Source organism: Siphateles boraxobius, unplaced genomic scaffold, assembly GCF_051911475.1.
Source record: "Siphateles boraxobius isolate OS27281-9 unplaced genomic scaffold, OSU_SipBor_1 72, whole genome shotgun sequence".
NCBI lineage: Eukaryota > Metazoa > Chordata > Actinopteri > Cypriniformes > Leuciscidae > Siphateles > Siphateles boraxobius.
The window spans coordinates 2,331,513-2,460,000 of NW_027509200.1; the positions used below are offsets into that span (position 1 = coordinate 2,331,513).

The 128,488-nt window shown below is 42.5% G+C and overlaps 1 protein-coding gene across 2 annotated transcripts; it reads right to left on the reverse strand.

Moving 5' to 3' along the window:
• Window positions 1–32,054: 32,054 nt before the first annotated feature.
• Window positions 32,055–114,724, reverse strand: adcy1b (adenylate cyclase 1b). Of its 2 annotated transcripts, none has more exons than XM_077217270.1 (20): window positions 114,036–114,724; window positions 108,984–109,133; window positions 108,780–108,898; window positions 104,618–104,729; window positions 59,843–59,970; window positions 57,923–58,081; window positions 57,668–57,809; window positions 56,781–56,936; window positions 51,210–51,404; window positions 50,094–50,191; window positions 48,409–48,493; window positions 48,001–48,090; window positions 47,427–47,686; window positions 41,451–41,577; window positions 38,824–38,940; window positions 38,597–38,743; window positions 38,404–38,502; window positions 38,209–38,323; window positions 37,278–37,402; window positions 32,055–34,879 (listed from the first exon to the last, which is right to left on the reverse strand). In XM_077217270.1, exons 1-20 carry the CDS (start codon window positions 114,606–114,608, stop codon window positions 34,544–34,546), a joined length of 3,333 nt encoding a protein of 1,110 aa, XP_077073385.1. In that variant the 5' UTR covers window positions 114,609–114,724; the 3' UTR covers window positions 32,055–34,543. The 2 variants fall into 2 exon arrangements, with proteins under 2 accessions (XP_077073385.1, XP_077073384.1); XM_077217269.1 differs by having other exon boundaries at window positions 51,210–51,464; window positions 114,036–114,712.
• Between the last annotated feature and the right edge of the window lie 13,764 nt (window positions 114,725–128,488).

Here is a 128,488-nt window from a genome sequence, read left to right on the forward strand (position 1 = left end):
AAGATGATGCTAGTCTCTCTAGTTAGCTATCCCCTTGTCATGACATTACCTCTCCTCCAGTGCAAAATGAGATTTTGCAATTGTTAGGAAATTGGATTGTCAGAAGTAATGCAGTTTCTATCCAGTCTCTACCAGTTTTGCATTACTCACTCACTATAGATGGCACTCAAGATGTATCAGAAGTAGAGCAAGAATCTATCTGTTTCAGATTTTTGGGTGACCAGATACCACGAGAGGTTTTTGTTGGTTTATATAAAGTGCCAGGGACTACTGGAGTGGAAATTGCTAGGGTGGCTGCGGATGTCCTCTTGAGGCTAAATATCCCTATGAGTTGTCTAAGGGGTCAGACATATGATGGTGCTGCCAATATGTCAGAAAGACACTCAGGAGCACAAGCAGAACTTAAAAGACAGCAGCCATTGTCTTTGCATGTACATTGTCTTAACTTGATCACACAGTCTGCTTGCCTAGCCAGTCCAGTGATACGTGATGCCTTGCATTGGGTCCATGAGCTAGGGGCATTAAGCCACCAGTCTGAGAAATTTAAGGCCTAATTTTTCAGCGGTAGCAGCAGGTTCAGAAAGACAGTCGATATCACTCAGACCACTGTGCCTAAACAGGTGGACAGTGCAAGGAAAAGCTATCAGAGCAGTGCTGTCTCAGTATGAGAGTGTTTTATCTAGCTTGGAGGAGATGGCATCAAATGGAACACGGGTGTGAGGGCAAATGGACTACGAGAGAGATTTGAAAAGGGGAAAACTGTGCTTGGACTTTTTTTGGCATTAGAAGGAATTGATGAGTTAGAGTAAGTAAGTAAAGTTTATTTGTATAGCACCTTTCACAGACAAGGAGGGGTCAAAAAGTGCTGCACAGTAATACAAGTAGAAAGTAAAATAAAATAAAATAACAACTGTTCAAGTACAAAGCTAGTACAACTCCACAACTGTACTACCATCAATATCCATAAAAAATTCAATAACTAACAATTCATTTTGTTAGTTAAAAGCTTGTCCAAAAAGATGAGTCTTTAAGTGTTTTTAAAAGATTCCACAGAACTCATAGTTCTCAGAGCTTAAGGGAGCGAGTTCCAGAGCTTTGAAGCCACAACACAAAAAGCATGGTCACCTCTTGTCTTAAGGCGTGTTCTGGGAAGAGTTAAAAGATTTTGGCCTGAGGACCTCAGAGACCGACATGGGGTATGCATATGTAATAGATCTTGGACGTAAGAGGGTTCTTGACCATGCAAGGCTCTGAAAGTAATAACCAAAATTTTAAAATGTGTGATGTGTGACCTACTGCTGGTCCTAGTCAAAAACCTAGCAGCTGCATTTTGTACAACTTGCAGTCGATCAATGGAAGATTTATTCAAACAAGTGAACAGCACATTGCAATAGTCCAATCGTGAAGAAATAAAGGTGTGAACAAGCATCTCCATCTCTTTTTTTGAAACCATAGATCTAATCTTAGCAATGTTCCTGAGATGGAAAAACAGGTGCGAACCACAGACTTAAAATGACTGTTAAAACACATCAACCTGTCAAAAATGACACCCAGATTTCTTATGTCACTGCGGTCAGAGGATGATAGACCCCCAAGGGCCTGCCTAATCTTAGGGGTAATGTTATCTGGGGCAAAAATCGTCGCCTCTGTTTTATCCGTATTAAGTTGCATGTAGTTCTCAGCCACCCATTTATTAATGGACACTAAACAGTTCTGCAGAAGGGACAATTTGTCTAATCTATCTTGACTAAATGAAATAAATAACTGGATGTCATCTGCATAAAAATGATAAGATACTGTTTCAAAACTACTTATAATCATTCCAAGGGGATGCATGTACAGACTGAACAGCAGGGGGCCAAGCACAGAACCCTGCGGCAAAGGACAGAGGAAATGAATCTGACATGAAAGATCCTGTAAATACTGAAAAACTCCTGTCAGGAAGATAGGAGTTAAACCAATCCAGAGCAGATCCAGAGATGCCCACTAGAGAGTTCAGTCTATCAATCAGAGTGCAGTGGTCAACAATATCAAACGATGCACTGAGATCTAACAAGACCAGCACAGAACATTCTCCAGCATCAGCAGCCATCAAGAGTGTCTGAACAAGTCCCTGCAAAAATGGACAGAAACAATTGCAGGAATGAGAAGGTCAATAGAGTGTGTCAGAGCTACTCTAAAAGGCAAAAGAAATGAGAACAGCTTTCAGGAGGTTTTTCAGAAAGCAGTGGCAATGGTTGACTCCCTTGGGATTGAGTCTATTCAGATTCCTCACCAAAGACAGCCACCAAAACATTACAATGGTGAGGCGAGCCAGGACACTCCCAAGTCAGCTGAGGAGCATTATAGAACAGAGTTGTATTGTATCTATCTATATTGTATTGATGCTCAGCTTCAGGACAGGTTCTACAACCAACCAGATCTAGGTGTCTTGCCGAAGCTAGAGGAAACACTACTGACTGTAAAGGTAAATGACATTGTTGATCAGTATCCAGAACTGAATAGGGATAATCTAAAAGTCCAATTAGCCATATTTCGGACTAATAATACTTTCAAATCAAGTACTGAAGTGGCTAATATCATGAGAGGAATGGCTATTGAAGTGAGAGGCTTGTTTGATCAAGTTGAAACCCTTCTCAGGCTGCTTTTAGTCATCCCTGTCTCATCAGCTGAGGCTGAAAGAAGTTTCAGTGCTCTTAGGAGACTGAAAACATGGCTCAGATCAACAATGCCACTAGTGAGGGTTAACAGTATCACTGTGTGCCATGTCCACCAGGACAAACTGGACAAAGTTGATGTCAAACAAATATGCCAACAGTTTATTTCTGTTAATGACAGATGTAGACATGTGTTTGGCTTCTTCAAATAGTAAGGAACAAGACAGTAGACACAAAGTTAAGTCTCTATCAAACTGCCTCCATGTCATTATTTGTTATACCTGTAACATTGCAGAATTCATTAATTAACATATTAAGGTCAATGTAAACTAAAAACCTTAATACATTATCCTATTCATTTCATTTCCTGAATCCTCAGCCTCCGGGGATGTCCCCACCAATCTCAAAATCAAACCTACGCATCTGGTGTTCTGTGTATCAGAATAATTCCTCGTGTCATCGCGTTCATGATCAGACGTACAGCTGTATCAGTGTCCTTATTTCATTTGAAGAAGACTTGCGCATACACAGTGCAGGTTTCATGTTTAGAGCACTAGAGTAGCTATTTGAAATGTCCATAAAAACTTAAAATGTGCTCACTCGGTCTGTATCTGATCTACATGATCCACGTGGTAAGCGTCGTTAAACTCTTTAAGGCTTCCGCCAGAAACCACTCTCATGTGCGCGGCGCATTTTTTTTTAAATTCTCCGCTGTGATGCGATGATCATGAGTAATACAGCGCAGCAATTGGATTGAACAAGCTCTTTCTCATGAATAAATGCAGAGAGTAGCCTACCTTGGGGCCAGCTGATGTAGAATCGCGCCTGCAGCCTGTCACACACTCCTAACATTCCCTGAATTTGCCTCGACTTTGCTTTTCAACCCGAAAGAATGAAATTGCTTGGGAAAACAGCCTATGGTAACCCTCGGGATAAACAGAGAGACTAGTATTAGCAGAGATGCCATTCTTATTATTATGTAACGAGTACATCATGATTTATGGGAAGTGTTCCTGGTTCCAGCTGATCTAAACTATGCAGCCTAACATTGAATTATAGAAGTTGATATTGTAAAGAAAGAAAGAAAGTTGATTCTGTAAACTGTAAAGAACTGTAAAGAAAATGAAAAACTGTAAAGAAAATAGTAAGAAGGATAAATTATTACTTGGAGAAAAAATATATATAAATAGATCAGAGTGGTTTTAGGAAAAAGAGATCTACAATGGATGCTTTAATACCATTTGAAATGATGCAAAACAAAAGCACTTATAATGAGAGAATAACTTGTTGCAGTTTTCTTTGATATTGAAAAAGCATACGACACTTTATGGAGGGAAGGACTTTTAATCAAATTTAATAAATTTGGAATAGGGGGGAGAATGTATAACTGGATATTATTTTTTTATTTTATTTAATGATTAATGATATAATCGAAAGAGTTAAACCAAATCTTGGAAAGGTATATGCCGATGATGATGGAACAGTATGGAATAGGAAGGAATTTAAAAAAGTGTAGTTAAAGGAATACAAGAAACAATAAGTAAAGTTGAAGAATGGTCAATAGAATGGGTATTAAAAGTACCATGGGTGCACTGAGTACCAAAGACTCAATATATGATTTTTACTAAGAAAAAGAAAATGGAACAAATAATTCTGAAATTGTATGATCAGAGACTAGAAAGATTGACAGAATTCAAATATCTCTGACTAATCTTTGATGAAAAATTAACATGGAAGAGACATATTAAGAACATTTAAAATAAATGTAAAAGTGTAATAAACTGAATGTCTTCAATAGCCAAGTATGAATGGGGATCCAGCAAGAGTTCACTGTTACAGGTATATCAAGCCTTAATACGTTCTAGTATAGACTTTGGGTGTGCAGTGTACGGGTCTGGATCTAATGAAGAATTGAAGAAGTTGGATAAGTTACAGTGTAGAGCACTTCGAATCTGCTGTGGAGCAATACTATCAATCCCCATATATACTGTATGCTATCAGGGTTGAAATGGGGGAGATGCCATTAGACCTAAGAAAAGAAAAGCTAGCTACAATGTATTGGGTTAACTTGCAGGGAAGTGACAATAATCATTGTACACGAACAGTTTTAAACGACTGCTGGGATTACAAAAATAATGGAGGAATAGCTTTGGATGGAAATATGATAAGTTGCTCAAAGATTGTGGTGTGGAGAATAAAAACATATGCCCTAATATACCATTATATGATGTGTCAGTATGGAACCTTCCTGATCCTATTGTTAAAATAAGATTATTAGAGGCCAGAGAAAAGGCAGAAGAAGGGTATCATAGCAGTAATGAAATCAATGTTTTTTTGAGGGAAAGATTTTACTCTTTTATGCAGATGTTTTACAGATGGATGTAAAGATCCAGTTAATCAAACAGTTGGTATAGGAGTACATATTCCGAGATTTAAGACAAAAATAAGTCTAAGAATAATTGATAAATTGTCTGTATATTCCACAGAGTTAATTTCTGTAATAGAAGGGCTACAATGGATTGAACAGACTAAGCATTAGGACTGTGATCTGTTCAGATTAATCGTCAGCTCTTAAAAGTATAATGTCTACAAGAAGTGACAGAAGATTTAATGATGGAAATATATACATTATTGTACAGATTGAAAACAAAGGGTATAATAGTGTATTTCTGTTGGATACCGGTAGTATTGATAGTACGAAATTAAACTGCTGATAAATAAGCAAAAAAGGCATTAAAGAAAACCTTAGTGGATATAAAAGTACCACTGGGGAGAAGTGAGGTAAAATCAGTGATTAAAAAGAAACTAGTAAATAAATGGCAACAAATGTGGGAAAATAGCAGCACAGGGAGATGGTATTATAATATTGCAAAATTACTAGGAAAAGAACAGTGTTATGGAAGGTACAGAGAGGAAGAAGTAATGATCTCTAGATTAAATGAAGCATGAAAATGGTATGTGCGATGAATGTGATGTTTTAGAAACAGTAGAGCATGTATTTTTTAATTTTTTAATGACGATCAACAAAGTAGTTTTTTTAATAATATAAAGGATAGACCAGTAAATGTCACGTACCTCTTGGGAAAGGGATTGAGAGATTCTCAGATATATGGGGCTGTTTCAGCCTTTTTAAAGCATACAGGTTTAGAGCAAAGGATATAATGTATGTGGATTGTGATGCTTCTGCCCGGCTTGAAGGTTGAGGAGCCCAGGGCTAAAGTTGGAGGAGCTGAACACGCAGCGCCAGCAGAAGGTAGGTGATGCATTACATCCACAAATAAAAGGATAGAAAAGGGAAGGAATGTATATAAAATAAAAGGAATATAAAGATGCATCACCCATGTAGGCTGTACAGTGGGTGGCGGTAATACTCCTAAGAAGTTAACGGCCATTAACAAGAAGAAGAAGCAGGGATAGAGAGAAGCTGAGGACTGCGTGTGAACTGTGTTTGAGTTTGTGAGAGCGCGAATATTGTTTGGTAGGCTACTTTGAATTATCGAAATAAAACGCACGAGTTGTCAGCTTCTCTCTCTCCCTGCTTCCTGTTTCCAGATGTCCGCTCACTTCATGCCAATTACTGCAACTAGATACAGGTGTCGAGACACAGGTTCTCCTGTCAGAAATTGAAGTTTTATTGCATTCATTCATTCATTCATTCATTATTTATTTGTAGAGCACATTCAAAAACAACCCATGGTTGACTAAAGTGCTGAACAGGGCAGAATAATCAGTACAAAGATAATACTATATAATAACATTTCAAGAGCAATCGATACAATTACAAGCAATAGAATAACGTCTCGGTTACATATGGTAACCCTCGTTCCCTGAGGGAGGGAACGGAGACGTAGGTCATGACTGACCAATAGGAATCTCGCTAGAGAGGCCAGTCTACTTCGAGTGAAACTAAAACAAGCCAATACACATTGGCGTGCAATCATTTGCAACAGCTGTGCAGCCTCGCAGCGCGGGTATTTAACAAGCAGCTGGTACGATTGCACACTAGTTTTTTGCTGAGGAGCCAAGCCTGAAAAAGCTGGCCGCCCCGGCGGGCGGCAGCAGATGTGGCAACGGGACCTACGTCTCCGTTCCCTCCCTCAGGGAACGAGGGTTACCATATGTAACCGAGACGTTCCCTATCGGTCAGTCACTACAACGTAGGTCATGACTGACCAATAGGAATCCCTACCAAAGCGCCACAGCTGCTGCACCCCATCCAGCGCCCCCATGCAAGCCTCTACACCTTCTTGCCTGGAAGGACGATAGGCGGAGGCTTACACAGAGTGAGTCTGACACTGTTGTTCCGTGATAACCCATACAGTGAGATATTGGATAACACTGGGAAAGCGTGCCCTTTCTGTTTAGGAAGGAACGCTGCGGAAGCCACTTCTTCAAAGAGTTATGTGGAAATGCATATGGACTAGCCCGAAGGCTGTACTGCATATGAAATAATGGGTGACTTAGCCCAAGGGAAAGACACGGGCTTCCGATAGGAGCAGCCGTGGAATATACACATATGGGATCCCCGTAGGGTCACACATATGGAACCCAGCCCAGATCCGGTTCTCAAGGATTCAGCGGATAAGGGCCTGGCGCCGGACGCTCCGCCAAGTCCGGGCCGAGGGGTTATGGAGGACTCGACAGGTTTTACTCTGGAGCAATAAGGGTGCACAGTAGGGTGCAGCAAGCCGACAGAGCCAGACCTCTCAGTGCTTCTACCCGTCTAGGGTGAGAACACGGGAGGAGACCGGCTCTACACGTAGGCTATAGTATCTAGCGAACGTGTTAGGTGTCGCCCAGCCCGCAGCTCTACAGATATCTGTTAGCGAGGAGCCACGTGCCAGTGCCCAGGAGGATGCAACGCCTCTCGTGGAGTGTGCATACAACCTGAGCGGGCAGGGCACGCCTTGTGCTTGGTAAGCCAAGGCGATGGCATCCACTATCCAGTGGGCCATCCTCTGCTTGGAGACAGCCTTTCCCTTCTGCTGGCCTCCATAACAGACAAAGAGCTGGTCTGAGATCCTGACGCTTTGAGTTCTGTCCACGTACATACGCAGAGCGCGAACGGGACAGAGCAAAGCCAGGGCTGGGTCTGCCTCCTCCAAAGGCAGCGCTTGCAGGTTCACTACCTGGTCTTTGAAGGGAGTGGTAGGAACCTTGGGCACATAGCCAGGCCGGGGTCTTAGTACCACGTGGCTGTCACCCGGCCCGAACTCTAGGCACGATTCGTCGACCGAAAATGCGTGCAGGTCTCCTACCCTCTTGACAGAGGCCAGTGCAACCAACAGCAAAGTCTTCATGGAAAGAAGCTTTAAGTCTACTGACTGCAGAGGCTCAAAGGGAACATCCTGAAGTGCTCGAAGCACCAGGGAAAGATCCCAAGAGGGTATGGAGGGGGGTCGAGGAGGATTTAATCGTCTCGCCCCCCTAAGAAACCTGACGACCAGGTCGTGCTTTCCAACTGCTTTGCCATCTATGTGGTCGTGATAAGCTGAAATAGCGGCAGCATGTACTTTGAGGGTGGAGGGAGACAGTCTACGCTCCAACCCCTGCTGCAAGAAGGAAAGCACAGACCCTATCGGACATCTTCGGGGGTCTTCTCGGCGAGAAGAACACCACTCGACGAACAGGTTCCACTTCAGGGCGTAAACACGTCTCGTGGACGGCGCCCGTGCTGAAGTGATGGTGTTAAGTACCTCAGGGGTTAAGTCACCTAAAACCTCCGCGTCCCGTCCAGGGACCAGACATGGAGTTTCCAGAGGTCTGGACGCGGGTGCCATAGGGTGCCCCGTCTCTGAGTCAGAAGTTCCTTCCTCAGAGGAATGGGCCAGGGAGGGACTGTCAAAAGGAGCAGGAGTTCTGGGAACCAAGTCCGGGTGGGCCAATAGGGAGCCACCAGAAGGACCTGCTCCTCGTCCTCCCTGACTTTGCACAGTGTCTGCGCAAGTAGGCTCACTGGGGGAAACGCATATTTGCGAAGGCCCCGGGGCCAGCTGTGTGCCAGTGCGTCCGTGCTGAGTGTTCCCTCGGTCAGGGAGTAAAACAGTTGGCAGTGGGAGGTCTCTGAGGAGGCAAACAGGTCTACCTGAGCCTCCCCGAACTCTCTCCAGATCAGCTGAACCGTCTGGGGGTGGAGTCGCCATTCTCCCGGGAGCACAGCTCGTGATAGCTCGTCGGCCACACGGTTGAGCAAGCTGGGGACATACATGGCTCGAAGCGACCTCAGATGCTTCTGACTCCAGAGGAGGAGATGGCGGGCGAGTTGCGACATGCGACGGGAGAGTAGACCACCTTGACGGTTGATGTACGCAACGGTCGCAGTGTTGTCCGTACGGACCAGCACGTCCCTGCCCTGTAGCTGTCTTTTCAAGCGGGTCAGGGCGAGATTTACTGCTAGCAACTCGAGGCAGTTGATGTGCCAATGCAATTGAGGGTCCGTCCACAACCCTGAAACTGCATGCCCGTTGTACGTGGCACCCCAGCCGGTGGCAGAGGCATCTGTGAATACCACAGCATGCCTGGACACCTGTTCCAAGGGGACTCCTGCCCGCAGGAACGAGGGTTCTGACCACGGGCTGAAGGGTTGGCGGCACTCCGGTGTGATTGCCACCCGGTGAGTGCCATGATGCCACGCCCATCTCGGGACTCGGCCGTGAAGCCAGTGCTGAAGCGGTCTCATATGTAGCAGGCCGAGCGGGGTTACCGCTGATGCTGCTGCCATATGCCCCAGGAGCCTCTGAAAGAGTTTCAGTGGGACCGCTGTCCTGCCCTTGAACGTGTTCAAGCAGTTCAGCACCGACTGAGCACGCTGCTCTGTGAGGCGCGCTGTCTGGGCGACCGAATCCAACTCCATACCGAGAAAAGAGATCCTCTGCACAGGGGAGAGTTTTTTCTTTTCCCAGTTGACCTGAAGACCCAACTGGCTGAGGTGCCTGAGCACTAGGTCCCTGTGTTCGAATAGCTGATCTCGAGAGTGTGCTAGTATGAGCCAGTTGTCGAAATAGTTGAGGATGCGAACGCCCTGTTCTCTCATGGGAACAAGGGCCCCCTCCGTGACTTTCGTGAAGACACGGGGGGACAGGGACAGCCCGAAGGGTAGGACTTTGTACTGATATGCTCGACCCTCGAACGCAAAGCGCAGAAATGGCCTGTGTCGAGGAAGAATCGAGACATGAAAGTACGCGTCCTTCAGGTCGATCGCTGCAAACCTGCATACGATCGCTGCAAACGAATGCATTCGAAAATGCGTCTCTGCGTGAGCATTTTGAACGGTAGCTTGTGGAGGCTCCGATTAAAAACTCGCAGATCCAAGATCGTCGTAACCCACCACCTTTCTTGGGTACAATGAAGTAGGGACTGTAGTGCCCTGACCTCATATTGGCTATAGGGAGCCCTGCCTGCGACTAGCTCCACGGTGCCGCTTGGATGGAGGCTGCTGCTGCGGCGCGGGAGCAGGGGCAGACGCAGGCGGACGCCCACGGTGACGAGCAGACCGAGGAGCCGCGGGCGGTGGGGTGGAGGCAGCAGCTGACCGCCGCGGCAGGATGTGTTTAATGGCCTCAGTCTGCTTCTGTACAGCCGAGAACTGCTGGGCGAAGTTCTCGACCGCGTCGCCGAAGAGGCCGGTCTGGGACACGGGGGAGTTAAGGAACCTGATCTTGTCGGTCTCCCGCATGTCAGCCAGACACAGCCAGAGGTGGCGTTCCTGGACCACTAGTGTGGACATCGCACGACCCACTGACCGCGCAGTGACCTTCGTCGCACGAAGCGCGAGGTCAGTTGCGGTACGAAGTTCCTGGAGAACTTGTGGATCATGACCACCCTCGTGCAGGTCCTTCAGTGCCTTGGCCTGATGAACCTGCAACAACGCCATAGCGTGCATGGCAGAGGCAGCTTCCCCACAGGCCTTGTAAGCCTTGCCGGTCAGGTCCGACGAGTACTTACAGGCCCGGGAAGGAAGACACGGTTCTCCACGCCAAGTGGAGTTAGGGCACAGTTGCATAGCAACGGCCCGTTCCACTGGCGGGATACGCACGTATCCCTTAGCTGCCCCGCCATCAAGGGTGGTGAGGGAGGAGGAGCTATCGAGACGGTTTCTGGCAGTAAAAGGTGCCGTCCACGTCCCTGTGAGCTCCTCATGCACTTCCGGGAAGAAAGGCACTGGGGTGGGTTGCTGAGAACCAGCGCGCCACCCCGAGATACCAATCGTCCAACCTCGAGGGCTCGGGACACGGTGGAGGGTTCCACACGAGCCCGATCCTGTTGGCGGCCCGGGAAAGCATGGCCATCATCTCCGGGTCCGACTCGGGCACCGCTGACACACCTGAAGGAGACAGCGGCTCCGAGCCGTCATCCGCGGAGAGTACTTACAAGATTGATAATATCAGGGAAAAATTTATAACTATGCAACCATCTACTACAGCATCAGAGAGTGCAGTGTAGTCTTACTGATGAAAAATGGAATTCATGCATTGCTATAGGATAGGGGGAGAATTGGGGGGAAACTTGGGGGGACGCCGGGCGAACTGAATCGCATTAGCCGAGCCTGATGGTTCGAACGAGCCAGCGAGACGGCCTGGGGAGCGCTAACCAGGCTCACAGAGACCGTACAAGTAGGACCAAAGGAACCGTAGGCGTACCCGGAGTGGGGCAGCGAGGTGGAACACAGGGACGCGGCTCGGGAGGCTCTCTCTGGGAGGCGGCCCGTAGCGGGGTCTGAGTGTGCTGTGCAGCACTTACCTGGTTCCACGGGGCAGGAGGTGCGGGAGGCGGCTCGGTGGCGTTCTCGGACCGTACGCAGCTGCCGGCTGGCGCTAGAAGAGGCGGATGAGAGTGGTAAGGATTCCGACCCCACACTGCTCTCCGGGCCCTCTTCGGACCCAGAGATGATAGAAACTGCTCTTTTATTGAAAATTTGGGTACCGCTGGTTTTAAGGCCAGCGGCGGAACACAAACAAAACGAAACAAAGGATTTTCCACCCGGCCCTCTTCCGGGGGAGGGAGCGATGCAGTCATCGTCTCCTGGAGAGCAGTCCCTTCCACCTCTGGGTCGCCCGTCCTAGGGCCGCTTACATTTGGCTTTGCCGCCCCTCTTGGCGGGGGCCTGGACGGGCGGGGCGCCCTGCCTGCGACTAGCTCCACAGTGCCGCTTGGATGGAGGCTGCTGCTGCGGCGCGGGAGCAGGGGCAGACGCAGGCGGACGCCCACGGCGATGAGCAGACCGATGAGCCGCGGGCGGTGGGGTGGAGGCAGCAGCTGACCGCCGCGGCAGGATGTGTTTAATGGCCTCAGTCTGCTTCTGTACAGCCGAGAACTGCTGGGCGAAGTTCTCGACCGCGTCGCCGAAGACATCGCACGACCCACTGACCGCGCAGTGACCTTCGTCGCACGAAGCGCGAGGTCAGTTGCGGTACGAAGTTCTTGGAGAACTTGTGGATCATGACCACCCTCGTGCAGGTCCTTCAGTGCCTTGGCCTGATGAACCTGCAACAACGCCATAGCGTGCATGGCAGAGGCAGCTTCCCCACAGGCCTTGTAAGCCTTGCCGGTCAGGTCCGACGAGTACTTACAGGCCCGGGAAGGAAGACACGGTTCTCCACGCCAAGTGGAGTTAGGGCACAGTTGCATAGCAACGGCCCGTTCCACTGGCGGGATACGCACGTATCCCTTAGCTGTCCCGCCATCAAGGGTGGTGAGGGAGGAGGAGCCACCGAGACGGTTTCTGGCAGTAAAAGGTGCCGTCCACGTCCCTGTGAGCTCCTCATGCACTTCCGGGAAGAAAGGCACTGGGGTGGGTTGCTGAGAACCAGCGCGCGCCACCCCGAGATACCAATCGTCCAACCTCGAGGGCTCGGGACACGGTGGAGGGTTCCACACGAGCCCGATCCTGTTGGCGGCCCGGGAAAGCATGGCCATCATCTCCGGGTCCGACTCGGGCACTGCTGACACACCTGAAGGAGACAGCGGCTCCGAGCCGTCATCCGCGGAGAGGTCTGACCCACCCTCCGATGCAGCGATCGACATCTGGTCGTCGCAGGGAGCGCCGAACGAAACGACTGGTACACATCTCGAGGATGGTCCAGAACGTTCCGGTGGCAGCTCAACTGGTTGCGGAGCATGAGAGGAGTGAGGGTTCCTAGGGGGTTGGTTCCCCGAAGGAAGCGCGCTCAATGTAATCCTCAGGTCACCCGTGTCACTGCCCGTAGCAACCCGCGAAGGGGGGTTGGAACGAGGTGCAGGCACGGGGACTCCGCCCCTTTGCAGGAACGTGAGTCTCGACCTCAGCTCCGAGATGGTCATCTTCCCACAATGGGTACATGACTCATCCACGAACGCTGCCTGTGCGTGTTCGAGGCCCAGACACACAAGGCAGCGATCGTGACCATCCCGCGACCCCAGGTAACGACCGCATCCAGAAACACACAGATAGAATGTCATCTTGAAAAAGACGCAAACTATCTGTGTAAGCTCTTTTAGAGACTGCTCTCCTTGGTGCTGAAGCACGCAGGGGAACGGTCACGGCGAACACAGACAGGAATGTGCACCTGTCTGTGCGCGATTCTCTCTCGCTGGTCTTACCAGCCGTGAAAACGGCCGTTGAGCGCTTTAATCGCGCACCTTACCAGCCGTAAAAACGGCCGTTGAGCGTTTTAACCGCGCACCTTACCAGCCGTGAAAACAGCTTTTTTGTTTGCTCAGTTTTAAAACAACAAACAAAGAAGAGAGAGAGAGAGAGAGAGAGAGAAGAGAAAAAGACCGCTCGCGCTGCTGTGCCGTCACGCCCGCACCAAAGTGGAGAGATCCAGAAGAGGCTTGCTTTCAAATTCACTCTGTTCAGCATACGAAGTGCTTGGCTCCGAAGCAAAAAACTTGTCTGCAATCGCACCAGCTGCTTGTTAAATACCCGCGCTGCGAGGCTGCACAGCTGTTGCAAATGATTGCACGCCAATGTGTATTGGCTTGTTTTAGTTTCACTCGAAGTAGATTGGCCTCTCTAGCGAGATTCTTATTGGTCATGACCTACGTTGTAGTGACTGACCGATAGGGAACTAATACAGTATAATAGGTTAGGAACTAATAGGTTCTATAATGCAATTGAAAGTTAAGAGAGTGCATTAAGAATCCACATTAAGAAAATGTTTTTTTAAGCTTTGACTTAAAAGTGGCAAATGACGAAACTGTTCTGATTGATAGTGATAGACTATTCCATAATTCGGGGCCTGCTACTGCAAAAGCTTGGTCGCCTCGATGTTTCTGTCTCGATTTACGCACAGAGAGCAATCCAAGGTTACTGGACCTAAGTGACCTGGTTGGGTTATGTTAGTGTATTAAGTCAGGTAAGTAACCTGGTGCTATGCCGTGTAGTGATTTAAAAACAAAAACTAAGATTTAAAACTCGATTCTCTATTTCTTGTTAATTTAGCCACTGTATCAAATAAATACCTAGGGTTATGTTTGTTTTCTTCTAAGAGGTTCTAAAAATAAGCAGTCAAATAGTTTTTAGGCTTTTCATGACGCAATCGTGCTATTTTTCCCCAAAATGTGAAAAATGTCTAATTTTGTTTTCTTCCAGCTATGCTCCATTTTTCTGGCTGCTCTCTTTAGGGTCTGAGTGTGCTCGTTGTACCACGCGTTGGACTATTTTCTTTAATCTTCTTTAAGTGCAAAGGAGCAACTGTGTCTAAAGTGCTGGAAAAGAGAGTCAATGGTTACTGTTGCAATATCGAGTTCTTCTCAGCTATCTGGGATAACTTTATTAACTTTTTTACTTACAAGATTGATAATATCAGGGAAAAAATTATAACTATGCAACCATCTACTACAGTATCGCATCAGAGAGTGCAGTGTAGTCTTACTGATGAAAAATGTAATTCATGCATTGCTATAGGATAGGGGGAGAATTTTATAAACTCGTTAAATCATCTAAATCGACAACATGTATGTTAGACCCTATACCGACTAAACTATTGAAAGAGTTGCTTCCAGAGGTCATAGATCCTCTTCTTAAAGGGATAGTTCACCAAAAAATGAAAATTCTGTCAGTATTTACTCTCCATCATGTTGTTCCAACCCCATAAGACCTTCGTTCATCTTCGGAACACGAATTAAGATATTTTTGATTAAAGGTGGGGTATGTGATTTTCTTTTTTGACCATTTTTTCAAAATGACTTGAAATCCTATTCCTAACCCACTTACTGGCTGTAAATTAGAAGCACTGAAATTAAAATTAAGCAATTTAATCATCTGTGGAACGGGCAGGACTCGAAAAACTCCAGCCAATCCTTTTCAAGACCGTGAATCATTGGACAGAAAATGCGTCAATCAAACGGTCTTACCATGCCCCCCTCCCTCCACCCCCCTCGCGCGCGTGTCCCGTTCGTGCGCATACTCAAAGCTCGTGACCCAGTCACAGGAAGTGCAAGTTGGCCCGTTACAGAGAGAGAGAGAGAGAGAGAGAGAGAGAGAGAGAGAGAGAGAGAGAAGGTATAGTTGCTTCCGTTTGGAGAATGGCAGACAAGACACCATCACAGAAAAGAAAATCTATTTTCGAGAGAGCAATTGCGAACAAAACGGCCGAAAGAGAAAGGTCTCAAACAAGGGTCATTCTAGGCGATGCTTTTCAACGTTGGTGGCAACTGAAGGACCAGGAAGGACTACAAACAGATGCGGCTGTGGCATTTTTTCAGCTTGACAGGTGAGAAGCCGATTGACTAGTAGTATTTTACTAGGGAACTGTCTTTACTGACGATATGCGCATGAGAATTGTAGCTGTTCTAACGTCATAGCCCAGCCTTATGTTGAACTAGCTAGCTAAACAACCTGTTTGGGGAGGAAGCTAATGTGAGCGATTGTATTTTGTATGGAGAATATAGCTTTTATAGTGCTAGTGGGGTTGTTCCACATTGCTATGAATCCTGTTTTGAATCGAAGACCGCTGTACAGACGTCAGGGCTGGCTATGTATTTATTTTTTATTTTTTTACAGTTATGAGAAAATCAGCTCTACCCCTGTCAAGAGTGGTATGCGACCCCCTCCTCCTGCTGTGTCAACAATTTGCGCGTCCATGTTTTTCGAATGGGTGGAGTCAGGAGGAGAGAAGAAGGTAGGACCTTATGAGTTGTGTATTTTCAAAATCTGCCGGCCATTTTGCAAATCACATACCCCACCTTTAAATCTGAGAGCTGGATCACTCCTCCATAGGCTTCTAAGGGATTGAAACTTGCCGGCCCCGAAAAGTTATTAAAGATATCGTTAAAATAGTCCAAGTGACTACAGAGGCTCAATCTTAAAGGGACTATAAGTACCTTTTTAGGTAATTTATAATCTAAAATCAATATTTTTATTCATAAATATGTCCCCAATGGTGTACGAATACCTCTGCCAATTATCTGATTTATCCTCGTAAACGAAGACTTTATTATATTTATATACATGGGACGGGTAATAGCAGAGAGGGACAAAAAAAAGTACTAGGCCAACGCGTTTCGTTCAGAGCCAGCGTGACGTAACTGAAAGCAGCAGAAACGGAGGAGCAGAGCAGTGAGAGGAGCTTGTCACTTTCATTTTTAATGGCGGACCATACCTATGCCGAGCCACTGGATAAGAAATCCTCTTCGCAAAAACAGACCAAAAATGATCGTAAAAGGAAACGTGACCGGAGGAAACAAAAAACATGAGTGAATGTCGGGATTGCTTTTTCCCGGTGGAAAGAGCTAATGCAGGAGAAAGAATTCAAAAGAGACGCTGAAGTTGCCTGCTTTCTCCTCGACAGTTACAGTCTTCATTTCAAGTTTTTTTAATTGCTTGGTTGTTTACTTTATTATATAGACAGTAGAACATTTACATTTAAAAGTTAAACAGGCTCTTTGATGAATAGCAGCTATTGAGTAAAGTAGAGAAGGCGCTAAAAAAACATTTGTAAGTTTACTTTTGTAAGCTAGAAATTCGATACAAATATATTTTAATAGAGCATATGATTGTTCTTGCACATACTTAAAAAAAATATAACGAGTAAACAAGGCATAACTACTAATTACAATAGTTCATGTTTTTGTACACTCATTACTTCATACTGTAACATTCGTTTGGTGTCTGTCCCACCTTTCATTACCAACATGCTAATCTGTGAATTAACATTTATTTTATTAATTGTTAAAATAAAATGCCAATTATCAACTAAAGGGATAGTTCAACCAAAAATTTTAAATTCTGCCATCATTTCCTCACCTCCACTTGTTCCATGCCTGTATGAATTTCTTTCTTCTGTTGAACAGCAGATTTCCTTTAAAATGTTGTTAAAGGATTAGTTCACCTCAAAATTAAAATTTCCTAATCATTTACTCACCCCAATGCCATCCAAGATGTCCATGTCTTTCTTTCCTCAGTGGAAGAGAAATTACGTTTTTGTAGGAAAACATTTCTGGATGTTTCTCCACAGACAGGACTTCAATGGTTACCATCATTTTGCAGTCAGAATCGTTGCAGTTTCAAAGGTCTTTGAAGAGCTTCAACGGGCTGGTGAACGATCCCATCTGAGGATTAGGGGCTTATCTACCGAAACGATTGGTCATTTAAAAAAAAAAAAAAAGTATATACTTTATAAGCACAATTATTCGTCTTGAGTAAGGGTGTTACGATTTCGATTTTAAATCGAAATCGATCGAAATTAATTCACAAACTCAAAAATCGATATAAAAAATGGAATCGTCGATGCTGCCACGCCCCCATGTCGCGCCCGTGATGGAAAGTTCAGATCGTTTTACTGACTCTATTGTTCAATCTCGTTCATCAAAATTAACTAATCTTTTTTCTAGTCATTTCAGGGGCTTTAAATGTTATACTTTTAACAGGCAAATTCCCCGAACACATCCAACGCAATCTTGATCATATTCTGAATTAAGAAATCATTATAATGCAGTCAATAGTAATTTACAGGGAACATTAATGCTTGACCTTCCGAGTCTTTTGTTCATTTGTCGAGTGACAGAGGCCATGAACGGATCGTTCATGAACGACTCATCACGGCGCGGGAAAAAAACACGTGTTGAAAGGCTGTGAGTCCTCTAACTTGGATTCTATGCCCGAGCCCGAACTTGCCCGATATTTCCCGTCACTATCCTCGGGCCGGGCTCTTGATCTATAGACGTGCACTCCCAACGCAATAGAGTGCGGCGCGATGGCCGAGTGCGAGCGCGGGCGGTAATGCACTCACTCTGTGTGTGCGGGAGAATAAAAAGATTTGCGGTACTCCCGCAAACTAGAAATATCTATGAATAAAACATAAAAACTAATACATTTTTTTCAACTGTTGCAGAAAAGCAACAAGAACAACTAAAAGAAAATAGAAACGATTTACAGGCCAGAGTTTCTATTTATAACATGTTTGCAGCGTTGAGCGATTTAGCCAATCACAGACATATGTGTTGATTGCTTGAACGCAATGACCAATCAGAAGCATTTAAGATAGACTCTCCTCACCGCTCAAAACTGACTTTTTGTTCAGTGCTGAATTCTGTAAGCTGGCAAATCCTCTAATTATAACAAACAAAGTGTAGGCTATATATTATGAAAGATTCATTGTGCAGTCAGCTTCACTGATAATAACAGAGATGTGTGAGATTGCGATGAACTGATGTCAGCTTTTTAGGAGCAACAGCAACCTGTGCTTAAAAAAAAAAATCGAGAATCGAATCTAACCGTGACCTTAGAATCGAAAATGTAATCGAATCGAGGATTTGGAGAATCGTGACACCCCTAGTCTTGAGTCGCTATACCAAGCACCAGGAACTACATCATCACTGAAAGGTCACGCTCGAAGTCCCGGCGGAAGTGCCCATAGATGGAAGTACCGTTTGTAAACAGTGGGGCAGCAGCGCAGGCGCCGTCGAGCGTGACCTTTAAGTTATGACGTAGTTTCTGGTGCTTGGAAAAATGGCTCTAGATGAATAATTTCACTTATAAAGTATATAAATATATATATTTTTTGTTTTAAATGACCGATCATTTCGGTAGATAAGCCCCTAATCCTCAGCTGGGATCGTTCACCAGCCCATTAAAGCTCTTCAAAGACCTTTGAAACTGCATCGATTCTGACTGCAAAATGATGGTAACCATTGAATTCCAGTCTGTGGAGAAAAATCCAGAAATGTTCCCTTTCAATTGGAACTCGAGCTGCGTTTGAGACGCGGTGGGAACGCTCTGCGTGATTACGTCATGAAGCACGTGTAAAATCAGTCCAATGGAAGCCCACTACGACATAGGTGACGTCATAGACCAGGAAACTATAAAGCAGCCCTGAAATCAGACCGCGACAGCTTCTGTACCTTCAGCAAGCGCTCTCTGTATATCTGTCCTTGTCTATTTATTGTTGTCTGTCAAGCCCAATATATCTATCATTATTATGGCGAGCAAGCAAGATTATAGACGGTGTGTTGTTCCCTGCCCTCGTTATATTACGGGTGGGGACACACATCTGCATTGTGTTGCTTGTTTGGGAGTGGAGCATGCCCAGTCAGTCCTCGAGGGGGCTGATTGTGAGCATTGTATGAGTATCTGTGAAGACGCTCCGCTCTCGCCGATCGTTCTTTGAGGAGAATGGTTTGGTTCGCGCTCCCCGCGCGGGTCCCGCTGTTGCCTAGACACGGCGACGACTCGCATTTTGGGGTTCGCAAACGGATCTGACAGCGTGGGTTGGGACGGGCCCCGCCCTATCTCAGCTTTCACCTGCAGATCCAGTGTGCTGCGATTTCCAGTTCCGAGGAATTGGTATCGTTAGTGTTTTGTTAAGAAAAAGTGAACAAAACAAATAAAAATATTAAGAAAAAGGCAGATGTTTGATTTTTCAATAAATAGGCAGCTCATAACTCTGTTGAATAAAGAGGAGCTTTTAAAAGGAGGTTTTTCTAATGCTGTTGCTAGTTAAATATTTTTTGGACAGGTGAACATTATGAGAGTGACAATAAAAAGAGTTTATTAGATGAAATATATCTAAAAAAACAGGAAAACTCTGTATCTCAGCCTCCTCGTCGGGGACTACTGTTTTTTCCCTATCTCCACACTAAGGTGTCGAGATCGTGGAATAAACCGGTTTCTATTTTATGTGTTTAATACCCAAACGTCTAACTAGAGTAATGTTATGGGTATTAAGTATCATGGTATGACAGTGCCTTGGATTATAGAGACGATTGCGAGCTTTCTCTCTCCCGAGTCAGTGTCATCATTTTTTAACCCCGACGTTACCCACCAGCCATCTTTAATAATAAATACATTTTATGAGGCAGTACTGGTGGGTAAAGTATTTAAGGACATAGATGAATGTGAGGATGTCAGCATTGACTCTATACAAGAATATATTCGAGAATATATATATATATATATATATATATATATATATATATATATATATATATATGTGACCCGTCACAGAAACCAGGGACACAAGTCGGCAGCACAACTTTCGAGCAAAATGAGAAAGAAGAGTTTTTTTTTTCAAAATTGGTGATTTTCAATTTTTTGGAGAATCTGTTAATTGAAATCACGAAGAAGCCTCTCCATTTTTGAGATAGCAGTATTGGTATATTTAAAAGCTTACATTTTGAGGTTGAAATCGGCTTGTTTTCGGAGATTCTAGCATGCAGTAGGGGCGTGGCGTGTCATTGTCTGTGTGTATTTCCATACTGAATAACCCGGCGCTTTTGCCCCCGCCCTCCAAGTGAACCGCATGGCTACTTATTATGCTGTGCTCTGGCCGGCTCTATCTGATATCAAAATTCAATGAAGATGGATGCCGCAAAGATTGTCGCAGACGAGCTGAACCGTCTGGCAGTTACACCGAAAATGTTTTCGCCGCACTTCGTGGGCTCGGGAAACTGAACCAGAGGTATGGGTGCGGCGTGCGCGCCCTCAGTGCTTGAATACGGCGGCTCGGCTCGCTGACAGCGGTGGCTGGCTGTTTCATATGTGACGTCCCGATTGCTTTGAATGGGGAACGTTTTGTGAACAGGGAACAGAGTTAATGGACTGGCAACAATCTCCATAAAACATGAACTGGAACAGAGAATCGAAATAGAGGATGCAGTTAAGACCTTTGCTGCGATGAAGGCCTGCCGTGCGTGTTTCTGAAATGTAAGTTAAGCTTCATTTGCTCTTTAGTCATTATTTAAGATGCTGAACCTGCTGATGATATAATGTGCTTGCTGACATTTCATTTGTGTGTGTATACGCACATAAGAAAGTGGTGTAAAGAGATTTGCAACAGTAATTTGAGGAGGTGAAATGTGATTATTTGGAAAATTCCAGAAATGACTGCTTAAAGAAAAATGCCAGCAGGCATTTGCCTCCTGCATAAACTTTAATACTGTTGACATTTTGGGCACACGAGCGTTGCGCACTATTTGCGTTATATGTAGGCCTATGGCTTATTGGTCTTTGTGTGTTGTTGCTGGTTTTGCGTTATTTGTATATGGCATATTGGTCTTTGTGTGTTGTTGCTGGTTTTGCGTTATATGTATATGGCATATTGGTCTTTGTGTGTTGTTGCTGGTTTTGCGTTATATGCAGGCTATATGGCATATTGGTCTTTGTGTGTTGTTGCTGGTACGTTGCAAATAGAGGGGCAGCACAATTGTTTTTCGCCTAGTGCGGCAGAAGTGCACTCATTCGAAGTGCAAAAAAAGCTGTAAAGCACATGGAGGAGCTTTACAGGGGGTATGGCTTATCTAAATGAGATGTAAATGAGCCCTATTGTCACCCCCAGCAGCAGAGAGAGGTGAGAACTACACAATCTTTAGAGGTCGTTTTCTCCTCTTTGAGCTTTTTTAAGTGCCTACTTTAAAATGGCCACAACTTCTCCAAATATTATCAGATTTCCACATGTTACACATCGTTGCAAAGCTTGGAGATTACACTTTCAGAATCTATGAATAACTCAAAATGCCCCAGAACTGACTTGCGTCCCTAGTTTCCGTGACCGGTCACATATATATGTTTATATGTATACATTTTTCTGATATAAAAATAAAGAAAAAGAAAGATAAAAATGTCTGTTCTTCTGGACGCTCCGCTTTCAAGAAAACTAAACCTTTCAGCGGCATTCCAGAGGTTCCTTCCTCACCAATCTATGTTCCTGAAACTGGCATAGAGTGCAAAAAAAAAAAAAAAAGAAGACCTGATGCCGAGGCTATCAGGCTTCTAAGGGTGGTTCCCTCCGGGGTAGGGACGGTTTTGAGAAATCGGCGCCCTCTGGGGTGCGACTCTCTGAGGAGGGTCGCAGCGCTGCCAGTTCGGTTGTTCCCTGCCGGCTCGCCGTTCAGGGCACCGAGGTGTCAGCGTCCCTATATGATCCTCCGAGGAGGGTCGTAGAGCAGTCAGTTCGGTCTCCCTGCCGGTTCGCCGGTTCGCCGTTTCAGGGTGCCGAGGTGCCTGCTTTTTCCTACGATCCTCCGAGGAGGGTCGTAGGAACTAAGCTAGTTAGAGGTAGGCAAGATCTAAATAAAAAGAGGACTGTCGTCATCTCTAATAAAGCTTAGACAAGAAGTCCTGCCGAAAGAAAAAGGAGGGACGGTTTTGAGAAATCGTTTCTCCTCGGCGCCCACTGGGGTGCGACTCTCTGAGGAGGGTCGCAGCGCCGCCAGTTCGGTTGTTCCCTGCCGGTTCGCCGCTTAAGGGCGCCGAAATGATTGTTCAATCAAATCCAGAGGCCAGTCTCGAGAGACTGGTTCCCTTATCTGAATTTCTGGCAGCGTGGAAACTTCTGCCAAATATTTTCTCTATGGGTCCTGCAAATAATAGAAAAGTGTTACAGAATTCAGCTCGGTTCTCATCCGCCCAGATTTCAGGGGGTCCTCCCTACGGTAGTGGACTCACAGCAGGCTCTGGTTATGGAGCAGGAAGTACTGACACTTCTTCAAAAAGGAGCTATAGAAAGGGTTTCTCCTCCCAGCAGAGAGTCAGGGTTTTACAGACGTTACTTCATTGTTCCAAAGAAGGATGGAGGGTTGCGTTCTATTCTAGATCTGCGCCATTTAAACAGCAGAGTTCAGAAACTCAAGTTCAGAATGCTTACACTCAAACAGATTGTATCACAGATTCAGTCCGAGGACTGGTTTGTCTCAATAGACTTGAAGGACGCGTACTTCCAAGTATCTATCCATCCTAATCACAGGAAGTTCCTGAGGTTCGCTTTAAAAACGGGGGCGAAGCATACCAGTATCGGGTTCTTCCATTTGGCCTAGGTTTATAACCCCGCACCTTTACAAAATGTGTGGATGCAGGTCTGGCTCCTTTGAGACTTCAGGGCACTCGCTTATTATATTATATCGACGATTGGTTGATCCTAGCTCAATTTGAGCATATGGCAGTTCGGCATCGAGATGTCGTTCTGTCTCACTTAAAGATGTTGGGGTTGCCACTCAACGCCAGAAGAGTGTGATTCTCCCAGCTCAGAGGACCATTTTTCTAGGTGTAATATGGGTTTATCTAGGCCAGTCACTCACTGTGAAACAGTTTCAGACTGTGGGTCTCATGTCAGCTGCGTTCAACGTAATTACTTTGGCCTTCTGTACATGAGACCCCTGCAGTGGTGGCTCAGGACCAAGGGGTTTTCTCCGAGGGGAAATCCGTTTTCGCATGATCAAGGTCACTCGGCTATGCCTACGTGCCTCGCTCATGTGGAAGAACCTTGGTTCCTCGCCCAGGCCCAGAGTTGGGGGTTTCTTGTCAACGCATAATGCTATCGACGTATGATTCCCTCACAAGTCGGGAGTGAACATGAGTGGTCGCTCGGCAGAGGGTCCGGACAACACACTGACGATCTCGTATATCAGAGCAGATATCCTGTTGAGGCAGGGGCTGAGGCCCGGGGAATGGAGACTTCACCCCGAGGTGGCGGAGCTTCTGTGGGAGATCTTTGGTCAAGCCCCCGATATCAATGCTCCCGGGAGTTCTACCTGGGGTGCGACTCTCTGAGGAGGGTTGCAGCGCTGCCAGTTCGGTTGTTCCCTGCCGGTTCGCCGCTTCAGGGCGCCAAGGTGTCAGCGTCCCCGTGCAACCCTCTGAGGAGGGTTGTAGAACGGTCAGTTTGGTTGTTCCCTGCCGGTTCGCCGCTTCAGGGCGCCAAAATGATTGTTCAATCAAATCCAGAGGCCAATCTCAAGAGACTGGTTCCCTTATCGGAATTTCTGGCAGCGTGGAAACTTCTGCCAAATATTTCTCTATGGGTCCTGCGCATAATAGAAAAGGGTTAAACGGAGTTGTGGAAACGGTGGGCTTGGCCTCTGAGGGGGCCCAGCTCATAGAATCCGGTCTCTCGACTGAGGTCGTTGAGACCGTCCTTCAATCCAGAGCTCCTTCCACGAGAAAACTATGTACATTGAAATGGAAACTGTTCTCTACATAGCGTGGAGAACGTTTTTTAAATCTTGTTAACTGCCCGGTTGGTACAGTTCTCGATTTCCTCAAGACCGTTTCTCTGCTGGATTATCTCCCTCCACCTTAAAGGTGTTTGTAGCTGCTATATCTGCTTATCACCCCTCTCGGGGCTTCTTTTGGGAGAGATCCTCTTATTATTTGTTTTCTCCGTGGTACATTGAGGCTCAGGCCTGCACTGCAATCTAGAGCACCGGCTTGGGATTTGGCCATTGTACTTGAGGGTCTGGCCTTGGCTCCCTTCGAGCCCATTGAGGAGGTTTCAGAAAAATTCCTCACTCTAAAGACTATATTTCTCCTTGCTATTTCGTCTATCAAGAGAATGGGTGATTTACATGCTCTGTCGGTTGCTCCTTCATGTCTGGAATTTGCACCTGGTATGGTGAAAGCATTCCTCTACCCTAGACCGGGTTATATTCCTAAGGTCCCACTAAATGTTGGGGGCCCAATAGTGCGGCAGGCCTTTTATCCTCCTCCCTTTAATACCCCAGATCAGGAACAGCTTAACCTGTTATGTCCAGTCCGGGCTTTAGATGCCTACGTTCACAGAGCTGCTCTGTGGCGTAAATCTGAGCAATTGTTTGTTTGTTTTGGGTCACTCAAGAGAGGATGCCCTGCATCTAAACAGGTGATGAGTAAATGGATAGTCGAGGCTATTTCATTGGCTTATGAAGCGGCCGGACAGCCTTCACCTCCTGGGGCGAGGTTGCTTGCTTCTTAGTGTGCGCAGGACTTCACACAGAATGGGCATTCGTCACTATGGCGTAGTGGGTATGGGGTTCCCACCACGTCTCAAACGCAGCTCGAGTTTCCTTGAAAGGGAACGTCTCAGGTTACGTATGTAACCCTGGTTCCCTGATAGGGAACGAGACGCTGCGTTTGCCTGCTATACTTCCTGCATGCCCTGATCGACTTGCTTCAGGTTTTTCAGAAGCTGTCGCGGTCTGATTTCAGGGCTGCTTTATAGTTTCCTGGTCTATGACGTCACCTATGTCGTAGTGGGCTTCCATTGGACTGATTTTACACGTGCTTCATGACGTAATCACGCAGAGCGTTCCCACCGTGTCTCAAACGCAGCGTCTCGTTCCCTATCAGGGAACCAGGGTTACATACGTAACCTGAGACGTTTTCCTACAAAAACGTAATTTCTCTTCCACTGAGGAAAGAAAGACATGGATATCTTGGATGGCACTGGGGTGAGTAAATGATTAGGAAATTTTCATTTTGAGGTGAACTAATCGTTTAACCAGACAGTAGATGGTAACCACTGGCTTCCATATATATTTTTTTTAACCAATTTTACCAATTTTTTTTTTGTTGGTCTGGTTACCAACATTCCTCAAAATGTCTTATTTGTGTTCATCAAAAGAAACCAACTCATCCAAGCTTAAGTTTTAAATTTTCATTTTTGTTTGAACTTACTTTAAAAAACAACAACAGACAAAAAAATATATATATATAAATATATATATATATATATATATAATATATATATATATATATATATATATATATATATATATATATATATATATATATATAGTATGCCTTTAGTAAGCCTAAACAAAACATATATATATCTTGAATATAACTGACTTACCAATTGCTTTTGAAGGTCAGGAAATTTTCTCAATCGCTCCTACAAGTTTTGCAGAGACTGAAGATCAGCTACTGGCAGTAGGTTTGCTTCAAGGCCTATGTCTTCTTCACTGACAGATTTTAGACCCTAAACTGTCCTATAGATTATCTTCATTTGGTCCATCATGATCTCTTGATTTGTGAGAATGTTACGCAGGAGGGCTGAAACAAAAGCAAGAAACTGAAATAAACCCCCTAAGTCCATATGGTACACAATATGTAAAAGTGGTACACGATAGTACACATTTCCCAATAAACAAATACTTACAAGTATCAAGAACAGCTTGATGTCTTAATAGTCCTTGTGGCTGGTGGTAAACATTCCCTCTCTGACGCCGATCAGGGGAAGTGCAGCTTCTTTGCAGTGGGTCAGGGGGAGAGTGACTTCTCTGAAAAGGGTCAGGGAGAGTATAATCTATCTCAAACAAGTCAGGAGAAATACAGCTTCTCTGAAGCAGGTCAGGGGAAGTGTTGCTTTTTTGAAACGGGTCAGTATTTGCATGGTTTCTTTGAAGCGGATTAGGGGAAGTGTGGACTTTCTGAAGTGGATCAGGGGAATTGTGGCCTCTCTGAAATGAGTCTGAAGTTTTGTGGCCTCTTCGAAGTGGATCAGAGGAAGTCTGGAATTCTGAAACGGCTCAGCAGTTGCACTATTTCTCTGTCGTGAATCAGGGGAAGCGTGGCATCTCTGAAGCAGGTCAGGTGGAGTGCAATCATTGTCAGACAAGTTGGGAGATGTACAGCTTGTGTGGAATCTCTGAAGCTGGTTAGGAGAAGTGCGGCTTCTATGAAGCGGGTCAGCAGTTGCATGGTTTCTTCGAGACTGGTCAGAATGTGTGTGGGTCCTCTTAGGTACATTAGAAGTATGATGACTTTGGGAATTAGGAGGGATATTTTGTAAACTATGTGGGGGTTTGAAGAAAGTTAGAACAGAGCATTTTAGGAATTTTCACAAGTTAAATTAATCAATTACCTTCCTCAAAATAACAACTTATACTGCTTACAATTTTGTTGGCTTAGATTTGGCCAACACAGACTTCTGAGTAGATCCAGTCTTCTGCATCCTTTGGGAGTCAGAAGAAAATGAGTGAAAGATCTTTGGAGCTCTAGGCAGTTCTTATTTTCTGTTCAGAGAAAGAGAAATCAGATATGTTGTGTAAGAAATAAGTAAACAAACAAAAAAAATGTATGGAAACTTACCTTTTCTTTGCATTATCTTTTGACTGATCAACACTGATTTCTTCTTCTCCAACATCCTCATCTTCTCCAGGAAAAAGTAGCTTCTTTGGCCTAAAGAATCACTTTGTTACTTACATATCTGCCACATTTTACAATACACTGAATAAATATAATCATAGATTACAAATAAAGACAACTTACATTCTTCTTCGTTTGGGTTTAATTGGGGAATCCTCCCCATCTGTTGCAAGGTCTGTGTGTTCGACAGCTTCAGGTAGTCTTAATCTTGCCTCACTGTAACTGTCTACAAAAGATTACAATAATTATATATATATATATATATATATATATATATATATATATATATATATATATGGCCAACGTATCCGAAACATCTCAACACACAATTTATAAAGTAATACTTACTCGATGTAAATATAATTCTGACCCTGTGTGGAGTCCATCCTTCCCCAGGTTGCTCCTTATTGTTTGTGGCTTTTACAACATCCACTTTATTTGGTGGCCACATACATTCATTTTCTTTGACCCAATTGGAAGGCACCACTTCTACTTCATTCGTTTTTTCAAAAATCACAATGTGATACATTGTCTAAACAAAATAAAATTGTAATTTAGTCATTTGTATGCCTTTTCAAAATAATCTGTAGGAACACTTTTGAGTGGATAATGTGAGAAGAGAGACTATTTTTGCAAACTGTAATTGCACACAACATTTACCGCAGATACAAAGAAAGCAACAAAATATAAACTGCAGATTTACTGGACCCATAAACAACTGCATGCTGCCAAAAATTTTTTAAGTATAATGTAAATCAATAGCTGCCATGTGGTTTGTTTAAATGCAGCAAAGGTATAACAACAGACTTGTCATTAAATGGCAGTCTAACATATTTTTGCACACTCTCCACTCCCTGAAAATGTTTCACTGTCAAAGACAAGTTAGAAACCATGAAGATGTCCAACTCTGTAGAGTTAAAAGGGTATTCAAAGAATGATTCCTTGCATCTGTAGTCCCTACCGACAAAATATTCCACTCCCCTATCAACAATAATATTTTAAACCAACACAAACTTGTTCATTATTTTGATGCAGGAATCTCTATTTGTAGTTTTGATAACTGCACCATCCATGGACAACATTTTATACTGTTTTGCTTCTCCCGTGAAAAATTGTGGTACTGGCCCTTCAGTATGTTCCGATTTATAATCTTTGGATGTCTGTGCATTAAGATTACAGTTGGAGCTGGCTTCATCAATTTCAGACAACCTGCGGATCACTTGTGTCAAAGGATTTCGTGGGCCTCTAACCAATTTTTTAAGATGACCCAAGAAATTCTCATATGGAAAAGATGAAAATAAATCCAAATTACCATGGATTTTTACATCTTCACAAAGATGGACCAAACCATGAAAATTGTAAACTAAAAATTCTTGTCCATAAAGCTGACCAAAATGTTCAACAAATGATACCAAAAGAGAATTGGCCAGATTGTTCATCGTACAAGCAATATTACTGAACTCAGCAATATGTGTACGCCAATTGACAAAAGCATGAAATTGTCATATATTTGAGACTTTAACACATCCTTCAGTACAAAAGGTCCAGTGTACAGCAGGAACTGACGAAATTCTGAGGCCTTCCACCTACTTTTTTCAGCCAGTGTACGTGGTCTTCTAGTGAACTCAGAAGGAATGTAATCCCTCAAAGAAAGTAGTCTCTCTGAAATCAAGGAAGTTTGACTACTTGACATACGACAACGCAGGGGTCCAGGAGGACCCATCCACAAATCAAGCAGACGCCTCATGACCCCTAAGCATACTAAGTGCATGTAATCATAAGGGAAGCTGGCAACCATGTCAATATTAAGTTCAGCTAAAGGTGAGTGTTCATGGTGGTGTTCTACATCTGTATTTTGTCTAAAGCATTCGTCTGTTCAACGCCTTGCACTTAAATCAGGAAATGTCATTCGATGTCCTATACGGACACCAATTTGGTGACACTTGTCACATCCATGGTATGCACAGTGTGATTTCACTCCTTTGACAAAGGCTCGGGCTGGGGTGTCACATACAACAGAGCAGATGTTCAAAAAGAACCTCTTTCCCTGAAAAACAAACCCACTGCTCAGTGACTTTAATTCACTCACCAGATGTTGCAAATACTCTAACAAAGACTTTGGTTTAGTGTTGCCACAAAAAAGCTCAATCAGCACTGGTTTCTCGCTGTACCCCTGCAACACACCAAGAATGGGCCAAAACTGAGTACTACTGCTTTTGAACAGGGGTCGGCCGTCAAAATTCAGCTGTAATTTAAATAAGTGTCTATCTGGGACAACAGACCACATCTTATTCTACAGTCCAATGAATAGAGCTTAGTATTCCAAAGTAGTGAAACATTCCACCTGATAGAGTTTCTATATTGTATGCTGTTTTTGTTTTAAGTAATGTTCGCCCATCTTTTGGCAGAGAGGGATGGTTAACTTGTAAAATGCAGAGCAGGGCTGATAACGCAATCAGGGGAATGCTAAACTCAGTGGCCCAGTCAGCAAGAGAATCCTTCAAGTCATCAATAGTGTCACTGAATGCATCACTATGATCCATTTCCTCCTCATCAGACAGAAACCTATCCTTTGGAATCTGTTCATTCCCACTATCTCTGCTGCCCTGAAACTCCTCCTCAAACCATACAGAAGTTTCATCATTGAAGCTCTCTGCATAATTTATTTCAAACTCTTGCCTGCTACACTCACTATCTATTGTCTGTATAAGTTTTATATTGAATTATTTTAACCATTATTATTACATTCCCTTTAATTTCATAGGATAATACTAGCCACTTGTATGGTTGTTCTCCTGGTTCAGTTTTTTTTTTTTTTGTGATGTGATCAACTCTTTATTGTCTTTAGAAATAAAATAACATCCACTCAAACAAACAGACAGGGAAGGGGGAGCAACAGACATATCATCAATAATCAAACAATATGAAAGGAGAACAAAAAAAAGAAAACTTTATATAGTCCAATATGTTGGAAGAAAAACATTGCCATGCATCAATGGTACTAGGTTTAGCTCCTGGTTCAGTTTTGCCATAAGTGGCCAATTGTTTATTGCATTCCTAGATGTGACCTCTAAACATTACCCAGGTTGAGAACTATTGTTTTAGACAACAAAAAAATTATGTGATCAATTTCATTCTTTCAATGTAGATATTTTAATAGTACAGTATATTTATTTTTTATCTCAATCGCCTACAAATATGGCACACATTAGGAATGAGATGACTAGCAATACATGACTAGCAAAAAGAAATAAGCAGGCTTCTGTGATCACAAATAAAACAACATGGAGCATTTCCTTTTCATGTGAAACAATGATTAATCCAGATTTAATTCAACATGACAGATGCAAAATGCTAGAAAAATAAATAAAATAGCGTTCTTATTGTTTTAAGAATGTTTAGCTAAAACAAAAGTAATCTTTAAGTCAAAGATTAGATTTAGATATCAAACAATCTGATTATACAACCATTGAATCACTTTCAGCTTTATAAGTCAATTGCGGTTGCTGAATTTGCTGTGATTTTCCTATCATTTTAACAGCATTAATCTAATCGCCTCGGACATTCCGCAGGCCAGTCTATCGCACCCCATTCGCGCCTGTATTGGCATTCTCATGTTCTTTTCTTTCTCAAAAAAGAGAGTGAACTTCACTTACCTGAACAGCGGTTGTCTGAGATGTCTTCTTCAACATTCAGCGGGAGAAATTTCAACCGACGCATCACGTGATGTCGTGAACCTCATTCACCAACCAGAAAAGCTGCTGTTACCGTGGAGATCGCGCCAAAAAAACAAAAAAAAAAACAATAGTTGACTGCAGTTATTTTAAATAAACTGTTATTTAGAAAAAATATAGATAATAAGTTTTTAACATGATTTTGTGGTGCTTAAAATAAAAAGTATGGAAAACGTAGACTTGGTGGATTAGATGTGGATTAGTTTTTTTAAATTTTTTATTTCAAATTTATAACAACAAATTAAAATAAATAATAATACTTAAAAAAACTAAATTATCATGTTAGTAAATGTATATTTTTTAATGATTACTGAATTTTGTGAACATTGCTGAAAACTAAATACTATATTTATATACATTATTAATCATTTTTTTAAAACAATTGGACATATATTTTTTCACTGACTCATTTATAAGTCAATTATTATTATTATTATTATTATTAATTATTAAAATATTTACATATTTTTCAGAAGGGGGGGGGGGGGGGGTGGGTGATAATCTTGCCTTGAAAATATAGTAGCAGGCTTATAATTGTCCAGTACACAAAGTATGGCCCATAATCGCTACACTGATCTGGGCCACACACCTCCCATGCACAATCGGCCCAAATGTTGTGTGCCGTCATGCAGTGCCATCATTGCCACACTTGGCCCACAGTTGCCTGACATGATGCATGCCAGTGCCGGCGACACGCCAGCAGTGCCATGATGAGGCCACATTTGGGCCAAGTCTGTTTGCTATGCGGGCAACAGTGAAAACTGTACGGTTTGTGCCAAATCTAATAATGCATATAGAATCTAATTAAATTTCTGCAACATCCCAGTGAATCCATTTACTGGGATCATATACTCATTGTGAATGAGGACGGATCAGTCACAGTGACTTGAGTCAGAACAAGGCCCATTATGAATCACTGCATCTAATTAAAAATCATGCAAATAAAGGCCAGGTAAATGCAAGGCATGTACGAAATTGAGTATGAATTTATATGACAGCTGGAGTGTGTAAAAGGGGTTTGAGCTTGTAATGCTAATGTGAAGAAAGACAACAAGGAAGAGAGGATACAAATGCAGATATACATTTTTATAATAATGACCAAAAGCTATCAAACATGGAAAACAGAACTAAACAAGCCATCACAGAAGGAGAAACACAAGGGCTTATACACGAGTAATAGGACTTACAAGACACACCAGCAAACAATCAAGGAGAAACAGGAAACAAAGCAGAACTACAAACTAAAAGACTACAACACAAAAGCACAAAGAACACAAACAGGAGATACATAACAGATCTATGACACGTCACGTCTCACGGCCGTCAAACAGGAAAACACAGTCGTTGTACTTCAATCTCTCTTTATTACAAAATCTTATATTGCTGAGGTTTACACTGTACAAAGGACAGTATATCATACATCGCTGTATTTACAAAATACACTTCTGTATATCAGAGCTAAAAGGCAAATGACTTCAACCACCGCAAGCATCAAATAAGGCAAGAATACTGTATCGACAGTACAGAGATGCATTTGAAAGAGCGATTCATAACCTGAAGAAAAGCGTCATGACTCAGAAACATCAGCATGAAAATAGACATTTGCCATAGAAATATTGACAGAATCATTGTTTCTCCTTCTTCAGTGACTCACAAACAGTCTCATAAATGTACAGAATCTGAGAATTGGGTTTTGTGCTTGTAAACACGCACCAGTCGACAGGGATCTATAGTGTGTGTGTGTGTGTGTGTGTGTGTGTGTGTGTGTGTGTGTGTGTGTGTGTGTGTGTGTGTGTGTGTGTGTGTGTGTGTGTGTGTGTGTGTGTGTGTGTGTGTGTGTGTGTGTGTGTGTGTGTGTGTGTGTGTGTGTGTGTGTGTGTGCTCGTCATGGACAGGTTGTTGACCTCCATGTCAACAGATGTTCACTGCACCCTTGTGTCCCCATAGACCTCTCTATCTGACCTCATTACCATCAAAGCATCTGCCGCGCTCAGGTAAACACCACAGTAACAATCTGAATACTGTAGAAAACATATAGTATCTAATAGCTTCAGTCTTTTAACAGAGCTGCTGACATTATCATGTTGACATTATTAAAGTGAATGCTGATGACAGAATCGTGTCCAATCATTACACTTCAGATTAGGATTTTATAAAATTGGCACATATTCAGCATGTTGAGGTTTGTCCCTGTTAATCACACACGATATCACTATCTACTGTATACAGTGGGGTCCAAAGGTCTGACAATCTGGGATTCAAAATACAATTTCAAACGTGGAAAGAAAAGGAAAGTTTTAAGATTCTTTATTAATTAAAAAAAAAAAAGTTATGACTTTAAATGAATAAGTATCTCAGATTGTGCTCTATTTCTGTGAGACGAATACAGTCAGATGCTCTTTGGATCTATCCGGAGCGGCTGAGGCACATTCATCTTCATTTCTACATTGATAAAAGAATTTGTAATGAAAACTAAAATTAAATTAGAAAAATTAAGTCTTTGCAATATAGCATCAGACTTTTTGGACCCAACTGTATGAATATAAATGTCATATTGTAGTTTATAGTGTTAGAACAGTCAGCCGATGATGATGATGTTGATGATAATGAACTTTCTTTAGACTGCTATTAAACTCCCTGATTTCTCTTGTTCTATAAACACACACTGCTTCGAAGCAATGCGTACTTTACATATAAACTCTCTGTATCCTGATGTAAGGCTTTGGAAGCATCAGATATATTTTTATTGTATTATTATTAAATCAGAGTGCAGCTATAAATGTGTAATTAACATTGGAGAGCTGTGATTTTTATTTCTCCAGTGTTGTAAGCAGTATCGACCTTTAGAAACGTGTGTCGCATGTGATGAAGATGAAGACTGTGAGAAAATGAATTTAAAAAATCCTGTATGTTTCGATGTGCTTGATCTTGTGCCGTCTATCTGTTATAAATGTGTCTCATGCACACACTATCACATTCATTCAAATGCACTGGAGAGTTTCATACAAAATAATGCACAAACTCTAATTGTAAGAACATCTAGTATGTACAGTTCATATAAGATGTTGGCTTAGGATACATAAAAAAAATGATGCCTTGCAAAAGATCACTTGTGGCTTTGAACGTTTCCACAGCGCCACCGAATCCTTCATGTTTCAAAGACCATTCACATGTGGACATTCACAGCCCATTTACTTCGATGACTTGAGTGGGAAAGAAATGCAGGACGGCACCTGAATTTATCCAGGAGGAATTGATGTGATGGTGAAAGTCTTTAAAAGAGCGTGAAGTGATAAATCATTCACAGCAAGAGCAGGAATGTGTAATGAAAAGGTAAATCAGTTTGTCAGATGAGAATCGTAATGCTTACTCAGCGAACAGGGAACGTTCTGGCAAGGTTCTCTCGGAGTTACGAACAAACGTTCTTTCAGTAACGTTTGTAGAACGTTCCTTCAAAGTTACTGTGCTAACGTTTTAGGAACGTTATTAAAGACCAAATACATTATTTATACATCGTTCATGGAACGTTTTTACCTGAAACGTTTAGCTGGACGTTCGTCTAACGTTTTTTAAAATGTTACCACTTTTTTCAGAACGTTCTTAGAACATTTAAAAGTAACGTTCCCATAATGTTTGCAAAATGATCAAATGGAACGACCAATTAACACTCGCATAACCAAGAGAAAAAAAAAGTTTGTAAAACATAAAAAAAAAAGGACATTTGAACTATAAGGGAAATAACTTAAAGGGAACGTTAGCAAAACGTTCTTAGGATGTATTATTGGGTAGAAAGGGAAGACACCGTTGATTCTGTCCGGCTGCAGACGTGGCTCCTACACCTCCTCCTCTTTGGTCTCCTCTTCTCCGACTGAAGGCACATTGGAGCTGTGAGCGTGAGTCCCTGCAGTGCTGCTCATGCCGAGCCTGGCAGCGAAGCCCGAGCCCACGGACGAGTTGCTGCCAGCCTTGGTCTGCGTGCTGCTGGTGCGGGCGATGGCGTGAACCCTGCGCTCCAGGCCGCCGGTGTGATGGGGCGCTCTGATGCCCGGGTCCTGCGCTTTGCCCTCCAGGAAGTACGTGAGCATCTGACCTTTGCCCTTCACGCTGACATTGCCACGACACACCAGATCATAGTCGTTCTGAAGCTGACGGTAGACGTCATCCGTCACCTGGAGGAGCATTTATGTTCAAATCAATATACTTACATGCATATTTATTTCTGTGTGCGTGTGTAAATATCTACAGTATGTATGTGCCTTGTCCACAGTTATTTTGCAGACAGAAAAGTCAATTCAGGATCTTGGAGATGTTTGCAGTGACATTATTTATTATTATGACACAATAAGCAGCACTAAAGGTGCGTCCCATTTCGCGTACACATGCACTATTCTATGATGTTTTAAAGTAGAAATAGTGTGAGAGGTGTGTTCACACTGAAAAATCCAAAAAGAAAAAGTGCACTTAAATTAACGGAAAAACGAAGTGTGGAATGTTGGTCACTTCATGCACCGTCGCAGCTTTAATTACGTAGCGGAGGGGGAGGGGCATCAGACTCCGATGTTGAGTGACAAAATAGAACACTACACAGATGAGTACATAGTGCATAGTGTACAGTGCGTCATTTGGGACACAGCTTAATTCTCACTACTGTAATGAGTGTTTATTTGACTTATGCTTGTTTGTAATTCCTATTATTCTCAATGGATATTTTTTGTCAAAATCATCACAAATGAAAGAAATTTGAACAAATGCTACATGATATTTGTTACATCCCATGATCTCCACCAGAGGGCACTCCTCCCGTCTATTCATTTCTCATATCACATTGCCTGGACTCATTATACTTGATTACTTCCAGCTGTCTCATTATCCTGTTAAATTTTGCCTATATAAGTGTTTTTCACTCACACTTTGCGAAGTCTTGTATGTTGTAAAGGTCCTTGCACACGGAGTCCGATATTTTCGTACGCATTTTTCCGTATTCGTCATTCGGTGGTTCTGAATTGTCAAAACACCTCTCAAAATGCTTGCTAGGGATGAGAAAAACGCATAAAACCAAACCCAATACGAATTTTTTTATGATGCGTACGAAAATTTCGGACTCAGTGGGCAAGGACCTTTACAACATACAAGACTTCGTAAAGTGTGAGTGAAAAACACGTATATGATGAGACAGCTGGAAGTAATCAAGTATTATGAGTCCAGGCAATGTGTTATGGGAAATGATCCAAAGGCAGATTTACTGGGACAATCCAGAATCGTTATCCATACAAAATGCAAAGGTCAAAGAAATGGGCAAACAACCCAAATGAGCTGTAGGGCAGAAAACACAAGCAAAAGTTTAATCATGAAAATAGGCACTAGTGACCGTTTATTGCGTCTGTCACGTGACAGATGAACGAAAGACTCGGAAGATAATTATTTATATTCCCTGTAAATTATCTTTGGCTGCATTTTAATGATCTCTTAATTCAAAATATGATCAAGATTGATTATGTACATGTGTTCAGGGAAAAGTTTAACATTTAAAGCCACTTAAATGAACAAAATGACTCGAATAAAGATTCGAATGAGAGTCAGTCAAATGGTCACTAGTTTTTTGATTCTCTGCCTGTTTTCTGGATGAACCTTTTGCTTGTGTTTTCTGCCCTACAGCTCATTTGGGTTGTTTGCCCATTTCTTTGACCTTTTGCCTTTTGTATGGATAACGATTCTGGATTGTCCCAATAAATCCGCCTTTGGATCAACCCTAGACTTGAAGCAGTTATTCACAATATCAACATTAAAAATAAAGAAATGTAATATAAAAAATAAAATAAAAATATCATTTATTTGCATTACACTAATACTTTATTGCTATGAAAATAACATCACAATTGAACTGTATCTGCAGGTTTTTTTAATCAAATGAAAGGTTTTTAACGATATTTTTAATACCTGCACCAATCAAATGAATATTGTTTGGCTGGGTAGAGCAATGTCTATGGTAACATCCAAACCATAAAATGACTGTAAAAATGCAGATTTAAACAACTTTACAGTTCATATTGCCTAATACTTTGCAAAAAATGCTTTTCTTACTTAGTATTTTTGTCTTGTTTCCAGTCCAAATCACTAAAAAATAAGTGAGTTTTTGCCTAAAACAAGCAAAATTTTCTGCCAAAAAAATCTTGTTTTCCATTTGAATTAAGATTTTTTTGTTTGTTTTCCATTTGAAGTAAGATTATTTTTCTTACCCTATTGTCAGATAATTTAGCTTGTTTTAATAAAAATTGTCTGCCATTGTGGTAGTAAAATAATTCTTGTTTTAAGCAAAAACTCACTTAATTTTTTTTTTTTGTAAACATATCATTTCTTATGTCACTTATATAGTAAATGCTTCAAGATTTAATATATTTTTTTTATGTATTCGGACTGGAAACAAGACAAAAATGCTAAGTAAGAAAAGTAGGCTTTAATTTCTTTATGCAAAATGTATTTTTTTCCTTTAATTGCATGCGATCTGATTATGTTTTTTTTGTGTGAAATTCATCCATAAAGACACATATCACATGCATAAAGGAGTACCTGGATCTTCCCCGGGACCCCAGTGCTGTCCATCCGGCTGGCCACGTTCACCGTGTTCCCCCAGATGTCATACTGTGGCCGTCGAGCCCCGATCACCCCTGCTACCACTGGACCCACATTAATACCTGCGCATTCAGAGATACACACATCAGAACACATCCTCAACAGCGTCGACATTTCACTAAGAATGGGGACATGATGAAAGTACAAGAAAAAGTGTGAACACTTGAACAAATGATTTATAAATAAATAATGATTAATTAATGTCCCAAAATATGATTCCAGAAATTAGGTTTTGATTTTGAGGTTGTTGTATTTGGTCATTGCCATGTCTTTAATAGTATTGTAGAAGAAGTATAGTAAAACTTGGATAAAATAATTTTAATATTTTTATATAATTGAAATTTTTAAAGAGTTAGTTTCACCCACAAATTAACATTCTGTCCTTACTTTCTCATTTATGCAATCGCCAGATACTTTTATCCAAAGCAACTTATATTGTTTTGAAGTTGTACTGGTCATTTGACATGTTTTACATGTACTGTATATCAATTCATGATAGGAATGTCATTCCAAACCTCGTTTTATTAAATGTGTAATGTTTCAACAGTTTTTGCTCATACAATGAAAGTCAGCAGTGTCCAGAGCAACAAAACACAAACCACAGTGACTTTCACTGAACGGAAAATAAAGCACTGAAAACTTTTTTAAAATATTGTTTGTGTTTCACTGCTAGAAAATAACACAGGTTTGTACATGAGGGAGAGTAAATGATGAACTGAATAAATAATAAATTAGTAATTTTTTTCTCAAATATTTCAAAAAAGGTTCTAAAATATAATTGTTGCTTCTCTTGACAAATGGTATAAAAAGTGCAGATTAGGTGGAGGGATTGATGTGAACACAGCAGTGTAGGTTTATCAAAGCTTACCCACTCTCAAGACAAAATCATTATAGGACTGATAGTTGATTTCATCAAGAACGTCAAACATTTCAATGGCATAGTCTGCTATGGTGCTCAAATGGGCAGCAGTGGATTTCTTTGCCTGTAAAGGAGAAACAAATCATGTTCACAGATGTTCTGTAGGTATTTCTGCATTTTTAAATTTGTAGCTGATTTAGTGACCTTGGTCCCGATGGTGGGCACCAGCCCCACCGCTGCCATATACGTGCTGCCGATGGTCTTGATCTTCTCGATATCCTTGTAGCACTCTTTGTCCATGAGCTGCAAAACAAGTGAAACAGGACTTGAATAGATCAGGAGTGCCAGCACGATCACAGGAATGTTTCCCGATGTCCTGTAAAAGTAGGAAAATGACCTCGTCGAAGTCAGCGATGATCTCGTTGAGCAGTCGCAGACACTCGACACCCATGTTGTTTCCGTCCAGCTCGATGTAGAAGTCATTAAAGTTGGGAATGGAGGCAAACAGCACTCCCACCTGAGCATAGGACTGGTAATAAAGATCCTGCCACACGAGAACCAGACAGTCAGCTCAGCGATTCTCTTACATTAATGTGCTCATGACATGTTTTGAAGTCCTCTCACCATGTTTCTGGGGTTGGACAGTAGGAAGTGTTGTGCCACGTGAGCAGGCAGCAGGTTGAAGAGAATCCTCTTGTTGTCCAGTTTGACTTTCTCCATGCCGTCTCTCTCCTCCTCGGCCTGTGAGACACACACACACACACACACACACACACAGAGAGAGAGAGAAAGACACGTTCAGTGGGATAATCCCAGCGGACAGGGAACGTTCTAGCAAGGTTCTCTCAAAGATATAAATAAACGTTCTCCCTGTAACGTTAACAGAACGTTCAAAGGTATCTGGTCTTTAATAATGTCCACAAAAGTTTTTTGTCAGTGCAAAACATTATTTATACATTGTTCATGGATCCTTTTTTCCTGAAACGTTTTAGTTGGATGTTCGTCTGACATTTTTTGAATGTTACTTGTTTCAGATCGTTCAGAGAACATTACATTTACATGATGGGGGTTGAACTTCTGCGTTCCTGAGAAACTTTTCGTTCACTTGCATCACGCTCGTGATGGAAATAATATGAGGTGGGAGGAAACAATGCATTTTAGTGCTTTTGCAAGTAAACACAAAACGTTTCTCAGGGGAACATAATACAGTTGCGCTTTATTTCGATAGTCCACTTTAGACATTCTACTTAAGTGTGACGCGAAGGCTTGAGTTTTAGGAACCGTGTGCAGTTTATTGGTTGCAGATGATGGGATGTCATCAGGATGATGAAGAATGCAGGACACTCAGCGAGATACACAAAATACCAGCTCCAAACACACACTTACGAATCTTATGTTTCGAATCAGTGGTTTGTAAAACTGCCAAACTCATGTGATTTCAGTAAACAAGGCTTTTTTACATTATAACTGTTTCAAAACGTTTGGAAATGTCAGTGGTTCACTGTTGTGGGCGATGATCTTTGTGAAGCCATGAATCATGCAGATTCAGTGAGATCGCCCCGCAGCGGCGAATCACTGAACACATGTCTATGTCTATTACCGGAGTATGAAGTGTCTAAACCGGATTTACACTGCAGGTCTTGATGCCCAATTCAGATTTTTGGACTATATCTGCATTTACACTACACTTGGTGAAACGAACAAAAAAGCACATTATGAAATCAAGAAATCAATTTCTATAGTACGTGAGTTTCGCCTAAGTGTCTAATTCCGGATCTCTGGTGAGTTTTATACATTAGTAGATGTTTTAATGAGGTATTTGTATAATTAAAAGGAATAATAGTAGTTAATAGTGTCTGTTTAGCTGAATCCAAGGGAATCCGTCAGAGCAAACAGCCCGGAAAATACAAATAAGGGGAAAAGGCTTTAAAAACCCAGAGACGTTTGCAAGGCAAGAGAAAACTTTCCACTGAGTGCAGCGCTTAAATAGGTCACCAGTAATCATCCTGCAATACGGGTGCAATAGTGTCAAAACTCAGGGAAAGAGACCTCTAGTGGCGCTCCAGTAATTTTGCAACTACATGTTCACTAACTCTCATTAGAGTATTGGTAGACTGTTGTGGACTGTTAGGTTAGGGTTAGTAGAATATGTTGACATGTAGTTGCAAAGTTACTTATAGTTAGTAGAATGTTTTAAGTACAATATTGAAATAAGGTGCTACCCACAAAACTTTTGCAAAGTTTATAATTTAGAAAAATATTAATTTCCCCCCACATCTCATATGTTTTAATCACCATGTCCCTTCAGGAGCTCCGCACATTTCCTGCTGTGTTCCACAGATCTTACAGTCTCAGAGCGATTTTTATTGCTTTTTGGTTTCCAAAAAAAAAAAAAACTGACACAAAGCCCATTGGTGGAAAAATGCTGCTAATGTTTTCTCACAGCATCTTTTATAAATAAAAAAATTATAAAAAAATGTAAACTTAGGGCCACTCCACTAACATAACTTCACTGCTATTATTATGGCTACTTTATGTAAAAATGCTGCTTGTTCTGCTAAATTAATATATTCAAATAATGTAAAAATATTTATTCAAAAATATTGATCTGTGACAGACATCAGCTCAAACTTCCCTGCAACAATACAGAGAAAATGAAAAAAGGAAAAATACTGACGGACAGTCAGATTATGGCCAGTCAAGTCAAGTCATCCTCATTTATATAGCGCTTTTAACAATGTAGATTGTTTCAAAGCAGCTTTACAAAGATAAACATATAATTTAAGGTAACAGAGATTGGTTTGGTTTTATAGTGGTTCTTGAAAAATGTTTTTTCCAGCTAAAGTTAGTTTTGATTGATTCACTTTCGTCTAAATGATCATTTGTTATTAAATTAGGGGCCGCTAAGACGACACCGTTCTCTCTAAACAGACTTTAAACGTGAACCTGTGATAGACGCTGATGGTGTTCACATGCACATTAAGAATTGATTCTATAGGTATGTGCGTTTGAATATATGTGCGCAGGTTTGTAATTCCTTACAAACCATGCCTAAACAAACTACTTGTCTTGTCTATAAATTTTGATGCAGAATTTTATTTTATCTTATCACTTTGGGTAGGTACGCGAACCGAAAAATTCCACAACGCTTTATCTGTAGAGTGGTATAGGGATCCTCCATAGGGAGAGGCTAGTTGGCACTTCAGAAATGGCGTTGGTGTCGGCAGTGTTTCTTGTTGTTCTCCACGTACCTGAGTGGCCCAGAGGAAGTCGAGCCGGAGTTTGAGGTCCATCTGTCTGGAGTGAAGGGCCAGAGCGGTGGAGAAGAGCAGCAGAGAAACGATGGGCTCCAGACCACGAACACTCAGCAAGCCCCAACTGCACTCCAAAACACACATCAGCAGAGAGTCAACACACTGATTCAGCTTCTGCTTCTGGCAAAGCTTGAACACAGATAACAAAATATATATTAAAAAAAACGCTTTCCTAACTACCCCTTTACATTATGAAAAATCTATGTCAGAATGTTTGCTGAATATTCAAAACAATCCAGTTTCTTAAAAAAAGTTTTAAAACCCATTTTCTTGATTATGCAGCCATTAAGGGAACGTTCCATTTCATCATTCTTCAAACATTATTGGAATGTTACTTTTGAATGTTCTCTCAACGTTCTGAAACAAGGTGATACATTTATAAAAATGTTAGACGAATGTCCAACTATAACATTTCAGAAAAAAAAAACTTCATGAATGATGTATAACTAATGTTTTTGTGCTAACATTTTGAGAACATTATTAAAGACCAGATAACTTTGAATGATCATTCTAATAACGTTACTGGAAGAACATTTGTTCATGACATAAAAATGATGTACTTAAAACAGAAGGGTTTTTCGTGTACAGACGATAACATTGTCAAAAAGATTCCCATTTACACGGATCCACGAAAACAATTAAAATGCATATTACACAGTACATGTAACATGCATGACGTCACCATTTTCACAAATTCGCAGTTTTGTAGTTTACACGAAGACAAACATGATAAGGGTATCGGTTTCAAATACTTGCACTTTGAATCCCGTTTTCAAAAGTTTGCATTTTCAGGCCCCAAAAACACATTTGTGGTGTAAATGAATGGCCAAAACAATTAAAAGGTTTTCAGTTTTTAATTAAAAACAGTGTCATGTAACCTTTCCAGAATTTTAAAGTTCTTAGAACATGCTGGGTAATAAGTCATACATGCTACAGTCTTGTTTTTGAGCTCACTTTAGCTTAGTCCAGTTTAACTTTATTGTTCATTCTGTGTGTCACAGTACGGAAATTTGGCACTTGTATCATCCATATTGTCACGATTAGCCACGCACTCCCTGGGTGATCACGGACTACATTTCCCATAATGCATCTCCCTGGACGGATTACACCATACACCTGCACTGCGCTGATTACACACACACACACCTGCATTTCATTCACACACACACATATAAACCACTTCTACGCGCCACACCAGTGTGAAGTCTTGACTTTCCTGGCTGTCATTACTGAACGGTTCTTCCTGTGGATTTATTGTTACCTTGACCTCGGATTGTATATCCCGTTTCTGCTAGTTCTCTGCCCGCCCCGACTTGGATTGCTTACTGGACCTTGCTTCTCGCTGCCTACCCTGACCATTCCCTGTTATCTGGTTTGTCTCTGCCTTGTCTCCGTTGCCCTGTTTGCTGTTGTTGATTCCTGCCTGTTTGACTACTCTAATAAATGCTGCAAAATTATGGATCCCCTTGTGTCTGCTGCGTCATAACACATATTTCGAAAATACATCCACATGAATTCTTACACATTGACACAAACACAGAATTAAACAAAATTCCAAGCATCCCACGCAATAATAATAAAAAGCTTCATCAGAAAAATCTATTCTATATAAAAACTATTCTCTTTTTATATATATTATATTATATATTATAGATTATATATATTTGATGAGACAACAAAATATTCCAAGGCACTCACGTGGTTAAGTGTAAAAGGCCTTTAATAAATTGGGCTAAATCTTTAAAACATTGTTGGGAAGGCTGTGTCAAGCTGAAACACATTTTTTTTTAAATGGTTTAATTATTTAGCCAACTTTATTAAAGTTTTTTTGTACGCTTAACCAAAGTCCCTTTAAGACAAGTCATTTAATTTGGTTGCCATCTTTGAAATGCCTCTAGGCCATGCAAATGCAGCTCCTATCTCTTTAAATGGAGAAACATCAAATTCTTCAAAACGGTTTGCCACTCTTATGAATAAATTTCATTTTTGAAATAACCAATGAAATCTGAAAACAACCGTCTCATAAATTTAGATCCCTTTCAGTCAGTCACTATGAGCAGTCACGCCGCTCGGACTGCTTCATATGAGACCGCTTCAGCACTGGCTTCGCGATCGAGTCCCGAGATGGGCATGGCAGCAGGGCACGTTCTTGGTGCTAGTCACTCGGGCCTGCCGTCAAACCCTCACCTCGTGGTCGAACCTCTCTTTTCTATGGGCCGGAGTGCCCTTGTTGTTACAACAAGGTTTTTGTATCAACAGATGCCTCAGCCACGGGTTCGGGTGCCATGTGCAATGGACAAACTGCCAAGGGCTCCTGGGCAGGACCCCAGTGACTTTGGCATGTCAATTGCCTTAAGTTGCTGGCTGTATGTTTAGCTCTGCACCGTTTTTGGACGTTGCTGAAGAGCAAGCACGTACTGGTCCATTCAGACAACACGGCGACAGTAGCGTACATCAAACATCAGGGTGGTCTGCGCTCCAGTCGTATGTCGCAACTCGCACACCCTCTCCTCTTATGGAGTCAGAAGCACCCGAGGTCACTTCGCGCTATTCAGATCCCGGGAGAGCTGAATCGTGCAGCCGACGAGCTCTCACGACTTCGGCCATATCCTGGAGAAAGGGGACTCCATCCCCAGATGGTTCAGCTGATTTGGGAAGAGTTCGGTGACGCACAGGTAGACCTGTTTGCCTCCCCAGACACTTCCATTTGCCGCTGGTTTTACTGCCTGACCGAGGGGACCCTCGGCATGGATGCACTAGCACCGCAGGGCCTCCGCAAGTATGCGTTTCCCCCAGTGAGCCTTTTTGCACAGGTTCTGTGCAAAATCAGGAAGGACGAGTAGCAAGACCTTTTGGTTGGACCTCACTAGCCCACCCAGACGTGGTTCTCCAAACTGGTGCTCCCCGCGACAGCCCCTCCCTGGCCTGTTCCTCTGAGAAAGGACCTCCTTTCTCAAAGACGGGGCTCCCTCTGGCACCCGCGTCCCTATCTTTGGAACCTGCACCTGTGGGTCCTGGACGGCACACGGAAGGTTTGAGACCTCAGGTGGTGGCTACCATCACTTCAGCTAGAGCATCGTCCACTAGACACGCCTACACTCTGAAGTGGAACCTCTTCATCACCTGGTGTTCTTCTATCCGAGAAAACCCAAGAAAATGCCTAATCAGTAGAGGGGGTTAAATCCTTCTCACCCCCCACATATGCCATCCTGGGACCTCACAGTTGTTCTATCTGCGCTGCAGAGAGTTCCCTTAGAGCCATTGCACTCAGTCGAGCTAAAGTATCTTTCCATGAAGACGACGCTCCTAGTTGCTTCGGCCTCCATCAAGAGGGTAAAGGACCTGCAGGCATTTTCGGTTGATGAAGCGTGCCTGGAATTTGGGCCGGCTAACTCTCACATCATCTTGAGACCCCGGCCTGGATATGTGTCCAAGGTTCCCACCACTCCCTTCAGGGAGCTACACTCGGAAGAGGCAGACCCAGTCTTGGCACTGCTCTGTCCAGTACGCGCCCGTCATGCTTACGTTGACAGAATGCGGTGTTTCAGGACCTCAGACCAGCTCTTTGTCTGTTACGGTGGGAAGCTGAAGGGAAAGGCTCTCTCCAAGCAGAGGTTGTCACACTGGATAGTGGACGCCATTGACTTGGCTTATCAGGCGTGCCATGCCCCCAATGGATGAAGGCACACTCCACCAGGGGTGTGGCTTACTCCTGGGCTCTAGCGCATGGCGCCTCGCTCACAGATATCTGTAGAGCTGCTGGCTGGGCAACACCTAACAATTTCAAGAGATTCTACAATCTCCGTGTAAAGCCAGTGCCCTCTCGTGTACTAGCTTTCAGTAGCCAGAAAGTAGAACCTGCTCTTGTGTCATTGCTTGGTGCACCATTCCACTCCATGGACTGGATACGTGCGCTATTTTACTCAGATGAGTATTTTACTCAACATTTTACCATAGACCCTGAGTTCCTCCTGCACTGTTGATGCCATTATTAGAGTGCATGCCCTGTTGGTCAGCCCTCCAGATCGGTTAGGTGCCTCCATGTGCATGGTTCCCCGGTTAGGCAACCCCCAAATGTGTATTTCCACGGTAAGTCTCCTCCGAGCACGTGTCTTTCCCTCGGCAAGACCCTCTTGCCATCTCGAGGTTGAAACATTCCAACCTGCGGGCTGGATACCTCTGAGTTCTCCATATGCATCCCGTACTCGGGTCATATGCGTATTTAAGTCCTCCCTGCGGGTAGGCGCTGTTACATATTCCATTTGGGATATGCTATGCAGTATACCTTGGTATTCTTGAGTTAGCCTGGCCCTTCACTCGTGCTAGCCTCACGACAAGGAGCTGGGGCTTGAGCAGGACACTGGAAGACAGCTGCAGTGGCGAGATTATATTCGTAACTCGTAGTGACTGACTGAAAGGGAATGTCTCGGTTACATATGTAACCCTCGTTCCCTGACGGAAGGAATGGAGACGTTACGTCCCCATGCCACTTCCACTGTACCGCTGAAAAGACCGGGGCACACAGTCTTGGCTCCTCAGCAGGTAACATAATGCGAGATTGCACCCACGGCTCCATTTATACCCACGCCGTGAGGCAGAGGTTGCATTCGTTTACTAATACTCGAAGGTGATAGGGCTCTCTAGCAAAACCCCCATTTCGTCAATCACTGACGTAACGTCTCCATCCCCTCCGTTACGTATGTAACCCCAGGGAACGAGGGTTACATACGTAACCAAGATGTTTCTTCACGCTCGAATCATGACAGAAAACAGCATCTTTCAGCTGAATCAGTTGAAGCTGACTATTTCTATAGCAACCGTAGCATCTAACGGCAGCTGCAGTGAAGCGATGACTTTACCAATCCATGATTGGCTCTTATTTAGACGGCAGGTATTATTCCGCCATATTGAGCGTTGCATTTTTCCCCATTCAAAACAATACATAGACAGCAACATAGTGTCGGCACAGATCCGGGCCACAGCTGGTAGGGGAAAGCGGGGCACCACCTAACACAGGCCTAGTTAATTTTTCATCTATTTTTGGTGTTTATTTTAAATTAGACAAATCTGATATTATTTTAATCTCCAATATGTTATTTAACAGTTCATATAATTCTTAAATGCTTCGCTAACTAGTAGAAGACGCTAGCAGGGCTTAAATCCCAGTTGTGCTGGTGGGGCATGTTGTCACACTGGATTGCAAGGAGCCCCTATTAGAACTATGATATCATATTCTATACTTGAGAAAACATGAGAAAAATGTGAATAAAGACAGAGTCAATGTTCAGAAATTATCAATTATGATTATGTTTTGAAACATGATGTATAGCTGTGTTGTCCGGTGTGTTCGTTGTCAAACTATTTTATTTTATTCTATTTTATACAAATTATTTTATTTTTAATAATTAAAAAATGCCATTATTTTATATAAAAAGTTATAATTGTATTTTATTGAGAAAATATTTTAGTTTGTCTTGTTTATATTTTTTTATTAGATCAGATAACATTTTAAGCTGTCAAATGGTCATGTTACAATGTGCCCCACCTATGGGGCATGTTGTCATATTTCACTTCCATTCTTTCGGGGTAAATCAAGAAAAAAGTATACACTGTATTAATAAAACAAAACCACATAATTGTAGTAGACATGTGTGTAATTAATGTGGGAAAAAATAAATACTATGAACCCTACATGTGGACTCAACGCGTACCAGATGTGGGCCGGATCTGGGCCGACACTATGTTGCTGTCTGGGTATATTTAAATATCACAATTGCCTGTTTTTTAAAGACAATAAAGATTGTTATTTAGATCTTCCTTGTCTCCATTGCTCGCTGCAACCATCACATGACACAGGGATCTATATAAAACCTTTTCTTTGAGCGGCAGTTCCCTGCTTCAGCCGTCTCTCACCCTGAAGTGTGTCTCAATCCGCTGAGCTCCAGAACGGTGATGTACAGCACCACCAGCAGCAGTAACAGGATCATTTTGGGCAGCCAGGACACTCGCAGGAACAGCGCCATGGTCAGCGTCCCCACTATGCAGGATAGGAAGGCGTACTGGGCACCTTCACATGGGAGCTCGGCCATGGTGCGGTTCAGTCCTCCGGCCGGATCAATGATCACGATGGAGTGCGTGGAGTTAGCGGGCCAAAGCCATGGCAAACAACCCACCTGAGAGAGAGAGAGATAGAGATAGAGATAGAGATAGAGAGAGAGAGAGAGAGAGAAAGAGAGAGAGAGAGAGAGAGAGAGAGAGAGAGAGAGAGAGAGAGAGAGAGAGAGAGAGAGAGAGAGAGAGAGAGAGAGAGAGAGAGAGAGAGAGAGAGAGAGAGAGAGAGAGAGAGAGAGAGAGAGAGAGAGAGAGAGAGAGAGAGAGAGAGATTGATGATACTACACATGGCTTCTTTACAGTATTGAAATACTGGGACTACTGGTGAGATGCTCTAGTCAGTGATGACTGTAAGAATGATTTTAAGATGATTTACCACACAGGCCTGAGCCACAGCATATATTAAGAGCACTATGAAAACACACAGAACAGTCCGGATCTGTATGGTTAGGCATCCTGGAAAACACTGAGACAGACAGACAGAGATTAGAGAAGGCTTGCATGGTGGAAGATCAGTTTACAAAATATGAACAAGCAAATATCTTCATCTGTGTTTTGATCCTTATGGGTTTGAAACTACATGAGGGTGAGTAAATGAAGACAGAATTTAGATTTTTGGGTGAACTAACCCTTTAATGCAATTTTATATAGCAACTTTTAAAAATGTTTACTGCAATGCTGCTAAGAATATCTTAATATTTACTCACATTAAAACATTTTTCTGTCTTGAACCTGAACATGAAACTAGTTTGACATAGCTGGCCCGGGTGAGTGAGTTTCTTACCTGAACTCTCGTGATGTGCAGGTACATGATACACACGACTAGAAAACATATGCAGAAGACCAGCAACACCAGCACAACAGTCCCCCTGAGAGCCACAGACACAACAAAACATGAAAAATAATAATACTAGTCAATGCACAGAAGAACTGACACTGTTATTTATATCAAGTTCAGCACAAATACTTCTTCTAATGACACCAACCTCAGTTTACAATCATTAGTTAAGTATAGTGAAACAGAGAAAATTGTATTGTGATACTCTGACGCATATATCGTGATTGTGCGTACCCTACTGTCTGAGTCTGATCACTTTATTTCATTACAGAGATGCAAGAATACAATACAAACAACAGATCACGTTAAAATGCAGCTTAAAATATAATAATATGCTATAATGCAAAATAAACAGTTTTAAGTACTGATGTTTATTGTTAAGTTCAAATATATATCGTTTTCATCTTAAAACTGGAGTCCGTCCATTGAGAGTAAAGCAGGCAGAAATAGTTGTAGGCTATGTGGAGGAATGTGCTGAAGACCTATTGTCACAACACCATTACTCAATTTTTATTATTCATGTCTGGAAAATGTAGTATCTCACCCAAAACATTTCATTCATGCTTCAAAACCTAGTTCTTGGGAAGGATAATTTATGAAATTTAATTTATGAGAGGTAATTTATGATTTAATTACAGCTGTACTTACATGCAGGCTACATGTTTGTTTGTTTTAAAATATAAGTACAATGTAAAAACACATATGTACACAAAATAATCAAATGATTAATTTAAAGGTTAGTAGATAGTGGTTAAAGAAACCTAATAAAAAAGTGGGACCGAAAATTTTTATTTATAAAGCACATTTATTTTTGTAGTAATTTTTACACACTTTATACACAAAAATGTTGAAATAGGGCTAAAAAGACAAGGGCTGTTTCAACTCTGTGTAAATAGCTATTTTATCTTCCTATTCAAGCAACTGTTAATTTTCAGTTTGCATGTAACACATTTCTACAAAAATAAACTGCTGTTGGTGTTCAGGGTTGTGATGTTTCTCCATGTTCAAAAATGCTAGTGATTGTGCTGGGCAAACTCCATACTGTACATGTTCATAACTTGATTGGTTGATTGGCACGACTGTGATTAATATTTAATTACAATGGCAGGACATTTACCATTAGTTTCAGACATTAAAACATTGTATGTCAGATATTTATGGAATATAGTACATGCACGTCTGACATATTTTGATCACTGAATGGATAATTTTGCATGCGATGTCTGACAAGATGAAAGAATATTTAGAATTTGTCAATTTCACTGAGAATCATCAGTTTTGTTCAGCAAGCCATGTGCATTTAGTTAGTGTGCAAATTGTACTTACTCTTTTGCACACATGGGCCAAAACACATGCAATTTGCTTATATAAGAAATTCAAATTCTTGACGTCAACAAGAAATGAATTGTTCAGAGTTCTGACTTATTGTTTAGAGAAAAAATTGAGAATTGAGCCAAAGTGAACAACAGTAACGTCTAAACCGTAGCATAGATGTTACTAGATCTTCACTGTATGTGTAGCATTGAGATTGGTTCAGCCTGAAGGGGGCGCCCTCATACTATTGACCATGGATAGTATTTCTCTGTCACAACAATACCTGGTGTGGCTGAGTGAAACCCTGCTGTACGTACTGTGGTATGATGAGAAGGTAGAGGACGCCGAACAGGACAGCAAGGACGAGAGACAGAACGACAGCGCCGGTGAAGTACTCGTCATTCAGCTGATGATACTAAAGACAAACATCACACTGTCACTGCCATATTCACAGAGAGTTTGCTTAAACATGGTCAAAAACAGAAGAGAAATGCTGAGCAGTTACAGCAGCACAATTTCATGAGAATAAACCGAAATCCACGTTCATGAATGAGTTTATACCATGTCCTAACCAGACACAACACTGTGACGTGATAAAAGGCATCTTTTTTGAAAAGGCACAGTTTTTGTCTAAAAAAGCCACAACAGTGATATGTGATGATTCTATTTTAGAAATGGTTTCTATTTCTGCGCCTACAGGCTCTTCTGATTGGCTGTGATTTGTGATTGATTACAGTGGACAGAGTGGACACAGTGGTGCGGTCAGATTAGGGAAATTTCACGGGCAATAAAGGTCCATTATCTATTGTCAATAGTGTAGTGTATGAAGCACAGCTCACACAGAAGTCACTTTCAAACCAAGCAGCTTTCTGTTTGTCAGTGCTGTGAAACCTGCTTTCACAAGATCACACTTACATATAATTAAATAGAGTAAAGGTTATGCGTATTTGGCCTGCTGTCTGAGAGGAGGGCTCCAAGCTCGGAGTTTGGCCCGAACCTAGAGTAATCCCCCATCCCAGGTTGGGATAGGAATAGTTAGAAGTGAGGAGATGGGGTGGTGGAGGGATGCTGGAAAACTGGCATAGAACAGAGGTAAGTCTGCTGTATATATACCTCCTGATGCTAATTAAGTTGACTGGATGAGCTCCTCCCATGATAATTATGTTAATTATCTAAACGTGCTCCACCTGAACTTTGTTAATAAAAAATCATTTGGGAAATCTTTCACCCTCATACAAAATTCCAGATTGCATGTATTTCAACTGAAATAACTGGATTTCACCAGTTAAAATTTGCAGAAAAACAGTAAATGCGACCACATACAACCGTGCGTCTGCAGCAGACTTCATTTAGTCCACTAGAACTGTTTAACCTCAGTACACGACACAGTGATGACTGATGACACGTATTAATGGAGGATTTATGGCTCTCACCCGGTGCTCTCTTTCAAAGTCTCTGTACATGAGCGTGAGGTAGTTCAGGTCAGCCGTGTCGGACTCCGTCTGCCGGGCCTCGATCAGACGGCTGATGTAGCGGTTGACGCGTGTCCCCGGGCTGCTCTGAGCGGCGTTGGCCGCCGTCGATGTGCGGTTCCTTAGCTTCTCCGGTGCAGAGCGGAGAACCCTTCTCTGCCAACGGACGATCACATCATGAAGCTGTGAAGCCTTTATCAGACTGTCAGTCCAAATCTGATTTTTGTGCATATCCGATTGGAATCCAATCATATATATGTGGCAAAAAAAATCACATTTTGGGCCAGATTAACTAAACAGGGCAAATAAGTGTAATGATGGGATGGGAGAGGAAACTTCTGCGGGTGAATCTACTGACAAGGCGCAAATTAAAGAACACAGACGCACTAGCTCATTTCCATAATGATCAATGCAATCTAGAGCAACTAGTGATCTACTAACAACACAGTCACAGCGAATTAAAAGTAACATGGCTTGGCAAATTATGTTTAGATAGCGTCTCTGGCCAAAAAAAATGAATACGAGTGGAGAAGATTCTCTCCCTTCTTTCACACCCTGTCTGTTCCCTGTGGTTCCTTCTCCTACAGCAAGTATCACAGTATGTCAAGCACTAAATGGGTTAAGATGCTTTTTTTCTGGGCATTAAATAATGACGCAAATACCTGTAAGTTGACTAGCGCAAACCTTAGTAAATCACGTCGCATGATTCATACTCTCCTCCCATACATTTTGTGTCTGAAAGGGAATTTCCTACAAATGCAAGTGAAATACGTTCAGCCACAAAAATAACTGTCCATGCCTTTTCATCGCTCATTTTTCACTGCGTGTCTTTAGTAAATCCGGATAGTAGTTTTTTAATACCCAAAGAGGTGTTGCATTGACGCTTTTTGTTGGTAAATATGGCTCTAAATATTTTTTAAAAAATCCATTTCAACCATATGTGGTTTGAAATCCTTTTCACATTCATTCTACATTTATGGGGATCTAATTCAGTCCTGACTGCTCTAATCCGATTTATCATAGCTTATCTACCTATGTCACTTTCTCACACCAAGTAAAATTTGAACATGACAGATGTTGTAGGAAAAATGCTGAAAGACGTTGCAGAACGTCTCAGGTTATGACTGTAACCCTGGTTCCCTAAGAAGGGGAAACGGGACGCTATGGGGAATGCCCTCAGTGTGAGAGGTGTGTGAACCAAACTCACCAATCTATTGGCCGACAGCAGTCTATGACATCATACATCGTCAACTCTTTTTTCTGATGGAGACGCACAGGCAACTTTATGAATAGCAACGAGACACAACGCCTCGTTCCCTTTCTCTGGGAACCAGGGTTACAGTCGTAGCCTGGGACAGTCCCTTACGAAGCAGAACTTTGACGCGGCGTCTGGAGTTGACGCTATGGGGAACAAATACACACTCCACCATGCTTAGGGGGTGCCTGCCTTACTATGCTGAGTATATAAACCATAGTGGGCATAAAATAACCTGACTCTATAGGTCAATCAGCCTCAAGGTTCGACAAACCCCAGGCGCAAAATTGCAAGCCATAGACTTCTTAGTGGAGCCACTCCCTAAGCTTTAATTTGTCTAATAGCAAGAGAAATTTCAGTTTTTAAATGCTCTATTGCAAGGGAAGTCGCGGCCTTTTAACCTTCCTCCCTCCCTCGCAGGACAGGTGAGAACCTAAAGGGCACAAGAGCAAGGTTGTGACGCTAGCTATGTCAGTGTATTGACAAAGCCCTCAGGGAGTAGCTTGTCCAAAAGTCACCTTTATTTATATAGCGCTTTTTACAATACAGATTGTTTCAAAGCAGCTTTACAGAGATAACAGAAAAATAATGTTGTATTAATATTATTAAACATAAAATTAAATGTCCCCAACTAAGCAAGCCAAAAGCCAATGGCGACAAAGGCGAAGAAAGGCGAAAAAGGCGACAGTGGAAAGGAACCAAAACTCCATCAGTGACAGAATGGAGAAAAAAACCTTGGGAGAACCCAGGCTCAGTCAGGGGGCCAGTCCTCCTTTGGCCAACGAACGAACCGTGTATGATTATGATTTAGGAAGTATTATAGGTCAGAGGTCAGATTGGATGGTAAATGGTAAATGGACTGCATTTATATAGCGCTTTAACAGACCACAAATGGATCACAAAATTTGGATCACAAAAGGATTACTCAACTACAACTTTTGACTCACCACTACTTCTCAGGAGGTCATCACCCCTCCGTCATTAAAAAAGGAGATGAAAATACACAGGGAGCGTAGCAGAAGGTCTCTTACCACTTCAACTCAAACCCTAAGGAAACTGCAGGGGAACTAAAGCTCTACTTATCTAACCTAAATCCATAGGGGAGAGAGCTCAACCCTGTCCATTTCGTCTCTGGGACCTGCTCAGAGACCTACAAGCACTAATTGAGCCTGCTGGTATAACAAGTGGGGACGCCATAGTCCGACCGCCCTAACTTGCCAGGTCCCCTAAGTATAGGTCAACCAGAGTTATGAGCGATACCCGCTATAGGGGAGCATAAAGTCCTATTTTAGGACCCAACCATTGTTGGGGAGGAACAGATAGATTCAAATTTATTACAGTTTCACCTACTCTGCTCTACCCTAAAGGATATTGTCAGAGCAGCTCAACGACAGGGAGCATGTTTAACTTTTATAATGATGATCAGCCAAAGGGGAGCCAATCCCTACCTTAACTTAGGGAAGGTGGACCATGAGAACAATGCATAGCATTGCTTACTAATTATTCCCACTACCTGCGCTCTATACTCTAAGGAGACCGCAGAGAAGCCATGCCCTACTTAAAAAAACACAGGTAATTAGGGGATAGCAACTCATACCCTACCATAAGGCATTAAATAGGATCTCTACAACTCTATCACCCAGACTAAAAAAACCTGAGGAAAACACCCCTGCATCCTCAATCTAGCCAACTAATGTCAGGAAGAGAGCAAACCAGGGTGGAGAATATTAATAACTCCAATCCTGTTCACCCTGTATCAACTCTAGACTGCAGGAGCACTTGTCCCATTTAAGACATTATAGTACCTTATCACAGGACCTCACACTCCCCAAATAAATACTCATTTGTGGAGTCGTGGGCAAGAGGAGATTGGAAGAATCACTGATTAGCTGCTCTTTCAGAGCGCTTTCTAGTAATCATTTCCCTGAGCTCCTGCCTCCTCTTCTTATCAGCACAACGCTTCTGCCCCCTGCTTCTTGGAGGTGAGGGGATACAAGCAGCCATGCTAGCCTTCTGTTCCTGTCTCCAGGAATCTCCCTGAGACGGGCCAGAATCCTTAGAGCAGGTAGAGGGTCTGGACTCAGCTTTATGGAAGCACTAACAACAATCATGAACAACTTCCTGTTTCTCACGCGACCAGGGCATACATAACCGGTGAGTGGTGTGGGCCATTCTATCCAATAGTTGACCATATGCAGGGCTAGTGGGAGAACCAGATTCAGTCGAAACACCATCATGTGGTTCTCCGATCACATCCAGTTTGCTTTCTGCATGAACAGAAGAATTTGCTGAGCGTGCTTCTAAATCAAGCAGATCGCTTGAACTGGCCTGAGGAGATAATTGCTACTTCTCAGAATTCCTCAACCAGCTAAACTTGCAACGCCCACGAGTGTAGCCACCGCGCTGCCTCAGCAGACCCACGAGGCGCAGGCGATTAGCCTTCCCCACTCGAAAAGGTAACTTAACATAAACTTGTCACAGTGGGCACATCCAGCTCCCTCGAGACCTGCACATGTATGCTCCGGGTCGAAACAGATAACGCAGAGCTCTCCTCTGGCGAATAACTCTTAGATCCACTCATGATGTCATTGACTGGCATCAGCCAATAGATTGGCATGTTTCGTACATGTGTTCAGACACCTGGAAAGCTGAGGGCGTTCCACATAACGTGAACTCCAGACGCTGTGTCGATGTCCACTTCAAAAGGGAAACAAGCTTTTGGGTCCAATTTTATATTAGGTGTCTTTAACTACTATAATTATGTTGTACATGTACTTATTTTGTTGATGTTGCATTGAAAACACTTGTGCTGCTATTGAGGTTGGATACGGATAAGGTTAGGTCAGGTTTGGTGTTATGGGTAGGTGTAAAGGTGGATTAAGGCTACGTCTACATTCATCCGGATACATTTGAAAATGGTGTTTTCGTTTAAAAACACTCTCCGGCCACACTAGCTTTTTCAAGCGTTTTCCAAAAGTTTCTCCTCCACACTGAAACGTCGGAAAACGCAGGACAGCAAATGCGAGTAAATTTATGATATGAAGAGTGTGCAAAGTAACATATTTAAGCAACTGTGTGAAAGTGAATAGCATATAACAGGCACAATACCGGTTCAAACATAAATATCTATTGGTACAATATGCGTCACATGAAAAAGCATGTGTTATCATTTTCAAATACCTCCATTTTGACATTCCTCACTACAACGCCAAAACGGCTTTTTCCAAATGTATCCACTTTGGAGAACATTTTCAAAAAGCTTTGTTTTCAATAATCAAAACACCATCTCAGTGTGGACGAAAGGCCAAAACGGAGAGAAAAATATGCATTTTCAAATGAAAACATATTAGTGTGGACAAGGCCTAAGAGGACAAAAGTGTAATTATATTATAATTAAATAAATGTATTACAGCTGTAATTACTTACAAGTATTTTTTTTAAATATAAGTACAATGTAAAGCATGCATTCAAAAAATAAGTACATTGTATCAAATGATTCATTTAAATGTTTGTAGTTAAGGGATAGTTGAAATGAAAATTCGGTCATCATTTACTCACCCTCAAGTTTTTCCAACCCTTTAAGAATTTCTTTCTGCTGTTGAACACAAGAAAATATATTTTGAAGTATGTCAGTAACCAAACAGTTGATGGGACCCATTATTTTATTTTTTTTATCCATACTATGGAAGTCAATGGGCCCTGAGTCTGTTCGGTTACCCATATTCTTCAAAATATCTTCTTTTGTGTTCAGCAGAAGACAGAAATTCATACAGGATTGGAAAAACTTGAGGATGAGTAAATGATGACAGAATTTTCATTTTGTAGTTGAACTATCCCTTGAACTAGACACTTCACACCGTATAAAATGGGTCCAGTTATGGTGTTGCCACTGAAAAGGTTGTGCTGGTGTTTTTTTTGGCATAAGCATACAAACGCAATGTCACTATCATGAAAAAATGTAGATATACCGGAAAACAAAACAAAAAGTGCCACAGGACACACAAATCAAATCTGAACAGTTGTGATAAACAGCGTGGACAGTCAATAATTTAGATTCCAAATGTATGAACAAATAATGTGATTTGGACTGAAAGTGTGAACGAAGCTGGAGATTTACAACAGCTGGGATGATCTGAACAGCTGTGTGATGTCCAGATCAAGACACACCAGCTGCTTTACATCATTACTACCAGACACTGTTTGTCTTGGGAAAAAATACATTCATTTTACATTCATCACACACAAACAGCAGTGTGTCCTCATTTAAACAGACATACCTTGTCCCCGTCCTCACAGTTCATGACGTTGGAGAAGGGAATCTCAGCCTTGAACATCTTGCGGCAGTGCATGAGTTGCACTAGTAAGTAACACACGGTCTTGAACTTCATCTTTTTGGCAGGTTTGATGTCTGATAGGATCAGACCAGGAAAAATCTGAAAAAACACACACAAATAGTAGTGAGTAGATCCCATCCCATATTCAGACTGAATATGAAAACGTTAATACATGTGATATGGAAATCAACATATATAGGCCTCAGGGACGTCCATATGAAACGTGAGCTACATGTAATGCTACACCTGGTATAAAAAGTGTAAAAAAGTTACAGAAGTTTTTTTAAACTATAATTGCTATAAAAGCCTTATGTTTAGCCTAGTTCTGTTTCAAATTTGAAGTTAAATTTTTTTTTTAAACACAAATTTAGGTTCCTGTGAGATTTTGTTTAGGCGCTGTACCCCAAAAAAATGTTTTTGGATTTTTTTTTTGCATGTTCCTGTCATAAATATACATTTTACACATAATGTCACTGTAATATCACAAAACAGTGGCCAAATATGGAACCAGTCTCAGACCTTTCCAAAAATATGTTTTGAAAGATTAGAAATTAGACTTTGAAATTAAAATTGGTAAAGTATGAAATATGACTCCGCCTACTAGGGGGAGGAGCCTGCCAAAAGGTTTTAAAGTACCGTTTCCATGGTAACACAATTCCCAGTTTTTAAAACGGGTTTCGAAGGATGAATTTTGAATGTTTCAGCTTTCGAATGATACCTAATTTATGAAGATTACTAAAATATGAGACAGGCAAACAGGCAATAGAAAAGCAGGAGACTGATCGTTGATGAGTGAGATCATATTGTATGGAATGAATAAGCACACACACCTTCCTGCGGTGAGATGGCACTATGAAGAAGGTCTCGATGTCGTGTTTGAGCAGGAACTCGTGTCTCTCGCGCCCGTTTCCCGGCTCCACCTCATAATCTCCATTCAGACACTCCAGTGTAGAGCGTGTGATGTGCACCTTCCTGCGAACCAATCACATGAGAGGACAACAGTCCTGAAACTATCCAGAACAGCACATCAGGCCAGACTCTGGGGGACGGGAACGAGTGTAAGTTGAGCTGGTTGAGATGCTCACCCCGGCAGTCCGCCAGCCTCCATCATGTTGGCCAGCGTCACGTCATTAGACCACACGTCATACTGCCACTTCCTGAGGCCCAACACGCCACAGAGCACGCGTCCCGTGTGCAGACCCACACGCATGTTCAGATCCACCTCTGTGGCCTCAGCCACCGACCTGACGGACACAATCACAGCCTTAATGACTCTGAGCCATCATCTATATCACTAGTTTGAAGAATAATAATTCATAATTATAAGTAATTCAAATGAAACGTGGTTTAATCAGACATTACTAAAATTATTTTTACTACCAGTCTCTTATTCTCGCCACGGCCGGGTTTATTCGCTCAAAAATACAGTGAAAACAGTAATATTGTGACATATTATTACAATTTAAAAATAATAGTTTTCTATGTAAAAATATATTTTAAAGAGACCCTATTGTGCTTTTTCGGATATAAGTCATATATATATATATATATATATATATATATATATATATATATATATATATATATATATATATATATATATATATATATATAATGTATATAGTACTGCATGTGTGCTTAAGTGTTGGCCAGCAGGTGGTGCTGTCATCAAACTGATATGGTGCTGACAGCAGACGCTTACAGTAGCACACACTGTATAAAGGCTTGAGTGAAGTTGCAGAGATTCAGATCAGATCATTTTTTGCGACTTGCCATCAAATTAGTTGTGGGTTAGATGAGAATAGTTCAGAATAACAGTTATGAATATGAATGAATTATCAAAACAGTTATGAATAAGGTATGTAAAGAGCAAAGCTGGAGGATACAGAAAAAACTACTTTGGGCAAGGGATGTTTAATTTATACAAGGCACTTAACGTTTTCTACAAAGCCTTTATTAAATCATGGCTTTAGGAATATTAAAAAAATATTCTGATTCTTCAAATAATCTTTTTTTCTGTGTTTCACAGAAGAAAGAAAATCACACAGGTTTGAAATAACATGTGTGAGTTAGTTTACACCTGACGTTCATATTAAGTTATGGAAATGTTATTTTGTACATGTTCTCTGAATGTTCAAAATGTCCAGTTTTTAAAATGTTTTAAAAATGTTTTTTCTTGGTTAAATGAACATTAATGATAATGATTCCACTTCATCATTCTTCAAACATTCAGGGAACGCCACTTTTAAATGTTCCCTGAACGTTCTGAAAGTAGTAACATTTAAATACTAAAATGTTTAAAAAGAAAAAAAATATTCCATGAACAATGTATAAATGTGTGTGTGTGTGTGTGTGTGTGTGTGTGTGTGTGTGTGTGTGTGTGTGTGTGTGTGTGTGTGTGTGTGTGTGTGTGTGTGTGTGTGTGTGTGTGTGTGTGTGTGTGTGTGTGTGTGTGTGTGTGCTAATGTTTTAAGAACGTTATTAAAGACCAATTAACTTTCCATTACTGTTACTGGAAGAACGTTTGTACATAACTTTGAGAGAACCTTGCCAGAACGTTTCCTGTCAGCTGGTAATTGAGTTATAAGGCAAATCAAAGCAGGTGTCAGTGTTCCCATGATGCTCATGTCATGTTGGTGATGTTTTATTTCAAAGCTCAGCGGGTTTCAAAGTTCAGTCTGATGTGCTCGTTAAAATACACAAGGACAGTTTGATGTATCAAAAAGCTCTGTATCCACACTGCATGATCTGATGATGATGAGGATGATGATGATATGAGCCAAATTTGATGAAGATTCAATCATCAAAACTATGTTGCAGAAAATTCATAATCATGATAAAGTAACTGTAATGTAAACAGTCCTCTGGAGATTGGTTGTGCGAGCAGGAACACTGAACACAGTGTGTTCTGAGCGCAGGGTGTTTGAGGATTTATGGCCCTGCTGCCCTTGAACAGGAGGCTTCAGCACACACACACACACACACACACACACACACACACTCACGTGATGGTGTCGATCATGTCCAGACCCATCTCCACGCAGCAGTGAGCGTGGTCAGTCTTGGGCTGGGTCAGTCCAGACACACAGTAGTAGCAGTCTCCCAGAATCTTGATCCGCCTGCAGTGATTCTCCTGCAGATTAACACAGGGAAGCGAAACCTTAAAGCTCCAACTCAACATGTTTCACACACAGACAACATGACAAGAGGCATTTATGATTTTAACTGCGATAAATGTTTATTCACTCTGACAGGGAACATTCTCAGAACTTTAAGTTCTCTCAAAGTAATAAAACAATAATAAAACGTTAATTCAAATTTATCTGGTCTTTTATAATTTTCTCAGAATATCAGCTAATATATCACTCATTCAGCATTTTTTTTTAAATGTTTCAGTTCGATGTTCATCTAATGTTTGAATGAACTTCCAGAGAACATTCAAAAGTAACATTCCAATAATGTTTGAAGAACGATGAAATGTAACTACTGCCTCTGCTGGCAATCCAGTCCGGGGTTTCTTGTCCAGGGTTCATATAAATGTAGTAGTTTGACACAGTTTCAGGTGACGCAGTTTCCCTCATTCACACTGTATCTGGAGCTTGTTGATTATAACGGAAGTGTACTAAATCTCTTGTTTCTAATTGTTTCTAACTCTAATTGTGTTTATTATGTGTTACACATAGTCCAAAATAAGTCCAAAATAAGTTTTTTTTTACAAAAACAAAACAAAAAACCCAATAGTTATGTAGAACGTAGTTATTGTGTTGATGTTGTATTGTAAAACACTTGTGCTGCTACTGAGGTGGGTACGGGGGAAGGTTAGGACAGGTTAGGGTCGATTTAAAGGACTCCAGTGTAATGGAATTACAGAAATGAATCACAGCTGTAATTACATGAAGGTATTTTCATAAAAAGTACAATTGCTGTGGCCCAATTCACATAATATCCATCCTAAATAGTATTCGAAACTAGAATAAGACCTTCCCAATTCGTAGTATGTTGAAATGAGAATCCCAAAGATAGCCGGATGGTCTATTTATTATTTATTTGAACTACAAACCCGAATACGACTTTTTAAAAACTACAAACATGGCGGGTGTGTGAGACCAATGGTTATGTAGAGAGATTTAGACAAAGAGGTTTGAGTGATTAATAATCAGTATCTAACCTAATCAAAATATATTGATTCAATGTTATCCACATTATATTTCATCTGCAACAGCATTATGAACTTTTGTAATGATACGTGTGGTCATTAACTTTTAAATGCATCATTATGCAAATTGCAAACACATGAGTAGAGTCTGCGCATGAAAGACCCGCGACTGCAGATCAACGAGCTACAACATTTCTTTCCGAAACTGTAGGAAATAAAATTAGATTGAACGTGGAGGATCTTGACGGTGACAAGATGATTGACAGGTCAGTTTAAACAGTGACAGGAAGCACATAACTAAACAACAGAGCTGTCCGTTAAAGTAGTTTGTCCCACAGCTTGCCTACTCTTCTGCCTCACACATAAAAGTATGTACTTTTTCTACAAAAAACCAGTACATACTTTTAGGGCGTAGTTTAAGTAGGTGAATTGGGACGCAGCAAATGTAAAAGCATATTCAAAAATCAGTGCGAGTTAAACAATCACAACCTCTAAAATGTAAATCAAATGCACATGAAGACATTTATATTGGTGTGATCACTGATTGTAGTTTTACTCTGATTACTGATAGACAACATAAGTCAAAGGAGAGTGAGCTGCTGTTTTAATAAGTGATCAGATGCACCATATATTCAGAAAACAGCTGAAAAACACCACAGATGCACAGGAGGAACACAGGAGCGACTCTTTACACACCGGACAGGAGGAAAACACCACAGATGCACAGGAGGAACACAGGAGCGACTCTTTACACACCGGACAGGAGGAAAACACCACAGACGCACAGGAGGAACACAGGAGCGACTCTTTACACACCGGACAGAAGGAAAACACCACAGACGCACAGGAGGAACACAGGAGCGACTCTTTACACACCGGACAGGAGGAAAACACCACAGACGCACAGGAGGAACACAGGAGCGACTCTTTACACACCGGACAGGAGGAAAACACCACAGGCGCACAGGAGGAACACAGGAGCGACTCTTTACACACCAGACAGGAGGAAAACACCACAGACGCACAGGAGGAACACAGGAGGAACACAGGAGCGACTCTTTACACACCGGACAGGAGGAAAACACCACAGACACACAGGAGGAACACAGGAGCGACTCTTTACACACCGGACAGGAGGAAAACACCACAGACGCACAGGAGGAACACAGGAGCGACTCTTTACACACCGGACAGGAGGAAAACACCACAGACGCACAGGAGGAACACAGGAGCGACTCTTTACACACCAGACAGGAGGAAAACACCACAGATGCACAGGAGGAACACAGGAGCGACTCTTTACACACCGGACAGGAGGAAAACACCACAGACGCACAGGAGGAACACAGGAGCGACTCTTTACACACCGGACAGGAGGAAAACACCACAGGCGCACAGGAGGAACACAGGAGCGACTCTTTACACACCAGACAGGAGGAAAACACCACAGACGCATAGGAGGAACACAGGAGCGACTCTTTACACACCGGACAGGAGGAAAACACCACAGACGCACAGGAGGAACACAGGAGCGACTCTTTACACACCGGACAGGAGGAAAACACCACAGACGCACAGGAGGAACACAGGAGCGACTCTTTACACACCGGACAGGAGGAAAACACCACAGGCGCACAGGAGGAACACAGGAGCGACTCTTTACACACCAGACAGGAGGAAAACACCACAGACGCACAGGAGGAACACAGGAGGAACACAGGAGCGACTCTTTACACACCGGACAGGAGGAAAACACCACAGACACACAGGAGGAACACAGGAGCGACTCTTTACACACCGGACAGGAGGAAAACACCACAGACGCACAGGAGGAACACAGGAGCGACTCTTTACACACCGGACAGGAGGAAAACACCACAGACGCACAGGAGGAACACAAGAGCGACTCTTTACACACCAGACAGGAGGAAAACACCACAGTCACACAGGAGGAACACAGGAGCGACTCTTTACACACCGGACAGGAGGAAAACACCACAGACGCACAGGAGGAACACAGGAGCGACTCTTTACACACCGGACAGGAGGAAAACACCACAGATGCACAGGAGGAACACAGGAGCGACTCTTTACACACCGGACAGGAGGAAAACACCACAGACGCACAGGAGGAACACAGGAGCGACTCTTTGCACACCGGACAGGAGGAAAACACCACAGACGCACAGGAGGAACACAGGAGCGACTCTTTACACACCGGACAGGAGGAAAACACCACAGACGCACAGGAGGAACACAGGAGCGACTCTTTATACACCGGACAGGAGGAAAACACCACAGACGCACAGGAGGAACACAGGAGCGACTCTTTATACACCGGACAGGAGGAAAACAGCACAGACGCACAGGAGGAACACAGGAGCGACTCTTTACACACCGGACAGGAGGAAAACAGCACAGACGCACAGGAGGAACACAGGAGCGACTCTTTACACACCGGACAGGAGGAAAACACCACATACGCACAGGAGGAACACAGGAGCGACTCTTTACACACCGGACAGGAGGAAAACACCACAGACGCACAGGAGGAACACAGGAGCGACTCTTTATACACCGGACAGGAGGAAAACACCACATACGCACAGGAGGAACACAGGAGCGACTCTTTACACACCGGACAGGAGGAAAACACCACAGATGCACAGGAGGAACACAGGAGCGACTCTTTACACACCGGACAGGAGGAAAACACCACAGACGCACAGGAGGAACACAGGAGCGACTCTTTGCACACCGGACAGGAGGAAAACACCACAGACGCACAGGAGGAACACAGGAGCGACTCTTTACACACCGGACAGGAGGAAAACACCACAGACGCACAGGAGGAACACAGGAGCGACTCTTTATACACCGGACAGGAGGAAAACACCACAGACGCACAGGAGGAACACAGGAGCGACTCTTTATACACCGGACAGGAGGAAAACAGCACAGACGCACAGGAGGAACACAGGAGCGACTCTTTACACACCGGACAGGAGGAAAACAGCACAGACGCACAGGAGGAACACAGGAGCGACTCTTTACACACCGGACAGGAGGAAAACACCACATACGCACAGGAGGAACACAGGAGCGACTCTTTACACACCGGACAGGAGGAAAACACCACAGACGCACAGGAGGAACACAGGAGCGACTCTTTACACACCGGACAGGAGGAAAACACCACAGACGCACAGGAGGAACACAGTAGCGACTCTTTACACACCGGACAGGAGGAAAACACCACAGACGCACAGGAGGAACACAGTAGCGACTCTTTACACACAAGACAGGAGGAAAACACCACAGACACACAGGAGGAACACAGGAGCGACTCTTTACACACCGGACAGGAGGAAAACACCACAGACGCACAGGAGGAACACAGGAGCGACTCTTTACACACCGGACAGGAGGACAACACCACAGACGCACAGGAGGAACACAGGAGCGACTCTTTACACACCGGACAGAAGGAAAACACCACAGACGCACAGGAGGAACACAGGAGCGACTCTTTACACACCGGACAGGAGGAAAACACCACAGACGCACAGGAGGAACACAGGAGCGACTCTTTACACACCGGACAGGAGGAAAACACCACAGACGCATAGGAGGAACACAGGAGCGACTCTTTACACACCGGACAGGAGGAAAACACCACAGACGCACAGGAGGAACACAGTAGCGACTCTTTACACACCGAACAGGAGGAAAACACCACAGACGCACAGGAGGAACACAGGAGCGACTCTTTACACACCGGACAGGAGGAAAACACCACAGACGCACAGGAGGAACACAGGAAAGACTCTTTACACACCGGACAGGAGGAAAACACCACAGACGCACAGGAGGAACACAGGAGCGACTCTTTACACACCGGACAGGAGGAAAACACCACAGGCGCACAGGAGGAACACAGGAGCGACTCTTTATACACCGGACAGGAGGAAAACACCACATACGCACAGGAGGAACACAGGAGCAACTCTTTACACACCGGACAGGAGCAAAACACCACAGTAACACAGGAGGAACACAGGAAAGACTCTTTACACACCGGACAGGAGGAAAACACCACAGACGCACAGGAGGAACACAGGAGCGACTCTTTACACACCGGACAGGAGGAAAACACCACAGACGCACAGGAGGAACACAGGAGCGACTCTTTATACACCGGACAGGAGGAAAACACCACAGACGCACAGGAGGAACACAGGAGCGACTCTTTACACACCAGACAGGAGCAAAACACCACAGACGCACAGGAGAAACACAGGAGCGACTCTTTACACACCGGACAGGAGGAAAACACCACAGACGCACAGGAGGAACACAGGAGGAACACAGGAGCAACTCTTTATACACCGGACAGGAGGAAAACACCACAGACGCACAGGAGGAACACAGGAGCGACTCTTTACACACCGGACAGGAGGAAAACACCACAGACGCACAGGAGGAACACAGGAGCAACTCTTTATACACCGGACAGGAGGAAAACACCACAGACGCACAGGAGGAACACAGGAGCAACTCTTTATACACCGGACAGGAAGAAAACACCACATACGCACAGGAGGAACACAGGAGCGACTCTTTACACACCAGACAGGAGGAAAACACCACAGACGCACAGGAGGAACACAGGAGCGACTCTTTACACACCGGACAGGAGGAAAACACCACAGACGCACAGGAGGAACACAGGAGGAACACATGAGCAACTCTTTATACACCGGACAGGAGGAAAACACCACATACGCACAGGAGGAACACAGGAGCGACTCTTTACACACCGGACAGGAGGAAAACACCACAGACGCACAGGAGAAACACAGGAGCGACTCTTTACACACCAGACAGCAGGAAAACACCTAGAAACAGCTTAACAACTACAGTTATTCAAACCATGTACATGTGTCCTTCTATGACTGACACACATCTCTGAGGACACAGAGACCTACACCTGCCGCTCAGCTAGTACAGACACACACACGAGGATCAGTAACACACAACATGACGTGTGTGTTGTATTTATAGTGACTCTGTCAAGCAGGAATTGGATCCCTAGTTAGCTGGATTCACATGTTTCATTAGACACCCTCCACACAGTGGAAAAAATCTCAAATCTTTTTAACTTTCATCTTCCTCAGACGAGAACAATGTACCGAGACATTTCAAATCACACCAAACAGAAATGTGAAGGTCTGCATGGATGAATAAACTAAGTGTCTGTGCAAAAAGGTTTCAAATATAAATGTCGTTATATAAAACAAGAAGAATCGCTAATCCACAGTTTTAAAGACAGAAAAACATTTTAAAAAAAAACAGAAATTATGTTCAGTTCGAATGTTCTGAAGGAACAAGTTACTGTCACTTTACAGCGACATATATATATATATATATATATATATATATATATATATATATATATATAAATAACCTCTTTACAGTTACTACCTCTCATATATAACTGTAGGAGGAAAGGATCGAGGCAGCAAGTTTATCTGCTAAACAAAATATGATAATTCACATGGAAATGAAACTGCAAACACATACACAGCATAGAAAATAACTGACAGTGAACAGATCAAACTCAGGAGTATAATGCATGAGATAATGATCAACCCAACTAGACACAGGTGAGGAACATAATCAGTAACCAAGGAAACAAATGAGAACATGAGGCTTCGTCCGAAATAGCATACTTCCCTACAATATAGTACACAAAAAACAGTATATGGTAAAAGACGTGTCTGAATTCACAGTACTCATAAAAGAGTCAGCAAAGAGTACTCGGATGAGCTTCTTCTTCCGGTGAGATTCTGAAGTGTGCATCTGATGGACGCTTTACTTTCCCATGAGGCCACGGGCGAGGGTTTGTGAATGACAGTGAAGCGAAGCAACTGGTCACATGATAATGGTGGATGTTGTACGTCCAGATTACATTCATACTACATAGACCATACGTTTTTTACAGGTCGTGAAGTAATTACTTTCTCCAACTAAGTGCCAACTCGTAAGTGATTTCAGACACAACCTTAGAAACCATGACCACGAAGGAAACAGGAACTGAGAACACAGGAACCAAAAAAAAAAATCAAAAATCTAAATAAGAGTCCCTAAACAGAAATCAACAAAACTAGATGTGGCAATAACAAGATTTGTGTTGCATGTAAAAGGTAAATGTTACATTCAACAACTATCTAAACAAAATGAATCTTTAGTCATAAGTCTTACGCTCCATCTGTCTGATGTACATGTTGTGCATGTGTTCCTTGAGAACCGCTTGTTGTCAGGGCAAACCTTGCAAAATTTAAATAATTGTGTGACTTTCACTTTCTAACATTTACAGATAAGGATATGATCGTAAAATGTGAGTGGTGCACTTGGTAAAACAGTCAAAATGTGTTAAACAATCTGTACAGCACCTGACAAGGCAAGCCATGTTAAACTACACACTTGTGCATTTGTTTGAAAGCTTGTGCACTTGAAAGTGTCTGTGACTGTATCAAGAGTGTTATCAAGTTAATGAGGCGAGCACTGTTGCGTTTACGATGGGTTTACGATTACATTCTCACGCTGTCCCTCTTCTGGAGCGGAGTGTCATAAATCAGGGTTTAGAAAGACACAATAACCCACAGTGTGAAAATCCCTGTAATGGCAGGATTCAGGTTTGGAACGACGCGAGTAAATGACAGAATTTTCATCTTTCACGTTAATGCCTCTTTAATGACTATTTACAAATTTGTTTCTGGAGAAACAGAACATTTCAAAGCATTTGTACTTTAAGACGGGTGGTTTTCAAACCCCTGGGTATGTTCCCAACATACTATCCTGCCCTGGGTTTCAACAAGATCAAATATGGTGGACAAATTATAAATAAGATGATGAATTAAAACATGTAATGTGCTTTTGAATAGCGATAAGTGATAAATGATAATAATGAAAAATAATAATAATGTAAATGTCTCAGTAGAGCATTATTTGTTTGTTTAGTTAATTTAAATGTTGATTCTTAGGTAAACCAGCAATTTGAGAGGCTTAGCAAACAGGCTTTTACGAAAAAACATGGAACGGCAGAAATGCTGTAAAGTAAGCGTGTTCATAAAATGTGATCAGTGATTGTTTTGATTTGAAAGGACTCATGTACAGTCAGAAATTCATGTCGCAAAAATGGTTTATCGTTGTTTATGAGTCAGTAAATCAAGTCAGTGACTAAATGGTTAACTTCACACTGTATTTCTTAATAGCTAGGAAATCAACTGTTATTTATATTGGGATTAAATAAATAAAAAACAGTTAAAGAATTAACTCGCTGGAGCTGTCAACCACTTTAAGTTGTAATTTGAATTCTTCACTTTCACCAAAACTACTGTTATAATCAATGAAACTGTCTTCACTGCTCAGCAAATCTCTTAATTACATTGTGTAAGATGTAAGAGTGTATAAAACGAGTTGCTCACAGCTGCAATCAGAAGATGTTAGCCAATCACAGAAGTGGGTGTTTACATTAAAGTCTTAAAGGAGACACAACGCTTTAAATCATAGGTCCAATATAAGGGTAGAATATGGTAATTTATGTCTAAATGTTGTTTGTTAATGTTGAAAAATTCTATCAACATTATAAGTGCACCTCAGGGAACATTATATGTACTCACACATTCCCTCCTGAGCACATGACAGTACGACACTCTCTGAACCCTGAGGACTTCAGGATCCAGCACTTTGTCACACGCTCAATAGCAACATGTATTTCTTCTCTTCTCATCTAGATAATCCTCCACTGAGGTGCATGACACACTGAATATCTCTGCGTCCCGAGTGTACAGTAAGACAGTGGATAAAAAGCCACGGATCAATATGTGTCAGCTGTAACGGATGAGACCTGCTTACTAGATTGATTTCTTGATTTCTCCAGCTAACAGTGAACGTTCTCAGTACTTTAGCTAACGTTCTGGTAAGCGACTCTCAAAGTTGTGAACAATCATTCTTCCAGTTCATAGAACATTCATTCAACAGTATCGGGTCTTTAAAACTGTTCTCAAAATGTTAGGACAGAAACGTTATTTATAAATTATACATCATTCATTGAGCATTTTCTTCCTGAAATTGTTAGTTGGACGTTCGTCTAATGTTTTTTAAATGTATCTACTTGTTTCGGAACGTTCAAAGAACATTCAAAAGTAACGTTCCAATAATGTTTGAAGAATGAAGAAATGGAATGTTCACTTAATGACCTCGTAACCAAGGAAAAAACATGAAAAAACTAGACGTTTTGAAGGTTCAGAGAACAGTCAGAAATAATGTTTTCATACCGTTAGCTTGGATAAGGCTTGAGCACAGTATTCCTGACAGACTCCTGACCCACATGACTCTGTACAATGGCCTGATCATGTAATCATGTCTTCAAAAGAGAATTTCCTTCAGTCATTTAGACCAATAAAGTCTGATTATCTAATCTGGCTGCCTGAGCCAAAGAAAACAAATCTCAAGTGTGGCTCTTTCACAGTTAGGGTTCATTTATCTCAGATACGTCTCAAAGGGAATGTGGAGCGAGTGGAACACTGAAGCACGAGCAGGCAGAGTGTTTAGGTGAAACACAAGCGTGAGAGTGTGTGAATCTGCCATGGAAACAGGAGAGCATAAAAAGCACAGTAAGATTAAAGTATATCACCATCATCACACACTGCATACATTTGCATCATTCAGACAAGAGCCCTTCAGGAGCCAAAGCACTTCAACTGAGCGTCTGTGCTTTAGCCTTCAGGAGAGAGAGATTATTAGATTGCACACGGACAAATCTGTGTCAATTTAGCCTCTTAATTTAAATCTAAATGAGGAGAAATGAGAGTGAAATAAAGCAGTAAGCCGTCTGAGGCTGTGAACAGAGGAGCTCAGAATACACTGCATACAGAACACGAATCAGCTGTTGACACTGACACTGCTTTTTATTTATGAGTAGAATAAGCTCTTCAGTTAACATTACTTTCACGTTTTGTCTCTGACGTTTTTACTACGCAATGATTTTCCTGCTTGGCAGCTGCTGTTTTTAGAAGCATGATATGACTGCATATGCAACAACTGATTTGACTGCAGCAGCAATATGACGAAAGACACCGATGTTACTGAACTGAAACGGAAATCTATTAATGACATTATGCCCTTTTTCACAGTCTTGATTTTGTTTTAGGCTCTACTGGAAAAGGGTTTCATGCTAGAATGTTCAAAAAGCACATTATTTTCCCCATATTTTACATTATTGCAGGTCCTCTCCCAATAACAAATGTAGGTAATATAAACGTTGTGGGAACAGGGTTTTGAAATGTTCCTAAATGTCCAATTTTATTGTCATGATTAGAATGTAATTTATAGGTTACCAGACAAAATGTATATAAATTAACCTGAACATTTATTTCTAATATTTTAAGAACGTTAAAATGTCCAGTTTTTTTAATGTTTTAACAACGTTTTTTTCTTGGTTATGCAAAAATCCTGGTGGAAACCCTGTGTGTATGTGCGTGAAATGAAAGGTTTACAGGTTTTCATGTAAACGTCTGGCCGGAGAGTTCGCAATTGCAGTTGATGAGACACAAATTTAGTGAAAACAGTATCATAATCTCCAACACATGGATGCAACGGATCAACAAATGCTCATGGAATCCAGAAATATATGCAGCAGAATCACACACGCACACATCAGTTCACAAACGCAGGCAACAAATCCACATGCATTCAGTTCACAAATACAGTTTCTTTGCTTTCAATCCAAAAGTGCACAAAAGTACTTGTAATTTAATAAATGCACAAACAAATACTGAGGCGTTTGTGTTGGTCTTCTTCCTGGAGATGTCTGTCCAAGGGCGTAGGTTTAGGGGGGGACGCTGGGTACTAGTCCCAATCAATATTTTGAGATGACAAATTTGTCCCCACCAATATTTAGCAAGCTCCTTTGAACTGGTAGTTTGATATTTGCGCTGCTATTTGGATCGATTCCAACGGCCAGGACGACAACAGTACAAGATACGCCGTAATTTGATTGGCGGCGGGTTATCTGACGGGCAGGCTACACGCGCGGGCCGGGACTACTTTTTGTGCTTGCACTCACTGGCAGCGAGCGGGTGGTGTGTGCGTGTGTGCGCGCGTGACGACGCCGATGGTAAGTTACCAGGGTTGTCTCTGCCTGCCATATACAAAGGCCAGAGTAAAACATTTTAATATTCCGTTTTTTGCCCCTTTTTGTACTTTGTAGATCAGTTATGTCACCCAAGAAGAAGAAAGGGGACATACGAAGCTTTTTCATAAAGCAGAGTGTAAGTAGGCAAAAATAACTAGCCACACAAATAACTAGCAGTAGCAGTGACTGACCAGGCTTTCAAATGCAGATTCTACTGTGGAAAATAGTATTAACTGGTGATCCTGGTTACCCAGGATATTGTTACAGTTAAACCTAGCTTCTGCAATCTTTCAAGATTAGGAGCATTAATTAGGGATGTGCAGCACGGATAGACTCATAGAAGTTGCGCTATCATGATAGAATGCTACGAAGTCACTGAATGTTAATTAGCCTACCTCAACTTAGAATCTTGCAGTCATAAACAATGGATCATCTGAGACATTTTTCGTTTCTACATTCTGTTTATGTAATGTATTTGTGAGTGTAGCCTCCTTGCTAGACACATGTGCTGGAAAACATGTTGGCAATGTTAAAAAGGCGAAAGTTAACACTGTTGGTTATTCAAATATAATGAATCATTACTTGATTGATAATATCCAAATAACAATATCTGGTAGGAGGGTTAAACTTGCTAGCCATAGGATAGAATACAAAATTAATTAACCATTTTGTATGCAGGAAAGACCGCATCAAACCACAACAGATTTACATATATTCATTTAGCAGACACTTTTTATCCAAAGCGACTTACAATTGAGAACAATAGAAGCAGTAAACCTAGGATAACAAACAGCAAGTTTTATGACCCTTCCCAGTTTAATCTAATGGACTTTTTTTTTTAAGAATAGAATGGGGGGAAGGGGGGGGGGGGGGAATGGATGTCCCCACCAAAGCTGAGACCAAACCTACGCCCATGTGTCTGTCTGAAGTCCCAAGAAAGCATCATTTAGTTGACACCCATATATGATGAACCTCTTCTAAAAGGATTAGCTTCCTAAAATAAAGACCATTTATAAAGTGTGCGAAAAATAGTAAATGTGATTTCACGAAGACAACATGAATGAAAATAATTGCCATTTTTATTTTGGCATTGTACTAAAATATTATCTGGAAAATATTATCTGGAAAATATCAATACTAATTACAAATAAAATAATTTATATAGCACCATTCATAATGAATATTGGTCCATAGCAAGTTTTGTCTCCCCCTAAAAGTTTGTGTGGATCTCCTAGAACTCCCTTGTAAAACCTTCAAAACTGTAAATTTAAGTGTAATATCCTTATATATAATAGAGGTATTTATACCCGCACTAAATCATAGGGTCCCACCCCGGGGAATCTCTGCCATTTTCACCACTGAGTGTGCTGATATACAAGACCAAGAGCATCAATCATTCTTGTTCTGATGCCTAATCTTTCCAGTCTCTCTCCCCACAATATACTACTGCTTTTATATGAAGATCATCATAATTTTCCTCCTTTTCAAGCACCTTCACTCCAGCACTGAACTGTATTACAGAGCGGAACAACCTCAGCGGGAGGGAGTATAAGCCTTCACAGGTGATTGAGTCTTCTCTATGGGTCATACAGGAGTCGTAAAAGCCTGTGTGAATAAACTACAGTATTGTAAACCCATGTGGACTACAGTTACTGGCAGAGCATGACCGGTCAGCAAAACATTTACATCTTTATAAATAGTCTACTCACAGGCCTTGTGCATACTTACTAAACCAGTCTCATGAAACTTATCCTCACTGTATAATCCCAAATCATCATCATTAAACCATAACTGATCCCGGGTCAGCTACAGTCACATCTACTTTCCTGTACCGGCAAGCCAGTGAGCCTGCACGTCACAACATGTAAACACTTAATTGGATTAAACTGAACCTCCTGAAGTGGTTTTGCTCAAGGAAAACCATTCCACTCCACAATCCTCTTACATCTCTTGTTATTACTGGCATATTTTCCATCACTTCTATATAGACTCGGTTAACCTAACAGCTTGAAAATACAACACTTAACCCTACAGTAATAGAAACCAACAGATAACTCCCTCTCCTGTCAAAATTGTGTTCGATCAACTCTCTCTCTCTCTCTTCTTTCACAGAACATCCAGCTTTAAAAGTGGAGGATCAGGAATGAAACTCTGAAACTCTGAAATCATTCAGAGATTGAAATTGCCTAAATAGTGAAACTAGACCTTTCCACTGCCTTCGACAGAAGGAATAATCAGATCCTGCTGCCTGTCACGGGAACTGGACTTCACTGGCACGAGCGGGTCCTTCACGGTGTCCAGAGTAAACACCGGGGTGCCTCAGGGTTCGGTGCTTGGTCCGCTGCTATTGTCCATATAAACAACTCCTGGTTTATCATGGAAATACATTGTGGTTCTTTTAAGTGTCTTGACACCTTAATAAAAACAAATCATTTGTGTGTGTTTTTCTCACTTTAGATAACAGCATCTGTTTAAGATACACTCAGCTAATTATTCCTCATAAAAAAAAAATTGACACTTTTATACTTTATATTTAGACTAAATAGCACAGTAGGGGAAAGGAAAGAGGAAAGATGTTCAATACCGCGGATGTGATGTATATGTTTTATATTTGCCCTGACTATCAACACGTACATGTCATTCTCGACATTATTCCTGAGTCGGTGTGCCTACTTCCCTTTCACATTTTCAGAACTGTAGTGAGACGTGAGTGATGATGAAGGGTTTCATGACATATCAACATATATTTGTACACACTTTAAACAACATACACAAAACAAACAATCCAAACAATATAACCACGAACACAATCACACAGTTCAAACACAGCATGAGAACAGAGTCTAGGGCAATGGTGTGGACCAGCATGTGTGTGATCCAACAGACAGTCCAACAGAAGGAGCATGAGTGGATCAAATGAAACATGCGAACAAACTGACCACGTAACGAAAGAGTTCACACCACAGAACGAGCATCATGCTGCAACATCGAGCACAGACGTGCTGAAGATTTTTTAAGCTGGACAGAAAACATGTTGGTGTAATCCTTGGATTAAAGGATTTCACAGGCACATGTAAATGTAAGTAATTGTGCCTAGCTTACATTGAGATACATCTACATGTTTATTTGCGTAGAGACTTCACATTACCTTCACTAACTGAGACAGACAGGGAGAGATGTAACCGGTGTGAGTGCAGGAGACTCAAAACAACTTTGCTTTAAGCTTTCCGTGGGCAAATTGAAAATGCTCACACAGTGATTCACTGGCGGATGTGTCAAATATTCACCTAAAATGTAACTAAATAGCAATAAAAACATCAAGTTAGAAAATAACTGACATACCAATAATCCTTACTATATGTGACCCTGGATCACAAAACCAGTCTTAAGTAGCACGGGAATATTTGTGGGAATAGCCAACAATACATTGTATGGGTCAAAATTATCAATTTTTCTTTTATGCCAAAAATCATTAGGATATTAAGTAAAGATCATGTTCCATGAAGATATTTTGTAAATTTCCTACCGTAAATGTATAAAACATTTATTTTTGTGAGTGAATGCAGCACAATCGCGAACATAAATGGACAACTTTAAAGGCGATTTTCTCAATGTTTCGATTTTTCTGCATCCTCAGATTCCAGATTTTCAAATAGTTGTATCTCGGACAAATATTGTCCTATCCGAACAAACCATACATCAATGGAAAGCGTATTTATTCAGCTTTCATGTGATGTATAAATCTCAATTTCAAAAAAATGACCCATATGACTGGTTTTGTCATCCAGGGTCACATATTTTAATAAACAATCACATATTCAATGCGGTCTTGGTTCTGTGTGTTTGGATCCTTGCTTCCCTCTACACCACACCTGACAATTTGGTCAAAAAACATGCAATATACATTAATATAATATACATTCACTTAAAGTGAGCAAGTGACCTTCCTCAGAGATCGACTGCCAAAACCAGGGAGTCTTCATGACTCACACAAGTCACATGGTAACAGTCACATGCAGTGTTGTGCATGTTACTCCCAAACTGTAATACATTATATATTACTTGTTACTGTTATTTAAAAGTAATTCATTACCTTACAATATTACTGTCTCAGAATTGTAATGCGTTACATTACCTGTATTACTTTTGAGTTACTTTCACCAAAATAACTAGACAGGACTAGAACTTAACATTCTAAAATGACTAGGGCTGTAACGATATGTGATATGAAACCGAAATCGCGACACTCAGATCCACGAACCTGCAGAATGGCGACACACCCCTTCCAACTCCCAGCGTTATCAATACCGTCCAGATCCAATGCTACCACATCTTTAAATTACTATTAGTATTATCTGAAGTTAACTTAACATTATAAAATACGTAGACCTACACCACAAAACTAATTGAGGATAAATTATTTAAAATTTGGGAATTCCAGCGTTATGGACATGACATTTGCAGACAAAACTTGAAATATAAATTCTCAGAAAATGCATTAATACCAAAATATTGAAACGTCTGTTTATCCATAGGCTCCTCCTTGAAAGGAGTCCAGACATTAGAAAAATATCAGTCTACACATGTGTTTTATATTTAATAGTAGGGAAATAGACAATCATGCGTGACAAAAAAAAACTTTAACTTTTAGGAGGCAACGATTATTATTATTATTTTTTTTGTTGTAATTCTGTGAATTACACTGCGCAAATCGGATGAAGAAGGGTTGGCTCTCCACAGAACATAAAATATTCATTTTATTTTATTTTTCGTGTTCGCATTTATGAGGAAAAAACAATGTTACAGACGTGACAGTTCTCCGTTATGGACGCGACCGCTCTGAAGCGGCACTAAAAGACTGCTTTAAAACTTTCACAGAGACCTTACACACACAAAGCCTTTCTTTAAAGTGAATTTCGTTTTGTAATAATTGTATCTTAATTTTAATCAATGTTTCGTCAACCAATTGCCTGGATTTAAGCGCGTGAACTGGAGCGCGTCTCATAAATGAACCGAAACTCCGCATATAAGGTAGCCTATTCACGGATTTGAAAAATATATCAATATTGAAATGTCTACTTATAAACAGAACAATTCAAAACGAAAGAAAACAGACTGCTCTCTGCTTATGAAATGAAATGTGCATTTCTCTCTGGTGCATTCACTAGGCTACTGCGAAGATCGCGAGGCAGCATCGTCAACTTCATCTTGACTTTATTAATAAACAATTAAAATGTCTCCTTGCTATATTTGACATATTCATAATCATTGCTTTTGCCGATTCTTTGTGACAGCTTTTAGGTGCTTTATCGGCAGCGCCGCCGCCCTTACATGAACGCGTCACCACCGCATCAAAAACATGATTGCGTGATGAAAACATGAAAAATACCACATAAACATAGCCTAACTGTTTAGAAAGAAAACACAGAACGAATAGCCTAATGCGCATACGTCCATCTCGCGAATGTATTCTTCTTCATGCCATCTTCACCATTAGCAGCTTTTCCTCTGTCCAGCGCGAGCACAGAGGCCGAAATCATCCTCACGGCACTCCTGTAAAAAATAAATCGCTGTACAAATATATCAGACGCTGCCATTTAGTCTTTATTTACAGACTTGGACACCACACGCGGCTATTGACTGACCACGAACAGGTAATTAAGCCTACTTGCATTTTTCATTCGTTGATGTCTCGCGGTCTTGCGGGTTTTTGTTGTTGTTTGTTTTACAATTAAAACTAAAAGTCTGTTGTAACGCAAGCCTTACTGAACATGTACCGAGTAAAATATTACTGAAAATTGATAAGTAATGCCTTACACTACTGCGTTACAGCAAAAAGTAATATGTTACTGTAATGCATTACTTTTGTAACGCGTTACTCCCAACACTGGTCACATGACATCACTACAACACCAATGTCTACAATCAAAATACAAAATAATACATACAACTGCACTTACATAAGTACAATACAATAACATCGTATTAAGAATAAAATAATAATTGTTCTTTTTACTGTAATAATGTCCCCTCCTTCTCTCTGAGAGCAGAGAGAAGTGTGTGTGTGTTTGCTGTTATGATGTGTGTGTCAGTTTGTGGTGTGGAAAACAGGCCCCTGATGGTGGTTGTTTTATTTACACACACACGCACACAAACACGCACACGCGCACACACACACACACACACACACACACACACACACACACACACACACACACACACACACACGCACACACACACACAATGTTATAAAAATCAGTAACCTCTCTGGACACAAAGGGCAAACGACAGCAGGACAGTTAGAGCCAGTGTTATTTTAGTATCATTGATATACTATTATAAGTCGTGTTAATATTTCTAACTTGGTAATTAATTTTCATTTTTGTTAAAGTTATGGTAATTTTGTTGGGTTTTTTGTCATTTTATTGGTTGTTCCGAGAGTGGTTTTTAATCTAACCACTTCATATCTCTGTGTGGTTATCATTGTCACTGGTTGATTTGTATTTGAAACAAATTGTAAAACAAAACAAAACAAAACCATTGGCCCATCATATGCCCCCCCCCCCACACAATGTGTGTGTGTGTGTGTGTGTGTGTGTGTGTGTGTGTGTGTGTGTGTGTGTGTGTGTGTGTGTGTGTGTGTGTGTGTGTGTGTGTGTGTGTGTGTGTGTGTGTGTGTGTGTGTGTGTGTGTGTGTGTGTGTGTGTGTTCTGGATTGTGAAATGCTGCCTTGGCAACTAGCTAAAATAAAATCAGTTTTAGTTTTTTAATGGTTTTAGTTTTAGTTAATAATAATAATAATAACCCTGTTTAGAGTTCTGTCACTTGTACACAGTCCATACGATAAATCTAAGTTTACAGAATGGTTTAATAAATATCACATTATCATCAGTAAGACAGGTCAGTAATTACTGTAATGTGTGTGTTTATTATGTTCATAGCACTGCAGTGTGGGAAGAGCAAAGATATTAGTAACCGAGTTCATCCGTGTGTAGAGACTGAAGGATGAGAGTGACTGGAAAACTGGGAGAAAGATATCTACTTCCGTGATGCAACCAATCAAGCGTCAAATTATAAGCGCTGTCTTTAATCCTATTATTTCTGTGAATATTTGAATGTTTCTCACCAACAAATACAGATACTGTGTGCTTTAAAAAAGGGATTTGTGAAGCTCTTTCACACACACACACACACACACACACACACACACACACACACACACACACACACACACACACACACACAGACACAGACACACATGACATCAGCTCTTGACTTTCATATAAAAACTTTGCAATGCTACTTAAATTTACTTTTAGTTACTGACGTTCATCACAATGGACACTCGACGGACACACAGCTGACGTACGAGCACAGATGCCGACTCTCACATGCATACAATCTCAAATTCAGTTCTCTTTCACAGCTACACACACACAGTTGTGTCAAAGTGCTCATCATGTGGACTGCAGAGTAGTCTGTTATGTCTTACGCAAACGAAACATGGGATGTGTAACACACCCGAGCATTCATTCTTAAAGGGACAGCAGCCTCATAAACTGTTGCCATCCGTTTTAGTAATGTTAATTTCAAAATATATATTTGATTCATACGGAGAAGACTATACAGTGTTTTATTTTACAGGGTTTTTTTTCGATTGTGAAACGCCAGTGAGAACAACTGGAGCTACATGTGCAAAACTCGAACTACAGTCTGCACTAGTGATGTGTCGTTCATTTTGAACGAATCTTTAATATGAATCAGGACTACCGAGTTGTCTCAGAGAGTGATTCGTTCATTGTGTTGACCGCGCATGCGCATTGCGCAACATATGGGTTCTGAATCTGTACTGGAAACAGAAATGATTAGTTCATCTCTCTCGAGTCTTGGGGTTCGGGACGGGTCCGAGTCTTTCATTCTTCCTGTCAGTCCCATAGAGGCTATGCTGTCAGTACCGGAAAGAGAAATGATTAGTTCATTTTCTTCGAGTCTTCGGGTTTGAGTCCTTCGTTCTTTTGTCACGTGACTTGTAAACGTATTGAATAGCCTACTAATTCACAACCTTTTTACGAACAAGCACATAGTTAAGTAATGTATAATATATAATAAAACACACCACAGATGCACAAGAAACATTTAGAAAAGAGACGGACAGGGTCAAGGCTAATAAGATGGAACTTTTATTTTTCAGATAATGTTTTGCACATATTTTGTATTTTAATTCCTAAATATAAAACAATATACATTCAGATGCAGTCAATAACACGAATCTAATGTTGTATTTGATGCGAGATACCAGCGGTCACGTGACAAAAGAACGAAGGATTTAAAACCCGAACTCGAGACTCGAAGAAAATGAACTAATCCTTTCTCTGTCCGCTACTGACAGCATAGCCTCTATGGGACTGACAGGAAGAACCAAAGACTCGGACCCGTCCGAACCCGAACTCGAGACTCGAAAGATCATAATCATTTCTCTTTCCGGCCCTGCTGTATCACACACATGGGTCGGCCCAGCAGACAGATCCGAGTCAGACACTGGCGAGTCGACAACTAACGTCTCGAGACACGAGAGGAGAATAACCTGATAAATATGAAGTTGCAAAGGAAAGAACGTCTCGGATCAGGAGGTGAACTAACAGAATCAGACTGCAATAGCCTGAACTTAAGACCCAACAACTAATCAATTAATAAAACCTTTCTGTTTCTTGTAATTTGGCTTTGGCTGCATTACCCTATAGTTTATTTTTATTCTTTTTACAAATGTAATCAACATTTTCGTAATTAGCCTACTAGATGTGTTGGGATATTTAACATGCCATTTTAATTATAATGAACCCTGAAATGAACGAAATGACTCGAAAAAAGATTCGTTTATTTTGCTGAACGAGACTCAAAGATCCGAGTCCGTAAAATGATCCGAACTTCCCACTACTATTCTGCACTACCAACATCACCTGCACAACTCATTCAGCAACACAACTCTTAACACACGCTCAACACAGGCTCAGTGCAGCCCAACACTACACAACCCTCACTGAGATAACACACACTGTCACTCAGAACACACTGAGAGTAACAACACTACACAACCCTCACTGAGATAACACACACTGTCACTCAGAACACACTGAGAGTAACAACACTACACAACCCTCACTGAGATAACACACACTGTCACTCAGAACACACTGAGAGTAACAACACTACACAACCCTCACTGAGATAACACACACTGTCACTCAGAACACACTGAGAGGAAAACACTACACAACCCTCACTGAGATAACACACACTGTCACTCAGAACACACTGAGAGTAACAACACTACACAACCCTCACTGAGATAACACACACTGTCACTCAGAACACACTGAGAGTAAAACACTACACAACCCTCACTGAGATAACACACACTGTCACTCAGAACACACTGAGAGTAACAACACTACACAACCCTCACTGAGATAACACACACTGTCACTCAGAACACACTGAGAGTAACAACACTACACAACCCTCACTGAGATAACACACACTGTCACTCAGAACACACTGAGAGTAACAACACTACACAACCCTCACTGAGATAACACACACTGTCACTCAGAACACACTGAGAGTAAAACACTACACAACCCTCACTGAGATAACACACACTGTCACTCAGAACACACTGAGAGTAAAACACTACACAACCCTCACTGAGATAACACACACTGTCACTCAGAACACACTGAGAGTAAAACACTACACAACCCTCACTGAGATAACACACACTGTCACTCAGAACACACTGAGAGTAACAACACTACACAACCCTCACTGAGATAACACACACTGTCACTCAGAACACACTGAGAGGAAAACACCACACAACCCTCACTGAGATAACACACACCGACACTCAGAACACACTGAGAGTAAACACTACACAACCCTCACTGAGATAACACACACTGACACTCAGAACACACTGAGAGTAAAACACTACACAACCCTCACTGAGATAACACACACTGTCACTCAGAACACACTGAGAGTAACAACACTACACAACCCTCACTGAGATAACACACACTGTCACTCAGAACACACTGAGAGGAAAACACTACACAACCCTCACTGAGATAACACACACTGTCACTCAGAACACACTGAGAGTAACAACACTACACAACCCTCACTGAGATAACACACACTGTCACTCAGAACACACTGAGAGGAAAACACCACACAACCCTCACTGAGATAACACACACCGACACTCAGAACACACTGAGAGTAAACACACTACACAACCCTCACTGAGATAACACACACTGTCACTCAGAACACACTGAGAGTAAACACACTACACAACCCTCACTGAGATAACACACACTGTCCCTCAGAACACACTGAGAGTAAAACACTACACAACCCTCACTGAGATAACACACACTGTCCCTCAGAACACACTGAGAGTAACAACACTACACAACCCTCACTGAGATAACACACACTGTCACTCAGATCACACTGAGAGTAACAACACTACACAACCCTCACTGAGATAACACACACTGTCACTCAGATCACACTGAGAGTAACAACACTACACAACCCTCACTGAGATAACACACACTGTCACTCAGAACACACTGAGAGTAACAACACTACACAACCCTCACTGAGATAACACACACTGTCCCTCAGAACACACTGAGAGTAAAACACTACACAACCCTCACTGAGATAACACACACTGTCACTCAGAACACACTGAGAGGAAAACACTACACAACCCTCACTAAGATAACACACACTGTCACTCAGAACACACTGAGAGTAAAAACACTACACAACCCTCACTGAGATAACACACACTGTCCCTCAGAACACACTGAGAGTAAAACACTACACAACCCTCACTGAGATAACACACACTGTCACTCAGAACACACTGAGAGGAAAACACCACACAACCCTCACTGAGATAACACACACTGTCACTCAGAACACACTGAGAGTAAAAACATTACACAACCCTCACTGAGATAACACACACTGTCACTCAGAACACACTGAGAGTAACAACACTACACAACCCTCACTGAGATAACACACACTGTCACTCAGAACACACTGAGAGGAAAACACTACACAACCCTCACTGAGATAACACACACTGTCCCTCAGAACACACTGAGAGTAAAACACTACACAACCCTCACTGAGATAACACACACTGTCACTCAGAACACACTGAGAGGAAAACACTACACAACCCTCACTGAGATAACACACACTGTCACTCAGAACACACTGAGAGTAACAACACTACACAACCCTCACTGAGATAACACACACTGTCACTCAGAACACACTGAGAGTAAAACACTACACAACCCTCACTGAGATAACACACACTGTCACTCAGAACACACTGAGAGTATCAACACTACACAACCCTCACTGAGATAACACACACTGTCACTCAGAACACACTGAGAGTAACAACACTACACAACCCTCACTGAGATAACACACACTGTCACTCAGAACACACTGAGAGGAAAACACCACACAACCCTCACTGAGATAACACACACCGACACTCAGAACACACTGAGAGTAAACACACTACACAACCCTCACTGAGATAACACACACTGTCACTCAGAACACACTGAGAGTAAACACACTACACAACCCTCACTGAGATAACACAAACTGTCACTCAGAACACACTGAGAGGAAAACACTACACAACCCTCACTGAGATAACACACACTGTCACTCAGAACACACTGAGAGTAAAAACACTACACAACCCTCACTGAGATAACACACACTGTCCCTCAGAACACACTGAGAGTAAAACACTACACAACCCTCACTGAGATAACACACACTGTCACTCAGAACACACTGAGAGGAAAACACCACACAACCCTCACTGAGATAACACACACTGTCACTCAGAACACACTGAGAGTAAAAACATTACACAACCCTCACTGAGATAACACACACTGTCACTCAGAACACACTGAGAGTAACAACACTACACAACCCTCACTGAGATAACACACACTGTCACTCAGAACACACTGAGAGGAAAACACTACACAACCCTCACTGAGATAACACACACTGTCCCTCAGAACACACTGAGAGTAAAACACTACACAACCCTCACTGAGATAACACACACTGTCACTCAGAACACATTGAGAGTAAAAACACTACACAAGCCTCACTGAGATAACACACACTGTCACTCAGAACACACTGAGAGGAAAACACTACACAACCCTCACTGAGATAACACACACTGTCACTCAGAACACACTGAGAGTAACAACACTACACAACCCTCACTGAGATAACACACACTGTCACTCAGAACACACTGAGAGGAAAACACTACACAACCCTCACTGAGATAACACACACTGTCACTCAGAACACACTGAGAGGAAAACACTACACAACCCTCACTGAGATAACACACACTGACACTCAGAACACACTGAGAGGAAAAACACTACACAACCCTCACTGAGATAACACACACTGTCACTCAGAACACACTGAGAGTAACAACACTACACAACCCTCACTGAGATAACACACACTGTCACTCAGAACACACTGAGAGTAAAACACCACACAACCCTCACTGAGATAACACACACTGTCACTCAGAACACACTGAGAGTAAAAACATTACACAACCCTCACTGAGATAACACACACTGTCACTCAGAACACACTGAGAGTAACAACACTACACAACCCTCACTGAGATAACACACACTGTCACTCAGAACACACTGAGAGGAAAACACTACACAACCCTCACTGAGATAACACACACTGTCCCTCAGAACACACTGAGAGTAAAACACTACACAACCCTCACTGAGATAACACACACTGTCACTCAGAACACACTGAGAGGAAAACACTACACAACCCTCACTGAGATAACACACTGTCACTCAGAACACACTGAGAGTAACAACACTACACAACCCTCACTGAGATAACACACACTGTCACTCAGAACACACTGAGAGGAAAACACTACACAACCCTCACTGAGATAACACACACTGTCACTCAGAACACACTGAGAGTAAAAACACTACACAACCCTCACTGAGATAACACACACTGTCACTCAGAACACACTGAGAGTAAAACACTACACAACCCTCACTGAGATAACACACACTGTCACTCAGAACACACTGAGAGTAACAACACTACACAACCCTCACTGAGATAACACACACTGTCACTCAGAACACACTGAGAGGAAAACACTACACAACCCTCACTGAGATAACACACACTGTCACTCAGAACACACTGAGAGTAACAACACTACACAACCCTCACTGAGATAACACACACTGTCACTCAGAACACACTGAGAGGAAAACACTACACAACCCTCACTGAGATAACACACACTGTCACTCAGAACACACTGAGAGTAAAAACACTACACAACCCTCACTGAGATAACACACACTGTCACTCAGAACACACTGAGAGTAAAACACTACACAACCCTCACTGAGATAACACACACTGTCACTCAGAACACACTGAGAGTAACAACACTACACAACCCTCACTGAGATAACACACACTGTCACTCAGAACACACTGAGAGGAAAACACTACACAACCCTCACTGAGATAACACACACTGACAATCAGAACACACTGAGAGTAAAACACTACACAACCCTCACTGAGATAACACACACTGTCACTCAGAACACACTGAGAGTAAAACACTACACAACCCACACTGAGATAACACACACTGTCACTCAGAACACACTGAGAGTAAAACACTACACAACCCTCACTGAGATAACACACACTGTCACTCAGAACACACTGAGAGTAACAACACTACACAACCCTCACTGAGATAACACACACTGTCACTCAGAACACACTGAGAGTAACAACACTACACAACCCTCACTGAGATAACACACACTGTCACTCAGAACACACTGAGAGTAAAAACATTACACAACCCTCACTGAGATAACACACACTGTCACTCAGAACACACTGAGAGTAAACACTACACAACCCTCACTGAGATAACACACACTGTCACTCAGAACACACTGAGAGTAACAACACTACACAACCCTCACTGAGATAACACACACTGTCACTCAGAACACACTGAGAGTAACAACACTACACAACCCTCACTGAGATAACACACACTGTCACTCAGAACACACTGAGAGTAAAAACACTACACAACCCTCACTGAGATAACACACACTGTCATTCAGAACACACTGAGAGTAAAACAGTACACAACCCTCACTGAGATAACACACACTGTCACTCAGAACACACTGAGAGTAACAACACTACACAACCCTCACTGAGATAACACACACTGTCACTCAGAACACACTGAGAGTAAAAACACTACACAACCCTCACTGAGATAACACACACTGTCACTCAGAACACACTGAGAGTAACAACACTACACAACCCTCACTGAGATAACACACACTGTCACTCAGAACACACTGAGAGTAAAAACACTACACAACCCTCACTGAGATAACACACACTGTCACTCAGAACACACTGAGAGGAAAACACTACACAACCCTCACTGAGATAACACACACTGTCACTCAGAACACACTGAGAGTAACAACACTACACAACCCTCACTGAGATAACACACACTGTCACTCAGAACACACTGAGAGTAACAACACTACACAACCCTCACTGAGATAACACACACTGTCACTCAGAACACACTGAGAGGAAAACACTACACAACCCTCACTGAGATAACACACACTTTCACTCAGAACACACTGAGAGTAAAAACACTACACAACCCTCACTGAGATAACACACACTGTCACTCAGAACACACAGAGAGTAACAACACTACACAACCCTCACTGAGATAACACACACTGTCACTCAGAACACACTGAGAGTAAAAACACTACACAACCCTCACTGAGATAACACACACTGTCACTCAGAACACACTGAGAGTAAACACACTACACAACCCTCACTGAGATAACACACACTGTCACTCAGAACACACTGAGAGGAAAACACCACACAACCCTCACTGAGATTACACACACTGTCACTCAGAACACACTGAGAGTAAAAACATTACACAACCCTCACTGAGATAACACACACTGTCACTCAGAACACACTGAGAGTAACAACACTACACAACCCTCACTGAGATAACACACACTGTCACTCAGAACACACTGAGAGTAAAAACACTACACAACCCTCACTGAGATAACACACACTGTCACTCAGAACACACTGAGAGTAAAACACTACACAACCCTCACTGAGATAACACACACTGTCCCTCAGAACACACTGAGAGTAAAACACTACACAACCCTCACTGAGATAACACACACTGTCACTCAGAACACACTGAGAGTAAAAACATTACACAACCCTCACTGAGATAACACACACTGTCACTCAGAACACACTGAGAGTAACAACACTACACAACCCTCACTGAGATAACACACACTGTCACTCAGAACACACTGAGAGGAAAACACTACACAACCCTCACTGAGATAACACACACTGTCACTCAGAACACACTGAGAGTAACAACACTACACAACCCTCACTGAGATAACACACACTGTCACTCAGAACACACTGAGAGTAAAACACTACACAACCCTCACTGAGATAACACACACTGTCACTCAGAACACACTGAGAGTATCAACACTACACAACCCTCACTGAGATAACACACACTGTCACTCAGAACACACTGAGAGGAAAACACCACACAACCCTCACTGAGATAACACATCGACACTCAGAACACACTGAGAGTAAACACACTACACAACCCTCACTGAGATAACACACACTGTCACTCAGAACACACTGAGAGTAACAACACTACACAACCCTCACTGAGATAACACACACTGTCACTCAGAACACACTGAGAGTAAAACACTACACAACCCTCACTGAGATAACACACACTGTCACTCAGAACACACTGAGAGTAACAACACTACACAACCCTCACTGAGATAACACACACTGTCCCTCAGAACACACTGAGAGTAAACACACTACACAACCCTCACTGAGATAACACACACTGTCACTCAGAACACACTGAGAGGAAAACACCACACAACCCTCACTGAGATAACACACACCGACACTCAGAACACACTGAGAGTAAACACACTACACAACCCTCACTGAGATAACACACACTGTCACTCAGAACACACTGAGAGTAAACACACTACACAACCCTCACTGAGATAACACACACTGTCACTCAGAACACACTGAGAGGAAAACACTACACAACCCTCACTGAGATAACACACACTGTCACTCAGAACACACTGAGAGTAAAAACACTACACAACCCTCACTGAGATAACACACACTGTCCCTCAGAACACACTGAGAGTAAAACACTACACAACCCTCAATGAGATAACACACACTGTCACTCAGAACACACTGAGAGGAAAACACCACACAACCCTCACTGAGATAACACACACTGTCACTCAGAACACACTGAGAGTAAAAACATTACACAACCCTCACTGAGATAACACACACTGTCACTCAGAACACACTGAGAGTAACAACACTACACAACCCTCACTGAGATAACACACACTGTCACTCAGAACACACTGAGAGGAAAACACTACACAACACTCACTGAGATAACACACACTGTCCCTCAGAACACACTGAGAGTAAAACACTACACAACCCTCACTGAGATAACACACACTGTCACTCAGAACACACTGAGAGGAAAACACTACACAACCCTCACTGAGATAACACACACTGTCACTCAGAACACACTGAGAGTAACAACACTACACAACCCTCACTGAGATAACACACACTGTCACTCAGAACACACTGAGAGGAAAACACTACACAACCCTCACTGAGATAACACACACTGTCACTCAGAACACACTGAGAGTAACAACACTACACAACCCTCACTGAGATAACACACACTGTCACTCAGAACACACTGAGAGTAAAACACTACACAACCCTCACTGAGATAACACACACTGTCACTCAGAACACACTGAGAGTAAAAACACTACACAACCCTCACTGAGATAACACACACTGTCACTCAGAACACACTGAGAGTAACAACACTACACAACCCTAACTGAGATAATACACACTGACAATCAGAACACACTGAGAGTAAAACACTACACAACCCTCACTGAGATAACACACACTGTCACTCAGAACACACTGAGAGTAAAACACTACACAACCCACACTGAGATAACACACACTGCCACTCAGAACACACTGAGAGTAAAACACTACACAACCCTCACTGAGATAACACACACTGTCACTCAGAACACACTGAGAGTAACAACACTACACAACCCTCACTGAGATAACACACACTGTCACTCAGAACACACTGAGAGTAACAACACTACACAACCCTCACTGAGATAACACACACTGTCACTCAGAACACACTGAGAGTAAAAACATTACACAACCCTCACTGAGATAACACACACTGTCACTCAGAACACACTGAGAGTAAACACTACACAACCCTCACTGAGATAACACACACTGTCACTCAGAACACACTGAGAGTAACAACACTACACAACCCTCACTGAGATAACACACACTGTCACTCAGAACACACTGAGAGTAACAACACTACACAACCCTCACTGAGATAACACACACTGTCACTCAGAACACACTGAGAGTAAAAACACTACACAACCCTCACTGAGATAACACACACTGTCATTCAGAACACACTGAGAGTAAAACAGTACACAACCCTCACTGAGATAACACACACTGTCACTCAGAACACACTGAGAGTAACAACACTACACAACCCTCACTGAGATAACACACACTGTCACTCAGAACACACTGAGAGTAAAAACACTACACAACCCTCACTGAGATAACACACACTGTCACTCAGAACACACTGAGAGTAACAACACTACACAACCCTCACTGAGATAACACACACTGTCACTCAGAACACACTGAGAGTAAAAACACTACACAACCCTCACTGAGATAACACACACTGTCACTCAGAACACACTGAGAGGAAAACACTACACAACCCTCACTGAGATAACACACACTGTCACTCAGAACACACTGAGAGTAACAACACTACACAACCCTCACTGAGATAACACACACTGTCACTCAGAACACACTGAGAGTAACAACACTACACAACCCTCACTGAGATAACACACACTGTCACTCAGAACACACTGAGAGTAACAACACTACACAACCCTCACTGAGATAACACACACTGTCACTCAGAACACACTGAGAGGAAAACACTACACAACCCTCAGTGAGATAACACACACTTTCACTCAGAACACACTGAGAGTAAAAACACTACACAACCCTCACTGAGATAACACACACTGTCACTCAGAACACACAGAGAGTAACAACACTACACAACCCTCACTGAGATAACACACACTGTCACTCAGAACACACTGAGAGTAAAAACACTACACAACCCTCACTGAGATAACACACACTGTCACTCAGAACACACTGAGAGTAAACACACTACACAACCCTCACTGAGATAACACACACTGTCACTCAGAACACACTGAGAGTAAAAACACTACACAACCCTCACTGAGATAACACACACTGTCACTCAGAACACACTGAGAGTAAAACACTACACAACCCTCACTGAGATAACACACACTGTCACTCAGAACACACAGAGAGTAACAACACTACACAACCCTCACTGAGATAACACACACTGTCACTCAGAACACACTGAGAGTAAAAACACTACACAACCCTCACTGAGATAACACACACTGACACTCAGAACACACTGAGAGTAACAACACTACACAACCCTCACTGAGATAACACACACTGTCACTCAGAACACACTGAGAGTAAAAACACTACACAAGCCTCACTGAGATAACACACACTGTCACTCAGAACACACTGAGAGTAAAAACACTACACAACCCTCACTGAGATAACACACACTGTCACTCAGAACACATTGAGAGTAAAAACACTACACAAACCTCACTGAGATAACACACACTGTCACTCAGAACACATTGAGAGTAAAAACACTACACAAGCCTCACTGAGATAACACACACTGTCACTCAGAACACACTGAGAGTAAAAACACTACACAACCCTCACTGAGATAACACACACTGTCACTCAGAACACACTGAGAGTAACAACACTACACAACCCTCACTGAGATAACACACACTGTCACTCAGAACACACTGAGAGTAACAACACTACACAACCCTCACTGAGATAACACACACTGTCACTCAGAACACACTGAGAGGAAAACACTACACAACCCTCACTGAGATAACACACACTGTCACTCAGAACACACTGAGAGTAAAAACACTACACAACCCTCACTGAGATAACACACACTGTCACTCAGAACACACAGAGAGTAACAACACTACACAACCCTCACTGAGATAACACACACTGTCACTCAGAACACACTGAGAGTAAAAACACTACACAACCCTCACTGAGATAACACACACTGTCACTCAGAACACACTGAGAGTAAACACACTACACAACCCTCACTGAGATAACACATACTGTCACTCAGAACACACTGAGAGTAAAAACACTACACAACCCTCACTGAGATAACACACACTGTCACTCAGAACACACTGAGAGTAAAACACTACACAACCCTCACTGAGATAACACACACTGTCACTCAGAACACACAGAGAGTAACAACACTACACAACCCTCACTGAGATAACAAACACTGTCACTCAGAACACACTGAGAGTAAAAACACTACACAACCCTCACTGAGATAACACACACTGACACTCAGAACACACTGAGAGTAACAACACTACACAACCCTCACTGAGATAACACACACTGTCACTCAGAACACATTGAGAGTAAAAACACTACACAAGCCTCACTGAGATAACACACACTGTCACTCAGAACACACTGAGAGTAAAAACACTACACAACCCTCACTGAGATAACACACACTGTCACTCAGAACACACTGAGAGTAAAAACACTACACAACCCTCACTGAGATAACACACACCGTCACTCAGAACACACTGAGAGTAAAAACACTACACAACCCTCACTGAGATAACACACACTGTCACTCAGAACACACTGAGAGTAAAACACTACACAACCCTCACTGAGATAACACACACTGTCACTCAGAACACACTGAGAGTAAACACACTACACAACCCTCACTGAGATAACACACACTGTCACTCAGAACACACTGAGAGTAACAACACTACACAACCCTCACTGAGATAACACACACTGTCACTCAGAACACACTGAGAGTAAAACACTACACAACCCTCACTGAGATAACACACACTGTCCCTCAGAACACACTGAGAGTAAAACACTACACAACCCTCACTGAGATAACACACACTGTCCCTCAGAACACACTGAGAGTAACAACACTACACAACCCTCACTGAGATAACACACACTGTCCCTCAGAACACACTGAGAGTAACAACACTACACAACCCTCACTGAGATAACACACACTGTCACTCAGAACACACTGAGAGTAAAAACACTACACAACCCTCACTGAGATAACACACACTGTCACTCAGAACACACTGAGAGTAAAACACTACACAACCCTCACTGAGATAACACACACTGTCACTCAGAACACATTGAGAGTAAAACACTACACAACCCTCACTGAGATAACACACACTGTCACTCAGAACACACTGAGAGTAACAACACTACACAACCCTCACTGAGATAACACACACTGTCACTCAGAACACACTGAGAGTAAAACACTACACAACCCTCACTGAGATAACACACACTGTCCCTCAGAACACACTGAGAGTAAAACACTACACAACCCTCACTGAGATAACACACACTGTCCCTCAGAACACACTGAGAGTAACAACACTACACAACCCTCACTGAGATAACACACACTGTCCCTCAGAACACACTGAGAGTAACAACACTACACAACCCTCACTGAGATAACACACACTGTCCCTCAGAACACACTGAGAGTAACAACACTACACAACCCTCACTGAGATAACACACACTGTCCCTCAGAACACACTGAGAGTAAAACACTACATAACCCTCACTGAGATAACACACACTGTCCCTCAGAACACACTGAGAGTAACAACACTACACAACCCTCACTGAGATAACACACACTGTCACTCAGAACACACTGAGAGTAACAACACTACACAACCCTCACTGAGATAACACACACTGTCACTCAGAACACACTGAGAGTAAAAACACTACACAACCCTCACTGAGATAACACACACTGTCCCTCAGAACACACTGAGAGTAACAACACTACACAACCCTCACTGAGATAACACACACTGTCACTCAGAACACACTGAGAGTAAAAACACTACACAACCCTCACTGAGATAACACACACTGTCACTCAGAACACACTGAGAGTAACAACACTACACAACCCTCACTGAGATAACACACACTGTCACTCAGAACACACTGAGAGGAAAACACTACACAACCCTCACTGAGATAACACACACTGTCACTCAGAACACACTGAGAGTAAACACACTACACAACCCTCACTGAGATAACACACACTGTCACTCAGAACACACTGAGAGTAAAAACACTACACAACCCTCACTGAGATAACACACACTGTCACTCAGAACACACTGAGAGTAAAACACTACACAACCCTCACTGAGATAACACACACTGTCACTCAGAACACACAGAGAGTAACAACACTACACAACCCTCACTGAGATAACAAACACTGTCACTCAGAACACACTGAGAGTAAAAACACTACCCAACCCTCACTGAGATAACACACACTGACACTCAGAACACACTGAGAGTAACAACACTACACAACCCTCACTGAGATAACACACACTGTCACTCAGAACACATTGAGAGTAAAAACACTACACAAGCCTCACTGAGATAACACACACTGTCACTCAGAACACACTGAGAGTAAAAACACTACACAACCCTCACTGAGATAACACACACTGTCACTCAGAACACACTGAGAGTAAAAACACTACACAACCCTCACTGAGATAACACACACCGTCACTCAGAACACACTGAGAGTAAAAACACTACACAACCCTCACTGAGATAACACACACTGTCACTCAGAACACACTGAGAGTAAAACACTACACAACCCTCACTGAGATAACACACACTGTCACTCAGAACACACTGAGAGTAAACACACTACACAACCCTCACTGAGATAACACACACTGTCACTCAGAACACACTGAGAGTAACAACACTACACAACCCTCACTGAGATAACACACACTGTCACTCAGAACACACTGAGAGTAAAACACTACACAACCCTCACTGAGATAACACACACGGTCCCTCAGAACACACTGAGAGTAAAACACTACACAACCCTCACTGAGATAACACACACTGTCCCTCAGAACACACTGAGAGTAACAACACTACACAACCCTCACTGAGATAACACACACTGTCCCTCAGAACACACTGAGAGTAACAACACTACACAACCCTCACTGAGATAACACACACTGTCACTCAGAACACACTGAGAGTAAAAACACTACACAACCCTCACTGAGATAACACACACTGTCACTCAGAACACACTGAGAGTAAAACACTACACAACCCTCACTGAGATAACACACACTGTCACTCAGAACACATTGAGAGTAAAACACTACACAACCCTCACTGAGATAACACACACTGTCACTCAGAACACAGTGAGAGTAACAACACTACACAACCCTCACTGAGATAACACACACTGTCACTCAGAACACACTGAGAGTAAAACACTACACAACCCTCACTGAGATAACACACACTGTCCCTCAGAACACACTGAGAGTAAACACACTACACAACCCTCACTGAGATAACACACACTGTCCCTCAGAACACACTGAGAGTAACAACACTACACAACCCTCACTGAGATAACACACACTGTCCCTCAGAACACACTGAGAGTAACAACACTACACAACCCTCACTGAGATAACACACACTGTCCCTCAGAACACACTGAGAGTAACAACACTACACAACCCTCACTGAGATAACACACACTGTCCCTCAGAACACACTGAGAGTAAAACACTACATAACCCTCACTGAGATAACACACACTGTCCCTCAGAACACACTGAGAGTAACAACACTACACAACCCTCACTGAGATAACACACACTGTCACTCAGAACACACTGAGAGTAACAACACTACACAACCCTCACTGAGATAACACACACTGTCACTCAGAACACACTGAGAGTAAAAACACTACACAACCCTCACTGAGATAACACACACTGTCCCTCAGAACACACTGAGAGTAACAACACTACACAACCCTCACTGAGATAACACACACTGTCACTCAGAACACACTGAGAGTAACAACACTACACAACCCTCACTGAGATAACACACACTGTCACTCAGAACACACTGAGAGTAACAACACTACACAACCCTCACTGAGATAACACACACTGTCCCTCAGAACACACTGAGAGTAACAACACTACACAACCCTCACTGAGATAACACACACTGTCACTCAGAACACACTGAGAGTAAAAACACTACACAACCCTCACTGAGATAACACACACTGTCACTCAGAACACACTGAGAGTAAAACACTACACAACCCTCACTGAGATAACACACACTGTCACTCAGAACACATTGAGAGTAAAACACTACACAACCCTCACTGAGATAACACACACTGTCACTCAGAACACACTGAGAGTAACAACACTACACAACCCTCACTGAGATAACACACACTGTCACTCAGAACACACTGAGAGTAAAACACTACACAACCCTCACTGAGATAACACACACTGTCCCTCAGAACACACTGAGAGTAAAACACTACACAACCCTCACTGAGATAACACACACTGTCCCTCAGAACACACTGAGAGTAACAACACTACACAACCCTCACTGAGATAACACACACTGTCCCTCAGAACACACTGAGAGTAACAACACTACACAACCCTCACTGAGATAACACACACTGTCCCTCAGAACACACTGAGAGTAACAACACTACACAACCCTCACTGAGATAACACACACTGTCCCTCAGAACACACTGAGAGTAACAACACTACACAACCCTCACTGAGATAACACACACTGTCACTCAGAACACATTGAGAGTAAAACACTACACAACCCTCACTGAGATAACACACACTGTCACTCAGAACACACTGAGAGTAACAACACTACACAACCCTCACTGAGATAACACACACTGTCACTCAGAACACACTGAGAGTAAAACACTACACAACCCTCACTGAGATAACACACACTGTCCCTCAGAACACACTGAGAGTAAAACACTACACAACCCTCACTGAGATAACACACACTGTCCCTCAGAACACACTGAGAGTAACAACACTACACAACCCTCACTGAGATAACACACACTGTCCCTCAGAACACACTGAGAGTAAAACACTACACAACCCTCACTGAGATAACACACACTGTCCCTCAGAACACACTGAGAGTAAAACACTACACAACCCTCACTGAGATAACACACACTGTCCCTCAGAACACACTGAGAGTAAAACACTACATAACCCTCACTGAGATAACACACACTGTCCCTCAGAACACACTGAGAGTAACAACACTACACAACCCTCACTGAGATAACACACACTGTCACTCAGAACACACTGAGAGTAAAAACACTACACAACCCTCACTGAGATAACACACACTGTCCCTCAGAACACACTGAGAGTAAAAACACTACACAACCCTCACTGAGATAACACACACTGTCACTCAGAACACACTGATAGTAAAAACACTACACAACCCTCACTGAGATAACACACACTGTCACTCAGAACACACTGAGAGTAACAACACTACACAACCCTCACTGAGATAACACACACTGTCACTCAGAACACACTGAGAGTAACAACACTACACAACCCTCACTGAGATAACACACACTGTCACTCAGAACACACTGAGAGTAACAACACTACACAACGCTCACTGAGATAACACACACTGTCACTCAGAACACACTGAGAGTAAAAACACTACACAACCCTCACTGAGATAACACACACTGTCCCTCAGAACACACTGAGAGTAACAACACTACACAACGCTCACTGAGATAACACACACTGTCACTCAGAACACACTGAGAGTAAAACACTACACAACCCTCACTGAGATAACACACACTGTCCCTCAGAACACACTGAGAGTAACAACACTACACAACCCTCACTGAGATAACACACACTGTCACTCAGAACACACTGAGAGTAACAACACTACACAACCCTCACTGAGATAACACACACTGTCACTCAGAACACACTGAGAGTAAAACACTACACAACCCTCACTGAGATAACACACACTGTCCCTCAGAACACACTGAGAGTAACAACACTACACAACCCTCACTGAGATAACACACACTGTCACTCAGAACACACTGAGAGTAACAACACTACACAACCCTCACTGAGATAACACACACCGTCACTCAGAACACACTGAGAGTAACAACACTACACAACCCTCACTGAGATAACACACACTGTCACTCAGAACACACTGAGAGTAACAACACTACACAACCCTCACTGAGATAACACACACCGTCACTCAGAACACACTGAGAGTAACAACACTACACAACCCTCAATGAGATAACACACACTGTCACTCAGAACACACTGAGAGTAAAACACTACACAACCCTCACTGAGATAACACACACTGTCACTCAGAACACACTGAGAGTAACAACACTACACAACCCTCAATGAGATAACACACACTGTCACTCAGAACACACTGAGAGTAACAACACTACACAACCCTCACTGAGATAACACACACTGTCACTCAGAACACACTGAGAGTAAACACACTATACAACCCTCACTGAGATAACACACACTGTCACTCAGAACACACTGAGAGTAACAACACTACACAACCCTCACTGAGATAACACACACTGTCACTCAGAACACACTGAGAGTAACAACACTACACAACCCTCACTGAGATAACACACACCGTCACTCAGAACACACTGAGAGTAACAACACTACACAACCCTCACTGAGATAACACACACTGTCACTCAGAACACACTGAGAGTAAAACACTACACAACCCTCACTGAGATAACACACACTGTCACTCAGAACACACTGAGAGTAAAACACTACACAACCCTCACTGAGATAACACACACTGTCACTCAGAACACACTGAGAGTAAAAACACTACACAACCCTCACTGAGATAACACACACTGTCACTCAGAACACACTGAGAGGAAAACACTACACAACCCTCACTGAGATAACACACACTGTCACTCAGAACACACTGAGAGTAAAACACTACACAACCCTCACTGAGATAACACACACTGTCACTCAGAACACACTGAGAGTAAAAACACTACACAACCCTCACTGAGATAACACACACTGTCACTCAGAACACACTGAGAGTAAAACACTACACAACCCTCACTGAGATAACACACACTGTCACTCAGAACACACTGAGAGTAAAACACTACACAACCCTCACTGAGATAACACACACTGTCACTCAGAACACACTGAGAGTAAAAACACTACACAACCCTCACTGAGATAACACACACTGTCACTCAGAACACACTGAGAGTAAAACACTACACAACCCTCACTGAGATAACACACACTGTCACTCAGAATACACTGAGAGTAAACACACTACACAACCCTAACTGAGATAACAAACACTGTCACTCAGAACACACTGAGAGGAAAACACTACACAACCCTCACTGAGATAACACACACTGTCACTCAAAACACACTGAGAGGAAAACACTACACAACCCTCACTGAGATAACACACACTGTCACTCAGAACACACTGAGAGTAAACACACTACACAACCCTAACTGAGATAACACACACTGTCACTCAGAACACACTGAGAGTAAACACACAACACAACCCTAACTGAGATAACACACACTGTCACTCAGAACACACTGAGAGGAAAAACACTACACAACCCTCACTGAGATAACACACACTGTCACTCAAAACACACTGAGAGGAAAACACTACACAACCCTCACTGAGATAACACACACTGTCACTCAGAACACACTGAGAGTAAACACACTACACAACCCTAACTGAGATAACAAACACTGTCACTCAGAACACACTGAGAGGAAAACACTACACAACCCTCACTGAGATAACACACACTGTCACTCAGAACACACTGAGAGGAAAACACTACACAACCCTCACTGAGATAACACACACTGTCACTCAGAACACACTGAGAGGAAAAACACTACACAACCCTCACTGAGATAACACACACTGTCACTCAGAACACACTGAGAGTAAAACACTACACAACCCTCACTGAGATAACACACACTGTCACTCAGAACACACTGAGAGGAAAACACTACACAACCCTCACTGAGATAACACACACTGTCACTCAGAACACACTGAGAGTAACAACACTACACAACCCTCACTGAGATAACACACACTGTCACTCAGAACACACTGAGAGTAAAACACTACACAACCCTCACTGAGATAACACACACTGTCACTCAGAACACACTGAGAGTAACAACACTACACAACCCTCACTGAGATAACACACACTGTCACTCAGAACACACTGAGAGTAACAACACTACACAACCCTCACTGAGATAACACACACTGTCACTCAGAACACACTGAGAGGAAAACACTACACAACCCTCACTGAGATAACACACACTGTCACTCAGAACACACTGAGAGTAAAACACTACACAACCCTCAATGAGATAACACACACTGTCACTCAGAACACACTGAGAGTAACAACACTACACAACCCTCACTGAGATAACACACACTGTCCCTCAGAACACACTGAGAGTAACAACACTACACAACCCTCACTGAGATAACACACACTGTCCCTCAGAACACACTGAGAGTAAAACACTACACAACCCTCACTGAGATAACACACACTGTCCCTCAGAACACACTGAGAGTAAAACACTACACAACCCTCACTGAGATAACACACACTGTCCCTCAGAACACACTGAGAGTAAAACACTACATAACCCTCACTGAGATAACACACACTGTCCCTCAGAACACACTGAGAGTAACAACACTACACAACCCTCACTGAGATAACACACACTGTCACTCAGAACACACTGAGAGTAAAAACACTACACAACCCTCACTGAGATAACACACACTGTCCCTCAGAACACACTGAGAGTAAAAACACTACACAACCCTCACTGAGATAACACACACTGTCACTCAGAACACACTGATAGTAAAAACACTACACAACCCTCACTGAGATAACACACACTGTCACTCAGAACACACTGAGAGTAACAACACTACACAACCCTCACTGAGATAACACACACTGTCACTCAGAACACACTGAGAGTAACAACACTACACAACCCTCACTGAGATAACACACACTGTCACTCAGAACACACTGAGAGTAACAACACTACACAACGCTCACTGAGATAACACACACTGTCACTCAGAACACACTGAGAGTAAAAACACTACACAACCCTCACTGAGATAACACACACTGTCCCTCAGAACACACTGAGAGTAACAACACTACACAACGCTCACTGAGATAACACACACTGTCACTCAGAACACACTGAGAGTAAAACACTACACAACCCTCACTGAGATAACACACACTGTCCCTCAGAACACACTGAGAGTAACAACACTACACAACCCTCACTGAGATAACACACACTGTCACTCAGAACACACTGAGAGTAACAACACTACACAACCCTCACTGAGATAACACACACTGTCACTCAGAACACACTGAGAGTAAAACACTACACAACCCTCACTGAGATAACACACACTGTCCCTCAGAACACACTGAGAGTAACAACACTACACAACCCTCACTGAGATAACACACACTGTCACTCAGAACACACTGAGAGTAACAACACTACACAACCCTCACTGAGATAACACACACCGTCACTCAGAACACACTGAGAGTAACAACACTACACAACCCTCACTGAGATAACACACACTGTCACTCAGAACACACTGAGAGTAACAACACTACACAACCCTCACTGAGATAACACACACCGTCACTCAGAACACACTGAGAGTAACAACACTACACAACCCTCAATGAGATAACACACACTGTCACTCAGAACACACTGAGAGTAAAACACTACACAACCCTCACTGAGATAACACACACTGTCACTCAGAACACACTGAGAGTAACAACACTACACAACCCTCAATGAGATAACACACACTGTCACTCAGAACACACTGAGAGTAACAACACTACACAACCCTCACTGAGATAACACACACTGTCACTCAGAACACACTGAGAGTAAACACACTATACAACCCTCACTGAGATAACACACACTGTCACTCAGAACACACTGAGAGTAACAACACTACACAACCCTCACTGAGATAACACACACTGTCACTCAGAACACACTGAGAGTAACAACACTACACAACCCTCACTCACACACTCTACTGAGTATACACACACTGTCACTCAGACACACTGAACTACACAACCTCACTGATAACACACACTGTCACTCAGAACACACTGAGAGTAACAACACTACACAACCCTCACTGAGATAACACACACTGTCACTCAGAACACACTGAGAGTAACAACACTACACAACCCTCACTGAGATAACACACACTGTCACTCAGAACACACTGAGAGTAAAACACTACACAACCCTCACTGAGATAACACACACTGTCACTCAGAACACACTGAGAGTAAAAACACTACACAACCCTCACTGAGATAACACACACTGTCACTCAGAACACACTGAGAGTAAAACACTACACAACCCTCACTGAGATAACACACACTGTCACTCAGAACACACTGAGAGTAAAACACTACACAACCCTCACTGAGATAACACACACTGTCACTCAGAACACACTGAGAGTAAAACACTACACAACCCTCACTGAGATAACACACACTGTCACTCAGAACACACTGAGAGTAAAACACTACACAACCCTCACTGAGATAACACACACTGTCACTCAGAACACACTGAGAGTAAAAACACTACACAACCCTCACTGAGATAACACACACTGTCACTCAGAACACACTGAGAGTAAAACACTACACAACCCTCACTGAGATAACACACACTGTCACTCAGAATACACTGAGAGTAAACACACTACACAACCCTAACTGAGATAACAAACACTGTCACTCAGAACACACTGAGAGGAAAACACTACACAACCCTCACTGAGATAACACACACTGTCACTCAAAACACACTGAGAGGAAAACACTACACAACCCTCACTGAGATAACACACACTGTCACTCAGAACACACTGAGAGTAAACACACTACACAACCCTAACTGAGATAACACACACTGTCACTCAGAACACACTGAGAGTAAACACACAACACAACCCTAACTGAGATAACACACACTGTCACTCAGAACACACTGAGAGGAAAAACACTACACAACCCTCACTGAGATAACACACACTGTCACTCAAAACACACTGAGAGGAAAACACTACACAACCCTCACTGAGATAACACACACTGTCACTCAGAACACACTGAGAGTAAACACACTACACAACCCTAACTGAGATAACAAACACTGTCACTCAGAACACACTGAGAGGAAAACACTACACAACCCTCACTGAGATAACACACACTGTCACTCAGAACACACTGAGAGGAAAACACTACACAACCCTCACTGAGATAACACACACTGTCACTCAGAACACACTGAGAGGAAAAACACTACACAACCCTCACTGAGATAACACACACTGTCACTCAGAACACACTGAGAGTAAAACACTACACAACCCTCACTGAGATAACACACACTGTCACTCAGAACACACTGAGAGGAAAACACTACACAACCCTCACTGAGATAACACACACTGTCACTCAGAACACACTGAGAGTAACAACACTACACAACCCTCACTGAGATAACACACACTGTCACTCAGAACACACTGAGAGTAAAACACTACACAACCCTCACTGAGATAACACACACTGTCACTCAGAACACACTGAGAGTAACAACACTACACAACCCTCACTGAGATAACACACACTGTCACTCAGAACACACTGAGAGTAACAACACTACACAACCCTCACTGAGATAACACACACTGTCACTCAGAACACACTGAGAGGAAAACACTACACAACCCTCACTGAGATAACACACACTGTCACTCAGAACACACTGAGAGTAAAACACTACACAACCCTCAATGAGATAACACACACTGTCACTCAGAACACACTGAGAGTAACAACACTACACAACCCTCACTGAGATAACACACACTGTCACTCAGAACACACTGAGAGTAACAACACTACACAACCCTCACTGAGATAACACACACTGTCACTCAGAACACACTGAGAGTAACAACACTACACAACCCTCACTGAGATAACACACACTGTCACTCAGAACACACTGAGAGTAACAACACTACACAACCCTCACTGAGATAACACACACTGTCACTCAGAACACACTGAGAGTAACAACACTACACAACCCTCACTGAGATAACACACACTGTCACTCAGAACACACTGAGAGGAAAACACTACACAACCCTCACTGAGATAACACACACTGTCACTCAGAACACACTGAGAGTAAAACACTACACAACCCTCAATGAGATAACACACACTGTCACTCAGAACACACTGAGAGTAACAACACTACACAACCCTCACTGAGATAACACACACTGTCACTCAGAACACACTGAGAGTAACAACACTACACAACCCTCACTGAGATAACACACACTGTCACTCAGAACACACTGAGAGGAAAACACTACACAACCCTCACTGAGATAACACACACTGTCACTCAGAACACACTGAGAGTAAAACACTACACAACCCTCACTGAGATAACACACACTGTCACACTGTGTGTGTGTGTGTGTGTGTGTGTGTGTGTGTGTGTGTGTGTGTGTGTGTGTGTGTGTGTGTGTGTGTGTGTGTGTGTGTGTGTGTGTGTGAGAGAGACACAAGCTGAACTCTATTCTGTTGTGAATGTGTGTTTCAACAGTTTTGACAGCAGTGTGTTAGCATTTGGACAAAGTGCTGTAAATCCACAGTGTTGTGCAGGTTGTGTTAAAGTCATGGGATAAGTGTGTAGAGTTTTGAACTAGAGTTTGGTCCACATGAACTGTAGTTCGACTTTACACGTGCAGCTCCAGTTGTGCTCACTGTCGTTTAGCAGTCGAAAAAAACTGTAAATAAGCCTACGCTACTGTTCCCAAAACAATATTTAATTTTTATGTTTTTTTCTATTGTATGTGTTCTATTGTTTGTAATTTGCTTTTTTGTTCCTATTTTTAATATAAAATAAATAAATAAAATTGCCTGCCTTGCTTTATTACAGAAGACTGTGTGTAATGATTGTAGTCAGCTTAAAGGGAATTTGTTTTATAATATTGGGTTGACTAAAATGAGAGGAAAAACGAAATTAATTTCGAGGTTTGCATGTAATTCAGTAGGATTTTTTTTCTTCTACATCTATTACAGTAAACTGTCTAGTGCAGTCAAATAAGAAAAGTATCGAGAATCGTGACATCAAGTATCAAAGTACCAAAACATTTCACAACCCCTAGTGTGTGTGTGTGTGTGTGTGTGTGTGTGTGTGTGTGTGTGTGTGTGTGTGTGTGTGTGTGTGTGTGTGTGTGTGTGTGTGTGTGTGTGTGTGTGTGTGTGTGCGTGTGTGTGTGTGTGTGTGCACTTGGATGGGTGAAATGCAGAGCACAAATTCTGCGCATGGGACACCTGATGTGTACTGCTACACCACACTAGGCTACACATCACTTGTCATAGCAACAGGAATGAGCCAATGAGAGGAGAGAGCAGGAGAGACTCACCGTGGCCAGCTCGTCGAACTTCCCGAAGAGCTCGTTGAGCAGTTTGACCAGCTCCTGCGCTGTGCACTGCGACGCCAGACTCGTGAAGCCCACGATATCCGCAAACAAGATGCTGGAGGAACAGAGAGCAGGGGAAGGGGTTTAGCAGAGTCTCTTGCTATCTATTGTCACATCTCAATAAGGAAGAAAATATTAATAATAATAATAATATAAAATGAAGTGATATGTTTGTTTATATTTCCGTTGCAGTAGTGATCAGTTTAATATGGGTGTCACAATTTTATTGAATGTTTCATCTGATTCAGATTAAATTATTCAGTGTGAGATGACAACTGTCCTCTGTGTCCTGAGCTCCGGCACAGAGGCGCTGGCCTGTATCTGTCTGTCCTCCTTCACTGTAATAATGAATGGACAGAGACGAGTCCGCTGGGGTTAATCTAGCAAAGGCCGAGCTGAAGCCCTGGATGTTCTTCGTGATGAAAATAAATCTGTCCGTGCTCAAGTTCATTAGACATGAGTGGACGCTTTCTGCTTTCTCTCGCAGAGGTGCAACTTCTCTGTCGTCAAAGCGTGAGGCTATTTCTAAATGTATCATCTATAAGCATAATATCAGTAAAAAGACATATAAATCTGTCTATTTTTACACGTTTAGTGTTGGCATTGATCTCTTGCACAATGAGCAGCTGTAATTTCTGCTTTGATCCTCTGTTGTGAACATTTAAACATTTCAGTGGGGTGTTTATAATTGTTATTTGGCAGGCAGAGTGTTTATTTTATTAAAGATGGTTGGACGAAATCTTCCGTCACTCCTGCAGTGAGTCCAGACGAATCTGAATGTCATAAGCCAATAAAAAAGCAGGATCACTCATTTCACCCTGTGTTAACTAATGACTGTCTCCTGCATATACAGCAAATAGCATATTAAAGACTGGAACATCCCTATTGTCACACTGCACACTCTTCAAATGTGTCATATGACCACCAAGCCTTGTTTTTGTAAAGCACATACATTTCTGTAACCGTGCCGGATTGGTCGAGCACTTCGAGTGTGTTCGGGAAATGTCCCGCCCCTTACCATAACCGCCAGTTTAACACACTACTAACTAACTCAACCAGGCCCCGCCCCTTTATTCTGCGTATGAATTATTATAATGAGGAATATTGTGACGTGTTCGTTCCCGGGAGAAACTCAAGACTACAATGGAGGCGTTTCAGGAGTTCAGAAACACTGACGCTGATATAGAGAAGAACTGGAGCTTTTTCACTCTCAAACAACAACATTACACACTAAAGAAAGATGAATGACATGAACACTAAGTACAATAGAGGAGTGAAGCTGATCACAACCTCTATTTCAACCTCCGTCCACATAGTTTCTGTCTTGTTTCATGTATAAACTGTAAACAAGACGTCTCATGTGCATGTCTTTGTGCATCTCAAGCAAATGTATCTTGATTTAAGATATTCAGCTATTTGAATTTAGATATTTAGATATTTGTACTGTTAAACAAGTTAAAAATAAGCAAGTCAAAAATACGTAAAGGAAGAACATTTTTCCAGGGCAGTAAACAGTTGATGAAATATGAGTCAGATCTGAAGCTCACACCACAGTAACTGAGATAAAGGCTTCAGTCTCTCTGCTTCTCATGAGAGTGTTAATAAACCAGGTCTGATGACGGTTTGGCCACCTGTCATTTGACTGCCTCCCACTGTTACAGTGATATGATGAAGATATGATGATACACACACACACACACACACACCTTGACGGTCCAGAAACACATGAACACTGACGTCCAGCTCCATCTGAGCTGTGAAGCGACACACACATGAGAGCGAGGCGTTCGAGGCGTCCCGCGGAGTGTGTGCGGAGGCGCAGGAACACTGAGCCGCTCAAATGCCGCTCTGTCAGATCACAGATGCCACCGAAACACTGGTGCCATAAATTCAGTTTGCTGTGAGTATCTTAATGCGCGTCCATCTGTGACAGAGTTCATGCTGTTGACAAGCAATCAGATGAGCATGAGTGACAGAATCTTTCAATCAATGGAGATAATGAGTGACAGAACAGGACAGAGACGAACAGGAGTCACACATCATTTAATCAGCCTTATGTGTAATGACACATCATGAACTGAACACAAGTGGTTGCTAGGGTGTTCTTAGTGGCTGTGGTTGCTGTGACATTATGGACAGTAGTTATTGGTGTCTTATTACTTGGTGAAAATGTTTTATTCTAAAATTTAAAAAGGCATGCCCTGTAAGAGGTTGACCAATCACAGCAGACTGACCAATCAGAGCAGAGTAGACCAATCACAGCAGACTGGGTAAATCTGACCAATCAGAGCAGAGTAGAACAATCACAACAGACTGGGCCATCTGACCAATCAGAGCAATCACAACAAACTGGGCCATCTGACCAATCAGAGCAATCACAACAAACTGGGCCATCTGACCAATCAGAGCAATCACAACAAACTGGGCCATCTGACCAATCAGAGCTGAGTAGACCAATCACAACAGACTGGGCCATCTGACCAATCAGAGCAGAGTAGACCAATCACAGCAGACTGGGCCATCTGACCAATCAGAGCAGAGTAGACCAATCACAACAGACTGGGCCATCTGACCAATCAGAGCAGAGTAGACCAATCACAACAGACTGGGCCATCTGACCAATCAGAGCAGAGTAGACCAATCACAGCAGACTGGGCCATCTGACCAATCAGAGCAGAGTAGACCAATCACAGCAGACTGGCCCATCTGACCAATCAGAGCAGAGTAGACCAATCACAACAGACTGGGCCATCTGACCAATCAGAGCAGAGTAGACCAATCACAGCAGACTGGGCCATCTGACCAATCAGACCAGAGTAGACCAATCACAACAGACTGGGCCATCTGATGCTGCGATGTATATTATAAGAAAATTAGTGTTTTTGACCTTGGATGCATGCAAACCTGTTGTAGGAGACGCAAAAACAACATTAACAATCTTTAAAATAGCATAGCAGGGGCACTTTAAAGTGCTTGAATCCTGTGAGTTATTTGTTCTGTAAAATTCAAAGTCAAACTGGCTTCTCTGTTGATGACTGTTCAGTTAAATGATGTTTCCTCTCACTGAAACATGAATCACCCTTTAAAGTAAATGTTTATATATTGAAATATATATGAATATCACTGTTAGAAATACTGAAAAATATTTGGTGTTAATATTTCAGTGATGTCACTCACAGTCAACAGGGAAGGAGGAGGAATGGCGCATATTCCCTCCCTCTGATCTGGACAGAAATACGCTTGAGCATGAGCAGATCTCTGTCAGTGTGTGTGTGTGTGTGTGTGTGTGTGTGTGTGTGTGTGTGTGTGTGTGTGTGTGTGTGTGTGTGTGTGTGTGTGTGTGTGTGTGTGTGTGTGTGTGTGTGTGTGTGTGTGTGTGTGTGTGTGTGTGTGTGTGTGTGTGTCTTTAAGCACTGCCAGCGTTACGCAACAGTCTTTAGTGTCCGTTGCAGTAAATCCCTGCAGAGGTTTAATCTGCAGACCAGCGAAGTGTCTCAGAAACACCGCAGGACACACGGAGCTGAAGGACCTTCACTGATCACAGAATCCTGTACTCCACGAGAACCAACACTTACAACAATAAACCCTATAGTGAACGCTGACTAAAGATCAGCAGAGAAATTTTCATAAAAGATTTTTCATAAAAGAAATTTGTTTAGAAGAATGTCATTCACAATGAGACTGAACATGTACAGTAGTAAAGTGAATAGTAGAAGACGACCACTAGCAATAACTAGGGTGGAAAAAGGGGTTTTGAAAATTTTCCATTCAATTAAATAAATAAATAAATAATATATATATATACAAATATATAATAAAAAAATCACAATAATGACTACACCATGAAAATGCATTGTTATTATTGAATCAAATTAATAAAAATAACTCTGACATGTAGAAAATTGTACATTATGTTTATGTCTAGGCCAAATGTACAATGTACTGTACAAGAAAGGGCTAGAAATAAAGTAAATTCTAGTATTTTTCCATCAGTCAGTCAAGAGTGTAAAGAAAGAAAACAAAGTCTCCAGCTGGTTAATCAAGTCGTTATCAAGTTGACGTTAGTAACCTTTACATTTACAAAAACCTTCTCAGTCCGCGTTACCTGACGTTGTCGTGCCGCTGGATGTAAATCTTGTGGAAGATCCTCTCGGGCGGTTTGAGGAAGTCTTCCTTCATCTCCATGGCCACGTTCCTGGGCAGAAGACTCATCAACAGACGCTCCTGCATGAGTGGACGTTCACATGAGAAATCAAGAACAAACAGCACAAGCATCTGTGAAGAATCAAGGAATCACGAGAAGTTTGACCTGCTTCTCGTTCTCGTCCTCCATGCGCAGTCGCTCCTCGATGCAGTTTCGGGCCTGGAGAAAGGATTTCCGCTGCGCTCGTTCCGTCAGGACGCGTACGAACAGACCGGACAGATTCACACTGGTGAAGAGGAGTGTGTTCGCCACCAGCTGCCAACATACAGACCAGATCAATCATTACAAAACATGTTGACACGACACAATCTTCAATATGTGAGCTATAAAGATCTTTCTTTAGTGTGTAATGTTGCTGTTTAATCATGAAAAAGCTCCAGTTCTTCTCTATATCAGAGTCAGTGTTTCTGAACTCCTGAAACGCCTCCATTGTATCTTGAGTTTCTTCCGGGAACAAACACGTCACAATATTCCTCATTATAATAATTCATACGCAGAATAAAGGGGCGGGGCCTGGTTGAGTTAGTTAGTAGTGTGTTAAACTGGCGGTTATGGTAAGGGGCGGGACATTTCCCGAACACACTCGAAGCGCTCGACCAATCACAACACACTGCTCCAGCCGACCAATCAGAGCGCAGTAGGAGGGGCTTCATAGAGACAGGAAGTAAACAGAGCGTTACTGACAGACTGGGAAGAGAGGAGCTGCAACAATGGAGAATATGAGGAAAATAATCAACATTGAAGCAGGAAAACCTGTTCTAGTAGAGCCTGATAACAACAAGACTTTGTAAAAGTGCACTAGAACAATTTTTGTCAGTGGAGCAATGTGAACAACAGCATTAAGTGTGGCTGTAGTTTCGTTTGGACGTGTGTTTGTCCTCATCAGTGTGGTCAGTGCTGGTTTTCTGTTCATATTCAGGTCGTAGAGTTAAGAGACGTGAGTCTATCTCTTCTTTATTGGATTAGATTCGTCAGAGGACACACGAACAGCGCCTTTATTTAGCCGGCCTTACTCTGCACAAGCACATGCTGAAAACTCAGTGATTTACACACAGACCAACATGAGTAAAAGGTTCAGTGGAGTTCTATATAAAACTCTAGGGTTCTTGACCCAATTTTAAAGAACCTTTTTTGCCAAAAAGCTTCTATATAAGGAGAAATATCTTAAATGATTGCAAAATACTTTTATGTTTATGTTATTTCTTCGTTCTACTGATGAAGTAGGTTTACACGTTGTTTAATCCATAAAATTTAATTAAAATGTAAACAAAATTGATTGATTAAAACTAAATTTATGGTTCGATATAGAAGCTTTTCTTCTAAGATTGTGTGACTCTAACAGTATAAAGTGCAGCATGTTTCTCTCTTTTTTCAAAAGGCATCAGGATGAGGCCAGAAACATTCGTCACGCAAGTATGCAAATACAGACATGTAGACTCTGCAAAACACTAAATGCACAGTCCCACATACTGAATCTGTGTTTAAACAAAATGATGAAAACTACCCATTAACAATGATATTTGCAAAGCTCAAATGTTAAGGAGTTGATAGAGTAATTATACCAGATGTGTTATTGTTCAGGTATTGTTCATGTAAACATGTCAACTAGCTTTAACTAAGTTGCTCAGCATGACTCTTTTGACTATCATTATGTAGTTGTAGTTATGTATCTGAGAGAGGAAAGTGAATCCGCAGAAGGAGATGGTTTAAGTTCATGTCTACTAGTCTCTCGTGGCAGCACTGAGAATCTAAAGGTGCATCAGTAAAATTTACTGTCTGTTGTCTACTGTCAATAGTGTAGTGTATGAAGCACAGCTCACACTCAAGTCACTCACACCAAGCAGCTTTCTGTCACTCAGTACAGTGAGTTCACATCTGCGTGTGGAAATCTTTGGCCCTCACACAAAATTCACTCCTCAATGCATGCCTTACATTATGAACTGTGCACTAAAAGTTTTCAGTAAGCAACTGCCCATGAAACGTGTTTTTCAGGCCTAGAGGGAAATGAAACATTCATGTGAGTGACACTCCGTTCACATGTTTTTCCACTGCACTGTTTTTCCATAAACAAGTAAACAAGCGCTAGACTGACAAGTTTGACTGTTGTTCTCGCGTCTCGCATCTTTTGCAGTGTCTCGCACATGACATGGCAATCTAAAAATGAAAAGAAGTTTAACTTTAAAAATGTGTCTGTAGACCTTGCTTGTGTTTCCTTGCACTGATTTGCGTCTCACATTTTTAACCACAAAAAAGAAAACACTTTCAGGGTGTTGTGTCGGGGTGAGATGTCTAAGACCCAACATCTAGCTACTGGAGTGCCTCAGGGCTCAGTGCTGGGACTGCTTATCTTCTCCATCTGCATGACATCACTAGGATCTGTCATTCAGAAACATGTGTTTTCCTATCACTGTTATCATCTAGCTACTGGAGTGCCTCAGGGCTCAGTGCTGGGACCGCTTCTCTTCTCCATCTACATGTCATCACTAGGATCTGTCATTCAGAAACATGTTTTTTCCTATCACTGCTACGCTGACAACACACAACTCTACCTCTCATTCCAGCCAGAGGATTAGACGGTAGATGCTCGTATCTCAGCCTGCCTGACAGACATTTATTACTGGATGAAGGACCATCACCTTCAACACAACCTTATAAAGACAGAATTGCTTGCACTTTAGCACAACTTCTCCATTCAGTCAAGTCAAGTTAAGTCACCTTTATTTATATAGCACTTTTTACAACACAGATTGTTTCAAAGCAGCTCTATAGTGATAACAGGAAAATAATGCAACAAAGTTAGTTTCTGCTGTACATCAGATCTAGAAGAAAATAGCATCACAGTACAGCTTAAGTTCACTGATGGTTAATTTTTGTTGTAAAAAAGTTATTAATTTAGTTAATTTATATATATATAGCCGGTTTGGAGAAAACAATGATGTCCAGCTTAGTTCAGTATAATGGTGTCGATGCAGGCAGATCAATAATATTGTTGAATATTAAATCCCCATTCAGCTAGGCTTATCAACCATAACTCCATCCAGGACAGACAGGAACCTTGGAGTTGTGATTGATGATCAGTTGAACCTCACAGACCACACTGCTAGAACCGCCCAGTCCTGCAGATTTGCCTTATACATCAGGAGGATCAGACCCTTCCTATCGGAGCTACACAACTCCTGGTCCAGGCTCTTGTTCTATTCAGACTGGACTATTGTAATGCCCTCTTGGCAGGCTTTACAACATGCCTTGCCGTAAGAGTGGTGCCAACCATTCCTGACATGATTTCCATGCGATATTTTAGTAATATATCTGTATGCGTCAGTCCTGCAGGAGACCAGTACTGAGCACTAACCCTAACTTCAGTCACATCTATAGACGTCTGTGGATCCGGATGGATCATCTGAAGCCTCATTGCTCACTTTTGTGCTAAAATAGCTTTCAGAAGTGTGTCTGGTCTCTGTTCTGAGCCGTCCTACTTCGAGCCACTCGTCCTCTGGGCGAATCTGGATCCAACTAACATAGTTTCTGAGAACTTAACAACACTGCTAAACAATGAACTTTTGATTACACCTTGAATAGTCATGTTTCAATTGCACTAATCATAATTACAGTTAGGGTCACTTTGTGACAACAATGTGCAATATCTTTACTGAAATTGTCGATTAAATTTTAGTATTGTAGTGTGTTACATTTATGGTGTCTTCATTATTGTTGTTGTGTTGTCATCTGTGGATGCACCGCAAGGTTTGCTAATTCATTGAATTGTATACATGCAATGACAATAAAAGGAATTTAATTGAATTGAATTAAATGAATTTCCCATTTGCCCCAAAAGATCAAATCCACGATAGCGTTTCTGAATTTCCATAAGAGGACAGAAATATCAAGAGATTGATTACGTTGATCAGAAGAGAGAAAGATGTCAAACAGCAAGGCAGTTTAATGTCTTAAATTATTGCAAAATTTTATGTTTATGTTATTTCAATGTTTTCTACTGATGAAGTATGTGAATGACTGTTTAATTTATAACATTTAATCAAAAATGTAAACAAAATTAATTAATTAAAACTAAATCTATAAAATGATACCATGATGTAACCCCTAAAGGTTCTATAAATGAAGCGCTTGACAAAACCCTTTATGGTTCGATATAGAAGCTTTTCTGCCAAGAGTGTGTGTGACTCTCAGTATAAAGTGCAGCACGTTTCTGTCTTTTTTCTAAATTCATCAGGATGAGGCCAGAAACATTTGTCACACAAGTACGCAAATAAAGACATGAAGACTCTGCAATACACTAAATGCACAGTTCCACATACTGAACCTGTGTTCTCATCTGAAAACAAACGATAAAAACTACCCATTAACAAAGAGTAGCATTAACTAGTTAGCTGTAATAATGCAGTAGATGTAACACAAATAGTGTAATAAATATACATACATTTTTTTAAATAGATTTGTGATGTTAATAACGCGTCATCATAGTCTTTAGCTCCTTCAAATACTTTCCAGCAAATCAACAGATATTATTAAAAGGTTAACCGTTCACAAAAGTGAATGATAGCAGGACTATTTTGTTTAAAATCAATCTGTATCGCAGCTAATTTGAGATAATCAGTTAACATATTTCAATTTAATAAACTCAGAGATTAAGTTAGTAGAACTTCTGATTCAGATTTTCCCACTAAAACAAATCATTTAGAAGATTACTGGTGTGCGTTTACAATTTAATACTATTTCAGTCTTTCTCCTTTAAAATGTCACGTTAATTCCTAATTAACTTATTTGTGAAATTTAGCAATTTACTGAGTGAAAATATTTCACTCTTAGAACATGCACTTAACTTGAGAAACAGAGTAAGCAGTAAATCATACAGCTTGATTGCATGGCAGGAGTGTTTTAAACATCCTAACAAACAGATTGACGCAGAGCATCTCGAACATAATCTTGATTATGCGTGATGATCAAATAGGCTAGATGAGCTTTAGAAAAGCCTGTTGATCAGTCAGCTTATGTATTGCATTTCCCTGCATTGTAGCAATTATTGCGTTTAACATTGAAAACATGCGTCCGGTGTCGGTGTCTGAGCGCGCGCGCTCGCTGTCCAGTGCTGAACTCACGAACTATATTACGCGTGTGTATAAAGAAACAGAGGCTCACCGCTCTCCACAGGCGTTGCGTCTTCGCCGTCACCGACGCGGCCGCGACGACCGTGTGCGACACGGACACCAGCAGCCCGAAGAGCAGCGCGAGCAGCGTCCGCACGGGCAGCAACGCGTACGCCACGAAAGTCAGCAGCAGCAGCGGCCACACGCCCTGCTCCGGACCCGACGCGCCCGACGCGTGCGGGAACGGGCAGCACAGCAGCGCGAAGGTGAGGCTGAAGAACAGGCTCAGGTGCGCGATCTGCTGCAGCTGGGGCACCTGCAGGTACTTGACGTTGCTGACGATGAAGAGCGCGATGAAGACGACGCAGTGCACGGGGTAGGAGCACTTGGCGACGCTGAGGCCGGCGCCGGACAGCAGCAGCTCCAGCAGACTGAGCCCGGAGGACAGCAGGAGGAGCACGCACAGCGCTTTCAGCGTGGACGCCTGCTCCAGCTTCAGGTTGTAGTTGTGGAAGAGCGACTCGAGCTCCTTGCAGTCGAACTCGTCCTCGCACGCGATGACCCCGGGCGGACAGTGGCTCCTCCGGCGCCGGGTCTTGACTTTCTTGAACGGCAATTCGTCCATGGCGCGAGGGCCATTCACGCGCCGGAGAGACGCGCGATCCGCAGGTGGTGCAGAGGCATGTCTGGCGGTAGAGATAGAGCTGGTTCGCTCCAGAGAGAGAGAGAGAGAGAGAGAGAGAGAGAGAGAGAGAGACTGGCCTCGAGCTCGCGCGGCTCAGACTGGATCACGCCTGCGCAACGCGAGCCGCGATAATTCTGCTGATTGACAAGAGCGCGGAGCAGCGCGAGCGAGACACACACGACCCACACACGGTGTTCAATACACAGACTGCAACTTGATGTTTTTACTGGCAAAAAAGAAGGAAAGAAAAAAAGGCAGCTTGAAAACAGGAACAATTAAAACATCTACAGAACTACCTGTAAAATGTTTTTTTTCTTCTTCTTTTTTTTAGGCCATGTTGCTACTAAAATTTGTTTCGGATGTTTTTACATACACTGACATCCACCATAATAACACTGATGAACAGAAAGTCATGATGAATCAATGTTCAACACAAGCAGCAGAGATAAATAAACACAGTGTCACACACACACACACACACACACACACACACACACACACACACACACACACACACACACACACACACACACACACACACACACACACACTGCCCCTATCCCTAAACCTACCCATCTCACACACCCCCCCACACACACACACACACACACACACACACACACACACACACACACACACACACACACACACACACACACACACACACACCCTCCCCCCATCCCTAAACCTACCCATCACACACACACACACACACACACACACACACACACACACACACACACACACACACACACACACACACACACACACACACACTGCCCCCATCCCTAAACCTACCCATCACAGGAGACATTCTGCATTTTTACATTTTTAACACTGCTTAATATGTTTTTAAAGCCATTTGAAATATGAGGACTCATGAAATGTCCTCATAAATCGCGTTCAAGTTGTAATACCAGTGTAATGCCCATGTCATTATACACATTTGTGTCCTCACAAATCACAAAAACAAACACACACACACACACACACACACACACACACACACACACACACACACACACACACACACACACACACACACACACACACACACACACACACACTCCCCCCATCCCTAAACCTACCCATCACACACACACACACACACACACACTGCCCCATCCCTAAACCTACCCATCACACACACACACACACACACACACACACACACACACACACACACACACACACACACACACACACACACACACACACACACACACACACACACCATCCTAACAACACAAGACACTAAAATAACATAGTAAACATTAATTTAACAACATAAGATAGAGCATTAAAGCCTAATGTACAGTAACTGATAACAAAAACTAAAAAGAAACATTATTAAAAATTAAAAACCATAGAATGACCGGTGCTTGACCGCAACCCAGACTGTTTTACTTAAAATGTGTGTTTCTGATATTTCACCCATCATAACCATTTTGGTAAATTGTAGTTTAGTATCTGCTAAATAAATGAAAATTGCTGCTGTCACACCCATCCCTGAGAAATCTAACCTGGATCCTTTCAATACGAACAATTACAGGCCGGTCTCTAATTTACCCTTTCTGGCATCACACAGTACTGACATGGCTCTTATTCTCGTGGTTAATGATATCCTTCTTTCTCTGGATTCTGGGTTTACACAAATCTAATTCTCCTTGATCTAAGATCAGCGTTTGATACTATCTGTCATGATGTTCTCATTTCCCGTCTTTCTGATATCGGAATCGGTTGTTGCTCTTTCCTGGTTCTTATCTCACTGATAGAAAATACTACACTCTAAAAAGCACTGGGTTTTCAACCCAAGGGCTGGGTAAATATAGGACAGAACACATGTTGAGTTAATTTTACCCAGAAAATTGGGTTGTTTATGTTACCCATCATAATTGGTTGATTTAACCCAGCATACTGGGTTGATTCATTTTTACAATAGTACTTGCTTTTTTACTTCATATATGAATTAATGTTTACTGATTAACTTTATCCTCTAAACTCTAAACTATACAACCACCGTTTTGCATTATAATTCCTTAATTTTTTATCATATTTTACATTGTAGGATATTTTATATAGTTTTGAATACATATTGCCTACATTTAAGCTTGTTTAAAAAACATCAAGGATTCATATGATGCTTCGCATAAAATTAAACCATATACAGAACAATGATGAATTTTTGATAAAATAAAATGTACCAAACCTCTATTTTACAGAAGACATGCACCACTTTGACGGAGCTGCACTGCTCTCTCCTGAAGAGGTCGCAAAAAGCCCACGATAAATAACTCAACACCTGGGTTGTTACGTCTGGGATCTGGGTTACACAAAAATTACCCAAACACTAGCTTGTTACATCTGATCCAGGATCTGGGTTACACAAAAACTACCCAAACACTGGCTTGTTACGTCTGACCCGGGATCTGGGTTACACAAAAACTACCCAAACACTGGGTTGATAGGTCTGACCCAGAATCAGGGTAACACAAAAACTACCCAAACACTGAAAAGATAACCCCAAAAATTGACCCAAAAAGCTCAACCCAGGATTTTGGTAGAAAAAATAACCCAATATTTTTCAGAGTGTGTAAGTGCCCCGCAGCTCCACTGACACAGGGTGTTCCACAGGGCTCAGTTCTTGGTCTGGTACTTTTTATCATCTCCATGCAGACACTTGCAGATATCATACGCAAGCATGGACTTCGTTTTCATAGTTATGCTGATGACGTCCAAATATACACCCTAAAAAATGCTGGGTTGTTTCAACCAAAATTTGGGTCAAATATGGACAAACCCAAATGTTGGGTTAAAAATGTAATTATAAAATGTACAGTTTAAATATTATAAATTATATATATTAGGTCAGTTGTTAAAAACTCCCGGACGTTTCCGCTCCTCGCTCAATCTGACTGATATAGAAACCCTCATTCATGCACTAATAACGTCTCGTTTTGGCAACTGCAATGCCTCGTTAATTGTAGGCTATTAATTGGCCAACAAAACGCACACACACACACACACACACACACACACACACACATTGAAAGGCTACAGTACGTATAAAATGCAGCTGCAAGAATGCTCAGCTCGACTAGACGTAGTTTGTAATATCTTCATAATATCTCCTCTATCTGCCTTTACGTCTCGACTTAAACATACTTGTTTTCAATGAATTGTATTTGATGTTTTGTGTGTAATTTTGTGTTGTTAGTGAACTGTACATGTTCTTCAAGATCTATTACAGTTTTTCATATATATTCTTCTCTACTAATTTGTGTAATTACACCAATGGCTCATTAAATTTAACCTAAAACAATGTATTGGTGAAGAAACAATTTTCACTCAGAAATGGCTGATAGATTTCACGAACAATTAAAAGAAACAGCAAGTGAACTGAATGTGAGATTTTGAAATAGAAAAACTGAACTAGTATTTTCTTGTAAAATATGGGTTCCATCAACTGGTTACACTTTATTTTAAGATGTCCGTGTTACAGTGCAATTATGCATTTAAGAACTGTGTAATAATACTTTACTACATGCACTTACTATAGAGTTAGGGTTAGGATTGTGGTTTAGTTTCCGGTTAGTTGCATGTAATTATGCATAATTTATAGTTTATACAACAGACACTGTAAAATAAAGAGTTAGCTTGTCTTATTTACAACTTTCAAAAAATCTTTCTCTCTCTCTCTCTCTCTCTCTCTCTCTCTCTCTTTCTCTCTCTCTCTCTCTCTCTCTCTCTCTCCCGCTCTCTTTCTCTCTCTCTCTCTCTCTCTTTCTCTCTCTCTCTCTCTCTCTCTCTCTCTCTCTCTCTATCTCTCTTTCTCTCTCTCTCTCTCTCTCTCTCCCGCTCTCTTTCTCTCTCTCTCTCTCTTTCTCTCTCTCTCTCTCTCTCTCTCTCTCTATCTCTCTTTCTCTCTCTCTCTCTCTCTCTCTCTATCTCTCTTTCTCTCTCTCTCTCTCTCTCTCTCTCCCGCTCTCTTTCTCTCTCTCTCTCTCTTTCTCTCTCTCTCTCTCTCTCTCTCTCTCTATCTCTCTTTCTCTCTCTCTCTCTCTCTCTCTCTCTCTCTCTCTGTGCGCATGTGCGGAGTGAGTGTGGAAGGAGCCGTTTGTTGGGAGTGAAAGTATCTCTTTGTTTGAGTGAGAGTTCTTTGCTTTCTATTTATTTATTTATTTATTTTTCTTATAACTCATTTATAGTTAATAGGTTTAGTTTTTCCCCTGACTTCGGTCAGAGAGTGAGGTAAATGGGGTCGGAAATGGCAGATCTCTCACGATTAACAATTAAGCATGGTTGTAAGTGTATGCCTGAGGCCGTGGTATCAGTGGAGGATTGCCTGATAGCTGTGAGTGCGGCGATCGGTGGTGCTAATATAAAATCTGCCTCTCGTATGAACAAAGCAATTGTGTTTTTACTTAGTGAAAGCCAAATGGTGGATGATATAGTTGAAACCGGGTTGATAATCGAAGACATTTTTGTGCCTGTTTTGCCTTTGTCAAGCCCAGCCAAGAAAGTCATTTTATCTAACATACCTCCGTTTGTTAAAAATGAAAAACTAGAGCAAATTATCCAGAGGTATGGTAAAATAGTAAGTCCTATTAAAATGATTCCTCTTTGATGTAAAAATCCCGAAATTAGACACGTGATGTCTTTTCGGCGTCAGGCTTTAATGATTCTGAACTCTCAGAGTGATCCATAAAATCTGTCGGTGAAGTTGAGTATTGAGGGAAAGGATTACACTGTGTTTATAAGTTCAGAGTCAATGAAATGCTTTGTGTGTGGTGAGTTTGGACATGTCAGACAAACTTGCCCGAGGCGAGACAGGCCAGCTCCGGCTGCAGGTGCGGAGGACAGCGAGAGGGCGGCCGGCGCGGATGTTGCTGCGACGGCTGTGGCGTCAGAACCGCAGCCGGACGGAGCGCTCTCTGCGGCCGGTGATGTGCCCGAGGTGAGACCGGTGCTGGAGGCCTCTGGAGACGGCCTGGCGGGGGCTGTTGAGGAGGCGGCCGGGCCGAGTCATGCTCCCGCTGTAACGCAGCCGGAGACGAGCCCGGGACAGGTGTGTTTGCAGCCCATGCCTGAAACTGAGTTGTTTTGAGATGGAGGACAGGCGCAGCCTGATAAAATTGAGAGTGAGAGGTTTTGAAAAGGGCTAGTCTTTTTGATTATATTACAGTATTATGAAAAAAAGTAGTGTTGTTTTTCTACAGGAAACTCACACCGATGTAAATAATCAATTTCAGTGGCAGAGTGAATGGGATGGACAGGTTGTTATGAGTCATGGTTCTAGTATCAGTGCAGGAGTGGCTATTCTTCTTGGAGTTGAGTTTAAGGAACAGAATGTGACCGTTTTTGATGTTCTACCAGGTAGATTGCAAAGAGTAGATGTTGCTTTACATGGGCTCAATTTTTCACTCTTCAATGTATATGCCCCTAATATTCGTACTTAAGTACTTAATATTCGTGATCGTACTTATCAGACCGTTATCATTTTGTCTGTTTAAATGGGGAAAAATCGAAGATAACGTCAGTAGACCATGGAGTGCCGCAAGGATCGGTGTTAGGCCCTCTGCTATTCTCAATATATATGCTGCCACTTGGTAATATTATAAGAAAACATGGAATTAATTTCCACTGTTATGCTGATGACACTCAGTTATATATTTCATCACGACCAGATGAAAACACTAACTCATCTAAATTGACAGAGTGTCTCAAAGATATAAAATGCTGGATGACGTGTAATTTCCTGCTACTAAATTCAGATAAAACGGAGGTATTACTTATTGGTCTAAAAAACTACCCACAAAACTTCGTACAATACAACTTTAATTTAGAAGGATGTCCTGTTACTTTATCCACTACAGTAAAAGACCTGGGTGTTATACTAGACCGCAACTTGTCTTTCGAAAATCATATTTCAAATGTTACAAGAACAGCCTTTTTCCACCTTAGAAACATTGCTAAGCTACGTAACATGCTATCTGTTTCTGATGCAGAAAAGTTAGTTCATGCATTCATGACCTCGAGACTAGATTACTGTAATGCTTTATTAGCTGGTTGTCCTGCATCCTCAATAAACAAGCTACAGTTAGTGCAAAATGCAGCCGCTAGAGTTCTTACTAGGTCAAGAAAATATGATCATATAACACCAATTTTATCATCTCTACACTGGTTAACTATTAAGTTCCGTATCAATTACAAAGTACTATTACTGACCTATAAAGCCCTAAATGGTTTAGCTCCTGTGTATTTAATGGACCTTCTATCGCCCTACAATCCATCGCGTTCTTTAAGATCACTAAATTCGAGGCTTCTGGTCATTCCTAGGATATCTAAGTCCACTAAAGGAGGGAGGGCGTTCTCGCATTTTGCTCCTAAACTCTGGAATAGCCTTCCTGATATTGTTCGAGGCTCAGACTCGCTGTCCCAGTTTAAAACTAGATTAAAGACGCATCTCTTTAGCCAAGCATTCACATAATGCTTACCTTTTATACCACTGTTGAATCAGATCGAATGCATTAACATTATGAACAGCAGCTATGCTAATTATCTCCCATCTGCCTTTCTGCTGTTATCTCGGGACGCTAGTCCCGAGGTAAATAGCGTTCGTCAGCCCCAGTTTGTATCCAGCCTCTCACGGAGACCTCAGATGCCCCAACACCTGCGATAAGATGACTAAACGTCTGTGAAGAGACGACTCGACGCCTGTGAAGAGACGACTCGACGCCTGTGAAGAGACGACTCGACGCCTGTGAAGAGACGACACGACACCTGTGAAGAGACGACTCGACGCCTGTGAAGAGACGACTCAACGCCGGCGATATGTTATGCCCTAAATTACTACATGATTAACTAACTATATTTTTTTTCTATGTACATTTCTGAAATGCACATTCTGTAAAGCTGCTTTGAAACAATAAGTATTGTGAATAGCGCTATACAAATAAATTTGAATTGAATTGAATTGAATATTGGGACTGAACGTACACTTTTTTTTGGGAAACTTCATACAGCATTAAGCAGTGGCCCACAGGGTAGGATTATTGTTTTGGATGGAGATTTTAACTGCACTTTAGAACATACAGTGGACAGGAATCATGAAGAACCTCATAGTCCGTCAGCAGATGTTTTTAGAAAATTGATAGTTTTTCATGATCTTGTGGATGTCTGGAGAGAAGCTTTTCCTGATGAAAAACAATATACGTGGATAAAAGTAAGTTCGAATAGGGTTTCTGCAGCAAGACTTGGCAGAATTTAAGTACAAAGAAGTGTTTGTGAAAAGTTTTTTGATAGTTGTATTATTCCTACCCCTTTCTCAGACCACCATAACAGAAACACTTCTCCAGGATCTACCGCATCTGATGGAGAGTGATAAGGCCAAGCTTGATCAGCCTTTGCACATGAACGAACTGACTGCTGCTATTAATGATATATCTTCAGGCAAGGCTCCGGGTTTGGATGGCTTAACGGCAGAATTTTATAAACAGTTTTGGTCAGTGATTGGAGAAGACTTGTTCTCAGTTTTTTTAGAGTGCTTTGAAAGAGGCACCTTATTGCTGAGTCTACGAAGAGCGCTTATCACCTTGCTACCCAAGAAGGGGGATCTTGTGGATATAAGAAACTGGCGACCAGTGTCTTTGCTTGGAGTGGATTATAAGATACTGTCCAAAGCGTTAACTAATAGATTAAAACTCTATATATCAACAATAATTCACGTAGACCAGTCATACTGTATTCCAAAACGCACAATATTTGATAATTTGTTTCTGCTTCGTGATTTGATTTCATTTGCCAGAGATAATAATGTTAATGTGGGTTTTTTATCTTTGGATCGGGAAAAAGCGTTTGATCGTGTGGATCATGAGTTTCTTTTTAAAAGTTTTGAAGCATTCGGTTTTGGTTCTTCTTTTCGTTCTTATGTTAAATTACTGTATACTGATATCTATAGTTTCTTAAAAATAAGCGGTTCACTCACAAGACCTTTTTCAGTTGGCAGAGGCATACGGCAAGGATGTAGTATGTCAGGTATTTTATATGCCATGGCCATTGAACCGTTGCTAACGGCTCTGAGGCGTCAACTGGTATTTCAACGGCGGGCCATTTTACATCAGAGTTGGTAACTGTTAAACTCAGCGCTTATGCTGACGACGTCACTGTAATAATAAGATCAAATGAAGATGTGCGCAATCTGGAAGCGGCTCTTGAGATTTATCAAAAAGCCTCCTCAGCTCCAGTCAACTGGGAAAAAAGTGCATCTTTGTTATTAGGCCGATGGGAGGAAGAAGGTAGGCCTATTCCAAAACTTCCTCAGCGCTGCCCCTGGAGTTCAGAGGGGTTTAAAGTGCTGGGGGTTCCCTTTAGAGGGAACTCAACACTGCGTCGAGAATCGACACTTTGGGGACGCTCCCTTAGCGTGCGCCTCTGAAGTAAGAATGAAAGTAATCCAATCCTGATTGGTGTTGCGTCGTGATGTAACATGTGACGGCATAACCGGATGCATAAAATTGACGCTGACACACACACACATCAGCTTTAGCTCTTCAGCATGCGCTCTCTGTGAAACTGTCTGTCTTATTTGGTGTTGTTTGTCTGTGCAAAGCTCTGTATTATGGCGAGTGAACAATACACTAAGTGTGTGCACCCCTGCCCAAGATAATATATATGCACGGGTGGGGACACGCATCAGCTGTGTGTGTGTGTATTGTTTAGGGGCGCAGCACGCACTGTCAGCTCTCGAGAGGGCTGCCTGTGCACACTGTGAAGCACTTCCTATTAGAGTGCTGCGCTCCCGCTTGGCTATATTATTTCCTGATGATGGCCAGGCTCACGATCCCCGCGGTTCGGGTCCCGCGTCCATTTTCGGCGGCGCGACGGCTTAGATCGTGGAGATCGCAGAAGGATCTCGCGGATGAGAACGAGACTGCTGAGGCACCTTTTCTCTCATCATCCGCAGATTCTATGACACTCGTTCACGACGCAGAAGCCCGCGATGCGGCTTCTTCTGCCCGTGACGAGTGCCCAGTGCTCGAGCTATCTGTTTATAAGGAAGTAGATGAGCTCAGCATCGGGAACGAGCAACATGAGTCACACTCGCCGGCTTAAGTTTCTGCTTATGTAGAGCTCGTGGAGGTTGTGATGCGTGCGGTGGCCATACTAAATAAATATATGAGCTGGCCACAAAATAAGCAGGATGATCCCCGTCAAAATGAACTAGACGAGAGATTCCTGCAGCACCGTTCACAACCTCAGAGCCGGGGCTTACTGTTTTTCCCAGATCTTTATAAAAATATAAATATATATGTGTAGATCCTGGGAAAAACCCCATTCTTTAGGTATCTCACCACATTCATTATATGTTTATTCGAATGTGGTGGGTGCGAGAGAGTCGGGTTATGGCAAGTTGCCGCAGATGGAGGAAGCTTTAGCGTGCTATCTTTCTCCTGATCCGGCATCTTCACTTTAAGCCCCGGCGCTGCCCAACAAACCGTGAAGGGACACCTCTGCACTGGTTGGCTGGGCTTATATGGTGCAGGAAATCGATGTTGCTCTTCCGCCGTTAAAAACGTTTCGGGACACATCGGTTTCCAGCGAACGCAGGCTGCACTGTCCGCCCCAAATTTTTGCGGCCAGGCAGCATTCGCGTTCGCCAATCAAGAATCTTTTTCGGTCCAGCCCTTCCGGAAACCCGCTTCAGGGGGTCGAGAACGAATCCCGATTAATACCCGAAGCCAGGCTCGAGAGCCTGGTTCCTTTGGTAAAATATTTAGAAAAGAAAAGGTCAGGCTGGTGCGTGCCTGCACTCTAGGATGATTTTGCAGGCGTACCAGGCCGATCTTCTTAAAGATCTAAGTGAGGCAAATATTTCCTGTTGGCCGCTCCGCTATCTCCTTCTGGCCTGTTTTCCAACGCTGTCACTACAGTCGTTGACAGGTTTCAGGAAGCAAAAAAAAAAAAAAAGAGAGCGTTGCCTCTAGAGGCCCTCCTGCGGGAGCTTGGCAAACAGAGGAAGCACTCTCAACCGAAGTCCTCCAGCCAGAAGGGTGACCTGAGGGCTGTCCTTCAGGCGAAGAGGTCCTAATTGTAGGACCTCTGAGGGCTGCCCCCCCCCGCTGTGGAACAATCGAGGTTGTTCTAGCAGCAGGTGCCCTCAGGGTAGAAGATGTTGTCACGCCGTCTTTGACGCTTCGGGCCACATCGATTTCCAGCGAACGCACTCCGTGGCGTTCGCCCCAAAAGCTTGCAACAGGGCACCGACTATGGTCACAAAATCTGTATCGACTTTTATCCTGCCGGTCCTCCGCTTCAGGAAGTCGAGAATAGTGCTCGGAAAACACCCGAGGCCAGTCTCGAGGGGCTGGTTCCCTTAGTAGATTTTGTAGAAGAATGGCAACGCCTTCCGAATATATCTCTATGGGTACAGATTGCAGTTCGGTGCCCGACCTCCCTAGTTTGCTGGGGTGGTACCGACTGCAGTGATTCCAGAACAGGCTTGGGTTATGGAACAAGAGGTACAGACTCTACTGGAATTTAGGGGCCATAGAATGTGTTCCCCTACCAGACAGGGAGTCCGGGTTTTACAGACGGTACTTTATAGTTCCAAAGAAGGATGGCGGACTGAGGCCAATTTTAGATCTAGGGCTTTTGAATCGTTCTTTGAGGAGATTCAGGTTCAAAATGCTTACTATTCCCATTATCGTGAGCCATATCAGATCCGAGGACTGGTTTGTCACGATGGATCTAAAAGACTCTTATTTCATGTCTCCATCCTTCCATGTCACAGGAGGTTCCTGAGGTTGCTTTCGGGGGCGAAGCATACCAATATTGGGTTCTTCCTTTCGGCTTAGCACTCTCTCCCCGCACGTTCACTAAGTGTATGGATGCGGCTCTGGCTCCACTGAGGCTTCAGGGCATCCGTATACTGAATTACATCGGCGACTGGCTCATATTGGCCCAGTCTCGAGAAATGGCAGTTCGGCATCGAGATGTCGTCCTTGGCCAGATTCAGAACCAGGGGTTGAGGCTCAACACTAAGAAAAATGTGTTGGACCCAGCTCAGAAGACTACTCTTCTGGGCGTGGTATAGAATTCGGTTACGATGCGGGCACGTATGTCTCCCGCTCGTATCGAATCCATCCTGGCCATGGTGTTCGGGATAAAGCTAGGCCAGGCCATCACTGTAAGGCAATTTCAAAGACTGCAGGGCCTCGTAACAGCGGCATCCAACATAATTCCTTTGGGCCTGTTTCACATGAGGCCCCTTCAGTGGTGGCTCAAAGCCAAGGGGTTTTTCCCCAAGGGGAATCCGTTCCATATAAAAGGTTACGCTCAGATGCCTTCGTTCCCTATTAATATGGAAGAAACCTTGGTTCTTGTCCCAAGGGCTTGTGGTAGGGGCGTCATGTCGCCGGGAAACTGTTTCGACAGACGCTTCCCTCGCTGGCTGGGGCGCTGTCTCGGACGGCCGCTTTGCCAGGGGTCTGTGGCAGGACCATCATCATTCTTGGCATATAAATTGCCTAGAGATGTAGGCTGTGTTCAGGGCTCTGAGGAGCTTCCTCACAGACATCAAAGGTTACCACGTCTCAGTGGTAGCTTATCTAAACCGACAAAGAACACTCAGATCGCGCCCTCTATCCAGATTGGCGCATCAGATCATTTTATGGCCCCAAGGGAAAATATTATCTATAAGAGCAATATATGTCCCGGGGGATCTGAATCAGGGAGCGGACATCCTGTCGAGGCAGGGGCTGAGGCCCGGGGAATGGAGACTCCATCCAGAGGTGGTGGAGTTCATATGGCAGAGGTTTGGACCAGTGGAAGTGGATCTGTTTGCGTCTCGAGGGACGTCCATCCCACTGTCCACTTTGGTTCTCCCTCACTCATCCAGCCCCGCTTGGGTTGGATGCCATGGTACAGGCCTGGCCGAGGCTTCGCCTGTACGCTTTTCCCCCAGATCGCTCTGCTCCCGGGGGTCCTGGAGAGGGTCCGTCAGGAGGGCATCAGTCTTCTTCTGATAGCCCTGTTTTGGCCAGCCCGAGTATGGTTTTCAGACTTAATTTCACCCCTGATAGCTCCGCCATGGCAGATTCCTCTGAGGAGGGGTCTGTTGTCTCAGGCGGAGGGCACTATATTCCATCCTCATCCAGAGCTGTGGAAATTGTGGGTCTGGCCTCTGAGGGGGTTCAGTACCTAGATGCTGGTCTATCATCTGGGGTGGTCGAAACCATACTTATCTCTAGGGCACCGTCTACTAGGAGATTATATGGCCTCAAGTGAAATATTTTTCTACTTGGTGTAGAGAACTTGAGTTAGACCCAGTTCACTGCCCAATGGCTTCAGTTCTGGAGTTTCTTCAAGATTGTTTCTTTGCGAATCTCTCCCCTTCCACACGTAGGGTGTACGTGGCTGCCATTGCGGCGTTCCATGCACCACTAAATGTTGGGCCTTTAGGGAGGCACCAACTGGTCATACTATTTCTCCATGGTATTGGAGGATGAGACCGACAGTCAGGTCCAGGGTTCCTTCCTGGGACCTGGCGGTGGTTCTCGAAGGGCTATCCCTGGCTCCCTTCGAATACCTCCAGTCGGCTTCGCCTAGGACCTCACGTTCAAGATAGCCTTTCTCTTAGCTATTTCTTTAAAGAGACTGGGAGATCTCCAAGCCCTGGCATTATCGCCAGTTTGCTTGGGGTGTGCCCCCGGCGGAGTTAAGGCCATCCTGCATCCGAGACCCAGCTATGTGCCTTAAGTGCAATTTATCATGGCTAGGTCCATGGTCCTGCAAGTATTTCATCCTCCACCTCATGTGTCGGCAGAAAAAGAGAGGTTCCTTGCTCTGCCAGTCAGAGTTCCGAGTATTACTTTGAGAGGTCCTCTTCTTGGAGGAGGTCGGACCTGCTGTAGTGTGCTTTGGATCACCTATTAGGGGCTCCCGGCTATACAAACCATAAGTAGGCTTACAAGGTGCGGAATTTCCCTTCACCTTTGGCCGTTAGGGCTCATTCTACTAGAGGCATGGCGTCCTCTAGGGCCCTCCTTTCGGGAGTTCCCATCAAGGAGATCTGTGAGGCAGCCGGTTAGGTTACCCCACACACTTTTGTTAGGTTCTATAGTCTGCACCTCCCTAGTACGCTTGGCGCACACGTGCTCTTGTCCTAGCTGAGTGCCTGAATCAGTTTCACTCCGGGGCAGGCCTGTTTTTGGTGCGTGGCTTAGTGGGCATTCGTTCCCCAAAGTGTCGATTCTCGACGCAGTGTTGAGTTCCCTCGAAAGGGAACGTCTCGGGTTATGACTATAACCCTTGTTCCCTGAGAAGGGAACGAGACACTGCGCCGTCCTGCCACGCCCCTCGAGGCCTTAGAGCGTCTTGCTTCATCGCGGAGCTGATGTGTGTGTGTGTCAGCGTCACTTTTATGCATCCGGTTATGCCGTCACATGTTACATCACGACGCAACACCAATCAGGATTGGATTAGTTTCATTCTTACTTCAGAGGCGCACGCTAAGGGAGCGTCCCCAAAGTGTCGATTCTCGACGCAGTGTCTCGTTCCCTTCTCAGGGAACAAGGGTTATAGTCATAACCCGAGACGTTTTCCTTGGAACAGAGCATTACATGCAGAAAAATTGGGAAGGCTTTTATGAAAAGGTGGCTGGTCGCTTACAGAAATGGAGGTGGATTCTCCCCCAATTGTCGTATAGAGGGAGGGTTCTTGTTGTAAACAATTTAGCAGCATCTATGCTGTGGCATCGTTTGACTGTTATTGACCCGCCAAAAGAGCTACTACAAAAACTACAGAAGGACTTTGTTGAT

What these genes read in the sequence shown, in the direction of transcription:
- adcy1b (XM_077217269.1), bottom strand. Translation starts at nt 114,608, where the DNA reads ATGGACGAATTGCCGTTCAAGAAAGTCAAGACCCGGCGCCGGAGGAGC. An exon ending in TGCCATCTCACCGCAGGAAG is followed by an intron (nt 56,937 to 57,667) that starts GTGTGTGTGCTT and finishes GTGTTTTTTCAG; the next exon opens with ATTTTTCCTGGTCTGATCCT. An exon ending in GGGTCCCGGGGAAGATCCAG is followed by an intron (nt 34,880 to 37,277) that starts GTACTCCTTTAT and finishes ATGCTCCTCCAG; the next exon opens with GTGACGGATGACGTCTACCG.